Source organism: Columba livia, chromosome Z (assembly GCF_036013475.1).
Source record: "Columba livia isolate bColLiv1 breed racing homer chromosome Z, bColLiv1.pat.W.v2, whole genome shotgun sequence".
Classification (NCBI taxonomy): domain Eukaryota; kingdom Metazoa; phylum Chordata; class Aves; order Columbiformes; family Columbidae; genus Columba; species Columba livia.
The window spans coordinates 72,433,941-72,578,119 of NC_088642.1; the positions used below are offsets into that span (position 1 = coordinate 72,433,941).

Genomic DNA, 144,179 nt, shown 5'->3' on the forward strand with positions numbered 1-144,179 from the left:
CTTGTGTTGCCCAACTCAAGTCATCTGAGGAGGGTTGGAGGGAGGGGGAGCCTGGTGGTGATCGTGCTGTGGAAGGCAACGGGTTCTGTCATAGGGTCAACCTTTCAGCCCGGGCTAAAAAAATTCATCTGCAAAGATTCAAGAACCACTTTGTTTTGTGATGAGAAATGGGGGTCCTCCTTCTTCTTGCATCTTGATAAAACATGGCATGTGAGATCCAGCCATTTTAGTATGATTCACCCCAATTGAAAGTACAAAAAAGTAACTCTTTTCCAAGTTCATTATTGACTTTCTAGTGAGGATAATATTTACACAACACTTATTTTTTTCTAAGATTTCAAGCATGATGATGCACAGAAAACATTTCACATTGTATTTGGGAAAAAAAAAAAAAAAAATATATATATATATATACATATACATATATATGCATACTTATGCTTTGCCTGGCTAATTGTTGTCAGGAAGTTTGGTTTACTCCTAAATCTGATTGTCAAATATTTGCAATGAATTTTATAAGAGGTAAAATTCCCATAGACTTACTAGAGGAGTTCACGTTCAAGAATCATGTGCAGAAAAAGGAGTTAATGGCTTTTTAGATAAGCCCATCAGTGACAAGTTTTTCTCGGCTGTGTTCTACAGACAGCAAACTCGATTTCATTTGGATGTTACACCACACTTTAATTCTCAACACGTCAATGTGTGAAATCAGAACCCAGGCACAAATGCCAGCAGAAATCAGGGGTGAGGCAGATGTCATTCCCATCTACATGAGACATCTTTCACATTGGGAAAGTGGTCAAGGGACTCCAGCCCATGCTGCTGTAAAAACACCCTCCTTTCCTCCTCGCCTCCTTAGTGTCAGGACAAGGACCCATCATGCCTAGGGCCCAGCACTCTCCTGCTTGTACCTGTATGTTGTCCTGCAAAACAGCCTCCTCCAGGTCAACCTGACTGGCTGCCTCATTTGAAGCATCTTATTGAGTCTATAGTCTCTTAATGTGTTCCTGTAGCATCCAATTTAACTCACCAAAACACGCCTTTGAGCACACATAGTAGGCTAACTTATAACTGCAATTGTCTACAGTACATTGTGATATTAAAGCAGTAATAAATCTGTTTTAAGAATATGAAATGCATCAGAAGTTAATCCAGAGCTGAAGGAGGAAGAGAACAGGAGATCAGAATCACTATAATATTTTTCTGATACGTCTTTATTTTATAAAATATGGCACACATGAGTTACACAGGTTGAGATAATGAGAAATGTACATCTCTGCTTGCCATACCTTTCAATGCCACCATTCACAAAATGTATAACAAACAATCACATGATAATAACTATTACATATCTTGGAGAAAGGAAGTCAGACAGTTGAGTTTAGTCCACAAGGTGTTTGAGAAGCAGTTCCTCTAAACCAAACTTGATCATGTTGCAGGCGGTGTCCAATCAATGATGGAATTTACCCTTTTAACCGACATTTTAAATGCAACTGTTAAACAGAGTCACAGGAGCATGAGAGGGTTTCTGTGCTGTTTGATGGATCAGATTTCACATTGTGTCATCCAGGATAAGTATAAATGCTGCAAACACTCTGGGCAGGGCCCTTGCAGAGGGGATATGTACATCAAACGTGCTGCACATCTTCTCCTCAGAGTTCTCACCCAGTGTCACGGACTGCAAGGCTCCTTCTGCCATCAGTGGGAACAAGAACTGAAGCACCAAATGTCCGTCTTCTTTCTCAGTGTAAATTATAAACCCAAACCAGAGACTACAAAATATTTTTGCTCACCATCAACTTTTTGACTAATTAATTTTCCTTTCTCATCTACTCTCTCACAATCCTTTTGTTTCTTCACATTCAAAATATTTGAGTTATGTAATAGTTATACAGAAAAGTCTTTACATCTCTGGAGTAACAGACTATATAACATTCACTGAAGAAAACAGAAGTCTTAAACAAAAGGAGGAGAAAAGAAAGCTGTGAAAGAAGGCAAATCACTAAGTTCAATCTCCAGCTTTTAGCAAGCTGCAAAGTATACAAAAGGAGGACATTCTCAGGGTAAAATCCAGTCATATGCCAAGGCAGCAGAAGGTCTTTCTACCATTTAATCCTCAAAGGACATCGCCATTTAGGTGCTAAGCCCTCCTGCTGGATCACAACGTAGACGTGATTATCGTCCTTGGAGAGTATGCGGCAGAGAGCTTCTCTGTGAGTTCATCTTGAAATTATGTCTTTCCTCCTACTACACAGGCAGCATTTTACATCCCGACCTGCAGTCACTCAGTCTCACACAGTTCAATGCATGCTTATAGTGCAAAGGCTGGAATGCTGGACAAGGAAAACTAAATATTCCACACTCTTATAAATGCAGGCCCATGTTGACCTGAACATAGGATGGTTGGGAGAAGGATTTGGACTAGAAAAGTGTAAGGAATAGGGTACTCTTCTGTGTTTGTGAGAGTCTCTCTTTCAAAAAGAAAGTGAGGAAAACTTCATAGCATGTCACATTATAGGCATAAAACTTCACCCACGTGAAAACAAGAAGAAAACTGCAATTGGCGTTTCAAAGAAGTCTAGCTGGGGGAAACTGAGAGCGAGTGACTGAAGCCAGCACTGTGATGCTAGAAGGCAGAAAGGCAGACCATCATTTGGACTGTAAACAAGTGTGTTTGCTCACATTAGCATGTGATACAAGTTTTTCAAATTCTTCTTGCTCCCCTTCCTTGGTGATACCTGAGTACAAGTTCTGACCCTGCCCTCCCTGAGGGGAGCAACAAGACCCCTGCTGCTGTGAGCGCCACAAGGCTCTTGAATTTGCACCTTGCATTACAGAAGTGGGGCAGCTGCTGGGCTGTGCTCTGGGACTCAGCTGTGCAGAGGCTGCAGGGACCTCTGCTCAGATGGGGTGCCGCTCATCCCCATCCCTCCAGACTCGCCTCTGCACCCCTGCTGCCGCAGAGCAGGGAGGAAAGCCGGGTGGCTGACAAAACCTAACAGAATTTAATGCTGAGGGCTGTGAGGTGGTCATAATGTAAGTAGCTAAGTAAGGATCTCCAGTAACTGTTTTATTTGAATTTAGGATTTAGGGGTTCTCAAGGGGGAATTTTTTTAAGTATCTAGACCTCACTATGGTGTCATAGTAGCACGATGGCAGGATTGCTGAATGAGTAAGATAGCACTGGTCATTTTGTGCTCACTGTGCAAATATCCAAGCATTTTTAGCATTTCAATGTTTCTAAGCCCAAACAGAGATTCCTCATTCCTCCCACTGTCTTGCATAGTTGCAAGCTCTTTGCTTCAAATGAAATTGACATCAGCAGTCTGAAAACACTAAACTATGCTTTTCTGTCCACAAGCAAAATGAGCTAAGATTAGTAAAAAAAAAAAAAAAAAAAAGAAGAAGAAGAAATGAGGTTATGTTGTAGCAGGCATTAGCTCACATTACAGAAAAAGAGCAGAGGGAGGTACATGTTCTCCAGTCTTGTTCTTCATAATGGTTGGCAGAGCTTTTTAAGCTTATCCTTAAGCTTAGCCCTAGAGATGGCTGCTCTCCACCACTGTTCCTTGGATAGATAGACCTCACCAGTGCATCCCAGTTATGGAAGCCACACCAGCCACTCACTCACTGTATCTCCTGCTCCGGGGGGATAACACACATCCCTGCCCTGGCTAGGTTTCATGTCAGCATTGGGGATCTGGGACAACTGCTCCTTGCTGCCCAACCAACGAAAAGGTGAAACCTGTCCTCAAAGGAACACAATTTTCTCTGATGCTGGAGTATGCATTAAAATCCAGAGAACTTTCAGCAGATAAACAATATTTGGTGTTTTAAGGTTGACTGTGAACAGTGTGTAACTGGGGTAGTCTAACCTTTGTCCTGTAGATGGACAGGCTGCAACACTTCATGTGGTGTCTGAACTTGCCTTTATTCCACCTCTCTTGACTGTTAGATTGTCTCTGAAGGCCACTGATGACAGGTGTCTACCTTCCTTACTTCTGTGCCTGTAAACTGCAACACAAAGTCAGGTGGCCACCACCATTGCAGTGGGACTTACAGGGGTTAGGAGCTGCTGTCAGGAAAAGAAAACCAGAAAAAGTAGGCAAAGACAGAAAGGGAAAACAAGATAAATAATTAACACAACCAACCACGTTTCTGCAACAGGAGCTGCATTTCTCTCTGTTCTCAGCACAGGGAGGACTGTACTGCAGGCAGAGGCAAATAAATACACCTTGGAGACCTATGAGGTACACAATCAGGCCTTTGGGATTAATTTCTCCCTTAGCGTCAATAGGCTTTGGTGCAGGGAAGTGCAGGAAAGATGTGATGCAATGCTTGAAGCAAGATTTGGGTGAGATCTTAACAAACCTCAACGTGGTCTTCCAGCTTAGCTCGATGCTTGACAGGTGTTTGCTTGTCCATGTAACATGAGATGAGGAAAGCTGCCAGTGGTCCTGCAGGCTCCAGTTTTGACTTAAGTACACAAAAAATAAAATAGTAAAAAGTATCCCCAAAAAGATTGAATTCTGCAATCTTTTTTTTTTTTTTTAAATAAAACTTGAAAACATCTGATGAAAGGAAGAAAAAGGTAAAAGCCAAGAGCATAAATGCAGAAGGACATGGAAGGACCTGTTAAGAAGGAAAGTGCCACCAGCAAAATGTTGGTTTGCTTTCCCTGGTGGACTCTGCACTCCTGGAAATGCCTAATATAGGTAATGAGTTAGCATGGCCAGGACCTTCACCAGCCCAAGGAGTCAAGGCCTGGTGGCCAGGGGTCAGCCCTGTTGTTTGGAAGGTGTAGTCCCACACCCACTCAGGGAAGTATATCCCACCGTAGGCAGGTGCAGTCCACACATCTTGCTTGGCAGAGGAACAAGCTGTTTCTCCTCCCACTAAAGCAGGTCTTTGCACAGAGCCACCTCTTGGGAGCCCATGAGTTGGTCTGAGTCAGTCTGGACACGTGGACATAGGGGACCCCTTGGACACATCCCTCAGACCGACGGGGTGGCCACGGCCCTCTCATACATGCGCTCCAAGATACGGTGGATGCTGGCAAAGCTTGGCCGGTCAGCAGGTAGCTTGCTCCAGCAGAGACGCATCAGGTTGTAGAGCTCCAGGGGACAATTGTCTGGGCAGGAGAGGACATTCCCATCCCTCACATAGTAGATGACCTCCTCATGAGCCATCCCATAGTAGGGCTGCATGCCGTAGGAGAAGATCTCCCACAGCACCACCCCATAGGCCCACACATCAGACTCGGTAGTGTAGCGGTTGTAGAAAATGGACTCGGGGGGCATCCAGCGGATGGGGATGGCATCATTCTCATTCGCTTTGTAATAGTCGGCTGAATACATGTTCCTCGAGAGACCGAAGTCAGCGATTTTGACTACCATGTTCTCCCCAACCAGGCAGTTCCTGGTCGCCAAATCCCGGTGGACAAACTTGCGCTCGGAGAGGTAGGCCATGCCGGCAGCCACCTGCTTGGCGATGCAGAGCTGGCTGGTACAGCAGAGAGCCAACGGGTTGGGCAGGCGGATCCGCGCCTCCAGGCTGCTGCGCACCAGGCTGCAGAGGTTGCGGGGAGAGCGGTCGCGCAGATACTCGTTGAGATCCCCGTAGGCCATGTACTCGAACAGCAGGCACATGGGTTTCCCAACAGCACACACACCTGGAACAAGACAGAAGCGCCACAAAGGTCATTCAGGTAGCGAAAAGGGTTCTGTTGTGCAAAACCGAAAAAATCCAAAAATACTTACACAAAGAGAAGACTTTCTAGGATGTGTGAAGGGACAGAGAGAATGATGAAGCATGCAAATATCATCAGTTTGCATGCATGCCTTTGGGTCTTTGAAGCTCCCTCACCAAGGATCTAATGCTGAGCTCCGTGGAAGATGCTAACACATCATGATTGATTTGTCTGGACATCCCATGAAAAAGATACACTTTTGGAGCTAGGTTTACTAAAAAGCTCAGTTCTGCTTAAGTTTGCGTTGACAGAAGTTCTGTTTTCTCCAAGGTCTAACCAGAAGGACATACTTTCAGGAAGTGACCTTTATAGTTCTGGTTAAAATATTTTTTAATACTTTTGTTTGTGGTAATTATTGTATTTATACTGATATGGGTGTAGGGTCTATACATATGCAGGGAGACTTCAGGAGTAATCACAAGGGACGTGTTCTGGGGTCCAGTGGAATACCTGAAATGCAAAGACACTCTCACCACAACTTCTTTGGGGTTTCCCTTTTTTTTTTTTTCCAAACAGCTCGTGCAAAAAACGTTGGTTGCAGAAATTAGTTTTGGAATGACAGATACTCAAATATGAAAGAAAGACAAAGGAAAAACAGATATCAAAAAGGAGAAATTTGCCACATCTGATAGATTTAGAACATAGTCCCACTGAAGGGCGCATTCTTGGCCCTCCACCAGCTTTATTGGGGGTCAGCATCAGCACAGGACCCATCTCCCAGCAGTTTTACTGAGCATACAGTAATATGGCAAAAATATTTGCATGCCTGTTATTAAATTGCCAACTAGCAAAAGCCACCATTTAAAATGCATGTGTTTTGCTCTCTGAGGGCCATCATTTAGCAATAGGTGATCCAACTTGTTGTGAAATCTGAAATTCTTGTTGATGACCTAACACTTGAATCTTTGAGGAAAAACAGATAGCTGTTCCCAGTGTGATACAATCAGGATCTGACAAGCATGAGGAATGTATGTGAGAGCTTTATCATCCAAGCTGTCTTCAATAGTGTGACCATTTTCTCAACACCCTCACAATGTGAAACAATTTTTTTCCTATATCTTTGTCCTTTCCTGACCTAAAATATGTTGACAATAAACACAATGTTTATTTGAGTTTGGGGCATTTCCTGCTTTTCTTTTCTGTAGCCAAAGTACTTGCATCAATCCAGCTTTAACAAAACTGGGAGTTGTGTATTTCTATATTTTTCTGGAGCTTGCTATTGAAATAAATCGAGATCTCAGTTGCCTGTTCACAGGGATCAGATATGCACAAAAAACCTTAGAACAGGATTGCCAGGTGATGGTTTCTAGCAATTTCTACTTTTGCCAAAAAATGAAAATTTACTGAAAAAAAATGTGGTCGGCAGCTTTCTTCACAGAGGAACGCACTATTAGTTAAGCTGTGGCACCCAGACTTTCTAAAAAACCCAGTAAGCTGGGGTTTCCTTTCAGCTGGGAAGGGAAGGGAAGGGAGAGACCATTTTTGTGGTTGGCTTTTTTTGCTCATTTGTTTCATTTTGTTTTTTTTTTAATGTTGCTGAGTGTTCAGACATCACAATAGTAAATGGGACCCATAAAACTAACAAGACTTGTGCCTATTTTTTTTAAGTACCCGCAAAATAAATCATAGCTCCAGGAAGCTTGTGTCTTCCCTGTAAGATGTCTGTGCCAAGGCCATTAAGCTGGAAGCAGAGCAAGGCAGAAAGATGTCCAGCATACTCAATGCTAAACCAAGAGGGTTTGTTACAGTGCACCATCCTGTTAAGGTTGCAGCATCAGAACTGCATTTTGAGACTTGTGTTATGGTGAACAATTTAGCAGAGCATGCGATGGCACATAGACAAGCTCACCTCTTTTGCAAGAGGCATTTGTAAAAGAGACCAGCATTTGCATTTGCATTATGCATGTGTGATCATCCCTGCATCCCCAACAAACCCACAGCGGGTTGGCAGAAGATGGTACCAGTACACGGTCACCTCATTCACATACCTAAAAGCTTGACAATATTCGGATTGTCGAACTCAGCCATGAGGGCTGCCTCCCTCTGAAAATCAGCCTGCATGTCTGCAGACGCTTCCTCCTTCAGCATCTTCACCGCCACCATTGTGAAAGGCTCGTAAGGCAGCAGCCCTGGGGCCCTGCAAACAGAGGGGAGAAAGGCAAGAATCGGTGATGGATGCGTGCACATCAAGTGTAGGCTCTGTTTCTGGTGCGAAAGAACAGGCTTACAGAAAAAAGTGGCCCAGCACTGACTGAAGCAACATGAAAGACCATCTTGGTATTGCATAGTACAGAGACATATTACTTCAAGGGGGAATAAATGGCCGGCAAACAGGTAGATAAATAACAGGTTGGTAAGCAATAACCTTTCCTTAGGCTGGAGGTCACATCAGAAACTTCACAGAGGGCAGGAGGGACTCTTCAGTCCAACCAAATCACTTTTGGGGTGTAATGACTGAGCTTACCAGAGTTAAAAATAAATGTATTTTATATTAAAATGTTGAGAGAACCTCTTTACACTGTGTCTTGTCCCATACTTAGCATAATGGTGGCATTGGTACATCTGACTACCATTAGAGTGAAAGTAACAATTACAGTAAGTGTGTTCCCCTGGTTTTGTAGGGAAAATAGCTTTTTTCCCCCATTCTCTGTGTGTATGTGTGACCTGTGTGCGTGTGCCTGTAATTCCATAAATTATAAACCCATTAGCTAATTTCATCTGTATTTAACATGGTGGAGCTGAGGTCCAGGAAATAGTTACACTCCTGCAAGTATAGTGAAATAAAAGTGACAGGACAGAAGGGATAACGCATATATGTGCCATGTCTGAAGAAAAGGGTAATACGTGACTACGCCTGTATTAAAACACTGGTGAATCTTCAGCTAGAGCTTAGAGACACAAATCCATAGGAAATAGCTTCCTGACTTAGAGTAATCACAGACTCATTTTTTTTCCCTATCCACAGGTCACTGCACCCTCAACAAGTGTAATGAGGTGGGCTTGCCAAACATTTAGGGTTAGATGTCACCGAAGGAGAGTCACGTTCCACTCTTAAAACATGCATCAAACCTCAGACGTGCATTTTGTTCCCCACACCAATTCTTCCCAGGGTTCCTGCAGTTAAAATACACTCCTTATCAGCCAGAGCCCATGAAGAGTGGTGTCCATTTATGTGTTGTGTTACTACACCAGCCCGACTGCCTTCTCGTTGCTCAAATGCCAGGTTATTTTACTGCTCAGTAGCCCCAAGATAAGGTTCCGATTTCCAAAGCAAACTTCCAGTTTCCTTGTCATCTACTCCAGACATATGGCTGTTGAAACAGTTGCACTTGGACGCTGTAAATGTCAAATGTCAGAAGATGGCAGGGTGCCCATCGTGAAAGGAATCTCACAGGTGGCTGGATTGCAGCTGAGATATACTCGGGTGAGCAGGTCCGGCACGCCGGAGCAGAGGAGCAGACTCCACCCTTGCCTGCTACTGCTTTCATTGCAGCAATACGTCTTCCTTTTTTACCCTTGTGCTGGCAATGAATTTCCAGTCTAGCAGGAGAAGTACTAGCACCCACCAGATGCTGCTTGAACTCAACACTCGAGAAAGTCAGCAACAACAGCCTAAAGAAACCAATAGAGCATTTAAAAGTAAAAAGAGGAGTGCCTTTATCTCTTCAAACCAGCCTCATTGTAGATTACCACTCATCACTGCCTAGCAGACCTAGTGTGGTGCCAAAGGAGGGGATAGCACAGCTCCAGGAGAATTCAGGCGGCAGGCCAGAATGTGGAGTGCTTTCTAGAAAAGAGGTGAATTTATTCTAGAACTGGGAAGCATCAACAGAAACTACTTGGGGTTTTCTTTCTCGTGATTATCTGAATCCTTAGCAGAAATGTCCATTGTAAGCACACAGGATGGATAGCAGCTGTCCTCTCTTTCTTCGTCATTAATGGATTTGTGCAACACTGGCAACATTTGGCTTTTGGGGAAATCCGTACACGGGCAGGAGCGTGCTCTGAATTGGCAGTGGCTCATTTTTGCCGTGGGTTTGTGGGTTTTTTTCTAATTAACATCTGTACTGTTTTTCAGCTATGTTTGAGACAGCAGGTCAAAGAAACACCTTTCACACCTGGAAAGAACATGAGGAAACTTCTGTCAGAGAAACTCTGACCTTCAGGCCAACCTTGTCTCTTTCAGAGAAAACAAGCTGTGCCTTTGTAGTGGGGATCTACAGGTCTGCTAGCAAAGACCCCACATCCAGGCTTTTTGGCAATCCTGAGCTTCAGGCTTAGTCTGGACCATGGAGGACCACGTCTGTGATAAAAACTGCAAGCTGAGCTGTGTTGAATCACATGGCGATGGTGCTCTGGTGGCATGTGGGGCCAGCATGGTCCTCCCAGGGACAGAGGATCCTTAGTCAGCCATCACAAGCCAGTCAGGACAGACCTGAGCCAGGTCCTGAATCTTGTCCTAAGGACATCTGTTAGCATAACTGGTTACTTCCTCATCCTTTCCAGTGTGAAGCTACCCCCGGTTAAGACATCAGCCTTTCAGGAGAAGCTGGTAAATGATAGCCAGACGCTTCCTGTCCTAACATGTTGCTTGACCCAGGAGTGAGTAAACACTGAATCAGGACTCAGAGCAAGCCAACTGGCAAAGGCAGTGCTGGCGCCATGTGCAGAGCTGTGTTTACAGGAGAGGGAGAAACATGAGATGAGGAGAAGTAAAAGGGTTGCTAAACTTAGCTTGAAATGTCCATTTAACACACGTAGACAAGTACATTTTATCCATCTGAGATGGGAAGGCAGTGATTTGAGTTGTGATATTTTCAGTAAGCTGAAGGGATGCACAGCTGGTGCTACTGGATCAGCAGTCTATGTGGATCTGCCAGAGGTGCACAGAAATGCCAGTGGCTTAAAAGATCCCTGGAAATACAAGGCCGTGGAGGGACTCTTGATAGAGATATTAATAAAAATAAGGAAGCTACTCAGAAACAATATTTCTGTGGCTCCTTTTCCAAGCCACAGAGAGCAAGTGTTTCACAGGATATGGTACTCTGCACTTTACAAATGCTAGCTAAGATGTGTTGTTTGCTTTTTTTTCCCCTCTATTTTTCTCCCAGTTTCCACTGACAAGAGCAAAAGGGCTTAATTAAAAGAAATTGCAGCAGTGGGGTGGATGAAATCCACATAAAGGTCTCTACACCACTTTAGCACTTGGTTAACCCAGTGCTTTAGTGACATTTGAATACCCTTTGAGAGGTCCTGATCCATGTGAGTGGGAGTGATTTCCAGCTCAGAAAGGTTTGTGCAGCACTTAAATAACATTTGCGCTCCCAGCTCAGGGCCAAAGCAGCATTTGGCAGGAAGACCACCTTCCCTGCTTGCACACCCGCCGTGCAGTGAGCACCCCCGCCGTGCAAGCAGAACGACCATGCTCCACAGGGCAACCCGAGAGCTGTGCTGCGGCTGGACAAGAGCTGCCCTGTGCCCCTGCACCGGACGCCAGAGCTCCCCTGTGGTGCAGCTCCTACAGCTTTGTTCTCCTCTCAAGCTCAGATGCTTTTGGCTTTGCCATCCAGGCTAACAATCAATCACAGGCTAAGCATCTGTGATTTTCCCACTGCACGCCCTTCGAACTTTGTTATTTTTAGCTCTCTCTTTATTAAAGTATGCCTGCATTTCTTCCATTAGAAAAAACGTGTCACTTCATTAGAAGAAAAATCCATCACAGCTATTGAAACTGTTTCGCTGCTTTGACACATTTAACCTATGTGTAGCTCATTCCCTAGCAGGTATACAAACAGCATAACTACAAACATACAATGTGTCTGCAATTATGACAACTTTTTACAAGTAGGGTCAATGGGAGCAGTTTGAAGTCAATGGGAGCATTTCCACCAGGCACATCTTGTGCCATGGTGGGACTCTGATACTCCCCTGTTTTTCTGAGGTCATCATATGCTACTCCAGATACAGCTACAAAATCAGCCACATCTCAAACCTGACAACTGTAAAGGACAGTAATGATGGAACTGGACAGTCTGTCCACTTTCAGGAATTTGGGGATGCAGTTTTCCAAGGAGACCAGTACTGGCCAAAGACTGTCCTGCGGAAATTACGGACTCCATTGAGGTTACCAAGACACCCACCTCAGTGTAGGCAGCACTGGGTTCATATCTGGATTTTTCAATGAAACATACTTTGTGTTCAAAGAAGTGCATGATCTCATGTCCCGTGAAATTTAACAGAACTGGGATATCATCTGATACTTCAAATTTTAAACAAGCAACAATGGCTGCAAATTCCAAGAAAAACAAATGAGTAACTGAAGGGGACACAAGAAGAAAAAAAAAAAAATTAAAAGAAAAAGAAAAAAAAAAAAAAAGTTGGCCTAAGTGGGTTGGGTTTTTAGGGGATTTTTGGTTTACCTTGGTTTTGCCACTGAATCAAGTGGAAACTGGGTCAGGACCTAATTGTAGCGTGACATGTTGCCCTTTATGGTAATTATTGGCCAGTGTTGGCATTATAATGGAGAACACCACACACTGATATTTCCCAAAATACTGGGAAATGCAAGAATTTCACAATAGGTCACATCACAATACTCTTGGCAAAAGCAGTGATGATACATTTAGCTAAGCTTTTACACCAGACTTTGGTATGTGAGTAAGACATTGCATCTGCTACAGAGAAGGAGAGTCATTTATGTCAAAAGGTTAACAAATACAAAAATAACACAGTGGACAACAGAAACAATTATTTGAGACTGAGTGAACTACATTGCACACCTGCACTTAATTTTGGTTTGAGTGAATGAATTTCCAGTGCCTGACTGCAATTTTTTCCAGGGAACCTCTGGATAGAGAGGTCTCACACATAGGCTGCCTACCTTGCTTGGAAGACTCTCCCAAATGCTCCTTCCCCAATATCTCTCACGTATTCAATATTGTTCCTGGGATACTCCAGGCTGAGCAATTTTGGATTGAGGAGAAGGGGCATCCGCTGGTACATCGGGTTGGGGTGCAGCCGGTCCAGGAGGAGTTCAGAGGGCAGAGTGGTAAGCGTTGGTGTCTCTGACTCTCTGAAATGATGGAACAGTTTTTGGTCAGTGTGCACACACCCCTCAACCAGGAGATAACTATCTGCATCTCCTCCGGAGCTGTTTAATTCCAGAATGGAAAAGGGAAGTGCAGCAGGGCTGCAGAAAGAGCCTTGCAAGCAAGGTGTCATGCCTTATCCCCAACAGACCCACCAGACCACCTTCTGCTCTAGCACAGGGTCTCACCAGAGCTTGCATTGGGCTGCCACAGGCAAAGGGATGGCTATTGCCCTCTACCAGGAATTCACAGGACTGTACTCTCAGAAACAGGCAAGCTCTCTTTCAAAGCAGCATTGTTGCCTTGAATGAGGTCTCAAGCTTTACCTTTTTTTGTTTTTCCACTGCTTTCGCCGACGGCAGCAAACCAGGGTGAAAATGCTGAGAATCACAACCAGAGCAAAGCTGGAGATGACTGAGATGATAACAGTCATGGAGTATGTGGGGGAAAAGGGAGGAGGAGGAGGAAGATTTGGAGTCTCTCCATTTGGATTTCTTGTTCCTAGTGATAATGATGCTGTAATTAAAAAACAAACAAACAAACAAACAAAAAAACACCAAACAAAAACATCAGGCGGTTATGTCTCTGCTAGTTTATAGGGCTTTCTCTAAGAGATATTTACAGAGTTAGCCTGATATCCTGGGAATTACTACTGATATTACAGATACAACAGTATGACTATGAGAGGACCGTATTAGGGAAGCCTAGTTTGCAGGAAGAAAACCTATTTCTGCTTGCCAAATGTGAAAATGCACAATCTGGTAAAGATCAATACACAGTTCCCATTGAGCCAGGGGAACAAACTTGGTAAGGAATGGTCTGCAAGAGATGCAGATGGGAGATCACATCTGATGGTCTCAACAGTATTCAAATATAGTAATGTCTGCAGTGGGAAAGATCAATGGTTTACAATGTGGACCACAATGTACCATGTGTCCTGAAAGGAATCTGCAGGGAGGAGTGTAAAAACCAAGTACACAGTGATACTTTCCTGAAATATCCCCTTGCCTCCAACAATTTGCATCTCAATGTCTCTATGGGGAAAAAATGGTAAACCAGTGTAAAATACATTGGGCTCTTTCTTAAGGAAAAAAAAAATAATATTTAATACTCAAGTAGCCACCTGATGAGTACTTTCTGAGACATTCTAGAAAAGGCTAATCTGTACTCAGAACAATTAAGAACAGAAAGAAATTTAAACCATTCTTTTTGAGGACAGCTAAACTGGTACTGACTTGTGTCCCCTTAAATCCACAGCAAACCTGTTCTCTGTGCAAGCACAATCATCTTATTTCCAAACACTGACATGCAGAAACCACAATTTTTGGATGAAATATGTTTCAAAAATGTCCTGTTCTCTGAACAAGAAACAACAGAAAGACTTAGTTTCAACATCACGGAGCGACAAAGTTTCCATGTTTTTTAGTTTTGTTTTTAGTTAGAATTGGGTTTTGTTACTGAAAATAATCATCAGAAGCAAAACAACTTTGGAAAATATGCCTGAAATCCTGCCTTCTCATCAAAACGCAGTGTGGCAAATCCATTTCTCATAATACCACAGGAAATTTGATTTCATTCTTTGGCCTTAACATAATCTGGAGCAAGGTGTTCTATTTGCCTGTGTTCATTTTCCTGCCTTTAAGGTGCATATAGCATCCTCTGGCTAAAGATGCTGAGTGAATCTGAGAAGACACAAGACTGGCCAAACACAGAATAGAGAACAGATCGGTGAGGCTGTGAGCTCTCAGAATGTAAACACCTCGCTTGTCCCAAAACAGCCACAGTGGCAGAAATCATACACTGCATTTGCCTACCGTCCTCACAGGGAGACACGCTGCAGTATTCCCAAGTCACGGATGGGTCTTTTGTATAGCACCAGGGACGCTCGTTCTCGCCTCCTGGATTGCGGCAGTAATTCTCAGCATCAGACAGCTCAGGGAAAACCTGAGGCGTCCTCCTGTGCCAGTGGGGAGCCTTGGGAGAGGAAGCAAAATGGATTAGTGTTTCAGTATAATCTTTCCTGGTGGTATTAGCAAAACAAAGGAGCAAAGAAACACAGAGGTAAAACAGCCTTTCAGTAGCCTGCCAGAATGACGGAGAACACATCTTGCCATGGGAAGGAGAACTTGCAGATTGAAATAGGAAGAAGGTGTGAAACACCAGTGAACTCAAGAATGAAGGCAACCTGTCCCCTGGTCAGCTTCCACTGGGACTGAGCTGCCCAGCTTTGGGAAACTCTTTCAAAAGGCAGAGCATGGCTCTCCACTCGGTGGGTCTCACCCTGATGCGCACCTGGTCACTCCACTTCTGGCAGGGAATGCCAGAGGCCGTGACGTTGGCCCAGCCCTGGTAAAACTGGCCATTTCCACTGTAGCAAGTCCCTAGGAAAGAATAAAAAACAGCATGGGGTCAGGGCATCTCAGACCACATCCTGCTGTGGAGGTTCACGAGAATAAACTTCATGTAATTACACAGGAGCATGTGGCAATTAGCAACAGATCTGAAGCACGCAAAAGGACCAGACAGGGAATCGCTTAGCCTCCTGTTCACACTTACATGGACTTTTTGCTCAAAACACAATATGAAATCTGGTAAAACTCCAAAGAGGGAACTGGATCTCTTTCAGATGAAGAAAACAGGCCATGTGCCTGGGATGGTTGCCCTGCATCTTCTCAGTCCACAGTGCTTCCGCACAGAAAGTGCTGAGCAGAACCACAGCGAAGCCACCCAGGCCAAAGCAAGGCAGAAAACAAATTTCAGCACTGGTTGCAGGATTTCCAGCCTGCACGCTTACAGGGGCGACTGTCAGGAAGACACCACATTCCTGGGGTAGGTAGCAAAGTTCTGGGATCCCTCCTCCGTGTCTCTGTACAGTGCTTGTCTTCTTAGGCTGAATGTTTGGAAACAGATTATGGTTTCCAGCATGCATTAAAACTACACACTGAAGGCAACTACAGGTCTGAAGGAATAGTATCAGTGTAAAATAATGTTCTTTATAATGAAGAATGCATAGTTCAGTTTTCAAATACAACTTAGTCTGGCTGCAGAAAAATTAAGCAGAAAAATTTGAGAGGATTTTTACTGCAGGAATATGTTCCCAAAACATAAATGTAGACAACACCTATCCTCATAGGAGACTTTAAAGCATGCTGGCAGAATCTAGGAAGCAGGAAGAAAGCAGAAAACACGCAGCTTTACACATTTAAACATGTGCTAGCTAATCTTACATAAACTCTGCTGACCAAGGTCTAACATTCTGATTGGTAGCATGCATTAGGGTCTACTACATTATTAACCTTGTTAGATAAATTAACAAGCCAGAAAACAATGTTGTCATAATTCTGTTTTCTATTGTGTTCTTAAACTCACAGCCCAGAAAAATAAAAACAGGAGGAAACCTGACCTATTCTGAAACAAAGCTTTTTAAATCAAATCTTTTTCATCTTCACGAAAGTTTTGTATTAGTTTTCATCCAACTTTGAGACAAAGGCTATGTGTTTTAATTTATCCTTGCAGATTGTCCTATTTCTTCTGTAGGAAGAGCATAGTAAATACATCACAATGACTATCTCCTTTTTCTTCCTCCCTGCACTCGGGATTGCAGTTATGGGTCTTTTATAGACCTTTAGCTTCCTGAACTTTCACCAGGCACTACACATGGGTAGGTAGAAACACCACCATGACAATCTTTGCTCCAGGTGAGTGAGCTCAAACACAGGATCATGTTCCTGTAGCCCAAGATGTGCAAATACATCAGTGTAGGAATGGCTATTGACTTCATGAGCACACTTAACCCATCACAAATGCAAAGTAAAATACTCTAACTTGAACTTTTTTGACGAATGTGTAAGCAACCATGTTAAGTCTCACACTTGCAACAAGATAGCAGCCCCCACATGACCAGTACCTGTAGCTCTGCAGAAGTGCAAAATCTGGTTAATCTGCTCTAGAACATAGTTGTGTGCCTGAGCCCAGCATTTTACATGTCTTACATTCAAAGGCAAGGAAAGTAAAGCCTGAAACTTGCCTCATGACTGACCTAGTGAGCAACATGAAAAACCTTTTGCACAGGCCTGAAATAAACACCAGAATGGCACCTTAGAGGAGTGATGTGAAGGACCTTAGGGGCAACAGCAACACTGAGGAAGCACCCTTGAGTGTTTGGTGGCCTGGAAAATGCAGATGCTGTCATACATGGTCTTGCTACAACAAAGACAGAGGGAGTAATAAAGGTGGTTCAACTGGACTTTGATAAATAACTTTGATGAGCAAGTTAAAAAGTGGTTCTCTCATGCTCCCCAAATCTTTGTGCACATAACAATGGTTCTAAACCTAAAGACAGGGGGCAATATCACTAAAATGTTAGAGTTATGTGTCCTGCATTCACGACTGAATAGTGCACGTCTGTGCAATGCCACCCTGGGAAAACACTGTGAAAGCTGAACAAAAAGGTCACACTTTAACATAGAAGACAGAGGCAACGTTCTGAACTTGCAAACACACAAGAGGAGGTTGAAACCACCCCGTGAATGCATCACCCATTTGCTGGCATCCCTCCCTCATGCTCCTTTGCCCAGGGAAGGGCTGGCTGCAGCTGCAGGCTGTCAGCATTGGGCAGTGATGCTGGAGTGCCCATGGGTTGCTAAAGTGCTTCTCTACCAGCTGTGTGGCTTCTCTACCAGTCTGTGGCTTGGGTGACCAGCTGAAGCCCAAAATTCTCGGTTTCGCATTTTTCATTTTTTCTCTCTATGCAGAAAGTGCCTGTATCTGCCAAATCTGCAGACCTCACCTCCTCAGAAGCATGGCAAGAGGGAGGTTCTTTCTTTTTCCAAGAGGACAAGTCCAGTGTCCCAGCTTCCAACAGCAGTTGTGCATCAGTTGGAAGATCTGGAGGTGCATGTTTCAGCTGTGAACAGCAGCAGGGTGGGAGGCCGACAGAAGTCAAAGCAGCTCCACAGGGGCTGGCTGAGTCTCACTGTTGCTTGCTGGGGAGTCATGCAGGAAGCAGACAGATTTCAGAGGTGACTGGAGGAGAATGCTGGGGCCTTTGGGGCAATAATGCCTCGCAAGGTCAGCCTGCTGTAGGTAACCATGTCAGTGACAGCCCGTGAGGCTGGAATGACCTCAGTAGCTCTATCAGAGATATCAAATATGGGTAAAGCAAAACTACAAGCAATGGGCAGAAAGAAGGAGAAACAGCTGGATGGGAGGGTACTACCTAAAAGCATCATGCCTTTCCAATCACCTTCAATAGTGACCAGCACATGTTTTCTTCAAGCTCTGAAGAACTGGAAACGTGTTTCCCATGCCTTGGATATGAAAGCTCAGACATTCCCAGGTAATAACTTGAATCCAGCCAGCCACGACCAGAGCAAAACACAAAAATGTGCAAGCTGCATCTTCAACAAAGAACGTCATGCCCACCTTTACAAATGTAAAATCTGGAGCAGTCTACTTACTGGTTATATTCTCCTTCTTAAAATCTGTAAAAAGACAAGTCAAGAGGTAAGGGGGTAGTGCAGGTTGTGATCTAACTGGGTGCTTGCTCAGGGTATGGGTAAAAGCTCCCTCCCAGCAGTGCTTAAGCAGCTTGTTTCTTTGCAATGACACCTGAAAGGAAGTCATCATTAAGACTGATTTTGGCAGGGATTGTTATGAGATTGTTAAGACCCTCTCAAAAGAGAGCCAGGCTTTATTTACGTGAGGGATTTTTTCCTGCACCCCAGTCTGACAAACCAGGCAAACAGCTGGTGCAGCTGTCACAGTTCCATACACAGACACTGACAGAACAGTACCCACTGTCAGACTTCAGCTGTAAATTACGAGCTGCATCCTTCCTCCTCCCTCACCAAGACCACGGCTCTCAGAACAACAGGCAGCATGTGCCATCTTACCAAAGAAAGGGATGCGGGTGCAGGCGCCGGGGTCCTGGTGCAGGCTGGGCAGCCTGTTGCATTCAGGAAGGGTGAGCAGCATCAGCCCTGGCTTGTAAATCCCCTTCTGAGAGTTTTCCTCCATTGAGAGCCATTCCTTAAAGCAGTAGAGATCCTTTACAGCAAGGCAATTCTCTCTACATTATTTTGCAAAAAACAGTGGAATACAGCAGTCAATGGCTTGATAACAATGGCTGCACTCAGCAGTGGTGTGCAGGGGTTATTCAGGCCAAAACAAATTCATTAGTGGGGCTATGCTTCTTTAAGCTCGTCTGTCTGGGTCATGAGCCATAAAGGAAACTCAGTATAAAATCTAACAGCTTCCTTCAGGAAACATTTTTAACGAAGCAGCGTTATGCTCAAAACACAACACACAATACAGTGTGTGAGGAGTTCATTCCCATCTTTTCCTACAGATTCATTGCCATCTTCTACTAATAAAAGTCATGAGTGGGAGTTGTCTTAGCATTTTTCAGTACATTCTAAAAGACTCACCTGTCTTCCCTAAATTGTACATTAAAGTGTCACCTACTAAAGACAGGAGGTGAGATGCAATTCTTAATCTTCTTAAAGTAAATATTTCCCTGTATCTTCAGTCTCGCAGAATCATTAATTCAGTTTTCACCTTTCCTCTACGGACACCCTTCAGTGCCCTTTTTATCTGCCAGCTCTTTGCAGCAAAACCTCTACAATGCCTGGAAAATGAGACCTAACTGCCTCCTGCCTAATATATTACCTCCATAATAATGTGAAACATTCACTGGCATGAACTGTTTTGGGTGTTTACATGTTCATTATATCACAAACTGTTTGTGAAGAAGGCCAAGGCAGAAAAACCTGTTCTACAAAAAAAAAAAACACCACACTGGAAAGTTTGAGCCTTTCTTGCATTAGTCAACTTATCAGTGGTTTGCTTATTTTTGTACTCATTCTTGAGAGCCTGAGTCACAAAACAAGCTTTGAGGTCATGTGCAGAGGTTATTTTTTGCTGAGCTCAGCTGAAGTCTTTTGCAGTTCCACATCCAACCACCATGGGTGCTGGCAGGTGTTGGAGAGGACACCGTGATGCAGAGAAGTACTGCTCGAGTCTGTGGTGAAGATTTTAGTCGAATTCATCACCTGGTGGGCTGATGCAGTTTCTTTACTTATAGTCTGCCAACAGTTTTGGTCAGAGCCAATGGCCATGAGTTTTGGGGTTGACTACCAATGCTGCAGACTCTCTAAAGCACTTGAAGAACAGAGGCCATTGGGAACTGTAGCAGGGCAGCAGCTTTCCTGCAACACCAATGGATGCCATTTAAGTCTCCCAGCTGAAGCCATCAAAGCCCAGCTGCCTTGTGTTTGGTTTTAGCCAGTGCTGGTTTATTCCTTCCTCACTTCCATGAAAGCCAGAATGCAGCCAGATGGTGTAATATATCTTTTTTTATGTTAAACAATATGTGGAACAGGAATGACCTTCTAAAGTAAAGAAAAGTTTAGCTAGGGAAATGGGAAAACCTTGCATTTGAAGTGCTGGCCAATACTTGGGAGATCTGGACTGCATTAGCTGCCTTCATTTCTAAAGCCTGAGCATCCTTAATCAAGCCCCTTTTTCGGTGTGTGACTGCAAAATCTAGTTACCATTCCTCCGCAATCCTGTCCTCTCCATCACTTAAGCCAGGTTGTCTTCACCCACAAATCTAGCCCTGGACCGTGGTGAGGCAGCCAGAGAGAGGGAGGGTCAGTCTCCTAGAGCTGGTTTCATACCATTGTTATAACACTTAATCCTGCGCAGCGAGAGCTTGATGAGATCATATGCAAAGATTACTTCAGATTATTATTAGAAATTGTATGTCATGTAAATGACAGATGGACAAAGAACAGTAGCAGCAGATGAGGACATGTGGGCCAGTAGCATTTTAGAGACCATAAAGGACTATTTAAGAGGAGGTGGGGACACACAGACCCGACCAAAGTGAGACGTTTCTTAGCACAAGACTGTTCCTACAGCCTGGTCAATTCACATCAGCAGTGACTGAAACAGAAACTGAAGTTGTTGGTTTGGGGTTTTTTTTTGCTATCACAGAAACATCCAGTGGAAAAAGGCAGATGTAATCAAGAATTATAGGATGAGACATGACTTCCTCTTAAAAACAGCAAAACTCGAATTTTAATCAAATTCCATTTTGATTTACATGAAGTAAAATTTTTCCAATGTTGTTTTCTTCTCATTCACTTTATCTTGTTTTACCCCCTGATTATTTTTATAAAAGCTTTACTCAGTCTTTTTTGTCAGTTGTTGTTCTTGCTAGCTAGCTTCCAAACCAAAATGAATATTTAAAAAAAAAAAAAAAAGAGATGGGGAGAGAAAAAAATGGTGCAGAGAATAAATAACAAGAAAAAAATACACAGAAATATATCCCTCAAAAAACAAAAGAATTCTCCAGCCTCTGAGACAGTTAAATTCTTACTCATGAAGCATTTCAGCTGAAAAGTGGTGTAGTCTAGCCAGTTTCTGTGGAGAGGTATAAAGTTGTCAGCAAGAAGCAGATAAGATATTTGGAAAGTAACCAAGACCGTGTGAAATGTGTTCAAGAGCCCCCAGAGGTCTCAACTGTTCAGAAGTATGTATTAGATGTCTGAGTTATCAAAAGGAGTATTGAGTTAGGGCTTCAGAAGAGCTGTTGTCCAGCTGATGTGCTCTGGGAACAGGAAGCAGGAAGGATATCGTTCCAGGACTCTTGTCATGCAGAAAGCTGCATTTAAATCTGCATTAAAATCATGAGGGAAAATCATTAAAGAGAAAAAAAATGTAATATTGACTCATGGATTTGAAGAAAGATGATACAGGCAAGTCCATTAAGATTTAGACATATCTGCAGATGCTGTGCCTGTTAGCTTGAGACCAAATGCAGATTTGTGCTGATTTATATCGCTTTGACTTCATAAGTGCCCCAGAAGTGCAGTCAAGTCACCACGAGTTCTGGTCCTGCAAGACCACTCATAAGCAGGAGTAAATGAAGCAAGACCCAGATCCCACTGAAATGGCTCGTGCAGCACTGTACAAAATCCTCAGCTGACAAATGTGCTGTGCACGTGTGGCTCAGATATAAATACTGTCACACATCATGAAAAATGGCAGAGAGATCATATATTAAAGGGCACAAAGACAAAGAGCAGAACAAGGCGGCAGGGAGGAGTCTGCCAGCAAAAAACAAGTTTCAGCACTTGGCTGCATGATTGTCTGTGGATACTTGCACACACACTTCTTTTTTAAGATATACGCCACTACCATGCTGGAGGAGGAATATCAAATAGCACAGGCATCAAAGAGAGAACACAATGTATTGTCAAGATTTGGACTAGGATTTTCTTCTGTGCCTTTTTTTTTTCAAGATACTGAAGGAGAAGCAATCAGAAAGGCCCAAATTACAACAGGCTGCTGATTGTCCTAAAGAGCCCCTCCATAACTGGAAAAACAATTGCCAGTAGACTAAATCTGGCCCAAGTCCAGCTGGCAGCATGCTTGCCATGTCTGCAGAGAAAACTTGGTTTTTAGTTGAGACGTTAGAGTAAAGGCTGCACTCTCAATAAACACAAATCTAAATAATATGTTTTAAGATGCAGTTCAAGCAGAACAAGTGCGAAGTATTGCACTTAGGCAGGGGTGTCCAGCTGCCCAAACATTTAATGGGTAATGACCACGCAACAGTCCTCCAGGGGCTGAAAATGGATATGAATCTGTTGTGGCTGACAGTTGTGTTAGGAAAAAAGTTTCACCTTGGGACATCTATGTGGGTCTGTCTTCTGCAAGGCACACCAAGCAATCATCATTCCATTACAGTTGACACTAACAGAGCTTGGGCTGGAGGATGCATATATTTAGCACTAAAGGAAAGATGAGGAGCAGAAGCTCCAGAGGTTGGAAAAAATAAGAACTATGAGCAAAGCTTGGAAAACCTGCTTTATTCTAGCCTGAGAATTTGGGGAAGATGTAAAATCTTACTGCAGAGAGGAAGGGAAAACCCTTCTCTCTGTGGCCATGGTGAGAGGACAAGGAGCAACAAGGGAAGGGCTTCTGAGGTGGTTGCATAGGGACGGAGCTGTGTCTCTATCACCGGGACACGTTGCGCCAACGCCTGTCAGCTGTGGATTAGCTGTAGTGGGAGATGCTTTGGACTCCTCGGGGTCCCTGCCAGCCCCATTTCAATGCACGTTTCTCTGCATATGGGTGGATACAAGAGCCAGATGAGAGGTTTAGTTTAGCAGGTACAATTACACTGGCAGTGTCTCTGGTGTCTTCTTTTTTTGTTTCATCATTGTCATGGTGGGAAGTGCTAAATGATTAGTATATTGCCTTGGCAGAGTTGTTGCACACACAGTGACCATATTAAGTCAAAATTCCAAACAAGCCATTACTTTCAATAGAAATAATGAGTACATACTGACCTAGTAAGACGCAACCAATAGCAATAAGTTCATTATTTAAATCAAATATGTCATTCAAATTGATATGTCTTTTCAACACTTTTTGTTAAAAGCCTGGTACAACACAGAGATCTGGGCCTGAAAGTCAGTCCATGCCCTAACAATGAGCACAGAGAGAGCTAGATCAGGTCGTCTTTGTGCATACAGAGAGCAAAGAGAAAACCCATGCATAGAGGGCCCATTTTCACTCAGTGCTACCACATGTCTGGACAGACCTCCACCACTCCCCTGCTGCCTACACATCCCCACGAAACGAAAGTGAAAGATCGGTATTATTTTTGTTTACCTGCACACGGGTTTTGGAGCTGGCCCAGCTCCTGAGGGATTGCACTCCTGGAAGATGTAGTTACACAGCAGAGACTCAGCGGCTGGTTGGCAGAATGAACTCACCATTTTCAGTTCAGTCCATGCAGTGTGGACAAGCAGCTCTTGGGTCTCCTCTGGGTCAGCATAGGAGGAGTTGAAGAAAACAAGAGCATTCTTTGCCAAGATAGCACTACACACCTCACCTCTGTACGTGCTGCAGTAGCCTGCATCCCCCTTGTAGAGCTTGCTGTCAAGGACAAGAGCACATACACACAGTAAGCATCCTCCATGCAGAAGCAGGGTGCCTAGGCTCTGTTTCTGAATAAGTGGCATCTATAAGGGTAACAGAGGGTGGAGGAAAGGGGAGGTGGTTAAAACCGCTTAAAAAACAGCTAATACCACCCAAAAATGAAATTTCTATGAGGAACCTTAGTGTGAGCACAGGGCCCTCATGGTGAGCTCCAAGGCTGAGGATCTGGCCAATGGTTTCTAGAATTGCAAGTGGGCAAAAAGGCTGAGTGATCATGCACGACCATGACCTGGCATGGCCCCTCACTCTGCCCCCAGGCCCTAATAGGAAAATGTTTTGTTTTCCTGCTTCCCTACAGTAGAGATAAGCCATGCTGCTTGCTGCACACCTGTGATAACTCCAGATTTTTTGCTCTCCTGACTAGCAAAACTTCAATTCTGGATGGACTCGATGAGCAGAAGGCAGGTGAGTCCCACCCAACATGTGCCAGAAAATTCTTCACAAGATCAGAGCAGCCAAGGTCCTGCCTGCCCCTCCTCAGCTCCTGCACTCCTCCTGACCCTGCCTCTCCTCTGCGCACAGTTAGATGGGAGACACAGTGAGAAGAAAGGCACAAGCCTCTGCAGTTTTCCTTCTGATGCTTCGCTCCAAGGTCCATCCTCTTGTCTCTTCACCACACCTTGCAATTTGCAAAGTCCTGTCACAAAGCATGGGGCCAGAACTATGGCAGAGCCATAAAAAGTACAGAAGGGCTGGCTTCTTCTGGGGCTGTTTATTTATCTTTCCTGCTTCTTTTTGCATCAAGCAGGAGACGGCTGTAATCCCTCCCTCCTTTCTTCCCCACAGCCATCAAAAGAGAGCAGCAGGGTGAGGGCATGCACAGGTCAGCCATGCTCCATGGCCACCCCACGGCAGCAAGGTCTGCGGGTGAGAACGTGCACTCCAGGCAGCTGGTGGGATGCAGAGCCCTCCATGGAGCTGGAAACCTGGGAAAACAGCCTCCCTGGTGAGCAGAGGACAGCCGGATCGGCAGGGAGGAGGGTTGGGTGCAGCTGTCCCCACTGCTCATTCGGACGGTTTAACTGGGGTCAGAGAGTTCAATTCACAACATGCCAACCATTTGGAGTAGCCACCAGAGTTATTTGCATCTTTGCCTTTTATTTCTTTCCCTGTCCAAATAGTCACCCATTGTCAACCCTGGAGGTTATTGCTGTTTCTCTTCAGAAAGCTAGAGTTACCTGGACAAGAGATTATACAGGATGACCAAATTTCAGCTTTTCAGATGCCACTGTCTGCAGATGACACTCCCTGGCCTTAATTTGGCTGCATTGCTTTGGGCTTAATGTCTTTTACATTTTGTCCTATATGTCACATTGGCTAAAAAATACAGGAAGGTGCTGATTCCTTGAGGTAGTACCAAAACATCAGTGAAGCTGTGACACCCTGCATCACCTCAGGCTCCACAGACACCCCTTGGTGCGACACAGACACTCCCGGTATCCTGTGATAGTCCCAGAGCCTATTACACCCCGTAGCACAGAGCAGGTTTCCCGCAGCACCGTGCTTTGCCTAGCTTCCTTGGTGAGGGAGGGGTCACCTTATTCACATTTTCCTGATGGTGCCTGTTGTGCTTAATCTGAAAGATGCATCCTTCCTGTGCCCCAAAGGCAAAATGGCATAGGTGTGTGTGGGGCAGCTGTGCTGCTGATTTCAGCAGGCTGCAGAAGCAGCCTGACAAAAGCCACCAGTGTTAATAGCGTGTTTCCTTGCTTTTTTAAAAACTACAGGGAGATGTGGACCAGGCTGCGATGGAGAGGCAGCCATAATGTGCTTCTCACAACGCCTCATCACAGAAAGGGAATTTCATGCAGTAAATGTTGAGAACAACTGTGGGACAGAAGGGCTGAGCATTTAATCACTGTTCTCATGCCTGTCACACCTACACAGGTGCAGGTGTAAGGCATGAGTCTGCCATCATCATCACTGGGTGGTCACTAAATCACTTACAAACTTCCTGAATCAATCTTGCAAGCCCCTGTGAGGGAGGCAAGGGCCTTGGCAGGAGCTTGTGTCAGCAAAGTGGCAAAGCCATTTGCTCAGACTTTCTCAGGCTCTGCTCTTCACTTCAAGGGCCAGTAGCATCCAGCCCTCCTCCCAGGCTAACCCTCTAATTTTCCTTCCAGACTGATCTGCCAGTGCAAAATGTAAAAATATGCTAGCACTCTAAAAATCTAAATTTAAAAAAAAAAAAAAAAAACACACCAAACACCAAAACAAACAAAACAAAACAACAACAAAAAATAGCCAAGTTGTTCAATACTTCAAAAACTACTATGCAAAAGTGCATGCCCGATCACATAGAACTGGCTTTACCCATGCTTAACTCTGCTTGTCCTCATCTAGTGATCAGGGAATCAAAATGCATTTAGCGGCTGTGTACAGACAAGAGTTTAACTTGCAGTTAAGCTTTTGTCTGTAAATTCATTGGGTCAGTGACATTGCAGATGTGTAACTGTGAACAGAGTTTACTTCAGAATATTCTGCTCACAGCCATATTCTAAACACCTTTACTGATGCGTGATCCAATGCTTGCTTGATACCGAAGCATTCCTATCTACCTGGTCCCAGTGTCCAATCATGCCCGTGTAAAGAAACTCAGTGTTCCCTTCTGGTGAACATCATCTGCATGGTTGGTGTCCAGAAACCCACTCCCTTCATTTAAACAAAATTAACCAAATCTCCTTGGTAAATTTTTCTCTCCTCTCTGTCCCAGAGAAAACCCTCAGGCAGCCACAGAAAGTCATTCTTACCTCCACTCTGCCGGAAGGCACCAGATCCAGGAATCGTCATGAGTCAGGAGAAAGAAGAAATGGAAAAGACATCAGTGATGCTTCATTGTCCTCTCTGAGAAGTGGAAGTTAAGATTTCCATGCTAGGGGATCTGTCTGAGACCGGTAAGCTGTCTGAAAAGGATGCAGCTCAATTCTGACCTTATTTTGCACCTTCTTGAGGGGAATAAGCGTTTGGCAACAATGATGGATTATGGATTATGGGGAGAGGGAATAAGGAGGAGGAAGGGCATTGTTGACTGCAGTTTTCACAGAGATGGGCTATTGCACCCTAAACCTATGCTTTTACGCTTATCCTTTGGGTCCTACATAACCAGTAAATAGCATCCTCTGTTTAATCCACCCATGCATCCATTACTGCAGGCAGCAGCTGTAAAAGGTGGGAGAAACCAGAGCTGGAGGAGCAGCGCAGGCACACAGCCATGCCCGCTCTTGCAGCACCTCAGGCAGCTGCACTGGCATGGGGAGGAGGCACTGAGCGTTGGCCAAGGACCGGGACAGCTCTGCCAGGGGGCCCTGGGGAGCTGGGACAAAGCTGAGGCGGACTCCTGCTCAAACCTAGGGGGCTGCTTCCCTCTCGCTGAGCACAGGCAGCCTGAAGGTGGGCAGTGCAGCTTCTCCTGCCAGCCTAAAGCACCTGCCCTCCCTACTGTATTTGCTTCCTAGGACAGAGCCTTGCCTGGGCTAAAAGCAGAAGTGGGGGTGTGAAATACAGTACCAAGTTCTGAGTCTCTTATGGGGCAGAGCTTGCTGCTGGGTCACAATGGCCACTATAAGAAAGGGCATGGTTATTTTCTCAGCAAAGTAGAAGCTGAGGAACAGACAGAGGGGCAAGGTGTATGCCTGGTTAACAGCAGGACCAGGGCTACCACCTGTGTCTGGAGTCCCAGGTGATTCCTCTTTCCTCTAACTAAACCTTCCTGCCTGTCCCACTAGGGAAGGAACAAACTGCCACTTTTTTCTTGGTATAACAAATCATAGAATCATCTCAGTGGGAAGAAAACCTCAGGATAGGGTCCAGCCATAACCTAAACTAACTTTAGCACTAAACTAGGTCCCTAAGAACCTTGTCTAAACACCTTTTGAACATCTTCAGGGATGGTGACTCCACCACTCCTCTGAGCAGCCTGTTCCAATGCAGGTCAACCCTTTCCATGCAGAATTTTCTGCTAATATCCCATCTAAACCTTTCCCTGGTGCAACCTGAGACCATTTCTTCTCTTCCTATCACTTGCTACTTGGGACATGAGACCAACAACCTCCTTTCAGGTAGTTGCAGATAGTGATAAGGTCTCCCCTCAGCCTCCTTTTCTCCAGGCTGAACAACCCCAGTTCCCTCAGCCGCTCCTCATAAGACTTGTGCTCCAGACCCCTCACCAGCTTCGTCACCTCCTCTGACTCTTTCTAGTACCTCAATGTCCTTCTTATGATGAGGGGCCCAAAACGGAACACAGTATTCAAGGTGGGGCCCCACCAGCACCTAGTACAGTGGCACGATTAGTTCTCTAGTCCTGTTGGCCACACTGTTCCTGATACAAGCCAGGATGCATTCTGTCAGCTAGCTCAGACCGTTGGTATTTCTCCTCTTCGGATCATTCTTTCCCCATGTGGGAGATGTCCCTGGAATCAGAGGTTACCCTAAGCACAGTAGTGGACTGCTCTCACAGCAACCTCCCTGTTTTCTGGATGCAACCTTCTGAGAAGCCGAAGTGCCCGTGAAAGCTATTTTCACCTTGCTGTTAGGTGATACCAACCCTGGGGCATGGCCATGACTTCCTCCGCATGGATGAACTTACCAAGTGTGCTTCTGGGACACAAAGTACAAGACAGCATCAAACATTCAGGAAATGACAGCTGTGCCAGTCTCCAAAGTGTAAGAACATATGAGGAAATAGCCTGGCAGGGCATGCACTTGTGCTCAAATTTAGCCCCTTGTGCACTATCAGCTCTCCAAGGCTTTTCCTCCTCCTCCAGAATACTTCACACTCCTTTCCTCTCCTTAAGCAGGAAACTAGCATTGCAGTCGCAAGGGTAAAAAAATTAACAACCCATTATTTCCCCACATACCTGAAACACTGATGGTTGCTGCAGCTTTTGCAGCTCCAAAAGCTTTGCTGTGTTTGTTCGTGGCGAGGCAAGTGAAGAGGCCAGGTCGGGTGACATACACCTGCAGTCTGGAGTCAACCAGTTTGTCCTTGACACTTTCCACTATAGACCCTGCAGAAACCTAAGAGAGTGAAAAGCCCAGTGCAGCTGTACTTCCAACAAGGGCAAGCAGACAAAGCAAGTAAAAATCTAAGAAACCTGGCCACAAATGGTGAAATTGTCATAGAAAGATGCAGCAAGCAGATAGAAGTAGCAGAGAACTAAAGCTGCTGGTGTCATTTGGATGCTTTCTCAGCAGCTGACTACACAGACAAAAGCAAATGTTAAAGACCTCTCTCATTTCACCCTTCAGCAACATTTTTGCAATTAATTTTCAGGGCCAGAGGGCTGTAGTCTCAGTTTTACTCATGTAATTGAGCTGGCTAATTACTCCAGGACCTCTTCTAGTTGATTGTTTGCCTACTGATGCCTTAGCAAGGAAGGACACAAGGTGGCTTTGTGGACCCTGGCTGTACAGAAAGAAAATTAAAAATAGTTTGAAAGTTGTTGATTCTGGATTAATGAAACCACCACCCCCACACTTCCAAAGCAGTTGTGAGCAAAGCAAGTGCTCTGGCTTCAATGCTTTGGCAGATACCCAAAAGATTTTCTTATCTCACACTTGGAAATATGGGAAGGGCCGCAGATGTGACTTTGGCCAGATCTTTTCCCACGTCAGAAATTCTCAAGTAAATGAGCTTGAAACCTAATGATTTTGGACAGTTAGTCTAAGTTTAACCTCAAGTCTATCCTGCTCATATGGCATTCTCTAAAGTAGGAGGACACGGTTCACCAAGACTCTACCTTGCAAAGGCAGTAGGAAGGAGCATTGCCTGCTTTAGCCTTCATACTGAGAGAAAGCATCAAGTGTAATTCAAGCAAGATATGGTTGCCCATGGATCCCACTGGTGTGACCTGACCCTGAGGACAGTGAGAGTGGTCTCCCTGGATCCATCCCAGCAAAGCACTCTACCTACATGTCTATCTGAGAGATCAGAGACATCTATCTGACCTCCCTGGAAGTTAGTAGAAACGTGATTTCAATGAGACCTCTGTCTGCTCCCAAAGGTAGTAACAGTGGTAGCTGAAAAAGCTGGAAGGGATGCATCAGTGTTGTATCACATCTTTAGTAAACAGATCAGTTTACCTCTGAAAAGAAAATGCTGAAAAAAAAAAATATGTTTGTTTTGCCTCACTCAAGCTCAACTTGAAGTTGTGGTCAAGCAATGTGCATGGGAAGAAATCACTAAATAACCAGAACAACGGAGTTTTTGTAAGTATTTCATCAGAGATGGGTGGTGTGCCAGTCACTCTGCAAATGCAAGGACCAGGGCTATTTTTTGGCCTACACTGTGAAGTCACTTCAGGTGGATAGTAGCTCAGGAGATATCTTTTCACAACTTGCTCTTTTGTTACAGTGCTGATCAGATTTATTTTCAGACTTTGTGGGGTTTTTTTTTCCCAGAAACCACTAAGACACTCCTAGGACCTTCCTGGTGGAAAGGAGGAATTTCTTTACAGGCTGCCCCTGCCTGTCCCCATCCACCCAGGAAAGGTGGCAGCTTGCCCTGAGCCACTTGTGCTGATCTGGTCCCCTCTCCCTTCTTACTCCTCAGGGCTCCAGCATACGCCACCCTGTTATCTCCCCTCCCAGCAGCACTGGACTGTGCCTGGTGAGCACAGAGAGCCGGGACTGCTCCTCCAGCTTGGGCCAAAGGAGGAAAAGGTCCCTCAGGTAGCTGCAAGCAGTACGAGCAGTACACATGGTCATGTACACTGCGGAAAATCATGGGTGAAAGCGTCAGGTAGTTGTGCCTAGGAGTTCCACACCAGCCAGCTGTTGTTGTTTTTCCCTTGTGTTAAATTATTCCCTTCCTTTTTCCAAATATGTTCCCTGAGATTTTGTTTCCAGCAGGTCTTCTTGTAGCCTTTGAAACACCACCTCAGCCATGACCAAAGCAGAGACCTCTTCACATCTTTGTACTTGGCTAGCTCATTCTTTGCAGTATGGAAAAATGCAGTTTAATGTCTATAATGCCCTGCCATCCACAGTGGGAGGAGAATTAATTGTGTTTCTTTTTAGGTAGGTAAGATGGCTGATGCACAGGGGAGTTTCCATCTTTCTCTTCAAAGGCAGCTTAACAACCTCAGCAGAGTCACACTCTTTAACCCTCAGGACAATTACAGGTCAGCCTTCAGAGACCATAATGCTGCAGGCATGGTGCACCTTCAAGTGATTCACTGTTGCTTGCTCATGAGCCAGCCCTCAAATACATACACTCCAGTCCACTCGCTTCCTTGTCTGACTCTCCCAGAGATGGGATCTCATTAAGCAATCCTTGCCATATTTAAGATGAGGCTGTCTGGAGCACCACCCTCCTGGGACTGGGCTTTGCTTTGCAGACAGGGATGGGATAGGCCAGATCTGACCAGCTAGGCAGTGGCCCCAGGCAGGGGATGAGCATCATCTCACAGCTCTCCATGGGACTGACACACCAGTGGGAACTTGGCAGAGCATAGTGCTGTGCTCCAGAAACATTCTGCCCTTGCCAGGGACCACAGATGCTCCAAAAGGTTTTTTAGTCAATGGGGAAGATGCCTTGAATGAACACCCACAGTTGTCTCAAAACAATGGTCACCAGCAACTAACGAGGACTCACGGGTCTATACAAAGGCTGATCTGATCACTTTGCTGTTCTCCCTAGTGACCTCAAGAGAATACAGAAAATTAACCCTAATCAGACTGGAGGACACAATAGAGGAGACGAGGAAGACAAGAAACCTGGCGGAGTAGCCCAGGCTCTTTCAAAATGTATTTTAATACATAAAAAGAGAGGATACAGGCCAGGATGAAAACAGCCTCCTGAAGTAAGGAACTACAGGAAGAGGATTTATTGATCATTTTGGACAAGCAAGTCCACAGGAATGTCCATGGCTAGCTGGTGGCCAGAAGGACTTGGGGCTGACAAGTGATTAGTGAGGAAGAGTGGAGACAAATAGCCAGCCTGCACACAGTGTATGCTCCACCTGCCTCCACACCATCACACCCTGGGGCCCACATCCTTAACAAAAGCTGTTGGAAGACCACGGAGTATAAAGCTCGTTCATCATAACTGTGTGAAGACTGGAGGAAACCCTTGGCAGTCTCAGCCTGCAGAGCTCCTGTGACTGTGGTGCTCTGCTCACTCCTGGGGAAGCAATATCAGGTGTCGGGCAGCTCTTTAGTTCAGCTGAAGGGAAGACATTGTAATAGCCTATACATGGACATGAAAGCCAGACGAAATCAAAGCAGGCACCTATTTTAAATGGTCAGGATAATTAGACCATGGAACAATTTCCTGTGAGAAGCAATGGATTTGCACCTCTTGGTGCCTGCTGCTAAAGATGGTGTGCCTTTCATGAGGACATGCTTCTAGCCAGGAATAAATTGGTGACATACTTCACTGTGTCACCTAGGTCAGTGTTGAAAATTTCAGATCTATTAATCTGCAAATATGCTGTGCATATATGCTGTCCCTCAGGTATTTTGTCTCAAGAAAGTTTGCTCTACCTAACTACCTCAGTTTGTGTTATTTTGTCAAATAAGCAATTTTGCCATGTTATTATTATCACATTAGGAGAAAGGAGAGGATAGGTGGCTGCAGAAACACTGCTGCAGAAACACTTAAACTCACAATAAAATCCTGGAAACCCTGGCTCAGCAGAAGGTAGTAAGTATCTAAAAGCATTCTTCAACTCAGGCTATCCAACTCAGGCTAACAAATTAACCCATGCAACACCCTGGAGAAGGTGGAGAGTGTTTTGCAGAGGACAAAACCACAGCAAGGAAGCCATGAGGGCTCAAGTTGATTGCACAGTGAGGTGTTAAGTAAGGTAGGAATAGAAACCATGGGCAGTGGCTCCCAGCCCCACACTTTAGTCCCTGGGCTGTGTTTCCAGATGCGACTAGCCATCTGGTGCCAAAAGCATGAAAAAAAAAAAGGGACACTTACAGCTTTCCCATTTTCCAGCCAGGAGATCGTGGGGACTGGAAGGCCGGTCGCTGTGCACCGCAGTGTCACCACAGACCCAAAGGTGATATTTTGGGATTCGGGAGCCTTCAGGATTCTGGCAAAAACTGCAGGAGAACACAAAGGTGCTAGTTGAATGGCAACGTGAAGCTGTGGCTGTGTTGGCATGAGGATGAATCCTCACAGACAGGTCTTGAAATAAACCATGGCCCCACAAACAAAAGCAGAGCACAACACAGACTTCTCGGTGAGTAACAATCTTGGAAAAGGGACAAGGAGGAGAAAGAAGGTGATCAGCATGGTTATGTTCTGCACCTTAAAGACCAAAATTTTACCTCTGGAAATTTCTACATTGTCTGAGTTCAATGCCTCAGAGGAGGTGGCATGCAAAAAAATACAAGGGTGAAATCATTGGCAGAATGCAGGTGGGACAGACTACAACAAATACTCAGCAAGTTACTGTGTTGACTTGCCAAGGGTGGCCTCAGTGAAACTTGTTCAAAACCATCAAGGGGGACCACTAGCAAAGTCACATACTATAAAGCTTAAGGGTCAGATAAGCTCCTTGGTGTGATGACAGTGATTAGGACTTGAGAGCTGCAAAGCCCAGCATTTTCCATGCCACAACAACATAACCTAAGGGGACGAAGTCTAACATCAAGTTATGGGCTAATGGTCAGCAAAGACTTCAGGAAGCTGAGATTGCAGGAGGAAAGTACATTTTTAAAGTGACTTTTCAACTCTACTGCTCTTGCTTCATTTGTGGCACTATGGTTACTGTGCAGTTTGAAGATAAGCAAGACAAGCACTTCCCTGCTCCATTTTTTTTTCTTTGTGAAAATAAGAACCCAAGTACTTTTGCTGAAAATATATTTCAACCCAGAAACACAACTCTGATGACCTTCACAAGCTGTATTTCAGCTTCTGTACTTGGACCACATAGAGGAAAGCAGAGAAGAGATATATTTCCCATGGGGAACATTCTAGTTTTGACCCAAAATTTTTAATGGAGATGTCTGAATGTCTGTGCAGAAGCAGGCTGAATAACTCTTTGCCACTCCTTACTCCAGTTTCTCATGCTTGGAGAGTAATTCTCAGTCTCTGTCTTCTGGCCTGCACAGCAATGATTAAAAGCCTCCATTGGAAATTTTAGTAGATAGAGGAGTTTCTCTTGGAGTTCCCAGACAACTCTGATACCTTGATTGCCACTTTTTCTCTCTGTATGGTTCTCCTTACCAACATATCAGATCATGTTAGAGTCTTCTGTGTCTCTGCTTTCCTGACACACCTGCTGGCACTGGCCGCTGGTTGCTCCTAGATGGAGACTTGCAGTGCAGAGTAATTAGGAGACCAATAAGGATCTCTTCAGAAACTGAACATCTGTCCCCACCATTTGGGATGGGAACACTTCATGTGCAAAATTTCAGCTGGAATTTTAAAAAGTATATGTTTTCCACATAGCCCTTTCACCAAGTCATGGCCTGGGAAGGGACTGAGATTTGTGTTAACAAAGAGCCCAAAAGCATCTTTTGCTTGTGAATAGGCAGCAGTAGGACTACAGCATAGAAACGTTTTGTCCTAGGAGCACAGCCATTCAACAGGTTTCTGGGCAGCAGTTTTTAGGAAGATTAAATTGAATGTCAGTGCAGTGAAAAGAGTGGAAGGACATGTGTTACATCTAGCTTCTTAATTCCTCTGTGGTCTCCAAGCAGTCCCTCACTGCTGACGCGTGGTGCCACTTCCTTGAAGTCAAAGCAGAGCAGCACTGGAGCTGCTGCATCCCCGATGTCCCTCAACACAGCAAGTATGAAGCTCCAATGCTAAGAAGGAAAGCTGCAGTTGTTGGCCAGGGACTTTCCTGATGAATAATAAGGAAAATGAAACCCTTGCCTGAAGTTTCACTTCAGGCCATTAACACCAGATGTCTATGAATTCAGCCATGAGCATCCCAGGCCAAGCTTATAATTGCTTTTATATTTTGGTCAGAGAAACACTAAACTTTTGGGCCAGTCCCCTGGCAGCAGTTACATGCACATGGCTCCCATTGCAGCCAGTTCCCAGACCCAGAATGTGGCTCCTGGTGCTTTTCTCATGCTGCTGTCAGTTTCCCAGTGTGCTGCTGGGACACTGCCATCCTGACAACTCTGCTGCTCAGGTCCTGCCCAGCTTCATTAATACTGCCAGCATAGGGAAGGCAAAGGGTCAGGCCATTTAAGCATAAAACACCAAATACAGGGGTAAAAAATTCCAGCCATGAGTACTAAGCATTCACGTTTCTTGTGGAAAGTACTGCAGCTGTATTACTTAGCACAGGGAGGGATAACTGAATAAAAGTAGACCAATATTGGAATAAGATGATTTCCAATGTATGGAAGAATGGAAGCTCCTATTACCCCCAGGGCCAGTGTGTGTATTTCCAGGGATTTCAAAGTTGAAGTTACAGATTTAATGCTTTAACATTTCAAGTACTTACATTCACATGCTTTTAAGTTACCTAAAGTTTAGCTATTCAACTTAGGTACTTAGCTCTAGATACTGTGAATGGAATAACCTGGTTCGTTTACATTTTTTTTTTTCCAAGTAAGAAATTCCTGAGCCAAGGGCTGGATTCCCCAGCTCCCAGTGGGCTTTGAAGCACCGCAGAACGGCATACACAGGGACACATTTTCCAAAGCGCTTTTCATTGCTTTGGGAAACAGCATTAAAAAAAATAGAATCAGCTGTTTCTCAGCCCCATAACCTATGGGTGGATGACGCCACACTGCCACTGCCAGCAGACTCAGGTGCTGTGGAAAAGCCAGGATGGGTTGTGCAAGAGCAGCCAGTGCTACCTTCCGCCAGTGCAAAGCAGAGCAAGACCACCAGGCTGAGCTCAAGGTCCATTCTGGCAAATTTACCAGCAAGAAAATCTGTCCTGTAGCTAAATGGAAGAACCCAGGCCCCAAAACAATGAGGACTTGTGTTGTTATTTGTTTTTTTTTTTTTCCCCACAGTATTAGGCAAAGAAGGAAAAGAGGCAAAGGCAAGGAAGAAATGGCGACACTGATGGTGTCAACCTGAGCAACTGTCAGAGAAAGGTGGGGGAAAGGCTGAAGAGGAAGGAATAGGAAATGCCAATAAATGTTTGTGAAATTCACGGTATTTGGTGAGCTCAGGACATGGTTTTGTTTTAATTTTGCCACAAAGTGAAAATTCCCAACAATCAGGTGATTTTTAACATCTCTGTTACCTGCCCTCCTTTTCCAAATATTCCCAAAAGTGTATTTTGACAGGGCTTTCGCCTGTTTAGCTGCATCACCACAAGGTTAACAGTATTTTCGTCAAGACCCTCAGGATCTCAGCACAGAATTTACCCAAAGGCATGCGAAAAAATGTTAGGGAAGGTGAGTGAAGAGGGTTCCATTTATTTATTTATTTAAGTGTAAAATAAAACTGAGGAGATGGAAATGAAATCTGGCCAGCTAAAAGCCAAGCCAGCACATAAAGTTTCCTTCCCAAGTCCCCTCGTAAATGTCCTTTCTTTTACAGCTCTGCTAAATGATGTGCTGTGCACTGCAGGGCTTGCTAGGAGGTATCTGCACCACAGCCAGCTGCTCTCATTTCTGAGAATTAGGTAACATCATCCAGTCCAAACAGTAGGGCTTTAATTCAGTCACGAAACTTTTATACTATAAAAAGATTAAAGCAGGGTCCCAATCCCATCCCCCAGTCTGAACGGCTAACTCTTTCCAGGTGACTTTGTTTTCCTGTCGTCTCTGGCTGATCTGTGTTTCATTTCCAGGGTTTGGGGCAAATCCTGCAGTCCTGGAGGATGTCTGCCCCCTGACTGGGTAAGGCTTGTATTTTTGTTGCAGCAGGCTGGATTGAGCCATTCTGCACCCAGGCTGCCCCCTGCATGGCCTGGGGCCATGCTGCTGCTTTTGGAAAATGACAAAATGATGCCCAGAGCTCACAGGAACCCTCGTGCAAACAGCCCTGCTGCAGGACAACGTCTCTTCTAGTCAGGGTTTCAAAGCCTTAACATTGGCTTTGATGCACCAGGCCCAGTCAAGCACTGGTTTTAGGGTGTGGGGTTTTTGTTTCTTTTGCCAGAGCCTCCACTGGCTTTGGTGAACCTCAGCAGAAAACTGAAAACCTCAGTTTTCAGAGAACATCAGCAACAGCCGATGTAAGTGAATTAACCCAGCCTGTCAACATCTGCGCGTATTCCCATCCATGAGTGTATTACTAGTTCTGGTGTAGTGTAAAGCATACCAGATAGTCCAAACCAAGATGAGCCCGCTGAGAACTAAACCTGTATCAGCAACCACCTTGTGACAATGGGTGCACGCTCCCTTCCCACTGCAGTCTGAGCCTGGTCTAACACGTGAGCCAGACCTACTATGTCGATACTGCCAGATCTGATATCTCAACCTGCTCCACTCTCCCTGATTGGTTTGCTTTTGTCATGAAAATTAGCATTTTTGGTGATTACAGCCAGGCCTTACATTGAAAATTTTCCAGCTAAACTGCAAAATACAGGGGGTAAAAGCAACTCCCATGTGCAAAAGGTGTTTTCCTCTGGTGCAGCTGATGCTGTGTTGAGAACCAATGTATCTGCATTGCTGGGAGAACTGGTAAGCTACACATCACACCAACTTTCCTGACACATATACCCTGACAAAGCCTTTGTGCTGTGCACTATTCATGTGTGAGCATTTAGGAGCTAAACTGCAAACACTTTTTGTTCGCATTTACCAATGTTCCTGTAGCTTTTTCATACCTAAAGTGTGACAGATTGAAATGTCTGCTTCTCTACAGAGGAGTTCTTTGGGCTTGGACTTTGTTTACTAATGCGTAACATGTCTTTTATGCTTGCCACCTATATTCTCTGAAGAACCATAAACTTGTGCCAACTTGTTCACAGTCTTTTGCCAGTGAGAAGTGCAGTCATCTAAATCCTCATTCAGTTTCATTCATCTCACATCCATACACTCTTCCTGACAAGCATAACCCAGACAGTCAAGGAGAGGTAACAAGCAGAGGGGCTACCATTTCCTTCCTACTGGTGACAGATGAGGCAGCGTCTGACAAATGCATTTGTAAACACATATAAAGTGGCAGCATTTGTGTTTTCTGACATTTCAAATTGACCAGTGTAAAATCTCAACAACTCTTAAAATAACAGGACTAGAAACACACCATATGTCAGACTTGCGGATCAGGAGTTGCAAAGGTAGCCACGCCAAGCTGTGTGAGTGCACTGTTTTTGATGGGATCTAATTAAATTTCTTCACAATAGTTAGAATCTTTTAGTTTTAGTAGCTAGTACAGTCTTTTTTCATGGATTTAGTATGAGAATAATGTGATAACACATTGAACTTGCTGTGGGCATAGTTCATTTTTTCTTTTCAGTAGCTAGGCTGTGTTTTGGAGTTGGTATGAAAACAATGTGAGGACTGACTGTTGTGAAGGAGATCAAGGACTTTCTCAACTTTCCAGCTGCAGGTGCACATAGAAGTTGAGAGGGAGCACAACAGGACAGCACCTAGACTGACATCCAGGCTGGTCAATGAGATATTCCCTACTACTAGTGTCCACATCACGCTCCATATATAGCTGGGCTGGCTTTTCTGGCTCTTTTCTTTTCTTCTGGGATCAGCTGTTCAAGACTGGGGCGCTCTTTTTTTGCTGGGACCAGCTGTTCAGTGTGATTGTGTTTGAGCACGAACTGCTGTCCAGATCTCTCTTCTTCTGGGATCAGCTGTACATGACTGGAATTCACAGTCATTGCTTGGGAACAAGCTGGGTATCACTGGGTGGTGAGCAATAGCATTGTGCATTTTTTTTTTTTAATATATATATAGTTATTACTATTACTATTATTATTATTATTATTATTATTATTATTATTATTATTATTATTATTATTATTATTATTATTATTATTATTATTATTATTATTATTATTTTCTCTTCCTTGGATGTCCTATTAAACTGTTCTTATCTTAACCCATGAGTTTCTCCCTGCCCTTTTGATTCTCTCCCCTACCCCATTTAGGAGGGGAGATGAGCAAGCTGCTGCGTGGTCCTAGTTGCAGGCTGTGATTAAACCACAACAGTGCAGCAGATAATCACATGCCAAGAGCTGGGGTTGGACAACTGAGGCACAGTTTTTGCAGCTGGCATGACAAGACCAAAAACCAGCTTGGAGAACAGAAGAAATCTTCATTAGGCACAGTCAGCAGCTCCTCTCATAGCATCAGCAGTGGGCTCTGCACATGGCTCACCACACACCTCCACACGGGAATGGCTCAAATTGTACCTCTGCCACTGCTCAGGCCATGCTGCCACCCTCCCACCCGCTTCCAAAACTACTGGGTTAATAATTCAATCCAAAGATAACTGCAAGGTCAGTTTCACTTTGATCTCTGAGTGTTTCTTATGAAAACTGCAATATTTTTCTTTTTTCAAGCCTACTAAGTAGTCACAAAAAGGAGCAAAATGCCACAGGCAAAGCTGATATGAGGCACTTCCACTTATCTCTGTCAAGTTGCTTACCTATTTGTATTTAGTCCCCATCCAAACATGCTTATTGCCAGAAAGCCACGTGTATACAGATTATCAAAAGAATTAAAAAAAAAAACAAACAAAAACAACACAACCCAACATGTACAAATGGTGTAGGAAATGCACACAACCACTGTATTATTTCTCAAGGAACAGCACTATTAGGTATGGAGCCCAGTAGAGGAACGTGTGGAAGCACTGTTAAGCAAGGAGTACTTCATCTCCTACCTGCCCCTCACCTGGTTATCACAATAATCTGGGAGAAGAACCCTCCAACCAATTTGATATATCGATGTTTTGTACAAAATCTCAAAAGCTCCATGCTCTTCTGGCTCCTGATGCATGATTTGGGAGGTTTGGGGCTTGCAGCAGTTCTAACACCTCATTCAGCACAGGCCAGACAGCACAGCAACACTTAGACACTCAATCAGGAGCCTGAGGCTGTGAGGTGGATGGCAGGGACAATCCAATATCTATGTGGAAGATGGAGGAAACTGCAGTCTCTCCATCCTGAAGCATATGCCTTCAGATTCTAAGGCCTGCGGTCTAAAATCAAAGCAAGTTTTTCTTAACAAGGCAATACCTATTCAAGGTAAACTTATTTTAAGGTGAGCTTCAAGATTTATGGACGGTAGGACAATTTGCATCAGCGGAAGGACTCCTGTAATGTTAAATGCACCAGCCAGCACAGGAACTTCTCAGCTGTGAAAGACTTTGTATCGCATGCAGACGTCTCTGGAATCCTAAAAGCAGACCCTGCAAATATGTAAAGCTATAATAACCAGGAGTAAAATGTAAATAGATAGCTTATATCCTGTGTAACTATATAAAACCTGTTCTGTACAAGTGTTCATTTCTATATACAGAGCAAACACCAGATTCAAGGACAAGCGAGGATAACATGTTCAAATTACTTCCCAAGGAAACGAATAAGGAAATGCTTTTCATGTCAGCACTGGTCGTATGTATGTGTCTGGTTTCTCAGAAGGAAAGACCCTTCTAAACCTCCCCATGCTCTGGTTTTTCTACAGTATGGAGGCAAACTATGTGCCATTTAACTCTGCCATTACCTGTTACTGCATGTGAAACTGGAAAAGAAGTTCTCAGTCTCCCGAGCCAAAGAGCAAGTCTTCTGCTTATTCCAGTCACAATCATGACCCATCACGACCTCTGCTAAGGCTGCCAGTCTGCCTGCACATACTGAAATATCCACAGCTGCACACAAGTCTGTCTCTCTCGCACTCTCAGGAATAGAGCAGACAATTATGGGAATCACTGGGGTACCCAAAACTGAGATAAGCCCTGCAGCATCCTGACATCTGGTTTCTACCAATGGTAACAGCAGTGCCATAAATTTAATTACACACCATGTGGAAAGTACTTCCTTTCATCTGTTTTAAAGTGCTGCTGGCAGTAGGTGCTAGGATGTTCCTTATTTTGGGGTGACAGCAAGTAACCTGTTCCCTGTTCACATTATCCACTGTGCATGCTTCGTTTTTAAAGCCAAAAACTCTGCTAGTCTCTCTGAACACAGAGATCCGTCTTTGTTCTCTGTTTTCAATGCCTAGTTTGAGATGTCCTTTTTGGGAGGGGCTGCCTGAGCTACATTCAATTTCAGATAGGTGAGGGCACCATTCCTACACAGAGCAGCACAACAGCAGGCATCTTCTGTTCCATACTATAGGAATATACACCCTGGAAATATTGTGTGACAGTAGAACTGGCGTTAGTGCTAGAAACAACATCTGGAGTTGTACAGTTTAGAAGAGTCAGTCGTAGTTTTAAATAAGAGCGGGGCTTTCACCTCCACCAAGGCTACCTGAGTGAAAACAATGGAAGAGGACCTTGGAGAACAGAAAACATCGGCTTCAGTAGTACAGACAACTTATCAAAACTGGACTTCTAAATAGATTCTATACCATTTCAAGGATGCCTTCAAAATCCCCCTTTCTCTGTCTTCAGCCCCAGCTCTGTCTTGGTTTCTCAGTGTAAAAACACAGTCACTTCAGGATAGTTGTACCAGTTTACTCTGCCCCCTTTATCTGATAGCTGTGGATGTTCTTTATCTTCAACTCTCTTTGTTGTGCAGGAAGCATATGCTTCCCAGCTACCAACACAGTTTACAAGCCAGAGGGGTTTTATCTACAATATCTATTTTTTTCTTAAAAACTCAATTCATGCAATGGCGTGAGAACTTCATATATTTTTCAGTGCGTTTCCAAACTCTTTGTTAGGGGAAAGAGGTTTTGCAAAAGGGAAATAGGAACCTCAAATTCCCATTAAGAAAGAATTGCTTTTATGTGCCTTGTCAGAAATCTGCTCCTGGAAGGCCTGTTTTGCAGCTCCCCAGTGCAGGAGGCCACTCTGTGACAATTATTTGAAAGTAGTGTGCACCTTGTTGCTGCGTCGCAGCAGAGCAAGCCTCAGGAATCAATTGAATAGCTCACACTGGTTTGTTCATTTGCTGAAGGTCTGGGACAGTTTTCTTTCTCCTGCGGCTTGCCCTGTTACCCTGTAATTAAGGGTACAGCTGTATCTGCAGCATCTGAGAACCTCGGGATGATGACGGTGAGTGCAGTAGGTAGGAGGAGATTAAATGAGATATTCTGGGCTTTCAGTTACGCCCAGGCCACCCCGCTGAGGCCAGTCAATTGCTTTGGTGTAATTACAGGCAAGCTCAGTACTATTTTCTTTCCCTGTAATGCCCCCTCCCCCGAAACCTCTTGCAATTTTGAACAGCAAACTGCAGTTTTCACCATCAGCTGCCATAGGACACTGCCTGTCAGTACACACACCAGCAACACCATGGACAAGGAAGGCAGTCATTTCCCAGGGTTTCTGCCTCTGCCCACAACAGAAACAAACACTCTTCCTCAGTGTCGGTATCGGAATTTCCCTGAGGAAATTTTGTCCAGCACTTAAACGCAAAACTTCAGACTTCCTCATCAGTCCGCTGTTAGGCAATCCATCGCTCCCAAAATATCCTACCTCAGAAGACAGCACAGATAAAAAACTCTGATTTCATGTCAATAGCTGATCCACGGGCAAAGTGGCAAGATCAGGGTAGCAGTGCTGGCTGAGTGGCTCTCATGGTATGTCCCTTTCCCATTTTGGCTACACCAAGCACAGACGTGTTGACACAAAACTGTAGAAAACTTCCGGGATGGCACATCTGGAGTCAGTTTTTACTTGAAATAGGGCCCATCTCTGGAATGTGGCCCATTCAAATTGACAGATTAGCTGGACTAAATATGTACTTTCGTTCTTATTACTTGAATTGTGGTGTGACTTTCTTGTCTTTGGATTTATCTGTGATGCAAATTTGTCCCAAGACTAGGTAAGAGGTCCACAGAATGGCTAAAAGTATCTAGTGCTTTGAATTTTGTTAGCATAGTCAGTTCACTAAATAGCCAAAGCATTGCTTTCTATTGTCATCTAGTCTGCTGTCCCCTCACTGCATCCAAGAATTAGACAAAACTGTTAAAAGAAATTCTAGATCAAATCTACCCATGTCCTGGCAGATCTTTTCCTCTGAAGGGACGATTCTCCAAGGAAAACCTTCCTAGTTTTAAGGTTAATGCGGCTCTCACAAGTGGCTTATAGGGGAACATTTTTGTGGCCTGTGGCAGAGTATTATTTTAGTAGCTAGTAATAAGCAATAAACTGTGGGCAGGAAAAGACTTCTATCTGCAAGAGTTGGAATGCAAAAACAGACAAAGTCTAAGTCAGGAGAGAGTGAGGAATATTGCTTCTGCCCTTGTTTTGATATGTTTGCTTCATGTGCTGTCACATAGCGGCACAGGAGGAAGTGGAGTAGCAACACTTTGACAGAGGGATGAATGAAATCGTCTGGAAAAAAAAAAGGATTGGTAGCCTTCAAACAATGCCCTGTTCAGCCAGCTGGAAACTGAAGAGAAGATTTGATCCAAAAATTAAATTAAATCTATGGAGAATACAGTTAGTTTCTTGATGAGCATACTGGATCTTCCAGTACTTGTCCTAGCTAATTTGTTCATTTGTTTCCTGGCAGATTTATGATTGCTAATTTCTAGATATGTGTTTGTACAGTGGTTACTTCTAAACCAAACCTTATCGCACAGTACACTCCAAAACTCCTGAATTCAACAACTCTCTGGTGCCACAGGCTGGAGATCGAGCTCCACTTCATGTAAATCACAAGATGGAGGTGCATCTAACTCAGTACACAATGAACAGTACTGTCTGTGTACTCTTTCTGATCACACTACAGTCCATACATTTATGGCTTTTTTCTTTCTTGTTCAACATTAAAAATGCATCACTGGGCAAAATGAAGCAACTGAAGGTTTCACTGGCTCGGTGCAATGCCTAGAAAGGCACAACAGGAAGCTTGTTCTTTATCCTTAGGGGAAGAAAAACCCCGTTTTTCGGGATTTCTGCACACAAAGTCCAAGTACACAAGGCTAAAAAGCACATTCAGACTGTATTCCTACAGCAGAGCACTTCCACACATGTGCTTCTGTTGGAATGGAAGGAAGAACATTCAGAAGAACATTCTACCTTCAGTTGTGTTAGTGCCTAATCCACCACAACCCTCCATACATGTTAATAGCAATAACTCAGTTTCCAGAAAATGCTTTTTCTATAGTTGAAGCTAGTAATTAGGCTGATAAAGAAATGTATAACCTTATGCCTCATCTACATACAGCTGTTACTTCTAAACTGTAAGCAATTCACAGTTGACTTTTCAATTTCTTTTGTGACTTTTCTGTTTTAAAGAATTAAGGACATATAGAACAGAAGCCCATTCTACCAATCCATAAAGTGGCACTTTCCTCCCTCCAGCCCCAGAGAGAAGGAAACATTCTCCAAAACAAAGCACAAAACTCTTGCAGAATACAGATCCCAAGTGAGGTGAGCAAGTCATTGCAAAACATCCTGGTTTACTCTTGTTTGTCTGTAGACTTGTCTTATTTTATGCAGAAATTATGTATATTACACTTTAAATATTGGCTATAAGCACCACACCTGAAAAGTACAGCAAGAGATTAAAGCAAAACCATCCAGTGGCATTTGTTTCATACAGTTAAAAAAAAAAAAAAATCACCTACCAGGGAACAGAAGAAACACCTACCAGCCTACCAGGCAGCTTCTCTCTGTGTCTAAGTGACAATTATGCTCATAACAGGAATATTCCCATGCCTCTACCAGGCAAGAGCTCATGGCTTTAAACGTGTTCTTTCAATGTCACACAATTTATACATAAAGGATACGGAAAATATCATTGTTACACATGTCAAACTGTGAGGACCATAGAGGGTGTAGAGTTCTAGGCAGCAGGCCCAGAAGCTAAACCTGATGAGCTCTTTCATAGCTTTTGCTGAACTGGTCTTAATAGTGGACTGGATCAATGTCACTGCAAATAGCAATGAAAACTGAAATTCCTCCTGTTCTACAGCCTATGTTACACAAACAGCTGTCCAATACATGAAGGAAAAAAAGCAGATGATGTCTCACCAATGCTGCCTATCACGCGAACCCTACAGATCTAATATGCTCAGGCAAGGACCGAGAAATGCATTCTTGGCACAGGCTAAAATTCTATACCCCGCCCTCCGTTTTCACTTACATCAGTGAGAATTTCTGCATTTGAGACAACTGTCAACATTACTGAAAGCAATAGCTGCTCTCCCATTTATTTCCAAAGGACTGGTCTTCAGATAAAACTAGATGGAACATTTTAGCCACCTCAGCCAACATCTTGTCAATAACCTGCAGCCTTCAGCCATCTGTGTGAACTACAGATCAGGTCAGCAAGCAAAAGCTTCTGTTCCACCATATTCCTGAGTCTTGGAATCATCCAGGAGCTCTTCAGCCACAGATTCACTTTGGGCATCAGTACAGCAATCAATAGGAAATTTGTCTAAATCCTTTGGCAAGGTACTGCTTCACTTCTGTTCCAGGGTTAGCAGAAGTTTTCATTATCAAAACCAATAACATAGCAATTAAACAGCTAATTAGAAAAATGCTTAAGATTATAGGAAATTAATACAAAACTACAAGTCAGAAACCTAACCTCCAGGAAATTAAAAACATGTTAATGGCAAACAGCCAAGATTATCATGTTGTTCCTTTATTTCAGTGCACGTTACCTTCTGTAGCCATTCCTGGATGTATAGGAGCAATAGGAAGTGATCCTCACACCCTAATTTTAACAGAACCAGCAAAGTGATCATTTGTTTTCCTTTGCAGAGAGCTGTGGAGAAGGCTTGTTTCTGCCTATTGCACTTGTGCCTCCTGCCAGTACTTCTACTAGTCCTTTTTTGCATAAGTTACATGGGCTGTAACTGATTTGACAAAGGAACTGAATGGAGGAAAACTGATTCAGTACACTCATGCAGCTTCTGCACAGCTGGAAACCAGCCTGCTGGTGTAGAACCACTTCATAGTGTCTCCAGCATGTGTCAGAAAGAACCAACCCTGCTCCTCCGAGGTGTTCCCTGGGAGCTAAACCAGAGGTGTGTCATTTTATTGCTACAGAACACACCAAGATTGTAAAATAGTGTGCAAACCTGCTTCAGCAAGAGGGCTGCCTACCTTTCATGGTCTCTCACTTGGCTCTCTTGGCCAATGCTGGCCTCTAGTTTTCCTTTCCCATCCCTCACCTTCTGTGCCCATTCCCTGGTGTCAAATGAAGGGGATGCCCCATGATTTGCTTCTCCTGCTAACACCCTCCAGGTGCCCTAGGCAGCCTTTCAGTGAGAGCAATGCTCTCTGTGGGCTCAGCACTATTCCCGATGAAGATCTCAGCTCTTCCCACAGAACCAGCAGTCAGGATCATGTTTCCATCCCAAATAGATTCTGCCTTTTAAGACGAGAATCTGCTTCATCATCACATGTCCAAATTTACGTGGCTTTGCCCCAAACTTGGCAAAAAACACAGTCCGAAAGAACAGGCTTTTCTGAACTCTTTTAGTTAAAATTTTAACCCAGTTCTGGACACTAAAGGTCACCAACCGGTTAGAGTTCACTAGTTCATCACCTGAACTCCGGTGACTGAATTGTGCCCTGGCAGACAAAGAGGCTGCGCTGGACAGGGACCAGCCCCTGCAGGGCAGCACCGAGAGCATCCTTGTCTCCACCTCTCCATTTGCTAACAAATATCAGGAACAACTGAAAAATCATTTCCAGTAAGAAAGGTCTCCACTGCTTTCTTTTTCCTGACTATTCACATTAAATCATTGCTCAAATTTTTTAACTTTGCTTTAAAAGAATAGATCTTTTAAAATAATAAAGCTCTAAAAATATCAAAGCTTTGCTTTAAAAGTAATAAGTAGATGTCAGTAGTACAAAAGTTGAGGAAAGGCAACATGGAACGGGGGGAAAATCAAAATAGCAGCATTTTTAAGACTGTTCTATCCTGGACTGCTGAAATCAGACATGAAGAAGGACTGTAAAGGCACTGGTGTAAATGCCTGGGCCCAGATTATAATCAGATTTAATGAGGGGATCCAGCAAAGATAATTTAATCTATTTCATGCTTGCTGTAGATTCTGGGCCCAGCTTCAGTAAGTCATTTAAGACTGTGCCTGACCTTACGTGTATTAAGGAGCCTGACCACATGCAGGAGACAGAGATTCAGTCTTTCAAGTTAGACAGCTCTGCGCTTTGAACAGTGCCAGAAACAAATTGCAGGCCTAACACAGAACCCATTAAAATGGAAACTGACAACAGAAACCTAGAAATCTCTGTCAGAAATCAGGACCCACCTGATTTAGATTTAGCTAGGTATAAATATTTGCACTGTTCTTCGAATGTGCATTTGCTTCAGGATTAAATATTCATAGTTAACCAGCCATGCTTAGTAATTTTATTTTAATATTAAGCCACACTATGCAGAGTGGTAACTCCAGTGAATGGTAGAACTAAGATTAAAGAAAAAATATTGTAATGTCATTACAGAGAACCAACAAACACCATATTTTCATAAATTCTCTGAACTTAGCAAATGCTATGCTCCTGTGTTGAGTAATTTTAGATTATTATTTACTTGGAGTTATTTTAAAATGCTGATACTATAGGGGTAGAAGAGGTAGGAGGAGAGTGATACTAAAAATAATGAGGTGCATGAGAGGTATGCATGTTTGTGCACATACCTGCGTGCATACACAGTTATGTGCATATGTATGTAATGCTAAATATCCATGAGAATTAATCTAAAATATTGGAGGGGAACTGATCTGTATACACAGCAAGCTGCAGTCAGGATTATTACCTTTGGATTTTGGAAGCCAAAAAAGTAAAACAAACATGCATCAGTCTAGTTTGGGTGGCAGCCTGAAATGAGGTAAATTATATGAGTATCCTACCACTGGAGAAGAACATTGCTTTGTTCACACAACACATGAATGAAACACGAGGAGAAAGTTTGTGTGGGAGTACTGATCCCATTGATTAATTAAGAACTAGCCTTCCTCATTTTGACAAGAGCACATACGGGCTCTCCTTTGCAATTAGGATATTTGTGGATTATTTTGCCATTCCTTAAATTAACAGGCAGCTGTATAATTCTGGAGGCAGGGACAAAACAAGACATTAACCTTAGCAGCCTGGATCTTGGTGCAGTTCCAGCCTTCTTTTAGAATCCCTAACTGGCTGTGGTAGATCCGGAGCAACAAAATCACAGTTGCCTGAGGCCCTTCAGCATGGAGACGGACTTGTATGCATGGCACTGAGTTATTTGACATCCATAGTTAATTCCTGACAAGCCTTTGGCCACTGTCTCATTGATGGAGTCAAATCAAAACCCAGGATCCAAGCTGTTCACAGCCAGACGTTAGTGTCTTCAATTTGCCCCATCACTTTTAGCTCAGCAGAAGTACAGCTCTGAACCTAGATTAGGAACAGTTGCCTTCCTGTTTTAGAGCTATTTAAGGAATTTCTAACATACTTGAAGTCCGTATGTGTAAATATTATAAAAAAATAAAAAGAAAAACTGCAAACTGAGAAATGAATGCATTTTTTAGGGGAACGGCAGACATGCAGTAATTTTTAGTTGGATCTAATACACCTGACCCTGTCCCCAGAAGATAATGGTCATCTTAGAAATGGGATGCACCTTAAGTAACCTTTGACAGTCTTGGGCCAAATGAAACCTATAACAGTCTTTTGAAGCTTACTATGCAAATGGAGACCCTTCCCCTCTTTCTACAGTACAGTCACTCTGAATAAGAAATATAAATTAGCTCATCTGCTGAGTCAGTCAACCCTCCTCCCACACCACAAAATCTTGCTTAACCCAACTTCTCTTACAGGATTCAGGAACACTGAATGCTTCATTGCCTATATTTGAGTTCCCTGCAGTCCACTGGTCTCAATACTCTGAAACTGGTGATGATTTGTACCACAAAGCAAACATCTTCTGTAAACAAGAGACAGACACTGAGCACATAAAGACCAGAAACTGAAAAATCAATCCGGTGTTTGGTTTACTGGACAGAAAATTTTCAAGTTCTCAAAGAGAGAAGCTCTGTTTACCTGAAGAATCAACCAATTCAGATGGAAAATCAGAGGAAATGGACAGCAATATACATGTAATGCTGCGAAATGCTCCACTGTTTGCAGCTACAGCTCTCTCTGATCAGGCTTTTTGCTGCAAGTTTCCAGGGCCATTAGCTTTCTACTTGTCCTTCTTCAAAAGCCATAGCGGATAACTCATGGGTGTGGTGTGACTTTTGGAACGAGAAATAAGCTGGCATATTGGAAACCATCAGTCAGAAGGAAAAACATATTTGGGAATCCTTACACTGACAAATATCACACTAGAGACACAACAGCCATGGACAAGGGCCCTCCACAGACTGTCCACTTCACCATCAACCAGCAATAGAAGCAGGTGTGGACAAACTTTTTCTATTTCTTCCTTTCCTTTCCTTTCCTTTCCTTTCCTTTCCTTTCCTTTCCTTTCCTTTCCTTTCCTTTCCTTTCCTTTCCTTTCCTTTCCTTTCCTTTCCTTTCCTTTCCTTTCCTTTCCTTTCCTTTCCTTTCCTTTCCTTTCCTTTCCTTTCCTTTCCTTTCCTTCCCTTCCCTTCCCTTCCCTTCCCTTCCCTTCCCTTCCCTTCCCTTCCCTTCCCTTCCCTTCCCTTCCCTTCCCTTCCCTTCCCTTCCCTTCCCTTTTCCTCCTCCCTTTTCCTCTTCCCTTTTCCTCCTCCCTTTTCCTCTTCCCTTTTCCTCTTTCCTTCCCTTTTTCTGCCTTCTGGTCACCCTCTAAGATGTTTTTGTCAACATCAATGTGATACCTCAGGTTAATTCAGGTTATCCAGATATACAGGAGGAGCTGGCACATGGAGCTGGAGCTTGGTGCAAGCACTACTCACCTTCCACAACCACTGTTGCAGGTTTTGAATAGGCTGTGCCCAGGCTGTTCCTTGCTACACACCGATATTGTCCTGCATCTTCTCTCTGAACGTTGTGGATCCTTAAATTCCCTGAATCAAGGACAGCAATGCGAGCGTTCTCCTGATGGAGGAAGGAGGGATCAAGTTGGAGGTTTCTACATGCAAGCTGCACGCAAGCAGCATCAAATATGTTCTAGCAAAGGTTGGGCTTACACACATGAAAATTATGTGTATTGTCCTGAAACTGAAGGACTTAGGGTCAGCTCTTCCTGCTCAGAATTGGTGTGACACACTCACCCATCCCTCTTTTTGCAGATCAGTGAATTATGACTTCAAAAGAGCCCTGAATCTCAGCTAAGCAGCTCAGCAGCTCTTATTTATAGAAACATTCACAAGTGCATTCAGCATAATTTGGCCACACTTAGTAGTAATAAATATATATATAATGTAAAATATAGATACACAGAGAATGTTTGGTTTATAGGCAAAATTATTGCAGATGCAGACATTTATGTGCTGAGCCCTGGATTTTCCAAAAGCCTGCTTCCTAGCAACTAGAATTTACAACTGTTGTAATTTATGTTAATATTTTAACACAGTACATCTAGCAAATACTTAACATTACTTAAATTTCATTCTCTACTCACCTTTACAACCATTTCTCCTTTGATCCATGAAACTGAAGGCTTTGGATTCCCCACAGTAGTGCATGGAAGAACAGCCTTTAACCCTTCTATTATTTCCACATTTATAGGTGGTCGGGTTATTTTGGGTCCTAAAATTTTAAAAGTCAAAAATTAAAGTTGAACTGCAGCTAAGAGATACTAGAGCAGGACAAGTTCAAAAACGATAACAAATTCTCTGCTGCTTTTTCTGTACATCCCTGAAAGATAAAGCGGTCTCAGTAGGTCATGAGCTGCCTTGGAAAGAAAGAAATTTCTAAAGCACAGCATTCAGAGTTTCAGTTTATGGACACAAAAGCAGCTAACTTGCATGGGTTATTTGTTTTCAGGAGTGGAGTTTCTCAGCCACTTGAATTAGAGCCTGGGCTAAAATCCAAATCCAGATAAGAGTATTTCCAATAGTGAAGAACATTTGCATTCCAGGTTTTGACATACTTCACTGCATAAACAGTGTCTTGCGTGAAAGCTCAGATCTGGAGTGAATTGGTTTTGAAATAGTTTTAACCCAGGCTTATCTCCAGGCTCAACCAGAAGGGCATGTAAACTGAATTAATGTCCCTAATGGAAGGATTTATAACTATGCTAGTAAAAAGAAGAAAGGATCCCTAAAGGAAAAAAAAAAAAAAAAAAAAAATCACATTCCCTTGAAGTTAATATGGGACAAATTTAAATTCATTTCACCCAAAGGAAAACAAGGTTTAGCTTACTCCAAGCTGGGAGTAAAATGATCTTCATCTTCTTCACCTCAGCCTTTTGGGACATATGAAGGTTTGTCTCCCTTGCACAATACTGAACTAGCGGAAAAGCAGCCTTCAGAGAGCACCATCTCCAGGCCCCCATCTGCAGGTGACTGGGGTGCTGAAGAGCCCCAGAATTGCCAGATCTGGAGGGTCATGCTCATTAGCACAAACAAGTCCTTTCCTACAAACAGATGCTTTAGCCAGGATATATCTCAGCTGCCTTTTTGAGTGTTCGTGTAAATAACTTCAGCCATGTGAGTTCAGATTCACCAAGCTCAGCACATATATAGTCCTTTCCAAGAACCAGTCCTCTGCCTTGCTTGTGGAATTATGAGATTTACACCATGGTGCTCCAGACCTTTCAAGACTACTATTAAGAATATGTGAACAGAACTAACTTGCTTTTTACATACTCAGACATAAAGGTGATTAGAGAAATCTTCTGTTTAAAATTCACAAGGTATTTATGCAGTATGACTACAGAGGTCTAATCTATCAAATTGTACTGCTTTTATGAAGTTTTGTAAAAAGTGCATTCTTCAAAGCACTGTTTTTCATCCTCTGCTATGCAAACAGTTCCCCTGTTACCAGCATGAATGTGTGTGATTCAAAATTAAAACTCACAACCGCTTTCAGTCAAGATATGATTCAATATGCCATGTCTTTGCCTCAAGGGGCTGCCCACAGCCCCACAGGAACATGGATCTGCCCTGAACACAGACCCCAGGGGTCACACTTGGGGTCTGCTCAGGCTCTCAATTACACACTCACATGGTCTAGGACAAGGAGTGATGGTTTTAAACTAAAGGAGGGGAGATTCAGACCAAACCTGAGGAAGAAATTTTTTACAGGGAGGGTGGTGAAACACTGGCCCAGGTTGCCCAGAGAGGTGGTGGATGAACCGTCCCTGGAGACATCCCAGGCTAGGCTGGATGGGGCTCTGAGAAACCTGATCGGGGTGAAGATGTCCCTGCTCATGGCAGGGGGCTGGTCTAGATGAACTTTGAAGGCCCCTTCCAACCCAAACTATTCTATGATTCTATAATTCTGCGGTGTCAGGAAGAAATTACATTCCCACTTACGCATTTTCACTTGTAGAGCCCCGCAGCTCTGCACGGCCGCTCCAACCCCGTTGTCCGCTGTGCAGCAATAGACCCCATCATCACTGTCCTCCACGCTCAGAATGGTCAGGAGCTGCCCGTTCCTTTGGATGCTGTACCGAGTGTCAAACAGCCTGCAGGACACAGCACAGTCTGTCAGGGAGACAGCCAGGGACGTACTGGGGCAATTGCATTTGTATCTGCAGATGGCTGGTGGCTCTACAAATGGCAATATGGTTTACTTGTTATTTTCTGCCTGCAAAGAGAAGGTAAGGCACTGAAAATTTTGAGCTAGGCCTTAAGATTTGGTTTGGTCCCTGCAGTTTCTGATCACCACCAGCACGGTGGCAATTCTCCTGTCAGTCAGGTACTGGTAAAGGAAATATCACAGTTGGATTTCTGTCTGGCCAAGGACAGGCATGAGCACAAGTACTCTTATCCAGCTGGGTCCTGTTTTACATATAATCACTCAGTGCAAGGGAAGGACTGCTTATATAGCAACTGGAACTGGCTGGAGGCTTTTAAAGAAACCTCCTTCAGATTCTTTTTTTTCTTACTAGAAAGATCATGTTATGGAAGGATTGTTAACATGAAAAAAAGACACAAACCAAAACCCAAGTGTTTTTGTGTCTGCATCCAGGAGTGGTTTTGTCGGGGATGGAGTAGGGGTATATGCAGAGAGAAAGCAAAGAAAGAAATGTGCTGAAGAAAAGAAGCCATCTAAAGATTAGGGGATGCAAGGATAGCTATAGTTTAGCTATAGATAGCTATAGGACAGTAGGCTTTAACCTAGAGACTTCAGAAAAGTCAAGAAAAGCCTTGAAGTTGGAGTAACAAAGGTCCAGGATATTTTAACATAGTCTGCGGAGCAAAGATCAATCCTATATGTGAGCAAGGGGATGTGGGGATAGGTGTGTGTGTGTGTGTGTGAAATCAAGGGAGAGACAGAGAGAAAGGTGAAGAGAAAGCAGAGGCTGATCTCAGATTTTCATTGCAAAACTGGAAAACTACAATAAAACTTCAGTGGAACAAGGTTTGCATAACATTTAATAAATTCCCTCATGTTTGATTTTCACACCTTCACTGAAGCTTTTTGGAAGCAGTTTCATTCAACTTGCCTTTGATTCTGATGAACAGTAACAAAAGGGATTTGACCTGAGGATTGACTGCCAAGGTATCACAAATACCTAATGCCTAAATATGTTCTGTTTTGTCCTTTACTGTTAAAAATCTTACAGCAGCCACAATGTGAATGTGCCAATTGTGGTGGTACAGACACATATTTCCTTTCAACAGCCTTTCACCTTTCAGTCTTGTATCTCGCTCCCCTTTCTCACCCTGGTAGGAAGGAGTATGATGAACTCATACATGGTGCAAGAGGTGCAGGTCCATTCCATTCCTCCCCTGAGGAAGGCTCATCCCGGGCAGCTCTGTCCTGGGAGATGGGGCAGGTAACCATTTCCCTCACTGCAGGGCACATGCTGCTTGACTTGCAAGAGTTTTGGTGCCAAAAGGAAAGGCACTTCCAGAAGACCAGTGCTGACAAGAGCCTCTGTCCTGGCACTATTCCCATTGAAGCTGAATGTTTACACACTGTTTTGTTTTCAAGGCTAGCTTAGCCATTTGTTCAGGGTGCTGGGGCCTTGGCAAGAGAAGAAAATTTTGTAAATAAAAGAACTAATGTTTATTGCTTGCAATAACTAACCCATTTGAAGTCTGATACATACAAACACAGAGGCACATAAACATATTTATGTGTTTTTTTCAGAAATAAAAGTCCACTGATCTGATGCTTTTCCATCACACAAATACTTTCATCCATGTTCTTAGAAAGTAACAAAAATATTTTCAGTCTATCTGTTTCCTCGTGTTTGGTCTGAGCTTTTGCATCCAGCAGCACTGACTATTAGTGCTAAAGTGAAATAGTTGCTGCTAGTAACATTGCTCCAGAAGCCTCAGTCAATGAAGCACCTCAGCACTCTGGCCTCACCAGCAGAGGTTTTTTGATCAGTATTTTCCTTTTTGGTCTACGTTCTAATAAAAGCACTGTGTCTCAGAGAGATGGGATAGCTTTTAGAAAGGTGTGTTCAGCTTCTGAAAGTGGGGACTGGAGTGAGAAACAATCTGGTTTTCATATGACCTTAGAACACAGAGAGCGAAATTTTAAAGATCATTGAGAGAAAAAGGTATGTGATCTTCATGGTCCTGCATGAACGGCTTCCTTTCCCACATTTGATTTTCAGGCATGGCGTCACTGATGGAGAAGAAATTAAGAGAAAGGTGACCTGACTTGGAAATAACATCCATGGAAATATAGTACTCCATCCTGCAACAAGGCCAGGGTCAGAGGATTAGAACCCCTTCCATGCAAAGTTTACAAGCACCTTACAGACACTCATGCAACAAGTGTGGCAATGCTCCTTTTAAATATTATGCAGCATCTGACTCTTTTGTAAATGCATAAACAGAGGAAGAGAACATTGCATTGTCTGAAGCTGAAAAGCAAGCTCCTTGCATTTCTTGCAGCAGAAACCATCTCCAAACTCAAGTGTGTGAATCTGCAAGAGCAACCCCCAGGTGTTCCTATCACTCCCTAAGGAACACGGACTCTATATAATTACAGCATTTCGTCCTCTTCCATTTTGCATGTTTCCAGATATCTCCTTTATCAGGAAGAAAAGCACTGATAATTTTGGCAGGAGATTATGGAGAGGGCTGGGGCTGCTCCCTACCTGATGGGAATGCTGTTACGTGTCCACGTAATCTCTGGCTCAGGGTACGACTCCACTACGCAGACAAACTTGGCGACGTCCTCTACCAGTGCATCCACAGTTTCCAGAGGCGTGCTGATCAAGGGAGCTGTGTGAAGGAAGAGAAAATGAGAAAACCTCCTGGTGCCTCCTGAAGAGAAGCATGAATGCTGGCCAGACCCCTTAGGTGGAGGCGGCTGTGTCCTTGGAGGGTCACTCCATGGCTTTTTCCCTAACACAGAGGTGTTTTGCATACCCTCCATGCGTTCACTGTAATACAGGCACCTCTGCATTTGTAGCTCCAGCCTCCTGTTGCTTGTTGCAGGTTTTGCATTTTCCCTTGTGCTCTCTTTAGGGTGTAAAACAGAGTGACCCAAGCATGGGGCATATCTAACAAGCCCAGTGTGTGCCTTGTTCCTAACAGTCCTCTCCCACAAGGTGCACAGGAGTGGATGCCATACAGCAAGGACAAAGGTAAGGTTATCCCCCTGCTATGGGGGTGGCATTGCATGGGCTGGAAGTGCAAGGAACAGCACTCAAATCAAAGCCAAGCTGACCTGCCCCTGGAGTGGGCACAATGCCTCCTTGTTAATGCATAGTGCATGAGATTTGGGCTTCTTCATCATTAATATTGCATTTGTTCCACTTGACTATTTCTCCTTTTTGAAAGAGTCCTGTTATACAGAACTATATTTTACAAAACCAGGCTCAGAAAGGCCTTCCAGGTCTTCCAGATTTGTGGTGTGGACTACACACATCCCCTTTTCATCACCTTTTCATCACCTTTTCTAACAAAGCAGCACCACGGTTAGAAGTCTCATAGCTGTGTCTGATGTTTATTATCACAGACCTGTTATCAAGCATTATTTGAACATATATTTAGAAACATTTTAGAAACATTTTCCGTCAACCTGGTGAGAGTCTTGAAGCACAGCTGGAAGGGATCAAAGGCTCCACCTAGCAAACCGCTTTCCCTGCTCATGGTATACATTGCAGCCATTGCCTCCAAAGACACTTGAATGACTTCTCATCTATGGCTGCGAGGGATACTCATCCAGTATTTGTTGTACTGGATTTCATTGACAGCTGTGCTGAGATGAACTAGTTTCATACCATGTTCCTGACATACCACCTCGAAAATGTTCAGCAGACACGGGAATCTTCCTGTTCCTTGCTGACTGCAGCAGTATCTGGTTCACTGTGCGTCTTTTCACAGGACAGTCCTGCACACACTATATCTTCTAAATCTCCTCAGTACAATTAGATTTAAATTTAGGCAAAAAAAATACACTACATCAATTTTACATCTCCCTCAGAAAAAAAGGAGGGGAAGGCAAAATACAAGATACTCTCATTTAAGTGTCTTGGAATAATAGAAAGCTTTTATCTCAATGTTTTTTCAGTTTACATGGGAGTAAACATTAGAATGTCATTGGAGTTCAGCTGCAATTAAGCTAGAGAAAGAGAGGATCAGCTTCCACTATCACATTTATGTAAAAGTTCTAATGTTTTTGTAATGTCATTAGAACAAATCTACCTTAGTAATATTTCTAAATTCTGTGACTTCACATTTCATAAGCGGTAATGACGATACTTTTATAAAAAGATCCTAAAACTACAGCCAAGGTAGAACTACAGATTTTATTAACTAAGCATAAGTTAAAACACATCCATGTCAGATTCGTTGTTTAAGATCACTGCTTCAAATTGTATCAGGCTTCAATTTATTGAGTCATTTCAGGTCACACTAAATAGAAGTAACCATCCACATTGTACCCCAGACAAATCCCAGGCCAGTGGAAAATTTTCATAAAGCCTAAACTTCTCTGCTACCGAAGGTTGTCTTAGGAGAATAACTGCCACGAATGGCAACCCTGTCTACTTCAAAGGGAACGCTGCTATTTCATGACAGAGTTTGTTGGGTTTTGATGGCTTTAAGTTTGACTGAAATGGAATTTTACAATCCAATTTTATATAGTATGTTTTTATTGCTGTTGTTTACATGCCTTGATCTCAGGAACGATGCTTATTTAACCCTGAGAAATGTAAATTTTTATGGTTACCAAAATTCAAAGCAACCAGTTTTATAACTGTGTTGTCACGATAAGCATGGCCATCTTATGAAGAATAGAGCTAGATTTGTACCAAGAGCCAGTATGCATAATGACAGTATTTTATTATTTGGGCAAACAAGGGCTGTCAGTTTTATGTATTGAATAAATTCACTAGAAACAGTTAAGTACTTTCGCGGTATCTCTTTAATTCAACATGTGAGAGAAGTATTCTTAGCAATATTGCCCACATGGGGTCTGATCTGGCACCTTCTGAAAACCAGCACACAGTTCTTAGGCCAGAATCAATCCTCATACTTGTACAAAATACTGTCCAAACCAATAGCACTTTACCTATAGTAAAAGCAGACTGGGAACTTTTTGGGTTTTTTTTCACAGCTGCCTTCCCAAGTTCTACATCCTCAAAAAGCAAAAAAAAGCAATGTGTCACTTTCCCATATGCTCTTTTTTACCTTTCCAATATTAAACCGAGCGCTGGGCCAGCAGGGAGGTGAGGGCACTGCTCCTGTGTGGGGACAGCAGGCGGAAGGCTGGAGGACATGTGGTGTCTGCAGGGGACAGCAAGTGCTGGCGCGCGCCGCCATTTTGTTGTGAGGTAGCGAGAGAGCCCCAAAACGGCTGAGATGTTGCCTGCTTCTAAAAGCCATCCAAAAAGCCCAGGTGTTGGTGTTAGAACGTGATTCCTCAGGAAAGTGATCAAAATTTCTGCTGCCTTCGTTACCAGAATTGAACATGGGGAAAATAAAATCCAAGAGATGTACAGACATATCTTATCGGCATATAGAAATGGCCCCAGACCTTTCTGTGCACATCAAGTGGGGTTCTCTGACATTTTTTTAGGTAGCTCTGTGGCTTTAAATAATACTGAAAATCAATTAACTTGTATATCTGTAAAGCCACACAGGTGCCATTTCTCTGAGTGTCAGCTGTGGTTTCCTGAAACAGCAGAATGACCCAAGGGCCCCGTCAGAAAGCCAAATCCCCTTCTATCCCCAGCCCACCAGAAGCTCCCAAGTTGCTTGGCTTTGGTTTTGGATTCACACTTTCGAAACAAGACAAGCCAGGCAAACAAAGCCAAGTGGAAAATGGAGCCAGTCTGCCCTGCAGTACTGCAGACACCTGCAGACACTGCAGTTCCTCCAGTCAAAAACCACTCAATCGTGTCTCCAGCTAATCCTGCAAAATGTCTACAGGGCACCGCTGGGCTACAGTCATGTTTCAGCCTCTCTCAGGAAACTCAGCAACTCCGTCACCTGTGACATTTTAGGAAAGGATGTGTATCTCTTCACTGCATGATGCCACCAGGAAAAAAAACAATCCCTTTTCCGTTTCTGTTTCTTGTCTCTCCAATCCTGTCTTACCACAACTTTCAAAAGGACCAGCATTCATCAAGTCATTTTAATGCCTTAGGAAAACAATAGTTTTTATTTCAAAAGTTTTTAGTAAAGAAGACACTGTGGTTTTTTTCCATTTTGAGGCCAACCTGACCAACAATTGTGTGAACACAGCCCTGCAAGAGCATCAGTGTTGGCCTAAGATGTGACTACTGGCATCCTCCTTTTGATTTTTTTGGTTTTGTTCTGTTTTGTTTTCCTGAAGCTGCAAAGTTTCTGATATGCTTTGAATGGCTTCTGACAATCATAGTGCAGCAAAACCTTTTGTCCACAGGTTTACGAGACAGTATGTCCAGAAGACCACTGTTGTGCTTTGTACCTCAAAGACTTTTCTAAATAGATTTTTTTTTCAGTTCTCATGTTGGCTAAAAGTGTTTGTGCCTGTGTCTGTGAGCATGTGTGCACACAAGAGAGGAAGATATAATAACTTTCATGTTACATGCAATAGAAACCATGCATATTTGTATTTATATACATACACTCTGTAAAAACATCATAGCTATTAACTTCTTCTTTGATCTTTATATACTTATAAGCACACACAGGCATGCGGAACACCACAGATCTTGGGTTCTCCAGCAACGGGTGCTACCAGCCATTAAAATCTGTAAGCTTCCTTTGACATGAGAAATGTCCATCCCACCCAGGCTAAACCCAAACATTTCCCCTGCCCATTACAACGGGACTATGTGCTCTCACTGGACAAAGAACCTTCAGTCCCAGGCACAAATATGAGATTATTCACTTTTATCTTTCTAAAAGCAGTGACTGCTGAAGGCAGCACACTTCTGCACGTGGCGGGAACACTACCGCACCACCCACCCCACCATTACCAGAGACACCTTCCCCTTTGCAAAACCTCTCTCAGCAAGCAGCAGAAAAAGCCCCTTCAGGCAAACCTTTTGGGAGAGTCTCGGCCACGCTGAGGGCTGCCAGGGTGAGGACATGGACCAGGGGCACCTTCAGCAGGTCGTTCATGTTTGATCCAGAAGGCATCCAGCTCCTTCAGACGAGGTGTGTGGAGCTCCCAGCCAGCTCCATTTCGGAGGGTGGTGTGTGAGCAGAGCTTCTCTGCTAATGACGGAGTGGGGTCTGCGGGAACTAAGTATAATCAGGAATTCTACCACCCGGCAGCGGTGACGGACGTGGCCAGGTGGTGCGTATCCACTTCGGTCAGTGTGAAAGCGTGGAGCTCATGAAACAAGAGAAAGCAAATCCCTTCTGAATTCCTTCTAAGCAAACAGAGAGGACTACAATGACCAAATGTTTTTCCAGGGCAGTACCCAACCCCAGTGCTGCAAAGTCACAAGGCCTTTATTTCAACACTGTGTAAGTTCAGTAGTGGAAAAAATGCTTGCCACTGGATTTTCCTTCAGCTTAGTCCTCCTCTTTTTCATTTTTTCTCCTTTCTCACTTGCTCGCGTGCACTCCCTCTGTCTTATTATAACTTTTCATGATTGGCTGCAACATGCCACCTGTTGCCCTGCCGAAAGCATTTCTTTTCTTACCAGATGTATTTGCTGGAGCAGGAGAGGTTGGCATTGGGGGCTGAAAGTGCCCTTCTTTGTCAAAGAGATTGTCAGTGTTTCCAAACCACTGCAGCACACCAGAAAAAAAGAGCCTCGCCCTGGAAACAGACCCCCCAAAACAGTCAATATCCACAGCAGGAGTGATGTTTATACCCTGGGAGAAAAGGATCATTTCATTTCAACATCAGCAGCAGCCCAGGGGACTTGGGCATGGGTGGAGGCATTGCTGTAGGGAAATAAGACTGTTGGGTACTGACATTATTAATCTCTCAGAAATATTATCCACCAGGTCTCTGCGTAAATCAAGACACTGAAAATCAGACCTCATTTTCTAGGAATCTTTAGAGGAGCATCAGACTTGAGGTGGTCTCTTGAGTAACCCAGTCTTGCCCCATCTTAGTACAGCACTCTACATGACATCATCCTTTTCAAAAATGTCAAGTCATTTGTACACTCTGTTTTTCTAGCATAAATATTTATTATTATATATGAAGAGCATTTGCAATCAGTCTTACGACTGTGGAAAGGCTGATGTGGAGGCAATATCTGTATATGCAGAAGAGAAAAAGATAAATAATCAGGCTGGGGAAAATCTCATTGATGATGATCCCCTGGAACATGACTCCAGACACTTTTCATCATGTTATTGGCAGAGCAGATGTGAGCTTTACACTAAAAGGCACAGTTTGAGAAAAGAGAATGTGTAGTCATAACATATTACAGTAAAAAGTGCTTTGAGATCTCAGGAATTTCCATTACTTGCTGAACCCTCTCAGTTTCAATCACTTCTTAAAAGTCATCTCTGCAATGAACATATGTAGTTTGGCAGAGCTTCCCCTGACAGGCAAATGGGGTAAAGCTGGCCAGAGCTATGCGTGTGTGAATCCCAATGGTTTGGCATGGTGTGATAAAGGCAATGTCACGTTGTGGACATGCAATAGCTGATTGGGAGCAAAGATCCCTAGACAACTGCTCCTCTGAAGATGAATAAAGGCAAACGTGTTCTTCCAAGAATTCTGGAGCTAGTAACAACAACAAAGCAAAGCAACAAGACAACAATGAAACAACAATAATCCAACCAGGGAACAGAGAAAGCCTGACTTATGGCTGAACTTACAAATATTTCATTTGGGTTTTTCTAAGTCAAATCTCGTTCAATTAATCTGCTCCATAGAAATGCAACTTGGTCTTCTAGGGTAAAATTCTCTCCATGGAGGGACTTGACCAAAGACCTTTACATTACTGGATTCCTGTCTGGGCTGTTAGGAGGACTTTGAAACTGTACTATCCAGTACAAGTAAAAAAAAATTATCTTTCCCTTTTACTTGCCAATTGCAGCACTTAGAAATGACACTGATATCTATGGCTGCTAAACGTTAATAATGTCTTTGCACTTTTAAAATCGCCACACTACTCAGAACATTCCATTTGCTCTGATTTATAATTTTTTATATAGGGCCACAGTGAGCTATGCTACTCTAAACTGAAAGGATGTAAATTTACATTATAAATAGGAGTAGAGAGGATACATGTGCACAAGCTGGAGTTATTTTGTTCTCCAACTATACATGTCACACAATGAACAAACAATATATATGGGAAACTGGTGATCATCTGTGTCTGCCACAGAAAGATCCCTCTGTGTAGAGTGAAATCAGTGAAATGAAATAATGGTTACACCGAATTTTCTTTGATTCCAAGCATCTTCCAGGCTTACCTCATGAAAGTAAAATGTTTGTTTAATTTTTACACCCAGTAGTTACGAATTTGCTGGTTGTTGCCTGTTGAGAGTTTTTTCCTAACAAAGCTGAGATGCTTAGTTTACAGCTAATTAGTTTACAGTTAATACACACTGTTAGGATGCTTAGTTTACAGCTAATTGCTTTTTACAGCTGTTGTTGTTGGTAGTCATGCCCCAAGGCTTCTGCCCAGATGAAGTCCCAGAAGCCTACACAACTAACAAAGAGAAGCAGTCTCTGGCTTTCGGGAGTTGCAGGAGAAGCTTTGTTCCCACAAAGATTTATGGACAAGCTTAACTCTCTGCACTGCAAACACCTCCACAGAAATTAGTCCATTAAATTCAGTGCACAAAGACAAGGTGTGCTGGATGTCATTTTTCCCTTTGCAAATTGTTGGCAGAATTACTTTTAATAAATATAGTATTTTTAATAAATGCATAAATGTGAAGAAAGTCAGAACTTTTGAGAGCTTGATGAATGGTTCAGGTAACTGTCTTTCAGTTAATGAATTGCTTGGCACTGCCCCACCATGATGAGGGGAAATTCGCTCTTTGCTGTTCGCAGAACAGGACAATTATGATCTTTTTCCACTGTACACCTCTTCTCTCTGTCCTTCTTTCAAGTGCTCTGCTGGGGGCTGGCAGTTTTACATGCTAATGCAAAATTATTTGATCACTGGATACTTTGAAAGCTGCGTTTGTCCTCACATCACCATCTGAGATGCCTTCTCTCCAGGTAGTCCCAGATATTTATCCAAGTAGACAGGTTAGGGCAAGTATTTCTAGCAGAAAGTATCCAGCCAAGGAACAAACTCCTACTATGGGGGCACCCAACAAAGGTGCTTTGGCAATGGCCCTAGTCACCCAGCACCTGGTGATTCACAAGGAAATATGCAAGTCAGCAGTAACCCAGCCTGACCAGTGCCCATTTTAATGCAATGTTGTGCGTGTTGGTGCTGGCAACATATCTGAGTAAATATAGAGGCCACTGGTCTTCAGCTTCACTGCTGCCAGTCCTGCAGTCACCCTTTTGAGTGCAACACAGATGTAGCATGAGACCTGATCTGGGGCCTCAAACAAAAGGCCAGGCTATTTTTACTTGCTTTTCAGCAGCAAGAAGAATGTCTAAAAATTCTTAGGGAACTACTATTCATCTCAATTCACATATGTAATGATCAAGCCAGAAAAAGAGCAAGCCTTAACCTGCCACGAGGGAACAGATGAGTACAGATGCAAAAGTCAGGTGGGTCTCCAAACCTCAGGCTCCCATGTCCCAGCTCCAAGCCTCTTCCAGTCAGCACAGAGACCAGAAGGACATATGCTGTCTGGTCGTTCCCTAAGATGCATGGGCGCACATGCCCATGCCCTAACCCTGTGCCTGATGCACCTTTGCTGCTTCCCTCCTCAAGGCTGCTGGCCCCTGGGACACAGGCATCCTCACAAAATGTTTGACAGCGAAACCCATAAGGCCACGTGGGCCTGCACGCCTGCTTCCCTACACAGAAAAGAATCAAGGTTGTGTTTCCAAAGAGTTGTGGGCACACCAGTTCTCTCAGTCCACCCTGCCCACATTGCCAGCAGCACCTAAATGCAGCATATGCTCCTGCACGTATGGCATGGAGAGGGTATGTTTGACAATGCATGGTGGCATTTGGGGAAGTGGTAAACATCATTTTAGCTCTTTTGTTACAGATTGCAACTCGCTTCTTTACAATGATCCTGAGTGGAAACAGCTGTTACAGCCACCGGCTCCAAGGGATTTAACCCAACCTGCAACACACATATGGCTGTCATGGTATAGTTGCTCGTCTCAGTAACAGCAAATGTAACATGTGAGGGAAACAGCTACACTGCTGCTGTTCTTTACCATGCACTTGTGGTTTGTTTGGTTTTTTATTTTTGTTTGAGGTTTGGGTTCTTTTAATTGTCAAAATGAAGGAAATATTTTTGTCTAAAGTCCTTTAAGAAACACAGACCCATCCCAAAGCCGCACTTACTCTGTTTAAGTTACAGGCACACTTGGCTTGGCCTCTGCCCTCAGCCATCTGGACCAATTTCTGATCTCCTACTAGTATTTCAACACTAACTAAGCTCTGATGCCTGAACCTTTTTGTTCCCTTTTTAAAATGGTCCCCTTTTCTTCTCTTGAAATTTTGTGGGTATTGGGTAACATAAGATTTGCATTAATATCTTGCTATTGTCTTACTACAAACTTGCCTGTAATTTTTCAGCTCACAGGATCCGCCAGTACTAAGGCCAATCTCATGTGTCATCCTACGTTTTGTGGTGGGGCAAAATGTTATGCTATGGTGTTAGGAGGTGCCCCCTATTTCAACTCACTGCCCCCCACAGCCAGCCCCACACTGTAACATGGGGAAAGGTCCTACCCTCGATAATCCTCTCCTCTCTGCAAGAATAATGCTGTTGCTGTGCTGAGCTGGGGGCAGGCAGAGATGCCCGTGTTTCCACAAACAGGGATGCCACTGGCCAGCACACCCCTTGTTTCTCTGTCTCTGATTTCAGTCCTTCATCTTCTGTCTGCCGTCAGAAGAGCACAGCATATGAGGCCAGGGTGACTGCAGACACACGAAATCTGCTGTCCATCACATAAGTGCCACAAGCCAGCAAGTGCAAAAAGGGTCCTGAAACAATGGTAACAGAGCCTTGAGTGAAACACCCAGGAAAAAAAAAGGTAAAGGAAGGACTTGGTGTGGATTTCCAGGCCGTAAGGACCATGTGAAGGAGAACATCTCCCTGCAGAATTGCTTCTTACAGAAGCAGAGGAGATGCTTCAATACAGTAACGTGCTAGTGTGTTAGGGAAATAACAATTTCAATCCCAGAATACTGGATCTTGTAAAATTTCCCTCTCACCAAGAAGTAAATTCAACCTCAGCTTGATCCAATGGTAATAATAGCAGCTACTGCATGAACACAGGCACTACAAAACAGAATCTGACTATTTTGTACTAGAACTCCTATGAGTAATATTTGAATTATTGTCAGTACCCCTTTAAAACAATCAAAACTAAAACCAAGGAGAAGTACAATGAAATAGACCTATGAACTGTGATGCCTTGTATCAGATTGAAAAACGTTTGATTTAAAATTTATAGCTGCCATTATTTGTTGTTCTTGATTGCTCAGAGTGTGGATGAGCAAAAGCCAAGAAGCAGGAGTTTATAGGCATGCCACAAGAAAACAAACAGTTCAGTTTCAAACACAGAGCCTCTAGCACAACTGGATTTGAATGGAAGATTGTGGCCCTATACACAATGTAGAAATTAGCTTTTCTAAGTGATGTATATTCATAGGCCTGTAAATACCTTTCTCACCTGTCACTATGGCATCTCTGAAACGCCACAGCATCTCTCTGGAGCCAAACGGGATCTGGGAGGTGTTACAACACAAGGGTGTGGTATAAGGAAACACTCACGTTTCAAAAGGACCTGCACCCATGCAATAGCATGTCTGACAGTGGAACAGGACACCCGGAACGGAGCTGCCGTGTCCTGCCAGCTGATGGCAGGTTGCCACAACCGGTTGCAGGAGATGCGCAACACACAAGTCCCAGAGGCATCCGATCCCCTTTCATTTCATTGAATCATGTGCAGGGTCCTGCAACATACAGGACCTTTTGCTGAACAAGATAGATATTTTCTGTTGCTGTGACAGGAAGAAGAACTTTGCACCATGTGTAGCCCAGGAGTAATTGGTGACATTTTTAGACACGGTACCATATGCCGAAAAACATTTTGGGGTGCTTCAGCTATATGCATCAAAAATGAGGAATGAAATTCTGCTCTGTGTTAACCCCAGGCAACCCCACTGACGTCAATGGAGTGTAACTGAGAGCAGAAGGTTGCCTGTGATCTTTATTTCTTAAGAGTTCACCTGCTGCTCATTTGAAGCCATAATCCTTGGTGACATCCCAGTCATTTCCACGGGAGAGACGCTTGCACTGCAGAAATCAGGTCCCAGTGTGAACTTCACTCAGAATGGCATTATTTGCCATAGGGTATCGAACCATCCCAATATCTACCTGCAAGAGCAGTCTCGTTGGCTGTGCTGGTGATGCCCCACCTCAAATCCTGTGTTCAGTTTTGGGCCCCTCACTACAGGAAAAACATTGAGATGCTGGAGAGAGTTCAGAGAAAGGCAATGAAACTGGTGAGAGGTCTGGAGCACAAGTCTGATGAGGAGCAGCTGAGGGAACTGGGGCTGTTGAGCCTGGAGAAAAGGAGGTTCAGGGGAGACCTGATCACTGTCTGAACTGCCTGAAAGGAGGTCGGAGCATGGAGGGTGTTGGTCTCTTCTCCCAAACAGCAAGTGATGAGAGGAAATGACCTCAAGTTGTACTAGGGAAAGTTTACATTGGACATTAGCAAAAAATTCTTCATGGAAAGAGTTGTCAGGCATTGGAACAGACTGCCCAGGGTAGTGGTGGAGTCACCATCCCTGGAGGTGTTTAAACCTGGATGAGGTTCTTAGTGACATGGTTTAGTGCTAGATTTAGGTTATGGTTGGACTCCATGATCTTAAGGGTCTTTTCCAACCAAAATGATTATATGATGATTTGGAAACATGACAACTAGTATTGCAATATGTGTGGATATGTGTCCTTAGTCAGACGGTGGGTCGTTAGGTGAAAGACACATCCAGCACAATCAGCACTGTTGCAGTAGGACAAGAGGTAATGATTTGATACTGAAGGAGGGGAGATTCAGACTAGACATGAGAAAAAAAAAAAATTATAATGAGGGTGGTGAAATACTGGCCCAGGTTGCCCAGAGAGGTGGTGGATGCCCCATCCCTGGAGACATCTCAGGCCAGGCTGGACGGGGCTCTGAGCAACCTGATCTGGGTGAAGATGTCCCTGCTCATGGCAGGGGTTTTGGACTAGATGAGCTTTGAAGGTCCCTTCCAACCCAAACTATTCTATGATTTAACAGCAAACACTGCAATAGTGATATGCACCAAGATGAATGTGTGAGGTAAGAAATGAGAGCAGAACCAAAGACCCAAGCCTCAGGAGAATGTACTTAGTGATGCACAGCTCCACATGGACAATGGGCCTCTGTAGCAGCTGGGGAGGGACTGCAGCCATGGCACTGCATTCTACTGAAACCATAGCAGCTTCTGTGCCCCAGCAGCATGACCATGTCCACATGACTCATCACAGCTTTTGCAGCCCTGCAAAAAAAACCTTTCGAGTACACAGAGTGTTGAAATGAGGGAGTCCAAGATCCCCTAAGGTGCTACAAAAGAGGGATAGGTATGCAATTTTGCATATGCCTGACAAGGCTCAGACTAGACAGTGAGAAGAAACTTCTGAAGGCTTTGAATAGTAGGTGACATTTATGACCATCCATGAGATGCTATTCTCTTCTGAACCATATTTATAAACACTGTCCAGTAATTTTCCTTAAGAGTTGGTGTAGTCCTGAAAAAGAGCTGGTGGAGAGAAGTCTTGGTCCAGAATACTGGCACATCCACAGGATTAGTTCTTTTAACTTCAGTGGACTCAGCCAAATGGTTCTGTACCTGCCAGTTGTTGACATAGCATCATTAAACCTGTTTGAAGAAGGAGAAATGGCCACAGTCTGTGGGTCTGGCCGTACAGCCCAAGTGTTTGGCTAACACGATGTGTTTCTGTCATGTAAGACATTGTGAATTACTAATGAATCAACAGTATGGCTAGTCAGGACATAATACAGATGGAGGTCAAGGGTTGCAACTGAAATTGCATTGTGGTAAACTACTTCATCGTTCAATATCTAGGTGTTGGGCAGTGAGTGGCAAAGGACAGAATCCACCTTATGCCTTGATAAGATGTTCATAAAGCAAAACATTTTGACTCAAAAACCAAACCAGGCAGAAGCCACCCTGGGTAACTCTGTGAAAGGCTGAGACTCAGAAGATGGGCTTAGAGCCCATCCCAAGAACCCCGGCTGCTGCTGAGGGGTGAGTGACTTTTCCTAAATATGCTTGCCCTGACATGCTGTCCCTGGAGGGCAGCTAAAGGGGGACGTTTCCCTGGGTGAGCGTCCTTCCTTCCCTTTACCTCCTCCATCCCATCCCAGATAGAGAGGGGCTTTCTGGTTGCTGCTTCAGCACATTTCCACCTTGTACCTTCTTCCCCCACCAGCAACAGATTTGCTGTGGGTCGGTGGGAGTGGAGGCCATGTTAGAGAAACCCACATGTGTTTAGTGATGCAGATATTCCCCAGGAGTGGTAAGATATCTGAGCATCTTTGCAGCGGTGGCCACGACTTCATCCTGATACCACACTTGGCAAGCAGCACTGGTCCCCAAGACAGCTTCCAGTCAGTCAGTTCTAAGTGTCAGTGCTTCTAAGCAAAGCTTTTCTCTGTGGTGTTTTTTCTCTGTGCTGTTTTTCCCATAAGTGTCAGTGGCAGCTCTGGAGAGTCTGGATGAATAAAAAATGCACTGGGCCAAATTCATTTCTGAGACGTCTCCTCTGACAGCAACAGGCATGCAGCAGGGCTGGATTTCCCCCTCCTCAACACCACACTCGATGCACCTCAGCTGCCAAGTGGTGCCTGCCAGCACGTCTGGAGCCAGCAGGGGCTTTCCCACGGTGGGCTCCTCATCTTGGTGCAGACCACGTCTGCTGAACAACAATCCCACACACACACACTCGGACAGGACACGCAGCTCCATGGGCTGCCATCAGCTGCATCCCAGGGCCCTCTCTGCCCTATGCTACGGGATGGGTCATTGCATTCCAAATCCATGACTCTTCCTCACCCATTTGGGGATGCAGGAGATGGTCCACAATGGATGCACAAAGACCCATTGCTCTCTCAACAGGGACTGGAAACCCCAGTGACACCAGGGGCCAAATGCCTACAGGTGTCAATAGGGAAACTGAAGAAGCAAGACAGTAAAAGCAACCTGGACTTGAATTTCCACAAAATGTTTGCAGGATTCCAGCTGGTGTAAATTGTTGTAGTTCCCTTGGCAATAGTGTAGCTATGCCAGTTTGCCCTTGCTGGAGAACTGGGTCTGTTCTTTGTATTTGATTAGCATCACCAATATATCAGCTGTTTGTCTTAATCTGCATATCAGAGGTTCCCTGTGCTGATATGCTCTGCAAAGCTCTCTGCTCTCCTGCACCTTATCTCCAGCTGAAAAACAAGTATTTTAGCCCACAGAGACATTTTAAATTAAGCCTCTGTGAAGACTTGTGCCACAGAGGCTGTGTAGCATCTAAATTACAATTTCAGTGGATGTATCTTCCTACTTTACCCAAATCATACCAGGAGCCAGATTCTGCATTTTGAATGTGAAGTTTCTGTTAAAAGTCTGAATCTTTTATAATATGATCATCTCACATGTGAAACAAAATGCAGTTTCTCTTCACCAGGCCTAAAATAAGTGAAAAGTCTTTAACGGTAACCACTTCCCACCAGCCTACATCCATGCTGTTGAACCACATGAGGTGGACAGCCTCTTGACCATCTGCTGGCAAGGGCCCATCCTAAAACACAAGCCACCCCTGAGAATTGTTCTAACATAGCCAAAAACCATGCCAAAGAGCTCATAAATGTCTGAATCAGAAACAGGCTGCCCAGGGAAGTGGTGGAGTCACCACCCCTGGACATGGTTAAAAGATGCATAGATTAGGTTCTTAGGGACATGGTTTAGTCATAGTCTCAGTTTAACAGTTGGACATGACAATCTTTAGGGTCTTTTCCAAATAAAATGATTCTATGATTCTAAATAGTATGGACCCTGAGCTTCTAGCAATGTCCAGCTGAAGTCAGGGACTCCCTTTCTAGTGAAGCAAGGAGAACCTCACCAAACTAATGTCTCTGGGGTATCTGGGTGTTTGGCTCTCCCCCAGCGTATGTGGACCCCAGAGCTGCTCTCCCAAGTCATGCCATTGTGCTTTTCACACCAGCACAAGCAATCTGGACAGCCTTTCTCAAACAACAGTCACATTGTTTTCTACACCCAGCTGAGCTGGACAGTTATAATATCAGGCAACTGTTGACAGTTCTCTGTAGAGAGCCTAACCCTTACTCTGAAGCTGCTACCACTGGTGCCAGCTGGTGATGTTTGTCCCATGCCACGCACTCATCCCAGTAAACCTCTCCCAAACCCTGCTGCCTACTCCCTTCAGCCCAGAGCTCTGGCACAATAGTTCATGGTGCCACACTTCGATGGAGGCATTTTCTTCTTCCCAGCCAGGTCTCTCCTTTGCCTCCTATGAGCACTGAAAAGCATTGCACAGGCCATCAGTGACTGCAAGTGGCCACACCACCCACCAGCATTGCCAGAAATCAGACAGCAGGGAATGCTTTTTCTTACAGGAGCCACCTCAGGGTGAGGTAGACATGCTCCTGGGGCAATAGACAACTTCATCTCTCCAGACATTTGGCCAGTAATTTAACCTGTAAAGTCAGAAAAGCACGTGGGGTGGCTTCAGATAGGCTCAAGGTGCATACACGGGTACTTCACAGAAGTTGTGTCTGTGCTTTCAGACAATGAAAAAAAGAAAGATCCCTGTTATCATTGGTGGAATCTGCATCATAAAGAAAGTTTCATCATGGAAAAGGTGCCAGAAATTATTCATCTGTCAACCACTTTTTTTTTTTTTTTTTGTGTGTGTGTGTGGATAAGCATGATTTTGAAACAGTAAACATGCTGTAGGACATTTGTTAAGGCACCTCCAATGACAGATGCATGACAGAGCTCCTGGGGGCTTGCTTCTGGAATGTCAGAAATGCATTACAGAGCTACAGTGTTCAAAATATTCAGAGAAACAAAAATCCCTGAATTAGGCAATGCTGTCAGGCTGAGGAAATAAGAAATCAAGCTGAAAAGCTGAACAATAGTCGTATTTTTGAAAATACACTAGTGTCCCTCAGGCATTCAAAAATCATGAGTCAGGTCTTAAAAAAAATCATAGTTGGCTTAAACATAACAGTTGGAGGGGTTAGTAACCTTGAGTTGTCTGCCCTATTATGGGTCACATTTCTAAGTTCTTCTGGAACAACTGGAAAATGAACTTTGTTTTGTAATAAAAACAGAGATTCTTACATAATCTTATAGCCCTAGGCGCTGGGGCATCAAGCAGAACATCAGATAATGTGATAAAATCCCAATGGCTGGAAACGCTGGGGCAAAACTAACTTGTGCAGCCCTGGTGATAGGTTTGGGACCTGGTTCAAGAACCCACATCCACAGCAGTGGTGTGGTCTGCTGGAGTGATTCACAGCCATAATTGTTCCAGGCTGCAGTGTTCGGATGGTGGCTGTCAGAAATTACATGATAGTTCTGTTCCAGTCAATGGAAAAAGTCTCTCTGAATAGAAGAAAAGAAAAGCCCCTGAGGGACAGACTTCTGCAGTGACAAATTAAATAGCACAACAAAGTGTAGAGTTTCAAAGGACCTTCTGAGGTTTTATGGGCTTTACTCGGGAAGAATGAGTCCCATTGTATTTCAATAGATGTACCAGGTTCCTCTAAAATTTGTCCCCTGTGTATCACATTGTGGTGACATTCATGTGTAGCATGAGGTTTGGCTAAAATACATTTATTTATGTGCTAACAACTTGGCTTTCAAGGGGACCTAAAGTTTGGTCCGAAAGCAAAATAAAGTCTCCACTTCTGGCACTTCCACAAGCCTTTGCAGACACCCAGCCTCTCCTAGCACAGACCAGAACTCTTCCGATCAACCTGCCCCTCACGCTGCGAGATGGCCTGGGAGCCCTGGTCTCCAGCATCACACTGGGGGTGGACCTGGGATGAGTTCCCCGTCTTTAAGGACGTCACCAGGCACTTTGCACAGGGAGAAACAATTCCCATATTTGACTGGGGACAAGTCCATGTTTAGAAACAACTCCAGAAGCACGGACTTACCCTGAATGTCACATCCTCCACATGTTTTGTTTTTTCTTTTTTTCTTTCTGGAGCACAAGTAACTGTAATCCTCTGTCAGACCTTTCATTCACCCCCTCAGATCCACCCACCCTCAGTTTGTTACCATACATCACACAGTGACCAAATATATAGCCTGTTTTTCAGAAAGTGAGTATCAACATTTCCAGCAAGAGCACTTGATTACAATTTCTTTGCCAAGTGAGGTTGCATCTGGCCATGACTCTGTTACAAAATTCAAAGTACCACGTTCATTTACTAAGGAAAGGGATGCAGCACTTCCTCACCAGACTTTGCCCTTGAAAGCAAAGGTGCTGCCAGCACAGCGCTCTGTGCTGAAGCCATCCCTATCTGCTGTTCACTGCCTGTTAGAAGCACAAAATTACACAGTCCTTTCTGTGCAACTGTTTTTTGAGCAATTGTGGTAATGTCTAGACTCTCCTCACCCTCACGTGATCTCAGAGGCCTCACAGACACAGGCTTTGCCCCAGTATAAATTCATACAAGTCTTGATAAAAGATCTGTATGCCAGCCAAGAACTTGCATCCATCAGTCCTGCCCTCCGGCACAGCAGAATTTAAGCTGTCATATGCAGTACCTCATGTCCCATTAGGTAAGAAAGATAAGCTGGTGTGAGGGCTAATGAAGACCTGTACTTGTGGGAATGATCCTGCTGTTCTCTCTGAGGCTGTAGTACCCATTTGTGACAATGTACAGCATTCACTGATGGCCAGCCAGGATGGGAAACTTTCCTTTGTCTCCATCCTCCGGCTACTTGACCTTACCATCCGTGTTGGAGGAAAGGAACAGGGATTTGTAACCAGAAACAAAGCTGAGTGTGATAGATTGGGGGAAAAAAAAAAAAAAAAAGAGCAGCTTAACTTCCTCTTAGCAAAAGTTCAGAGAGGTGGAGAGACCTTCCCTATTTGCTGCGTACGAGCTAAAAAGCATAACCTGGGAGTCTTAAACTCAGAAACCAAAGATGAATCAAGGGGGCCTGAAGTCAGTAGAAAGTCTCTTAGAAAACAAACTACAATACACTTTGTACCTTTCTCACCATCCTTGTGCTGGCAGCCTGAGTGTGCTGCCAGCCTGCTGGCTTCGTAATGCTCTTTAAACCCTTGCTCCTGCATGGAGGCATTAATCTGTAAGTGTCCACATGAACCACCAGACACTAGCAGCAGCCAAGTGCCTGTGCCACCCGCCAAAGAGGCAGTGTTTAAATCTTGCCAGAATAATAGCTTCTCTGTTTGTTAGCTGCTGTCCTGTGAGATACCTTTTGAGAAGCCATTTTTTGTGCTAGACAGAGAGCATGGAATAAGAAATCTAGCCAGAATATCCCCCAGGGCTGCAGCCTCAGGCCTGAGAACATTGACCTCACAGTACCCAGCACCGTGAGACATCATGACCTGAGGAAACAGACAACCCATCACACAGAGCTCACACAATGCCTGGTGAGAGGATACCGCACCAATGACCAATGAACAGGTCCAGTGGATTTTAACCCCTTTGGAGCTAAGTGGCAACCTGGGAACCTGTTTCAGTGGCTTATGTGTCTTGCAGAGTTTTCCAAGGGACACCCTTTCCCTCAGTCGTGTGGCCATAAAGGTATGAAGCCCTGCAATGCTACCCAGAATGGGACCACCTGTATCACATTCAAAGCACTCATAGTGAGCAAACCTTGACACATGGTCAAAGAGATCATCCTAAAATGTCTGCTGAACTTCCAAAAATTTTGTTCCAGTGATGCGCATCAATTTTGATGTTTTTGTTAATTATGACCATATTAAAAAAGCTTAAATAATAACCATAATTTAAAAAATGTTAAGTTGTTGTTCAGAAAACTATTGCAAAGACCAGTTCCACTTCTTTTGCAGAGATATGCATGAATTTCAAAAGGCTTTGAGTTACCACTGGAAGTTATCTAGAGAAGCATTTTCTACAAAAGATTTTCTGTGCATTGAATGATTTTCCTATAGATCTGCATATAAAGAATCAGCAATGAATAAAAACGTAAGGAAAGTCTCCTGATTTTTTAATTGGATTCTTATCCAATCTTCGCATAATCGTTCTTTAATACTGTGTGAAGTGTCTGATTTTATCTAAAAGCCATTACTTTTCTCAAGTCAGTTAACAGAGATCATTGACCACAGCCAAGTTAAACTCTCCCAAACACTAGGAAAAATAAGTGAGGCCTTAAAAAGAAAAATTCAATCTGGGACTGCTTCCCAGGAGATTTTTGGCATACAAAGCCTCTATTAAATTCAAAGTACTGCTAATTCATAGGAATAGACCATGGATAATCTTCCTTTCAATTAGTGTCTCATTCATGATAGTTCAAATATTAATTTTGACTACTGAAACATCTGCAGGAGTGGTCAAGGTTTGAGGAAAGGCAACACAAATGGGGTTCTGTGGTGCAATGTCCATTTGCTGGTACGAATAATACCCTGACTTGGTACAAAGCACAACATCCCTTGTGGTTTGGTTTTAAAACACAGAGCTTGGCAATGGCAAGTGCAAAGACTGAAGTGACTCACTCTGTGCACCACAATGAGGCAGCACTTCGGGCACATATCTGAAATTGTGTTCTTTATTTACCTCCAGCAAGCTTGCTCTTTCAGCAAGACACTTCTGTGGTTCTCAGTATCTGAATTTTCAGGGATAGAGGCTCGTAAGAACAGTATATGGGGGATGTGCAAGTTACTGAACTAAACACCATTTCAAGAAACATTGGGACTGAGCTTGGGAGGTTAGTACCAACTCAAAAGCAGGTGAGAAGTTCAATTATGCAATAAGGTCCTTTTGAAAATAAAAATTCTGTCTGTATCCAGACACTGTCTCTACCCAGCCATTGCTGTGTGAGTTCTCTCCTGTGCCCCTGTGTTGGTTAAAGACACAGATGCAGAATGATCTGCTTCCTTTGCACATGCCCTCCACTAAAAGGACAGGAATAGGCCCTGGATGTTATTTATTATGCATTAATCTCCCAGAGAGCAAGACATCTATTTCCAAAAGGGTTGAGCTGGTTGGAGACGTTTCATGAGGAACTTTCAGGCTTGGTCATGTTTTTGCCCTGTGTTAAGGATCACAGCCCTTAAGAAATATTGTTCTGTGATGTTAAATTATGTGCAGTCTGGTGAGTGTTATAAATCTCTGTTTTGAACATGCAGTCTTATGACCGTTCAGTAGTCCTAGAAACCAGCACCTGGCAATTGGATAATATTGGGCATCCACAATATGAGAATTAAATCGAAACTATTAAGATAATTGGTCTGGGGCCCTTTTGTCTCAGAATTGGTCATTATTATGAAATTTCAATATGAAAGTCTCTTTTCCTGTGACAAATTCTTTGTCAGGGCATGTTCTGTTTAATTTCTTACTGGATGATCCTGAATATTCTGGTATGAAACCACAAGGAAATCCATCTGCAGGCTGTGGCAGGTAATGCTGCTCCACACAGCTGAAGAGCCAGGGCACCAATAGCATATAAAGCTGTGAAACATTAACACAATTCAACATGTCTAACAGGGGAAAGAAAATCTTGACTGCTGGGGTGCTAGTTCCTCACAGTCTGCTAGTATAACACACAGGAAAAACTGCAGAGTTGACTTGGACTGGATGGGCTTTTTTGGGGTCTTCCTCCTGCTGCCTCCATCTGCGATGTGCCTGGCAAAACAAGACCACAGCCTTTCTGACACTGAGTCTAATGCTACTGAAAACCTTGTGCAATTCCTTACCGGGAATTTTCATCAGATGTTTTCATGTCTCCATCTCTGATTTCCTTCTACAAGGCATGATTCTGTCATGGGCACAGATGGGGAAAAAGTCCCTTTTTTCAAAAGCGGGTAATCTGGTTTGTTTCTATAATACTGTTTATTTTATGACAGTGTAACAAAGCCTGTAAATGTTGTTAAGCCAGAGTCAGTATTAGCAATGGAAATAATTACTACCACTTTAACTGACATTTTGTTAATGTTACTGTAGCGCTGTCTCATGAGTCATGACAGGATGGAAATTAATTTGTCACTGCTGTAGGTCTCTTTCTTTACTATAAAGCCAGTTTCTCCTCTTACATTCATCTGCTCAAGTGTCTGTAATAGAACTAATAAACCAAAAACGTGCTTGAACATCCTTGTACGTGCTGCCTTCTTTGTGGCCAAGGCATTTTAAATGTCATTTTGCTTAGGTAATGGAACAGTTGTGTGAAAACTGAGGCCCTGGAGAAGGCACCTCTGAGATTCACAGAAAGGCTCTGGACTCCTTCAGCCTGTGCAAAGGTACACTTTTGCAGTTTTCACAAATAAATTTGCTTCTAAGGACTTTGTGGTATAAAAGTTGTGCCTCCACAAATGTGGAACTCATTTTCTATCGACTCGCAGCAAAGACAGCTGTCCTCTGCCCACATTCACCTGCCAGCATGGTGTGCACGGAGCCCGTGCGGACCCTTTGGCAGCGGGCAGCAGTTCTTCATTCCTTTGCATCCTTCCTAGGATGCCACCTTCTCACAATTCAAAGGCTTCTTGAGGAAGAAATAAAACACAGTGAAACAGTGTAAAGAAGCAAGAAGACACATATTCTTGCTGGTGACCACAGGAGGTCCTTGCAATGGTCGGGGCTGGAGAATAAGGGCAACCTGAGGGAAGACAGAGGGTTGTGGGCTGGTTCACCCTGGAGGAGAAGAGCAGACCTTCTGTCCAGCCATTCTGTGGTGCACAAGAGGCAAGAGGACACGATTTGCAAAAAGGATCATTCTGATTCACTTGTTAAGAAAAGCTTTTCACCACGAGGGTGGTCAGTCACTGGAAGAGAGGCTTGGAGAGGTGGTGGGATCTCCAGCCTTGGATATACTCAAATTTTGACTTCACAAGGCACACAGCAACCTGCTCTAACAGGGCCTGTTTCATGGGGTGGATTGCACACCAGAAGTCCCTTCCCACCTCAGTTATTCCATGAGTTCATGAAGTCTTTGGAAATGCTGTTGGTTTGTTTCTTTGTCTGAAGAACGGGCTTCTAATCCCTGTTTAGTTTCTCTGCCTTGGATTTAGCAAAAAAGTTTCAAAGTCTTTGACCAGTTTTCCATATAAGGGGTATTTTTATTCTAAAAAAAACAATAGGAGAAAATAGGTAGATTCCTACAGAAAAATATTTAAAGAGGAAATTCCTCTTTGCTTTTCATTTGCCTGTTGAAACTGGAATCTGTTCTATTTGTGCACCCATTTTGCCATCATCTGTAGATATGTTCAGCACTTTCTGCAATAAACCCAGACTCCAGCAGCCTGTTCAGCTGTCAGACAGTGGCATAGCCTACGTTTGCCAGTGTGGATTATGACCAAGCCAGATGCAAACTTAGCTGACTTCATTTGGCACTCTCCAGATCTACTTTCAAACTCTCTTTCTGAAGAGTGAATAAGTAGGAGTGTTAACGCTGAATCGTTTCTACTGAGGAGCTTTTTCTCATTTTCAGAGCTCAAAGAAGCCTTTCTTTGTCATTAAGTAATTTTATTTTATATATTAAATTTAGCCTTTACTGAAACTTGAACTTACTATAAGTTGGAGTAGCATAGTTTTGGGGGGGAGGAGGTAATGTTTTAATGTCTGACAGTGACGCAGTCAGAAAAGCTGGAAGAAATTAGACTTATGATGAAAAACGACCTTTTTTTGAAAACAGACTCCAGCATTGAGGTCTGAGGAAGCCTGAGGCTCTCATCCACATGTGCAGGAATCCAGCTTTGTCCCTGGGAAAATATGTCTATGCTTTCTGTGACCAACAATGAATCACAGTCAATAGTTTTCCTGCCTTGTACTGCAAGGATAAGACCTGAGTCAACAGCACATCTGCTCCCTTCACCCAGACCGGTGCACTGCTCCATGACCTGAACATCTTTGGGAAGATGGTGGTTGACTTTTAGCACCATGCTGTACTGTCCCAGCAGCTTGCACACAGTGCATATGCATCCACCCCTGAAAGGACCTGTGGACACAGGAAATCTCAGAGTTCCTTTCACTGCTTCGAACATGTAGTTTAACACTTAAATGTTTCATTGTCCCAGGATGTGCTTTGACAATACATAGAGGAAATAACAGTGGGCTTTCCATCTGCAAACCCCATTTTTCAGGTGAAATTTCAGCTCTTGAAATCAGATCCTATTGTGAAATTCCTTCCAAAGGGCTTTCTGTGAGCCTGATGCATATTCCATAAGTTCTAAAACAATACAATATCCCCCTCCTGACACGGTAAACTACACCATTTTTCTCATTTCACCATGGGTGTCTGGCTTTTAGCACTGCAGCGATACAGATGCACGTGTAAGACCTGAGAAAAACCAGAACATTGATAGATAGCATGGTGTATTGGTCAGTAGCAAGGCACTCTCTCGCATCAGGCACAGCATTCTTATCAGAGAAGGAGCTAAGGAGGGGAACACAGACTGGAACATGCCAACCACAGCTGCTCACCTCGGAGGTTAGGAGAGGTTGCCGTGACTTCTTTCTATCCCAGCAGCAGTTTCGTTTAATTCGGTTCTGTTGGAAGATGTTTGGTCTGAGGGGTTTGTTCCCAAAATTGCATGAAGTTTCTCTAACCACTGCCTGAGAAAAGCATGACCACGATGTCAGTAGGGTATGCACAGCTTTCACAGTGCCCACAAATTAAGACCTGAAGAGCATTTTCTCAGATTGACTGAATAAGATGCCAAACAGTTGGTAGAAAACTTGAAGAGGCATCATATCCTTGCTCTTTCCTATCTCTTCCTCCATCTCCCAGACCTTCAGTCTCTTGACTCATGACACAGCATACATGCACGTACCATTTCCTAAATGAATGTATTTCATCATTTGCCAAAACAAAACATTGCAGAAGTAGAAGAAAGCTACAAATTCATTCCAGTAGATGTTGTATTTTAGCATTTGAACTCATCACAGGTCAAATGCTATGCCACAGTGCCAATGGAAACCAACAGTATACTTCCAAGAAAACATGAATATTTGCTTAACTAAGTAAAATGAGAACTCCCAAATTCCTCTTGTAGATCACAGATTATTTCTGTTGGTTGCAACAAAGAGTTTTTAAACAAATACCGTTTGACTCCTGATAGACTATTCATCTTGCCTCTATCAAACATCCATCATCTTGCCTCCTTCGAATATAGAGAGATTTAGGTGCTCTTACAGACCTAAGCAGCAGAGCTGAGCACATTCAACCTGAAACAGTTCCTGAAGCTCTTGAAATACCTGTTTTTCAGAGGTGCTTTACTCTTTTGTTGGTGTATAGACGCTCACTGAACGACACATTACACTGTCCAGCGCATGATTGAAGTAAAGGCATGTTCTCTTGCAAGTTTGACTGGGCAAATAATTCAGTCTTGTTTGTCACCTTCTATTTTATCAACCTGGAAAATGTTCTTCTGGGTGAGAGAAAATGGGAGGATGGCCTAAGACAAGAATAATGTCTGTGACTCTCCCTACTGCTTCCTTATGCTGCCTGTAAGAGAGCAGCTTGTTCTTCGCAACCATCACTTCTTGGTTTCTTTGACACGCTTGCTCTGGGAGTTGTTAGCAGTGCTGATTTATGAGATGGGGGATCTTTGTTCACAAGCAATTACATGGAGATCATGAAATCAAAGGCACAAAACGCTGGTCAAATATTAATAGTATCCAACCAATAAAATCTGAGACATGTGTGAGCCAGCAGCGCAGAGGTCATGGGCATTTTCAGTAAAGACCAGCTCTGATTTTCAGCTCTTCTTTTGCTTTCTCTTTACTTGCAGCCATTTCACTGAGTAAGAGCTACGGAGAGGGAACAAACTGTTGCATTTTACAAACAGGATGGCCGTTGCCTGACCTTGTCCATGAGTAAAACACAGCTGCAGGCATGCTAGTAGCTTTCCCATGTGAGTATTGAACAATATTAATTCTCCAGGAAGAATCCTTCTCCTAAGCCATATCATATATAAAAGATACCATATCGTATTTAAAAGATATCATTCAAATACTAACTTCTCAAGGGAGACTAAGGATCTATTCCTTAGAGTGTCTTCTGCACTCCTCAAAACCACCTCCAGGTGGTTTGTTCTTCGTGAGCATACTGACATCTCCTGGATGCATCTGAAATTGTTCGAAACATTAGTTTCTACAAGGGATTTTCTGAATTTTTTATGTAAATTGCATTGTTTTAGCTGATTCCAGGAAGGCAGACCGCTGATGGGAAAAACATTAAATGTGAAACTTGAAAAGCAGAAGGTGGGGTTTTTTAAGCCAGCTGTTTCCAAAGTGCCCAAACAGACTCCGGAGCACCACGATCCAGGGATTCAGAGTTCCTGGCAGACCCAGCAATAGCAAGACTCAAATCTCTTCCATCACTCACTTCACTGTCTTCAGATGGAGATCAGTGTAGTAATTGTCTGGGGGATGCTGACACGGTGTGACACAGCCTTGTCATTTTCCACATATCCCTACAGGTGCACTCACATGTGCACTGACCCAGACCACTGGTGTGGTCACACACACCTACAGTATCAGTTCTGTTCATGCCAGAAAACATTTCCTAAAAGCTGGCTAGATCAAGACAAAAGACAGCTGAGTGACATGTGAATTATCCCTTTCCTCACTAAAAACCTCAGCTTCTCCAAAGAAGGAGCTTCAACAAAGTCTGTGTTTCATATATAGATGCAATTTTTATTGTGGTCTTGTTTTCAGGAAGTTCCATATAAAAATGAAACTCTTGTTCAAAAATATTGAAAGAAAATGATCTGACTTTTTGTCTTTCCTTTTCTTTCTGCATTCCTTACAGCAGAACTCTTACTGACCTTTAACTGCTTTTCTGATAAGAAAAACATCCAGATTTTTCAGCTGTTTCATTATATTGGTTTATTTTATGAGTAAACATACTGTTTCTTAGTAAGGCATCACTTAGGGCTGTATATCTTCTAATTGTGTCTAAACTGGTTGAATTTTCTGCAACTGTAGTCAATGAAATCCTGTTATACAACAATTACACTGGAAGTGAGATGGAACTGAGAAATGCCGTTAAGACAAACAAACAAACAAACACTCTGCATATAGAGTTAAGTTGCATTCATGTAGCAGATTCCTAGCCATCCTGCATAAGATATAAAAAGCCTAGAGTGGGGGCTGAGTCTGAGCTCACCAAGACATAATCAGCACTTGGTGCCCTGGTGAAGGGCACTGTGAAAAATCTTCCTGCATCTAACTTCAGTTAATTAATCTGTTTCAAGCAACTTTAACCCAGGACACTGGTCCCTGATTATCTCCCTTATGTCTAAGCAGAAGTGTTGTCTCTCTTAGGGTCGCAGTGGTGCTGGGGGCTTGTGGAGAAGGAGGGAAAACCCAGATGGGTGTATCTGTTCCCCGCACAAAGCCAGAAATAAGCAGAGCTGTGACACTGCAGAGGGCTGAGGAGGGCAGTGGAACTGATTTTGCGGCTGTGTTGCAGGCAGCCTGGTGGGGAATTTTCCACCAAAGACCTGAAAAGGAAGGCCTGGCTTAAAGACTCTGCGAGAAACAAGTCTGGCAGCCAAGACACACAGCATTATTGATGACTCTCCTCTAGACCTAGTGCTGAGAGGGGCATTCCCACCCAGCAGTGACCCTGGTGGGGAGACCCATGGGGACAGCCAGGCTTCCCTTTCCTCTCCCCTTGGCATGAGATGGTCTCCCACGCCAGTCAGAAGAGCCAGGACAGCATTGGCATCAGTGGAAGCTGTCATAAAAGGCACGAGGCAGAGATTTGCAGAGGAAAGCCAGCAGACACAGTGCTTGGCTGTGGAGATTGTTCACACACCACTGATTTGTCATGGAGCTACTCCAATTCAGCCATGCAAGTTGTCTCTTGCACACTTCATGAAAAAAGACCTTTTTCCCTGTGACAGCAGTACTCATAGGGAGTGGGGGAAACAAGAAACAGGGATGCTCTTTTCTAGCTCTGTCAAACAGTGAGAAGTAGATCAGATGTTCACAAAACAGTCATGTACTAGGCATGCAAACATCGTTATAACGACAGCTGGTGTGTCCACGCATGGAGCCTGTGGCTGAACAGCAGCACAGCTGATCACTGTGGGGCACAGTCCCTCCCTGTGCACACCGGCAGACTGCTGCACAGGCAGCTGCCTTGCCCTGTCAGAGAATCATGGAATCATAGCACAGTCTTGGTTGGAAGAGAACCTCAAGATCATCGAGTCAAGTCCGCTGTCAAGTCCAGCACTAAACCATGGACCTAAGAACCCCATCCACACATCTTTTAAACCCCTCCATGGGTGGCGACTCCACCACTTCCCTGGGCAGCCTGTTCCAATGCCTGACAACCCTTTTCATGAAGAAATTTTTTCTCATATCCAATCTGAACCTTCCTTCGTGCAACTTGAGGCCATTTCCTCTCATCCCATCACTTGGGAGAAGAGACCAACACCCTCCATGCTACAACCTCCTTTCAGGTAGTTGTAGACAACAATAAGGTCTCCCCTCAGCCTTCCTTCAACAGAGGAAGAACTGTTGCTTCGTCTCTTAAGTGTCACCCACAAAAAAAAAAAAGTGCAGATCTTGTGGTGGAGACCATTGCAGTTTTAATGTGAGACATGAGCTCACAGGTGATATTGGACTGCATCTTTTGTTAGCCATAGGATATTGTTTTGACTCCTCAGAAAAGTGGCTTCCAGCTGGGCAGAGTTAATATTAACTATTCACGGCTGGAAAGCTCAAAGTATTTATCCTAGAGGAAAAGACTGAAGATTTTACTTCTGGTCATTCCTACTAATGCTGAGAGTCTGTTGCTCTCAACTCACAGCCTTTCAGAAGCTGTGAAGGGTGTTTTACTCCAAGGAAGACCCGTGCTGCAGTCCTCCGCAATACCTGTGCAGTGCCTCAGCTCACGCCAGGTCTGCTGCATTTTAGCTATTTTGTGACATGTTCTCCCAAGAGTACAAGAACTCACAGACTTGGAGAGACGTGAACAGCATTTAGATGATGGGAAGGTCTCCCTCAAGAACATGTGAGACCTCACTGTTTGCAACCTCCATTTATAACGTGCCATAAAATCCACACCAGCCCCTCCTCCTGGCTTTCATTCTCAGCTTGGCTGAACCTTAATGATGCCCACACAGGAGAGGCTCTGGCAGGGGCCACGGCCACCCACAGCACAGGTTGCCATGTGTGGGTCCTTTGATCTGGACGGCAGGCAGACTTCGTGACAGAGGGAGCAACAAGCAAACGACAAGCTGTCAGCCCTGGCCAGAAAGAAGTTTTGTGGGGAGCAGACTGTGTAACTGGGTGGAGAGGCTGCGTGGCAGGTTTGGCCTCTCGGATCTCTAAGGTGCTCTCCCCAGCTCTGTAATGTAGTTTGCCATTTCCTAGGTGATCTCAAAGGTTGGAGGAAGATGGGATCAAAGTGAAAATCACTGTAAAATGTTGTTTCAACTCATAAAGTCCCTGACGAGGGGAAAATAAGAGCAGCAAATGGAAGTCATGAAAAATTGGAACTGGGAGAAGATCTTATTTGCTTCAATGGATTTTGGATCAGCCCTTCAAAGCCCTTCATAACTAGATTCTTTTTCTCATCGCTGTCAACATAATTCCCGGTCCTTTTGCCTAAAATGTTGTGGTACTGGGGTTTCCGATGGTTACGCCTGCCTGCGAATATACCAGGGCCTCAACTGCTGGGCCACCTCCTGTGGCTCCGTTGTGACGCAAGTGATCACGGATGCTGCAACCAGGCAGACAGAAGAAGGGATGAGAAAAGAAAGGGACAAAATACTGCTTTCCTGCTGCTTCAGCTAACAAGACTGTTTATTTTTCTACTAACCTTAAACAGAGACGAAACTATTTCAGACTTCTGAAAAGCGGCACTATTGGGCTGAAAGAGAGACAAAATCTTATTGAACTTTAAATGAAACTGTGTATTTATGGAGGCAGATTCTCTTTGGATAAATACAAATTTTAAAGTGTTGAAATGGCACAGTCTGATATTTCAAACAACATGCATTTCTGAGGAAGTTGCTTTAAAACGTCTATTTTCTCGCAGTCTCAAAACAGACTGATGTTTCTGGGAAAGACTTTATTGGGAAACTGCCACTTATTGTTGCCTACTGCACAGTGCAAGGCTTTTCCCTGCCTCTCAGACAATGAGAAGACATGAGACGATGCCTGCAGGCAGAAGTGACTGGCTGTTTAGTTTATTTATTTCCTTTTCCTCATTTGTGATGAAATCACTTGTAGGTGCAATAGAAGTGTTTGAAAATCTCAGTAACCCAGTCAGTGCCCAAATTCTGCTCAGAGCTCTTGAGTACTAGAGCAGTTCCAAATGTCACTACATACATAATACGAAAATATTTGTTGCCTTCATAATTTTAAGCCTTTCTTGTATCCACTTCCACACCTGTACACACAAAAAGATCATACAGCATGCAGTAATATCTTAAAAATGCTTTTCTTCTCTTTTCTTCTTTTCTTTTCTTTTCTTTTCTTTTCTTTTCTTTTCTTTTCTTTTCTTTTCTTTTCTTTTCTTTTCTTTTCTTTTCTTTTCTTTTCTTTTCCTTTCTTTTCTTTTCTTTTCTTTTCTTTTCTTTTCTTTTCTTTTCTTTCTTTTTTCTTTTCTTTTCTTTTCTTTTCTTTTCTTTTCTTTTCTTTTCTTTTCTTTTCTTTTCTTTTCTTTTCTTTTCTTTTCTTTTCTTTTCTTTTCTTTTTTTCTTTTCTCTTCTCTTCTTTTTTCTTTTCTTTTTTGCTTTTCTTTCCTTTTCTTTTTTCTTTTTTCTTTTTTCTTTTTTCTTTTTTCTTTTTTCTTTTTTCTTTTTTCTTTTTTCTTTTTTCTTTTTTTTTCTTCTTTCTTTTTTCTTTTTTCTTTTATTTTTCTCCTTTCCTTTCCTTTCCTTTCCTTTCCTTTCCTTTCCTTTCCTTTCCTTTCCTTTCCTTTCCTTTCCTTTCCTTTCCTTTCCTTTCCTTTCCTTTCCTTTCCTTTCCTTTCCTTTCCTCTCCTTCTCCTTCTCCTTCTCCTTCTCCTTCTCCTTCTCCTTCTCCTTCTCCTTCTCCTTCTCCTTCTCCTTCTCCTTCTCCTTCTCCTTCTCCTTCTCCTTCTCCTTCTCCTTCTCCTCTCCTCTCTCCTCACTTCTCCCTCCTCTTTCTTCTTCCTTCTTCGTTTTTCTTATTGCAAAGCACAGCTCTGACTTACGCCACAGTTTTAGTCTGTCTCCACCAGTAGTTTCAAGCACGTTTTCTTCAACAGAACCAGACGTCTCCCGGGCAATTACAGAAATCGGTCTTTTCCATGTCTGGCTCACGTTTTAAGAGAGGTATTCTGCCTGTGACCGCCCAGGAAACTGCTGCTGCTCGTGAGCTGTCTGCAGTTCCACCAGAGCACCACCAGAGGGAAGCAGGACGCTTTGTTTCCAGGGTTTGACGCGGCTTTTTTGCAGCGCTGGGCTCACACACGCCCCCTTTGCCATGTATTTCTTCTCTTGACCCGCGAGAAATGTTGATTTCCGGAACACTATTTACTGTATCTATTCTTTTGAAAGATAGGACGGAAAACTGGGACTGGAATTCCCACCAGAAGAGCCTTAGTTGTTGCTCTTGCATGGCAGCTGCACAAGACTGCTCAGGTTTAGCAGGACTAGCAACAGCAGTTACTGTTCCCTGAACCTTCCAGCTTCAAGAGCAAAGTCACTGAAATAAGATCCTGTTTTCTACCCATTTCAGTGTTGCTCTAAGGAAAGCAGCTGCTAAAATGCTGGTTTACAGAGTGCAATTTGCCACAGCTTTGTACAGTTGCTGCTTAGTTGTGAGTTCTTACAGGACCCAAGGTGCACGCTTCTACACAACAGTGCAGAGGTTTTTTTCTCCTTGGCATTGATGGTCTTCAGGAGCTCCCCAGCTATGACCACAGTGGTTCTTTTCAAGAGAGTAAGAAATTGACCAAAAGAGAAAGTTGTCTAAGTCCCTGAAGAACTCCAATGTACTTTGCACTCATTGGCACAGTCGATAGAGAACCACAATGTTCACAGATGCACTGCCATGGTTTTCTTCACTGTTGCCTTTGCAGGCTTCATTTGTGAGTGTCTAGAAACAGCTCTGCAGAAGAAGAGGACTGCCCTTGGTGGAGATAACACTGATCTAGCAGCTACTACATCAGGCTGTGTCTGGCGTGGCTGGACCAAGTTCTTGTTTCTGCCATTCTTCCTCGGTAACCTTTTCTCTCTTGAGGAAAGGAGATAATACTTTCTGTCCCATGTAAAAGATGGGACATTAATTGATGTTCGAGAGCTGGATCACACAACCATGACCTGATCAGTTTTGGTCAGTTTCCACTAGATGATGCTATAGCCACTTCAGGGAACAGAGGCTGTTGGTGTTAGAAGGGGAAAAAAAATGCGTTCTTCATTTTAACCACAAATTTAGCTGAAGCACTGTTTCTACTCATCAATTCACACCCAAACTCCACTCTTCAATCTTATCCTCGGGGTACTCAAAGTGAGGTATTTTGCATATATGACAAAAGAGGTTTCACCCCAGATGACCACCCAGCTACTTTACACTGAGAGTAATCAAGCCTGTGTGGCAGCACACTTCCAGTGCCAGCCTGCAGTACCAGCTCTCTTCTCTCTCTCTCCTTTCTTCTGCAGGGGACATTATCTACGGTATCCTCACATCAGAACTCAGTGAGCTATTTCCAGCATATGTCTGCAGCGGCCAAGCAGGACAGATGCCCAAAAATCCCACCTCATTTAGCTGGAAGCTGAAACAACTCTTCTGGTAAATCTGTGGTGTGGTAGCAGTGGGAATCATAATTTTAGGAAAACAAAGCCAGATTGTCATCTTTGGTGTTGTAGTGGTTGGGAGAAAAAAGAGAGGGGTGGAGGTTGTGCACACGTCCTTTGTGGAATTACTTTCTTAATGACAATCTCATTAAGAGTGACTTCTGCCAAATGCTGTTTACTTTCTTCTGTCAGATCTGTCTGAGTTAATCACAAGCAGCTCGATTTATAAGTAAGGCTTGTTCTCCTCTGCTTGCTGAGTGACACACAGACCAAGTGTGAGAAACAGCCTGCCAATGGCTCCATCAGGCAGCCCACTTCAGTACAACATCTGAAAAACAAAAGATATCTTGCCAGGTCTCCATCTTAGCCCATGGTTGCTCCTATTGTCTTCCCATGGATGCAGTTACATGGCTGTGGTACAGAGAAGGCTTTGCTCTACACAGTTCTCACCTGTAGAGCTGGCCTTGCCCTGCTGGCAGGTTCAAAATAGAAATAAGGCACAAATTGTATTTCAGCCCAGACTGGCCGCACAGAGGTTCAGACTGAAAGAAATCGAGCCTGGATATGAAGTTGGGACAGCACATGAAGCCAGACTGGTGGGCTAGAAAAATATGAGGATGTGGTATGACAGATTAAGTTAATTGTGTTCATTTCCAGCATCACAAAAGCCATTACAGGTTTAACACAGTGTATTCACGGGTTGGTTGAACTCTCGGAGAAGCAGTCTGCAGTGTCTCATCCTGTCATCACCTCCTTTTTCTACAGTGATGGGTTCAGTTTGTATTGGTGGTATTTATTCTGCCTTTACAGGCTGATTAAGTAATTTTTCTTATTGCACTTACACCTACCTCACAAAATAAAACTGCCCTATGAAACATAGGTTGTGACTTTCCTCCTCCTTTCTCAAGACATCTGAGACTAAGTCCAATGCGTTTACACTGAAGTTGAGCTGCCTGATTTGTCCTTGGCCTTCCAGATACTTCACAGGGAACAGTTAGATCCATATTTGGCCAAGTCACACAGTCACTACTGCAGCTTTTGGGGTCTGGTTATAGCTGTCAAGATCTTGGCTGACAATCCTTGACATTGTACAATATTTTTCTATCTTGACCAAAACACATGATTTCTTGTGCTCCAACTCAGGCAGCTGCAAAAAAGTGAAGAACTCAAGTGAAAGTGAACCGCCTTCTTTGAGCTGCGTATTCCTGGATAGACTGATGACAAATGCGAAGGAGAAATACTATTTTAAAACTGTGAGCATAACAGGAGAAGATTAGTGTATTTGAGTGATCTCAGATGCTTCCACGTGAACAGCTCAGGAAGCCCTTGGTCTCCCCTGTGGGTTGCATCTATCCTAGTTGACCACCATCACTTTTTTAGCCCCCCATGCACTTTCTACAGGACAGAAGTCTGTGGCTAGATCAATGATAGGACACAAAAGCTCTCTAACAGCCTCTCTCCACCTGACCCCCATGGGGGGACATTACTGTCTCTGTGCTGTTCTTTCCCCACCTGCATGACTGCTTTCTTTAAGAGAAAGGAACATGGAAACTTCATGAACTGACAGCTAAGACAGAAGTATTTCCTCTCCATCAGGTTTGTCCTTACAGTCAGCAGGACCATGCACGCCTGTAAAAAAGGCTTCTGAGTATCTGGTCAAAAAGGAATTCCTATGAGACAGCAAACAGAAGGGAAATATCAACATGGGTCTGCCTGCAATGAATTAAATGATATTCTTTATGCTATTGTTTTTACATATCAATGATTTGGTGGTAGCAGTACTGCAACAGTGTGTATATTAATAACAAATTTTTCTGTGAGCATGAAGAACAACTGTCCTCATGCCCTGTGACCTCTGGAAGAAATCAGCGGCACCTAAGAAATGCCCACTGCAATGACCACGTGCTTGTTTTGCTGGGACCTCTCTGTGCAATTTGGCTTCCCCGACGTCTAGTAAAGGTTAAGCTGGTACCCCTGTCTTTCCTTCTTAAGGTGTCTCTCTTCCTAATGTCTGGTTGTTCCCATGAAGCTTACAGTAACTCAGTACCTGTTAGTGTCTTTGAGACTCTCTAATACTCTGTTCTGAGGGGCTGTCCTCAGGTTCAAAGACTATGCGGGATGCACACCGTACGTATTCACCAACACTTAGTTTGCTTATGCTGAAAAGGCAAAAAACAATATGTTAGAATTAATTATTGACTTTCATAACCAGAGCTCTTGCAGTTCCGTTCCCAAAGCTGTAAGATATATGTATGAAAAACAAAAACCCACAAACAAACAAACAAACAAAACAAAACAAAAACAAAAAAAAACAAAAAAAAAAAAAAAAAACAAAAAAAAAAAAAAAAAAAAAACAAAAAACAAAAAACAAAAAAAAAAAAAAAAAAACAAAAAAACCACACCTGATCTTCAAAGCTGCTTATGATGTAAGAAGTCAGTTGGGAGAGCTCATTATTGCTTTTGTGTCCCAGGGCAGAACACACGACCTACACACACACATGAGAGAGACAAATCAACAGACTACTGGCAAGTTCTTTTAACATAGGGCCCTGGTTTTAGGTTTGCAACTATACTACATCCGATGTTTCACTGTCTGAAGTTGATAAAAATGTATGTGGTTCAAGGAGAGGTTTGTGATAAATGCTGGATCATTTTTACAGCAAATAAAGCAATTGGCACACCAGCTCCCTCGCTTGGGTTGCAAATGAAGGTGGCTGAATAGGTTGCAGGAGGGTAGCCCTTGTTTCTCATCATGGGGATTAACTGTATCACGGTCTTAGAAATCTAGAGGATTTTGCACAGCCATCTTCTTCCTTAGTGCTGCTAATGCTTTGTTTAAAAAATCCTTGTCAGTTTGACAGAAAGAGCTAATTCTATGCAAAGATATTTTATGATTTAACTGAAGCTAGTATGGTGAAAATCTGTTTGTTCTCTGGCACCTTAAAATCTCTAAGCCAAGTATCATGGCTGTGATCCAGTTGAGCCTTTAGTGTGAATGTGCACTCTAAGCTCACGCATGGTCTTATCAGATGTAAGCACTAAGAGCCATCATAACTGAAATGTTCCCTGGATTGCATATATAAGAACTCGTTTCTTAAAAATGGATGCTGAATATCCTCTTTGTGTGTACTTTTCATTGTTCCTCATCTTGAACAGAAAGCTTCTTTAAGAAATTTTTTGCAATCAAAAAAGTGGAAGCAAAGAGAAAGAGATTAAGAAATGCCCCTGCAAACATAAAAAATGACAGTTTCAAGTTACTGTGAACTTGTATACAGTCTGTACAAATCTTTCATAAGTTTGGATAGCAAGGCTTGTTTTGCATTATTTTTGGAAGCTGTGTGGGGTTCCTCCTCTCTCAGACATTTCCACATTTCTTCTGCTCTCTGTACACAGCTCTCAGGCTATCCCGACTCCTGGGTGGTATCTCTAGGTCTGTCTGCTGTTCCAAGACTCTGACCTAGCAATTGTTATGTTTATACAACACCTCTGGGAGTGAGCTTTCCTCCTCTGACTGTCTTTAAGATGGGTGGGAAACAGACTTTCAGCTCTGAGATATGCACTGTGCTCTGTTCTCGCTGACTCTGTCCAGGTTAGCAGGATGCACAAACACACTCAACAACACAACTCCTGCGGTGACAAGCTAGATACGGCTTACAGCAGAACATGTCCTGCTGCATTAGTAAGTGGCTTGTTCTCTGATAAACTGTAAAGCTGTTCTATCATCTGTTTGTTGTACTTTGACGTACCTGAAGAAAACAAGATTTTCCATCTTGGCACTGTTGAACCGCCATGATAAAAGTATTGACTGGCTTACAAGTGGGGAAACATTCCAGTTATGTAAACAGCAGGGAAATATTTTTTCTCTCTGCATTCCGACAGTAAGCTGGCTTTAGCTTAGTCCATAACTTAACTTCTGTGTGTGCTGTTCCCTTTGCTGCCTCCACAAACATAAATTGATTTCTTTAGAACCACAGGCTGTTAGCCAATGAAAGAAGGGGTTTTAATGCATTCTTGTAAAAGCCAGCAAAAGATTTTGAAAAGATATCAAGTGACCAGTTCTGAAATGTATTTCAAAAGATGTAAAAACTGCTACGCTGGGTGAGGCCAAATGCTGCTTTGCACAGCATTCATTTCCAACAGTGGACACTAATGACAGAGTTCCCATACAACAGGACAAGTTAAACCCACCTTCTTCTTCTTCTTCTTCTTCTTCTTCTCCTTCTTATTATTATTATTCTTCTCCTCCTCCTCCTCCTTCTCCTCCTTCTTCTTCTTCTTCTTCTCCTTCTTGTTTTAGTGGCGTTTAGATTTGAAGTACTGACTTCAATAGAGTTTAACAGCCATACATAGTGCCCTTCCTTGAATCTATTGACCCTATTTTAAGCCATCCATATCACTGTTCCTATCCATCCATATCACAATTTTCCATCCTAGGTGAGTGTTGGAGTCTAACTGTAGTATGCGCAATGGAGAGGAGATCAAAAAAGGGAGAAAGAATTTATTTTTTGTTGGTTTCAATTGTCTGCCTCATATTGCAAGTCTGTTGCCTTCAGCCCTTCAATTATTAAGAGCAGTAATTCTCAAGCCTCTGCACTTATGCTTTCTATAGTTGAATTCTCAAATATCACATTGCCAGGAGCAACAGTTATTTCACACATTTGGTGATTTTTCTGTTCTTCTGTCGAGTTTGACTTTGAGATGAGGCAAGAGAACAGGCATATAATAATATTGATGGGGCTATATGATGGTTTTACATAAGGATGCAATGGTCTTTATTCTGTTCTCTCTCTGTAACTACAAGAGGAAGCTGAAAGGATTCCTTTTTTTCCTGCAAGATATACAGGGACTTGAAATCTATGACGTGCAAGAATGCTGTCACAACATAATGCACAGTGGGCTCTCTTTTTCCTTCACTGAGATTGGACCTCCATCTGAACCACAATAACAGGAGGCAGGTGGAAATTACATTCGATGTAAAAACACAGATCTGGTAGTCATCTGGATATGCATTTCTTCTGCAGTTCAGGCTCGTTTCTTCACTCACCCATTCAGGAATGCTGTTTGAAATGCACGTTGCAGCCAGTCCAGTTCTACATCCATCCCACTAATCTGACTCTACCCTGTCAACAAAGATGTCATAAATTCGCTGGTTCATTAGCTTTTGAAAGTCAGTTTTAATGAATAACTGCTGGACTTCTAATCTGAAGCGCAACTGCTTCACCTTGTCTTGATTCTTTCAGAAGAATTTCAGGCAAAAGGGACAGAGCAGAACAGACAGCTTAATTCACCTATTTGCTAACTAGCGTCAGCAGAGTCCTCAAAGTAAGGCTGCTCTGGAATGCCAGAGATAGTGAAAGCCCCACATAACCAAACAAACAGCTCAGAATAATAAACTGATCCACGCAATTTCCTGCATCGTCTCTTTGGAGTCAGTGGGCTCATGAGGCTCCTGAGGGAGCAGGAAAAGGACAGACAACCAGATCAGTCAAAAAAAAAAAAAGGGTACTGCCATAAAACAAACACTCTGCAAGAGCTGTGTCAGCTGCATTGGGTGTTATTTCACCTTTTCAACCTGCGATCAGAATTGAGATTACCAGGCAAAAGCAGCAGTCTGGGAAGTCTGAGGGATGTGGGTGTCTGATCATTCTCAGAAGGAGCAGTTCAGCTTTGGCTTCAGCATTAGTATTTCTTCTATAAATAAATTGTGGACAATACATTATGAAAACCTAACTTTCATGTCCACACCACAGTTTAATTTGGCATAAACATATGAAAGTGAGGGTCATGTTCTCAAATGTTGAATACTGCCCTCTTTCTCCTGAAGGCAGGGACGTCTGCAGTGGTGGGTGCGTTATTTTGTGTGGTGTAGGTAACCATTGGGGCTTATCTAGTAGCATGTAGCATTACATATGCATCTGTTTGCAGTAGTTATTGCAAAATGTGTGGATGGCAATGAGATGCTTCCTCTCTATGTCTGTTCTATTTCTTTTGGATTTTCTTTCCAAAACAATTACATGACAAAAAGAACTGATCCCTTTTCCAATTCGGAGCTGAATTCTGACAGTTTTTAAAACCAGTAGTGAAGGCTCACTTACTACGGTATGTTTAGCATTTGGCTGTAAGGAGGTAAACCTGATGCTGTGCTTAAACTGATTTTAAAGAATTCTGGACATCCACTTAATGCTGAATCTTCACTAAGAGTAAGTTTATAAACAGAGTCAGAAGAAAAAGCAGGAGGCAAATAGACCTGCATGCCCCTTGGTCCTGTTTCCACCACCAGATAAGCTTGTAAAGTGTTTGGTTAACTACTAAGAATAGTTGTTGGTCCACTTAAAGATTCAGCAATATTTGTATGGAATAATTAGCCATGTGAGAGGCACAGCGTCCATTCAGACTCATGTGTGCCTGTATGGAGTAAGACTAATTGTGTCAGTGCTCCTTACTCATGATAGTGCTGCAAGCAGTTGTGTCCAAAGGGTCAAAAGGCAATCTAGCTGTGTTATTTCCCAGCCTCAGAGTAACCGCTTTTGCAACCTCAATGTACCTCTCAAACTTTTCAAGTGGTTTTAAATATAGGATTAAGGTAGCAGACAGAGATTGCATGTTTCCCATGGCTCTCTGGAAAAATGGTGTGCTAGACACAATATAAATTTAAAAATATTTGGAAGGCAAAACTTGCAGAGCTTGCCAGAGGATGACTGTTTCACAACAGCTCTCAAGGTTTCAAAACTTGTTTTCAATGTGTGCGAGAGGAAAGCAAAGCTCTTCCAATGCTTTCAGGAAGCAGAATCTGACAAAATGGCTCTTCCCAGACATAGAAGTCCAGGGCACACACTGAAAATCTGTCAAGTTTGGTTCAAGAATCTTCTTGAATTGTATATAAAACTTTGTCCAAAAATATGTTTTGTTAAATTACAGCAGTATTTTTCTTATTTTGAAAGCTTTTCTGTAAACCTAGTGGGTCTATCAGCTATAAACCAAGTGCCATCTTGCAGATCAGACAGAAGATGAATGCTTCACCACACAAGCCCTGACTCAAAGGCTAAAGTGACAGTAGAAACATGCTTAATAACATTTCTATGCTACAAATTCTTTTTTTGTTATATTACTTTCTTAGTCCTACATTTATTGCCTGAATACAATTCTTACTGTTTCTCTTGCCAATAAATAATAATAATGTAAAAAATCCTATGATGACAAGAGCATGTAGAAAAATGGTATCAGAAGAGCAGAGCCATAAGCTTTCCAGAAAGACACATGTTCTCCATTCTCTTTGTGTTGCTTTTATTTGTTCTTGAAGCGTAGGAGCACAGTGAATAGCACATACATTTTGTATGTTCTGTACATTCATCTATGCTATGCCAGAACCTTTAATGGTGAACTAAGCATCTTGTCATTTAACCTTTTCCCACAACTATGCAGACTATTTAACAACCAGGCCCAGGAAGTTAAAGTTTCTAGGCATGCTTGTGCAGTGATCATAGAATTTTAATGTGTAAGCGGTCAAATCCTTCTATATTCAAAGCCCAGAAAAATAAATGAGCTTTCCCATTTTGCTTCATGTTTAAGATTGTTTTATGAAACAATAACCAATGTGTCTTTCCAAGGTCATGTGCATGTTAGTGACAGATTTCAAATATAAAATGTCAATGCACTCTTAATTAGGTCAAGATGTTTGAGCAAAATTCCTTCTGTCCAAAGCATCCTCTTTTTCCATGTGTAAGATAATTAAAATAAATGATGCCCATGAGGAAAGCCATGCTCTATCATCAAAATCCCATTTATCTAGATAAGCTTCAAATCCATCCATGTTCTGTTCAGATAAAGTTCATCTGTCTTTATTTGCAATTGATCTGGCTTTGATTAAGCTTGGTGTAGTGGGCTGGGGTTTTTTGCCTCAGTAGCCTCCATGATAGGTTCACATCATTGAAAAAAAGAATTCAGAGCCTCTTCTGCTTTCCAGTTGCCCTCACACTCCTTCTCTTAACCTTTGATACTGACCTTATAAGGCTTTTTCGAGTTCTTGAAGGGCTCATCACCTAGTGAGAAAAAATCTCAAGGGAAAGAGAGATTTTTTTTTTCAGCAATCGTGGTAAGAGGTCTGGAAACATGTTTGGAACCCAACTGCCTTTTCTTTGTTTCTCCAGTTTTAAGTAAGTAGAATTTGTTCTAACTTTTTAATCCAAATCACCACATGTCCTTGGAAGTTAAAATTCTCATCAACAGTGCTGAAAGAGGGAGAGACAAAGTAAACTTCTGCTAACATGGCTCTAGTACATAGAACCTGAGGAAAACAGAGATCTTGTCCTCAGTAGAAAGCAAAATTTTATAGTTGGGTCCTAGTGAGGCTGATGTGCTTTAAGTTGATTTTTTTACATAAATGGCTAGCTGCTATAGGTACCAACTCTGACAATTATCTTTAAAGAGTTTACATATACAGTGTTAATGTGGAAAGGGCAGAAACTGTCACTGCTGGGAGTTTGTCCATTCTTGAAGATAACGAGATTGAACACTGTGTGTGCCCCCATCAGTTTTATTAAGTAATAAAATAATTGTTTCTAAAACTTTCCCTCTTTGCTTTTGAAATGTTGTGTTGTCATTCAATTGGTAAACACCCTAACCAGCTGTATCAAACAAGTGACGCATGGAAGGGTAATTACACAAGCTCGAAGAAAACAACATAGCAACAAAAAAGGAAGCAATTCTTGTACTTCTGGAGGAAAAAAAATGTGTCCAGTCCTGGGCCCCTCAGTTCCAGAAGGACAAGGAACTGCTGGAGAGAGTCCAGCACAGGGCAACAAAGGTGATGGAGTGGAGCACCTCCCTTATGAGGAAAGGCTGAGGGAGCTGGTTCTCTTTAGTTTGGAGAAGAGGAGACTGAGGGGTGACCTCGTTAATGTTTACAAATATTAATGTAGGTGAGTAAAGGGTGAGTGTCAGGAGGATGGAGCCAGGCTCTTCTCGGTGACAACCAATGATAGGATAAGGGGTAATGTGTTCAAACTGGAACACAGGAGGTTCCACTTAAATTTTAGAAGAAACTTCTTCTCAGTGAGGGCAACAGACACTGGAACAGGCTGTCCAGGGGGATTGTGGAGTCTCCTTCTCTGGAGACATTCAAATCCCTTCTGGACACCTTCCTGTGTAGCCTCATCTGGGTGTTCCTGCTCCGGCAGGGGGATTGGACTGGATGATCTTTTGAGGTCCCTTCCAATCCCTGACATTCTATGATTCTGTGATTTACTTAAAACCTAGCTTCAGTTAACTGTGCCTAGAACAAGAACAGAGCACCAAGGTACACATAAGTAAATAGCTTTGTAAAATGGAAGAGGACTATCACTGACTTGATGACATTTCACTCTCCAACATGACTTAGTTCTTGCACACCTCTAGGAAATTCAGTGAGGAAAAAACAAAGCAAAACAAAACAAAACACCATTTACTCCTGTTTATGACAAAAATAGGCTTTGCACAAGATACAGTAAAATATACCCACCAAATGTATTCTATACCTTTTTCACAAGATTGGTCTGTGATTAGTGATAGCACTGAAGTATAGAGCAATATTTTTCAAAGCAGTATGCGATCTTGTAGTTGTCTATTAGCAAAAACTACACAACTCATCTTCTACCGTACACTCTGTAAAGAGGTGACAATTAACTTCATCGTTTGCTATTCTGGTCATAATTATCCTCACCTCACTCCCTATAATGAGAAAGGATGAAGTCTAGTTCTTGGATTATGAAGAGTTGGGATCATGAAGGAAAAGAAAGACCTGAATGATCTTTAATGGAAATTACGAGAAGCAGAGGTAGGTGGGTTTATGGATCACAATATTCATTAACATACTTGTCTGAAGGTTGGCAATAGAGGCAATGTGTGAGAAACTCACTATTGAACACTTCAGAAGACATTTTCGCCTTATGTTTTTATTAAACTATAAAAGTAATTTCCAAGTTACAGAAGAGTTAATGGAAAAGGAGTTGGTAATAAAATGTAAAAAACAAATAAACAAAAAAACTACAAACAGATATTTGTAATAGAGTATAAAAACATGGAAAACAAACAATAAAATTGTCAGTTTCTTCTTTTATTCCCATTGAGGAACATGCTTTACTTCTTGTGAAAATTCATCTAGTGGCAAACATCAAAAACAATAGAAGCGAGACCTTATGTCAACTGAACTAGGTTCACTTAGCTCCTGCCTCTTTTATGGTCACGCAATACTGATCTGCTGACACACGTGCAAGCAAATCTTTGGGACAGGTAGACAAAATACAAGACCATGGAAAAGGTAAATAGGAAGATATAAGGTAAGGCACGATTACTATACAGAGTCCAGACAATGAAAAAGGGGCGTACACACAGTATTCAGGTACTGATGTGTCTTCACACCCCAGCAGGAGAGCTTTAGGGCCATCACTTTAAATGGACACATGTACCTGAAGACAGAAAGACAATTATTTTCTCTATACAACACAATACAGATACAACATTTAGATTATTTGCTTCGGACTGAAATCTGGGATTCAGAAACAATGCCAACTGCCACATGTCCATTGGTTTCACTGATTTCCAGAGTTAGTCCAAATTTGGGGGTCTTTCTTAGCCCTTACTCTGACAAAATTTCCATCTGAAATAAAAAGGAACCACACTTGAATATGCATGGAAGGATTAGGCCTAGAACATGCAGTCTCAGTTTGAGTTCCCTGGTGTTTATTTCTGTTTTGCTGAAATTTTAGTCTTAGCTAGCTTTTGTTAACCAGACAGGAAAGGAGACACTTTGGACTTTGCAAATAAGAGGACATAACCTGAATGTCACTTCAGCCACAAAGTCACATGAAACAAATGGGTTAGACTGCTAAAAGAAGTACTAAGTTTACTCCAAATCTTTTTTTTGGTTTAACTGCTGCAAACACATATACCTTTAGTGTGATTTCAAGTGGGCGAGGGAGCCAAACCCAATACTCAGCACGTCCTCCTTTCTGTTTGCCTTAACTTCTGACAGGCTGCTGAAGTAGACATGGCAGGGTTGCTTGTATGACTTCAAACAAGGGTTTATAAGCTCCTGAGGTGCTGAGTGTACCTGCTGTTAGGACACAATGATGCAGTAGATGTCTGGAAAAGAGACGGAGGCTGACACTCTTACAGCTGTCCCAGTATTATGACAAGACTGTTGGCTGGGATGTCCCAATAGTCTTCTCATTAATGTGTAACAGAAGTGGTAACTTGGACTTTCTTACTGCTATAGCTCTCGTTTAATTTTTTTCCTGCTCCCATTTTAACATACTGAGCTCAATTTTTTCTTACTTTTCCTGCAGTTACTGACAGAAGTCATATTTTTTTTTTGTAGGAGAAAAGAGAGCACGTTCCCTCTCGAGCCTTGTATATTTTCCTTCTCCTGGCACTGTGTTTTCAAGAGCTCTCTGTCCTAGATGTGTATCACAGTAATTCTGAAAGCAATTCTTTTCTCATGTCTTCAGTCCTGGGCTGGCTCAATTTCAAAATAATGTTTTGAGTAATGTGCATATGAGCTATCATATATAGATAGAGTGAAATTATATGAATATAGTATAAGCCATGATCTGTCTGTGTTTGAATCTTCTTTTTAACTCTCACATTTAACTCTCACAGTTTAAAGCTAAAATAGTGTAGTTAATACTTTCTTAAAATCTGGGATATGCAACTCCAAGGTTTCTGAGATGGAAGACAGAACTTTGTACTGTGTTAAAGTATTGGATTGATTTTTATTCCACTGTTCTTCTACACACAACCTTTTATTATCCACTGCACTATTACATGGCTTAGAGTTCAATTGCTTAGGTTCACAGTTGTGTGAAGCATCTCCTGTTGAAAGAGGTCCTGCCATTTTCACTTAATACCGTGTAGTCTTTGCCGTGGAGACAACAGTGAAGTCACTCCCTATTCATATCACCTCTGTTTCTCCTCATGACTTATTATCTGTCATGTTGTTTTGCCTATCACATCTCTTTTCAGTTATCTCTTTTCCAAGCTGAAGATAATTTCTTGTCTGAGAGGAGTATTGCCATCAGAGTGTCCTAAATGACTATCTACCATATTTGATATTCATAAGCGATACTATAAATTGTGTGAATTTTAATAAGGAAGCTATATCCATGGAGACTGTAGTCCTTTCTTATCCACAGAGAAAAGCCACACTTCTCCTGCTTGTGAGTTTCAGTTGTATAGGGAAGAACTGCTCTACATGCCCCAAACCTCCTCTCCCTGACTCAAAACTCAGGGACCTCTGGAAATGTCAGAACTAAAGTCTCTCTTCAGAAAAACACTTTCCAAACATGCATTTCAAGATAATTTCTTGGGTTCTTTGTGGATGCTTTGATATAGGGAAGAGAGTTGAGAAATTTAATCATTCTTCCAGAGCACCGTTGTACTTTGCTGTGTTAGTGCAGAACACCCTGTGTAGCAGGTACAACGAGCAGTATCTGTGCACTGTAAGCAAGCAGAGCCAAAGAACGATGGTGCTTTTGTGTTTCAAGACTACAATATACAGCAAGTTTTGGAAAAGCAACCTGGAATAACCTGTCTAACAAACATATTCTTTGACTCTGTCAGCTTATTCAGGAGCAAAACCTGCCCTGAACAGACTTCACTCTACAGACCTTGCCTGCATCTTCTGTCCTGCCACATCAGAGCTTTCAGAGTCTTCAGTTTTGCTGTATTTCAACCTGCCTTTTATGACCCAAGTAGCCTTCCACAGTTTTCTCACATCCAATGTCTGCCTAGATCTTTACAAAAATCGTACAGCACATACTTTGGGGTACAGAATACGGCAAAAGACACTCACTGTAGCATGACTGTACTAGGCCAACGAGCGACTTTGTGCTTATAGTCAAAGTATGTCTCATGACCTCTCATGAGCTTAACCTAAAAGTATATTCAACATCTGCCGTGCAGACAGAGACCAGCAGATGTTTTGATTTTGACTACTTTTTTTAAATTTTATTTTGGAAGCTAGCCATATGATATTCTTAGTGTGCACTGTGCTTGTCCACAAGTGAGGATGAAATTCCTATGACTAAACTTTATCATTGTCTGAATACTGTGAAGCAATATGAATCTTGTTTTTCTTTTTTATAGCTTGAACTAATAACCCATACTTGGATCATTCAAATGCTTGTTTGCTCTGCTGAAGACTAAAACACTCAGACCTCTGCCTGAAAGGAGAAATTTTTGGCAGGCTGACTCTTATCCTCCTACGTAATAATCTTTTTCCAAAGTCATGTGGACAGACATTTTGCCCTCATTTAAGGGCTATGTATTCTCTTCAGTCTGTGTCAGAACTCCCAGAGGTGTCAATGGGATTTGTGTGTATAAATCAAAACTGACTGCCCTCAACTTTTTGTGTTTAAACACTTCATGCGGGAAGTCTGAACTTCAACTATCTATCCCTGAACAATTTATCTCATAATAATCAAAACCAGTGAATTACTGCTATTCAAAAGGATTGCAAAGTATCTAGCCCACTTTTTACTGATAAAACAAGTGATAATTTAGAGACTATATCTTCTTTTCAGAAGATTCTTCAATTCCACCATCCATGTTGCTTCATGTTCTGTTTAAGCCAAAGGCCGAGACCTAAAATGGCTGAAGAAATCCACTCAGTTTTTGTGACTAAGATCTTGATTGCCTAGCTTTGAGACCTCAGTACAAAAAGTAAAATACATCCTCATCTTTCCTTTACACTTTTTTCACTACTGCCACTAAAGAAATATTCAATGGTCAGACGCTACTGAGGCAGCTTGTTCCAACAACATATCCCGCTGCAGGGAGCTTGCAAGGGCAGACTCTGCAGCAAGACTGCTGTCCTGCCTATCTCCGTCATGGTTTTGGGGGCAGTGAGTGAAAAATGTAGAGCTGTAGGCAGGTAAGGCACTGGCAGCACTGGGAGATGAAGGTTCTCACTCAGAGATGAGAACTCAGAAGCTGGGCCTGTTCTCTCTGCCCTTCCTCCCAAAAAGTACAGGAAGAAAGAGGAAGAAGTAACTTCCCAGAGCCTCTTCTTCCTCCCCTTCTCCTGGAATAGCTCTGCTGCTTTAATTTAAACCATGAAGACTTTGGATGTCACCTACCAGGGACTGCCACTTGTCCCCAAAATACTGTATTTTAGGCTCGTCGGTGGCAGATTTCAGAGGTCATTTTCTGAGAATGCAAGTATTTCTCCTCGTGCTCTATAAAAACTATTCCTGCAAGCTTTGCTTCTCATACAGAGTCTTAAATATCCCCTGTTGAAATACTGCCCGACATCCACAAAGGGAAATGGACAGCACAGAGCAATCCTGTACGCTGGCAACGGCTGAAATAGCAGAAAGAAGTCTGGTTCTGCTAGTTCCATGTTGTGTGATCTTTCCCCAGATGGACACTGCATGCTTGAGCACAAAGAGGCTTAGAGCAAGCCCAGTAACATCACGTCCTGACCTCTGTTCCTATCTCTAGTTCAGATAAAATTTAGAATGCCCCAAGATTTCTGCAGACTTAATGTTTCAGTTGCAGTTGTGTTTCTTTTGTGGCACAAAGTCACTTACAGAACATCTTTACTGTAAAAACAAAAATGACCTGCATTCCTCCAAAAATTGTGGGGTATGTGAGACTGCAGTGTTGTCACTGCACAAATACTGTGTGGGCTGAGTACAAGGATGTATTCTGTCCAGCTGTATTTGGGGGAACACGAAGGGGGAGAAATATAATGCTTTTCTTCTCCATATTTGGAAAGATGCTTGGCCACGTTTCATTGAATAATTCAACCAGCAAGATATTTGGCTAAAGGACAGCAACCCTCAGACTGTTTGCAGAAGGGTTTTTAACCAGGGGTAATGATTTCCCTTTTGTTTAGTAAGCAGGGTGGTGTTAAATGGCCATATGATCTTGAGAGGAGACAGTAAAGAATTACTGGAATTCATGTAGTCTGTGGATTTTAATAAGACAAATAAAGAGATACGGGAATGCGATTGTAAAAGCAGTTGAAGTGCTGCTCTTAAGCTTTCCTTTTCAGGACCAGTCAGCCCTCTTCTGTCACGTGACAAAGGCAATTTATTCACAAGATCTAGTGGGTTTTGTTACCTGCTGTTTTGTAATGGAATAGAGTCACAGTCCAGCACCACCTTCTTGTCACATTGTCCTCAGAAGCCACACGAAACCTGTATTTTCTGCTAAAGTAGTGAAGCCCAGGGCAGATATTTTGACCTTAAGGACAATTAAAGTGGGAAAAACTCCTTTTCCTCTCCACTTCCCCATCTGCTACAGATCAGTATGAACCAAAGCACAAATAATATGCATGAATACAACAGGGAAAAGACCATCAAAAGCAGAGGGCTTAAGCGCATCAACATGGAAAGGATTTGTAAAGAGCTGGCAGGCAGACTTGGAGAAGGCAATTTCATTACAACAGAGATTTCCCCTGGAAATGGTGCTCTCAGAAAAGCTCAGTGAACATATAGTGAACAGAATGTTTGCTGCTTACACAGACACACAATCTCCTCCACCATCTGCAAGATGACTTTTTCTCTTGTCGGCACAAACCCATGGATAAAAAACCTTCCTGAGGATTTCACAGGCTGACTCCAAGCTTTTTAAGTTTCAGTTTATTCCAGAAATTATTCTCTAGTTTTTTCAAATCACGCTGGGAACACAGCAGAAGACTTTGGATGGCTCCCTCATACCATTAGATCACTTTTATTAAACACGCTGATACTAACTTCTCGTAGTCCCATGTAATGCTTCATTTAGTGTCTCCTCTTTGCACAACTAGGTTGAATGCCGATGGTTTTAAAGAGAGTTACCTGTGACAAGAGAGAATGAGGAGAGTTATTTATTTACAGGTCACTGATTTTTTTTGAAATCTTTTTCACACTAATTATCCACGGATTGAAAGGAAATTTCCCCTCACCACTTCAACTTTCCTGGATTTTTCTCCACATCAGTACCAGGCTAGAGTCTCAGTCTTGCATCCAGAGTCAGAGTTTAGCTGTTCACCTATTTACTCCTTATCTATTGTGAACTCCCTGTGTGACAACTACATTCAGATCTTGAACTGATTACTTCCCTCTGCTGCCCCTACACATCCAAACACAGCTTTCTGTTGAACCAGTAGGAGCTTCTGTGCAGCACAACTGCAGGGCCTGCATGACCAAAGAGAATATACATTTTCACAAATTTCAAGGACTAATTTGTAACTGCCCTGCTATTTTTTGCATTTGCAGTCCTGATGAGACTACTAAGATTGAAATTAACTGCTGTGTTCTCACAGTTAGTCATACCTGATTGTGATGTCCCGTGCTGGCAAGTACAGGAGGTGCATATGAAAACCGGCCTTTGACATGAATTGTTCTTCCTTTGCAAAATTTTTTTTCAATTCATCCTCCTTTCCTTTGCTTCTGAGTCCTAAAATGTGTACCATTTAGAACCTAAATCTAGTGTTATGAAAACATGGGGAGAACAAGAGAACTGACAGCCTTCCAACAAGCTGAACCAGCCTAGAGAAAATAACCTTTTATGACCTAAATACTGAAAAGTAACAGTAGCACATCATAACTGCAATGATGCAGTTCAGTTAGGAGCACCTTGCAGAAACCAGGCACTTCCTCCATTTCCACCCCCTTTTCTTGGCTATACTTTTGCAGTCTTTCATTCTGGTCTCTGCGAGGACTGACATGATCTCTACTCCAGTACAACGTAAGTGAAGAGCACTGAGAGGTATACTAGTGCTGTGACTCAGACCACAGTGAATGCAATTGCAGCACCGTTTCTTTAATCCTCCAAAGACCAATGATGCAAATCAATTTGCTGAGGACTTTGGTAGTTGTAGCAACTTTCAGCTACCCCTTTCAAGACAAAAAGGCTGCAGAATAGTTGCAGCTTTATGTCGCTGTCACATGAGCAAAAACAGTTTAAGTGACCTGGCTCATCAGTTACACAGCCTCCAGCACCAAAACTACTCTTCCCATGTGCCTCAGTAAGTGTTTGATCGCTATTGTCTCTTCAAGCACTAAGTGGCAAACATATACCTAAGAAATATATTTTTGTAAAGCACTTGGACTACTACATGAATCTAAAACGACATTGGAATGGTATATCAAATGCATTGTGTCCCTCATTAAATAATATCTTCTGTCACTTAGTCTCTTGTCATTTGCAGTGGAATTTGAGTGTTGCTGGGAAATCAAAGGCACAGCATTGGATCAATTTTCCACCACCTGACACCCCAGTGAAGAAAGAGTAAATAATTCAATTAAATTTAAATGTGAGTTTTGACTTGCAAATGCAGCAATGTACCTTTGTATTCCATGGCACTGTCAAATGTCAACAGAAGTAAACTAAAGCAGAGAGAAAAACTAGAAAATTAATAAAGGAAGAAAAAAGACCTGTGAAAGGCAAAGAGTTGCATCAACAGGTTTACATGGCTAATCTATCCCAAAGGAATTTTTTTGACTCTGAGTTACTCCTGGAAATGGAGTTGATTAGCTGGAGAGCTGTTTAATACTGAACTAGTAGCTGAAATGAACCCAAGTTATTGCCTCATAACAGTCTAGCAAATTTAATCTGTACAGAGGTTGCTTGAAGGGGGAGTGGGCTCTGAATTCTGGCAGGTCTTTTTGGGAGTGTTTCTCTCTCCCAAAGTGATTCACAAACAGCAAGATAGCATGGGAACCCTTCCAAGAAATGGCTTGTAATCTCGAACTTGGCTACTGGGAATTTTTCGTAACAAGCACAGAAGACATTGTCACTGTCAGTACATCCAGGCATATATACATTTACATACACATGTAGATATGCAGATACTGTCACTACCTTTCACGCACATAGCCTTTGTGCACACTCACCCTGTACATTCAGACACCTCACCAGCACTTCGGTGAGACGCTCATCAGTAAGGTATTGCTATAACTTCGAAGTTGGAAAACTGGTTCCCAGGCGGATGAAATGTCCCCTTGAACGAGACAGGGAGACGGTGACAGAGCCAGGCTCGGGACCCGAGCGTGGCCCCGTCAGACCTCCCAGCCGCGAGCGCATCCTCCCCGCAAAACAAAGGGCTAAATTAACCACGATTAATTCAGCACGTGTCAGTGCAAGCCTTGGCTCGGTCCCCGCGACTAGCAGCTCCAGCTCCGCGGCGGGGGAGCGGAAAAGCCGCTCTTCGATTTTGGGGATTTTTCCGCCTTTCTCACCCCCGCTTTCGCCCCGCCACCCCCGGAGCCCAGCACCGCGCAGCTTCGGCTCGGAGCGTTCCTAGTGACCGGGATCGCCCTCGCCAGCCGGGGGGGACCCTGAGGGGCGGGACAGGGAGGCGGGGAGGGAGCGGCGGGTGGGCTCGTTACCGAAAGGCGAGGGGCCGGGGGGGGGGGGGGGGGCGTGTGAGGGGCAGCGCCTGAGCCGCGGGGGAGGCCCGCGGGGGGATTAAAGGGCGGGGGTACCTTCGGAGGCCGGCGGGGAGGCGGGCAGGCTGCCCCTCGGAGCAGACAGGAGGTGGGGCGTCAGGGGGCGACCAGCCGCTCTCCTCCCGCGGCTGCCGGCGTCTCCCCGCGCCCGCCGCCCCGCGATGTGGCCCCTGGTGGCTCTCTGCTGCTGGGGGGGGCTGTCGCTGTCGTTGTCGCCGTCGGTGCCGCAGGGCCGGACGGGCGGCCAGCCGGGCGCTCTCTCCCGCGCCCCCACCTTCCCTTCGCCCGCCCTGGCGGCGCCGCCGCTGCCCGACACGACGGAGAGCAAAGTGGAGAAGCTGGGCCGCGCCTTCAAGCGCCAGGTGCGGCGGCTGCGGGCGCGCAGCGGGCGGCTGGAGCTGGTCTTCCTGGTGGACGAGTCGTCGAGCGTGGGTCCGGCCAACTTCCTCAGCGAGCTGCGCTTCGTCAAGAAGCTGCTCTCCGACTTCCCCGTGGTGCCCGCGGCCACGCGCGTGGCCATCGTCACCTTCTCCTCGCGCAGCAACGTGGTGCCGCGCGTGGACTACATCTCGCGGCGGCGGCCGCAGCAGCACAAGTGCGCGCTGCTGGGGCGCGAGATCCCCGCCATCTCCTACCGCGGCGGCGGCACCTACACCAAGGGCGCCTTCCAGCAGGCGGCGGTGAGCGCGGCGCGGGGACCGGGGTGCGGTGGGGGGCGTGGTGGTGCCGGGAGGGGTGTGATGGGTGTGCGGTGCGGGCCGCCGTGTGCCTGTGGCCGTGAGGTGTGTGGTGAGGGGCACGGTGGTGCCACGAAGTGTGAAGTGAGTTGTGTGGTGAGGGGCACAGTGAGGGCTGTGGTGGTTCCTTGAGGGGTGTGGTGGGGTGTGAGGGGCACGGTGGTTCTGTGAGGTGTGTGATGAGGGATGTAGTGGTTCCGCTGGCTGTGTGGTGAAAGACGTGGTGGTGCTGTGAGGTGTGTGGTGAGGGAAGCACTGGTTCCACGTGGGTTGTGTGATGAGGGATGCAGTGGTTCTGTGGGATGTATGGTGAGAGGTGTGGTGATGCCGAGGGGTGCGTGGTGAGGGACACGGTGGTGCTGTGAGTTGTGCGGTGAGGGATGTGGTGGTTCCATGGGCTGTGTGGTGAGAGGCGTGGTGATGCCGTGAGGTGCATGTGGCGGTGAGGTGCGGGATGCAGGGTGGCAAGCTGTCAGGTGTGAGGGAAAGCAATGCGAGGCGTGTGGTGCGGTGCTGCCCAGGGTGGTGAGGTGTGGTGGCTTGGTGTGTGGTGTGGGAGTGTGGTTCTGCATGCCTTGCGAGGGTGCTCAGTGTCAAGGGGTGTGGGGCTGTATGGTGGGATGTGAAATGTGGTATAGTCTGGTCAGGGCAACTAGTTACCATCGTCTCATGCTGCCTGCACCTGCAGCTTCCATGTTTTCTGCTGCCCTTGCAAACAAATGTGTGAAATTCACTATGAAGAAGCATGGAGCCAATGTCTCTATTTCAGAAGTGATAATATATATGAGTCAAGTCTGGCATCTGAAATGTCTGCTTTGTTTCTTGTCAGGGGGACTTGGGTGCCTGATAGCTGTCAGCAGTCAGAGATATCTTCATGCTGTCGTCAGGTGACTGTTTTAATTGCTGATGACTGACAAAGGTGCCCTTAAGCTGTGTGTAGTATACCAATAAATAGAAGCAAGTCCAGGAACATTTCCAGACACTGGAAATTGATCATCTGTGGTGTTAAGTTGTTATACAGTCCGATGGCATAAATTTTGTTTAGGCAGCTCCTGGGCATGTGTTGGCACTTGAGCATGCTGGGGAGGTTTCCCAGTAGATGGCTCGTGGACAGCCAGTCTACTCTGGAAGCTGTTTTACAAGGCTAGACCGGGCTGCTCCTTAACCTTTGGCCTCTGTGCACGGGAGCATTCCCAAAGCAAGTCCAGTTTTCTGTTATTTTTATATCTAATTTCTAGTCGTGTCCTATGCTGGAGCACTGGGTGTACTTTTCTTGAAACATCTTACATGCTCTCATTTGGAGTTGATGAGTGAGACTGCAAGATATTCATCAGTGCTGGGCATGTGAAATTGGTAAAGACTATTCTCTTCTTCACATGTGGTAGGAGAAAAGAAGACCGTTTTCTAATGTGCTCAGAGTTTCACATGGAAAACCTGCTTTAGGAAAACACATCCCTATGTGAGATCTTCCTTTGTCAAGTCAAATTTCAATATAGATCCATCCCAGGGTGCTGTTTGAAAAAGTTAATGATACAAGTTAAAAATAACTGTTACAAACAAAACATAAGCTTAAGAAATACCATCTGTTTTCTTGATACAGTGTGTTGCCTAATCATACCTTTGAAATGGAATAAACAAAAATTCCCTTCAGAAACCTACAATTTAGTTTTATGAGCCCAGCTAAACCTTGTGGTTACAAGAGCATCACTGTCTGTCATTTTGCACTGCAATCTCATAAGAATGTGGGAAGAAAAATATTCACATAGTGGCAGAGAGAAATGCAATAGAAAGACAAAGTTAAATTTTGGGCTGCTTGCTGGCTCTTGGTTAAAGGTCCTGTACTGTGGTTTTGTTCAGTACGTCTTCTTCATTTGAGACAAATTACAGCTGCATGGAATACTCTCCTTTCTAGGGACTCTTCAGAAAACAACTGTTCTAAGTTTAAAATACTTCTATTGGAATAAATCTCAAGAATTATTTTAAGTATAACAAAATTGTTGTTCCCTATGGGCTCTTACACTGCTGTCCTTTGTTTTTAACTCTCTCTTGGTACAATCACAATTTCTTCTTTCACTTCCCTAAAATCTCTGTTTTCTTCTTACACTTTAATGTGGGGTTTCTTCTGCTTCTAAACAGAATTCTCTGCTTCGTTTCCAAAACCAAAGGTATCTGCAAACATGACGAATTCTGCAAAAGAGTATCGATTATGTGTCGTAGTAACAGAAAATGAAGGAAAGTGCAGTGTTAGAATAATCCCAGCACTTAAGTCACCATGCAGCACTTGGTAGCTCTCAAAGTGATTAATTCAAGTCTGTGACAGTTCTGTGGGAACTAAGGAGGCAGATAAGTGAATTCTGCAAGATTGTCAGGCCAGTCAGTGGCTGACCTGAGAACACCAGTGAACAGAAGCAGGATTTACTTAGGAGTTACTGTCTCAGAACCTGTGGCAGCAAAGCCATTTGTTTAATGTGATCCTAAAAGTAGACCTACTCAGTTTGACTAGCTGTTGCACATCCATGTAACGTCCATCTTCTTTCAAAAAGAAAAAAAGAGTTTGCCTTGGTACTGTACTTTTGCATCCTCTTCAAAGGTGCTTTGCAGAGAGGTTTACTGCAGAGCTTGTGTTCTGTCAAAGCTGTCCACACTTACTTTTGCCACATGGAGCACACTTTGACATTCCTACCTTGTAGATTAGAGATAGATGTTATCAGGTATGAAGACACATGAAGGATGTACCACAAGAGACATTGGCAAGAGACAGCACCCTGATGAAGAAGTCTGAACTGCTATCAGTGTTCAGTTTTGCCACCTTATTTGGGATTTCATGCCACACTTGAGCTAGCAAGTGCTAGCTTCATGTGCTGCTGTAAAAAGGCCTAGTGTTTTTGTTACTTTTCTCAGTGATGGAGGTATCACAGAGAGAGTTTCTGCTGTCACAGGCTTTTTTACAGAGCTCCAGAGTCAGGAGCTAATCACAAGTTTGGGAAAAAAAAAAAGAAGACCGAAACATTTTGCCCTACATGACAGGAGGGAAATTTATTGCAACTACATGTAGCAGAGGCCTCTTAGGCTACCTTCAGATTGCAGGAATTTGATGGTGAGTTTGTCATGCTTGCTTGATAAAAATCCATAGTGAAGATTTTTTCAAACTTGCATCCTGACAGTCAGATTTAGTAACATTTCAAGGTAATTTTTATTTAGACATTATCACTGTTTAGCTCATCTACAAGCATACTAAAGTGTTCTCAAATATAAGTTTACTTTCTCAAAAAAAAAGTATGAATTTGTCTTTTATGGTATCTACACTAGTAAATTTTAAGATAGGGAAAGAGTTAAGGTATGAAGTTGTTCAGAATTCAGTTTAAGATCCCCAAACATCCCTCAAACGACATTAATAGAGGTGGTGTGAGTTTCTTGCTTTGTGTTTAGTTTGTGTCTCTTAGGAAGAGCAGGTGTTGAGTTTTATGAAACATATTTAACATAACAAAATATCTGTAATAGCAGTTATTTAGAGGTATTAACTTCTGCTCTTGTTCAGCAGTCCTTTTAAGGCACATATGAAGTTTGAGAAAGGGGAAAAAACTAAGCTCGTTCATTCAGATAACTTTGGCTTCAGTTTTGCACATCACAAGTTGGTAGGACAGCACAAACTGCATGCAGTTTGTGATAAGCAGATTGCTTATTCCATTATGGAAAGTTGCAGAGCTGTTGCGACAGCGAGGAAGAACTGAAACAGAACTGAAGTACGAGCAGGTTTGAGCAAGTGTTGCTGTGGCTAATTGAGGAATGTATTTAAAACCCAAATAGCTCAGTAGTGTGAAGTGCCGAATTCCCCAGTGTAGACACCTGGATTGGAGCTTCTAATTTTGAGAGATCAGCACTGCTAACAGCACCCATTGCATTTCCTGGGATAAATGTGCGTCTGTTGCCAGATCCGTTGTGAAACAGAAACAAGGGTGGAAGCTTAGTGGTATGTTCTTGTCTTAGCACCTAAGATTCACAGTTACATATGTACCAGCACTGATGTGCCATCTTTATTGATGGACAGTTTAAACATCCTGAAGCTGCATTGATTGCTGTGGGCTAAAAAAGGTGAAAATACAAGTGATTTAAACTACTCCATGTGGCAGCCTCTTGACAAAATAGTAATAGCTGCTTCTAAGAAGACTGTCTTGTTTCTGTTTTTCAGTTGAAGTAGAATGGGAAGTATTTATCTTCAAAACTGAACTTGGAAGTTGTACTATAGATTTGCACTGCTGTTGAGTTGAAGTCAGAGGTAGCGCACTGGCAGCCTTAAACAGGCAAGTCAATTGTCCTAACAACTTGGCAAAGCAGTAGCTGAGGGAGGCTTTGGTAGTTGCTCTGTGTTATTGTAATAATTCTTACATTAAAAAGATGGGCTTTTTGCTTCTGTAGTTCATCTTTACTCTATTGAAGTCAGCGCTGTATGTAAGTGGAAGGTCTGTCACAGCACCTACAGAGTGAAGTGACACATCTTCTGAATATCTGATCTTTAAAATCTGGCTTTTGTATCTAACCTGATCTTGAGGGAGCATGAGGAATGGCCAACCAGCATGTCAGATTCAGTGTTCTGTTGTCATCCAATTAACAAACATGAAAAACTGGCCCTCAAAAGAATGTAAGCACATATCAATTTGGGATAAACAGTTCTAATGCTTATTTAATGCTTGTTTAAATAAGTAATGGTGACTTTGTTTCTTTTGTATGTCAAAAGCACGAAAGTACAAGATGCAGCATTTTTACCCACTAGGATAATTTGCTTTCAATTTCAATGCATTTTATGATTCAGAATCTCGTTCTGAAATAAAAATAAAAAATAGTTGAAGGAAAGGAAATTAAAAATCTTTACTTTCCATGTAAATAATTTATTTTTTTTTAATTTGAAAAAAAGTAGTACCCTCTCACTGAGAAGATAAGCATTTAGAGTGATGTATGTTGTCTGTTTATCAAGAATGTGTTTATGGATTTTTATTCCTATGACCTGCAGAATCAGCAACTTAAAGTGAGAGAGCATCAGATTCTAGCCTATTTCTGCCATTGTGCTGTGAATATCTGATGATGGCTTAGGTCAGTTAGAGCTATCTGACAGCAGTGGGCATTTGTAAGTTCCAATATGGCCTTGAAGTCTGTATTAAAGATTATGGTGTTAAAAACTGAAGTCAGCCTGATTTACCACTGTGGTCACCTTTGAAATTGCAGAGCTGATAGTTAGCAATTACAGAGCAAATTGAGAGTGGAGTTTCTGTCAGCCATTATTAGTGTCATTTCTAAATCACCACTTTTAATCAGTGTAGCATTTGTGAAAAGTACTTATCCTGCGTACTGTAATCTTGCCTAGGATTTGCTCACAAGATTAATATAACAGGGTCAGATGCAAGGTACACATCTGCACATTGTTCATTGTCTTTAGACCTACCCTGAAATGGAGCTACCTTAAGAAGTTATTAAGTAGTTAATTTTTTTTTTTTCTCTGGCTTTTTGGCTGGGACAGGCAAGAAGTGATCTGTTTAGCATCATCTATGGGGCTAAGCAGGGTTAAGATTTTCTTTGGTTGAAAACCTACTCTTCAGAAATTGATCTGTTTGTGCTCCCAGGATTGTGTCCTGCATTTTGGTCTAAGCCGAAGTGGGTGGTGTGGAAGTCTGGTATTTAGCTGATTAGCCATTTATTATCTTCCATTTAACTTAAGTGCAATTTGTTTTTAAAATGCTAAAATATGTGTCTTACAAGAAGCACTGAAGGACACTGCTATGTACCCTTTCGCCTCATCAGTTCAACAAGACAAACTGACTTCATCAGTGTGAGGTACAGAAGAGAGACAGCCTGGCTTCAGGCAGAAACTGAAATGCATCATCCTGGGAGTCTGTATCCCAGTGGAGACCACTGGTAGGTTCGTACCTGTGTGCAAGGCCTCTTATATAGTGGTTCTGTGTTGGATGTGCTGAGACCCTTTATTCCAGTGTCTTCCCCTCCACTGAGCAGGCAGGAAGCTGCAGCAGCATAGATACACAGCCTGAATCTAGACTCTGAATTACACACCGGCTTCCTCTTCTTTATTCTCTGTTATTCCTTCTGCAATTTCCCTAGAAGCAATACACTTGGTAGTTCTGATCAGAAAAGGGCAAAAAATATGAGTGAGTGTTCTGTTCTTCATTGCTTTTTAAAGAATTGATTTTCGTTGCTTGGAAAAATCACTTGTCAGTTCTCTTTAACACTTTGGACTGCGTGCCCTCCTAATCCATGGTTTTTATACCTCTGAATGTACTCCAACAATATGTTCATTCTAGTACTAGGGATAAGTAGAAGCAGTGCACTATGTTGTATAAAAAGAACTGTTATTGGATGCAGTGATTTACAGTATTTTCATGCAAAGATTGTGGCTTACTAAAACCTGGCTTGGCATTCAAGTTACTGTCTATACTTATACTTTTGCACAACTCCTGGCCAAGTAGTTTGCTCATGCAACTTGGTGGCTTTGAGAATGTAAAACGAGCCCACAAAAGAACTTGAAGTTACAGTTCTCTTTTTGTTCTTTAATTTTTGAGATGCTCATTATGGCATATTGTGTCTTGCTTTGTTGCGATACTTTCAGTTTGATCAGTGGTATTCAAAGATGTTTGCGGTTTTAGCTAACAGAAGGACAAACTTTGAAGACAAGCTAGATTTGATCTAAGTCATAGTCTCCATAAAAATATTGAAATTCCATGGAAAGTCCGTGAGGTTATATTGATTTCAGTTGTTCTGTTTTCTGAATATCTTTCATGAAGTTTTAAGGCTGAAATGGTCATTATGGATATACTGTTTGATCATTCACATAATTGCATAGAATGCTTTGTGACTTCCACCCATAAAGAGTACCTGTTGGTGAAGCTGTGTGAAATATAGTTGAATGATGATGCAATGAGCTGACATTTTCTGACTTTCCCATCTGCTTTGAATAGGAAATACCATGTGTGCACTGGGAGCCTTTCAGAAGCAAAGAAACTGTTACAGTGTTTAAGAGAGATCCCGAGGAACTGTGCAAATGACCAGTATATTTTAGTCATGATGTGGATTTTACTGAGGTTTTAGAAAGAAGTCATCTGAAGTCTGCTTTTCATTTTGTTCCATTCCATCAGTGTTGATGTGTTCTAGCCTTGCTGATGTTCTTGAGTTGTTTTTATGTGCTAAGCCTAAAAAGACAAAGGCAAAGAACTATAACTTTCTGGAAAAAAAGGGGCAACCATAAGAAAACATACTCCTTTTGGCACAAAAAGGGGTGTTCTGTGTCTCTCATTGCTGAGTTGGGCATTACCAGCAAGGAAACTGGTATTACTGAGTGGTTGTTTCTTGTCTTTCCATCATGTACCTACCTATCTCAGCCGATTTTCTCCTGTACTACAGGAAGCTGGTCTAATCCTAAACCTTACATGGTCACATCTGCCATTTTCATAACTTCTAGCTCTGAGAACCTAGATGGATGTTCCTGCCTGGAAGGATCTGCAATGCACAGTGTACAGTGGCCTTCCTGACCTCTGTTTTGTCAACCAACCATGTGTGAAGTAAGGAGAAGATGTTTGGGAATGCAAGGAGAGAGAGATGTGCCAGCATCCACTGTGTTGTGTATCTGCCAAGAACAGACTTCCCTTAGAAGGCACACTCTTTATTTACAGCATAGTACCATAAACCCTTTAGCCATTTCCCAGTGTATCATACAGAGACAGAGGAAAGGTAAGAAATATGAGACATTGCTGCAGGAATTAATACAAATGTTGCTGATGCAATAGCAGAACTAACAGCACAATGAATTAAACCTTTCATCACTATGGTATCTGGATGATGTTTTCATAAATGTTTCAGGAACAGAGATTACTTTTCCTGAGAAAACCATTTTTTGTCCTCTTGTCTCAGAGCCTTTGCTGGAGGGGTCTGACCGTAAGTACCTTCTGATCCCCAGTCCTTTAGAGGTAGCACCTGCACAGAGAAATCAGTCTTACCATGTTCCTTGCTCCAGAGATACAAAGGCAAACCAGAAAATCTGCTGAGCATTTTGTTCCAAGAGTAGGAAACAAATTCCAGGCATTAAAATTTTGAAGAAGTCAGGACAAAAGAAGATGTTTTATTTTTAAGCCATTTCCTAGACTTACAAGTGGCCTTTCCAGCAAAATAAATCATTAGCAGTATTTCCTGACTCAAAACTCAGCATTAATATTCTGTATGTGTATATATTTTGCATTTTCTGTGACACATTTTTTGCGTTAGTCCTCCAGTTCCACTTGTTGCTGGAATTTGAAGGTTAGATATTGTACATGAGACAGAATGTTTGTGGTGCTCAGAACTTTCTGACTGTCCTAGGTACAGAAATTAAAAGCACTACTACCCTTAGCAACAGTTAGGTTATTTGGGTGACCAGAACCTTGTTCAAATCTTTGAGATACTTACTTCTCTATGAAGTTAATTCAAAACACAAGCTCCTGTTAAAATTATTATGTTCCCTCTCTTTCAGGTTCTCTCTGGTATCAGGGTCTCTCTGATAATTTCAACTAGGAAGATGAAGGATCTGACAGGCAACCTCTAAAAAGTTTTACTGTTCAGAGCTGTGGTGCTCTGCTGAGCATACGCAGTATAATCAGTGAAGCAGGGAGTCCAATAGTCTGTCCTATTTCTCTCCAAAACATGCCACCTCACGCAGTTGGGCTGGGACAAGTCTTATCAGTGATAACTCTCTGTTCATGTTGCGCAATTCAAGCAGTCCTGGAGCAAAAGAAGATATTCAGAAGATAATTGAGTGGTGACAGCTGGCAGTAGATGGGCCAGGTCATGAATTTTGTGTGACCTTTTGGAATTAATTATTCTGTTCAGCTTTTTTTTCTGCTTTTTAAAAGTAATTAATGTTTGAAACAAAAAAAAAAAAAAAAAATTTTGGCAGATCATAGAATCATAGAATAGTTTGGGCTGGAAGGGGCCTTCAAAGCTCATGTAGTCCAACCTCCTGCAATGAGCAGGCACATCTTCAACCAGATCGTGTTGCTCAGAGCCTCACCCACCTTGACCCTGAATGTCTCCAGGGATGGGGCAGCTACCACCTCTCTGGGCAACCTGGGCCAGTGTTTCACCACCCTCATTGTAAAAACTTTCCTCCCCATATCTAGCCTGAATCTCCCCTCTAATTCAAAATCATTAAACCTTGTCTTCTCATAACAGGCCCTGCTAAAAGGTCTTTCCCCATCTTTCTTTTAGGCCCTCTTTAGGTACTGAAAGGCCACAATAAGGTCTCCCTGGACTCTTCGCTTCTCCAGGCTGAACAACCCCAACTCTGTCAGCCTGTCCACATAGCAGAGCTGTTCCAGCTCCCTGATAATCTTGGTGCCTCCTCTGGATCTTCTCCAACAGGTTCATGTGTGTCCTGTACTGAGGGCTCCAGAGCTGGACGCAGGACTCCAGGTGGAGTCTCACCAGAATGGAGCAAAGATTTATGTATGTTCAGGTTCTTTAAGTGATCACAAACCAGATCCTTACATTTGGAGGGTCTTTGCTCCCCCAGTCCCTGTCTTGCAGTTTATCTGCTCGAGAGGTTTGAGAAGAGAAGGCAAAAAAGCTGTGGAGTACCTCAGCCTTCTCCTTATCCGTTGTTATCAGTTTATCAGTCTTCCTTATCATGGGGATACATTTTCTTTTATTTCCTTTTCTGGTTGATGTTATGTGTGGAAGCCCTTCTTCTTATTCTTTGCATCCCTTGCCAAGTTCAGCTCCGGCTGTCCCTTGGCCTTCCTGACCCATCTCTGCACAACCAGGCAGTGTCCCCTACTCATCCCAAGACACCTGTCCTTGCTTCCACCACCTGTACATTTCCTTCTTGCCTTTCAGTGTGACCAGCAGATGTCGACTAAGCCATACTAGCCTCTTGCTCTTCTTACCCAATTTCTTACATCTGGGGATCATGAGCTCTTGAGCTCTGTGGAAAGCCCCCTTACAGATCTGCCAGGTCTGTTCTTCTCCCTTGACCCTGAGGGCAGTTTCCGAGGGGTCCCATTGACTAGCTCCTTGCAGAGCTGAAAGTTGGCTTTCCTAAAATTGAGGGTCCTGACTTTACTCTTTGCTGTCCCACGGCCCTCAGGACTGCAAACTCCATATGTGTGTGATCGCTGCAGCCCAAGCTGCCTCCAATCTTGACATCACTGATTAGCTCACTTGCATTGGTGACCATCAGGTCCATTATTGCATCCCCTCTGGTATGGCTGTCCATTACCTGGCTGTGGAAGTTATCCTCAATGCACTCCAGGAGTCTCTTGGATTGCTTACAGGTCTCTGTGGTACTTTTCCAGTGGATGTTGGGGTTGATGAAGTCCCCCAGCAGGACAAGAGCCTGCGAACACGATGCCTCCTGTAGCCGGAGTAAGCAGCTTCATCAATAGTCTCCTGCTGATTGGGCAGCCTGTAGTAGACACCTACCGCAAGGTTTCCTTTCTTACCTTGGTCTCTGCTTCTTACCTGTATGCTTTTTACCTGTTCATGTCTATTCTTCAGCAACAGCTCTTCACAGTCTATCCGTCTCTTTATGTAGAGGGCAACCTCTCTGCACCTCCTTCCTTGCCTTTTCCTTCTGAACAGCCTGTAGTCATCAATCACTGCACTCGGGTCATGGGATCCATACCACCAAGTTTCAGTAATGGCCACTGGGTCATAGCTTTCTAGCAGCATGGTGACTTCCTCCTGTTTGTTGCCCATGCTGTGTGCATTGGTGTAGAGGCACTTCAGCTGGGCTCTTGAGTGCATCACCTTCTTAGAAGAACAGCCCTTAATTCCTTTGCAGCATTTCACTGGTGTTTTTCTGTTGGCCTCTATTATCTCACGAGTCCGTGGCTCATCTCCATAAGACTTCAAGTGGGCTCCAGTGGGGCCAGCACATCTCAGGGCCACCAGCTGAGGGTCTTCGCTAGCACCCCACCCCTCTATCCTTGCTGTCTTGTCCCACAGTTTGTCACGGCCTGTCCTGTTTTAATTCAGACCTCAAAACTACAAGTCACCCAATTTCAAGTCAGCAGATCCAACAGTCCTAGAACTTGTATAAAACAAATGTTTAAGTCAAAATTCTGTGTAGTAGCTCCTGTCATTGCAAAGGCAGTGGTGGTTTGGGGGTTTGGTTTGTTTGGGTTTTTTTGATGGGGGGTTGGGAAAGAAACAGTCTTTATGCAATGTGAAGATGATTGTCTTAAGCTTGGAGTGTGTAGCTTTGCTCTCTGAGGTAAGAATGGTTTACTCATTTTTCAAACTGTACGAAATGCATGAAATGGAATTTTTTAACTGTGCAAGCATAGTTAAAGAGTTGAAAATGTAACAGGGACTACAGGCAGAATCCATGTAATAGAAAGAGGGGAGAAAGGTCAGGTTAATAATAAATGGTAAGAACTGGCAGTCAAATATATTCTTTCCGTATCACAAAACCACAGAGTCACTGAATTGTTGTGGTTGGAAGTGGCCTCTGGAAACCATCTAGTCCAAACCCCCTGCTCAGAGTGGAGTCTACAAGATCAGGTTGCTTAGTACTCTTGTCTGGCTGGGTTTGAATATCTCTAGGGGTGGAGATCCCGCAAGCTCTCTGGGAAACCTGTTTCAATGGTGGATCACCCTTTTAGTAAAAATTTTGTTTGTTTAAGTGAAATTTCCTGTTTCATTATGTGCCTCTTGGCTTATGCTACCAATTAAAAGAGTATGGATCCACTTTCTTTACTGTCTTCTAACACCCCTTCCTTAAGTATTTATATACATGGATAAGAGGACCTCAGGCCTTCTTTGCTCCAGGCTGAAAAATTCTAGACCTGTCAGTCTTTCCTCAGATGATATGTCCCTACACTTCCTGGACATGAGCATGCCTGGCTTTTTTACCTGTGTGCTTTGATCCATAGAGTGAGGGGTCTGACTCAGTTGTGAGACTTCCTCAGGTCATACCTGCCAATTACTTAGAGATGGAAGGTAAGTGTTGTGGCTGAGAAAAAAAAAAAAAGGTAGAATTCTTGTACTTTGTTATTGACAAGAGATTGGAAAATTCATTGTCAATTATGCAAAAAACATATAAGTTGGAAAAGGATATAAAACAAATGCAAGATAACATGTAGAGAGGGTGACAGAGTGGAAAGAAGAGATGAAGGTTGAAGATAGAGGGGATGAGAAGGATAGGAAAGATGAAAAGATAGAACATAGATTAAGAACAGGATTTTCATGACCCACTATTTAATTACTCATAAATTAATCACGTGAAAATAATCGGTAGAGGTAGTATATTATTTAACGGGAGTGAAAATCATTGTGATAAAAGACTAGACCAGCATGAAATCACTGTATTTTAAATATTTTTTTTTCTTTTTTTTTTGTAAATTTTTGTTGATATCTTCAACAACCTATGGCTTGCAGCACTCTTTAAATATCCAGATTAATCCTACAGATTTGTCTTCTCCCTGACCTATGAGTGCAGCTCCTGCTAGGGGAATATTCAAGGAAAGCTTCTATATTAGTTAATTTCTTCTATATAGGTAACAGCTTGTTCTCTAGAGCTTGTGTAGCAGTGCAGAAGAAAGTGGCGAAAGGTACCATCTGGAAAATAAAACCTCTAACCATGGAATATCTTTTAGTGCCTCTCCTAAAAAGGGCAATGAAACCTAAAGAGGGGATAAGATTTACTGGAGTGGAGCGGTGGAAGTAGCAGTGTTCAGTGACCAAAAGAAAAGGTGGTGAAATCAGATCTTTGCTGTTTTGGAGATGGGACAGAGGAGGTATACCCAGCTATTTTTATGCAGAGGAATAAGAAAATTTTTATGATTATTAAGGGGAACAGTATTTGTCACCCTCTAGATTTGTGTTACTCTGATGAGATGACCCAACTCCTTAGGATTGTCAGGATTCAGTTATAAGGTGCCTCAACTTCACCAAAAGTTATGGTTGATCACAGTAGTGATTTTTTATTCTTTCCAGAATATTTATTCACATAAAATTTCTTGCCAGGTTTGGACTTTTTTTACCTGCAGAGAAGATGAAAGCAAAGAAACCTTGAAACAAAGGGTGAACTTCTCAAAAGGATTTAGCATTGCTGTTTCCCCTTGTGAATGACATGCAGATCTGCTTCCGAAGCCATCCATGAGAAATTAAGACATACTGTTTTAATGTTCCACTGAATATGTAGGTCAAATCCAGGCAGTGTTTTCTTGTAATAAAATATAATTTATTCATTTGAATTTAAGTTTAATGGTGAATATGTTGTGTTATATATGGTTATACTAATTCTGTAATATTATAAAACCCTGTGGGAAACAGGTCTCATTCTATTCAGCATGGTGTGTAAGTTTTACATAATTCCTAGAGTGAAAACAAAATCAGTGTAAGTGGGCTACTGGTGTGGTGGAGCTGAATGGCTCTTTGATGAAGAACTTTTTCTGTGTCACTTCTGAGATGGAGTGACGGTTCTTCCTGACCAGTAACAAATAGCATTCCCTTTGTAGCCCTTAAATAGTGTATTCCCTAGGAATACACAAGGAGTAGTGTAATTTTTGTGATGAATGTTTGGATAGTGTTATTTTGAAAGCTAGGTTCCAACTTAAACCTCTTAAGGCAAGTTTCCCCTGGCAAGGATCCTGGGGCTGTCTGATGTTATCTAAGGTTTAGTGTGTAAAGTGAGGCAGATTAACCAATTTCAGTTTGTTTCCCTCTAGATAGATATATTAATATCGAATTCTGTATGGTCAAAATCTTCTCTAAAAGCAAAACACTTTGTAAGGATAGAGATTAGGCCCAAGATCAAATATTCATACAGTAGATGCAGAGCACATAACCAAGGCAGCAATAGAGAACCTTTGATGTCATTGCTGTGGCTGTCAAATGGCTGAAGAAGTTTTTGGTCTTGGGTACTACTCATCCCCCAATTTTGTATTACAAACTGAAGAACACAGAAGTCAGTGCTTTTAACTGGTTTGTTTTGTTTTGGGTTTTTTTTGTGACTGTACTGATAGGATTTCATTTTGCCTTACAGTGGTGAATTTCTAGAGGAGGATTTTGTACAACTACTTTTTGTGTTGCACAACACTTCATTTTTTGATTCTAAGGACTGTTATTGGCACAAAGAAAATAGTGAGTCTGCCAGATATTTGTTCACACTAAACAGAGACAGAATACAATACAGATGGTAATAACTTTTTGCTAATGTGAAAAGAATGTTTTATTTAGAATCTGGAAGGGTTACTGAAACTGACCTATCATTCCTGTGATAGAAGTGTACAAAAGAAAACAGGTACTAAAGGCAAGGTGTTTCTAGTGGCCCCATGCGTTTCCTTGCACTCATCAAGAGCATTAATTGTTTTGTTTGTATTTATCCCTTATTATTTTTCTGATTGTAGTGACCAAATGGGCTCTGTTCTCAATTAAACAGGTCATTCAGCACCTTATTTTGGGTTATGACTGATGCTAAGTTTCATTTGATAGTAAAATCAGAAGCAGATGTGAATATTCATACCAAAGAAATCCCTTTAACTTCTGAGTACTGTTTAGTGGGCTTTTAAGCTTTAATTATTGAAGAACCTAACAATTTAGGAAAGGACTGCAGAGCTGTGTCATGAAAAGAAGTAATCTTTATGTAGATACAGTCCGTGAAGTTGATGAGGGCTCATTAAATCCATGGAATCACCTCTCTATATGCTTACAAGTTTAGGGGTTAAGGGAACAGACATTTTATAATGCATGAAATTTCTGTTGGGGAAATTAAAAAATAATAATAATTTAAAAACAAAACAAAACAAACAAACAAACACCACCAGCTTTTGAAACTACTTTCTGGAGAGGGAAGGAGAGAGGTGTCTTGAAATAGAGAAATGTGAGTCAGGGTTAAAGGAAACAAAAATTATGTGAAATACCACACAAATATTGCAGACAAGAGGCAGAGCAATGCAGACTGTTGCTTGGATTGCCAGCAGCTCTGAATGTCACTCTGCTTTCAAAGAAAGAAACAAAACACTCACTGCACCACTAGACATATACAGATGATTTAAAAACAGACTTACGTCGGGTTTTTTTTTCCCCTCAAATGCTGAATGTTTCTTTCTTTCCCTTGTTCTTTTGCTCTGCTGTTATACAGCAGGGTTTCTGTGTCTAGAGCTACAGCTGCAAGACATGAGGGCCAAGCTGTTCAGTGGCTTTGTTTTGTTTTGATTTCTAGGGGCAATATTTAGCAATCCTGTCTGTTCATCTGTCTGTTTCTGTGCTCAGATCCACTGGTGCCTGAAGTCTGTCAGGTAGCAGGAAGACAGCTTCGTGCTCTATTAGCTCAGTTTGTGTCTGTTTGTGAGAGAGGTGCTGCCCCAAACTGGTGGTCGCCCTTTCAAAATAAGCTGTTGCCTGCTTGTTGTTCACAGAATCACAGAATGTCAGGGATTGGAAGGGACCTCGAAAGATCATCCAGTCCAGTTCGCCTTCCGGAGCAGGAACACCCAGATGAGGTTACACAGGGAGGCATCCAGGCAGGTCTTGAATGCTTCCAGAGTAGGAGACTCCACAGCCCTCTGGGCAGCATATTCCAGTGTTCTGTCAACCTCACTGAGAAGAAGTTTCTTCTCAAACTTAAGTGGAACCTTTTGTGTTCCAGTTTGTACCCATTGCCCCTTGTCCTATCATCGATTGTCACCAAGAAGAGCCTGACTCCATCCTCCTGACACTCACCCTTTATATAATCTTTAAACATTATTGAGGTCACCCCTCAGTCTCCTCTTCTCCAAGCTAAAGAGCCCCAACTCCATCAGCATTTCCTCATAAGGGAGATGTTCCACTCCCTTAATCATCTTCGTTGCCCTGCACTGGACTCTCTCCAGCAGTTCCCTGTCCTTCTGGAACTGAGGGGCCCAGAACTGGACACAATATTCAAGGTGTGGTCTCACCAGGACAGAGCAGAGAGGAAGGAGAACCTCTCTGGACCTACTAACCGCCCTCCTTGTAATATACACCAGGATGCCATTGGCCTTCCTGGCCAAAAGGGCACAGTGCTGGCTCATGGTCATCCTGCTGTCCACCAGGACCCCAGGTCCCTTTCCCCTACACTGCCCTCTAGCAGGTTGTTCCCTGACTTATACTGGAACCTGGGGTTGTTCCTGCCCAGATGCAAGACTCTACACTTGCCCTTGTTATATTTCATTAAATTTTTCCCCGCCCAACTCTCCGTCCTGTCCAGGTCTCTGGATGGCAGCACAGCCTTCTGGTGTGTCAGCCACTCCTCCCAGCTTGGTGTCATCAGCAAATTTCCCTCATCCAAATCATTGATTAATATATTTAGGGAAAATATAGAAGATTGATTGTTACCTGTTTTAAGTATCACCTGCTGAAAAGCTAGGGTAACATATAATGTTGTCTACTACCTTCATCTACAAAGTTTTTGCAGCTTTGTGCTATGCAGAGAGGGAAACAGTGCTGAAATTGTACTGAAATTGCAAGGCACGTCTTGCCAAAACTAAGCTTTGTTCCCCCTTCTGTATGTGTTATGACATAATCTTGAGTTGAAATCATATTCTGCTAAAGCAGGCTGCATGCAGGTGGGATCTTCAGAGAATTGCAGTGGCGATCTCCATTGTGTCTCTTAAACCTGTGCAAATTGTAGTTTCTTCTTCAGTTACACAAGTTCCACAGTTTGCATATGTTTGGGGTCTATTTTTTCACCTTCATTGTAAATGTGATTTGAAAATTGAAAGTTCCTTCTGCAAAGCTCAGAGATGCTGTGTTTGCAAAAAACAAATAAGTATGGATGGAACATATGTTTTTCCTCATCCTGTTTTTTTTGAAATAAAAGCCATTTTCACTGAAACAGCTTGGGACAAACATCCTGAGTGGAAAATTTCAGCCTGAATACTTAAGAAGTTGAATAGAAGTTTAAGTTGCTTAGATTGTATTTTAAAATAGCACAGTAATTGCTAAGCATGTTAATTGAATCTGTTAATCATAAATAGCACTCCCCTCTCTGCCTGCAATGGCACTTGGCGTAGAGCACGCATTTCAAAATGCATTTCAAAATGAGGCATTTGTATTTTTTTCCTACTCTTTGCCTTTGTATTTTCTTTTCCCTTGTCTTTATTTTCCTGATTCTTTTCAATCTAGTTTTCCACTTCATTCTAGTTTTTCACTTCATTCTCGTTTTCTACTTATGACTTAAATAACATGAGGAACAATAGATTTGGTTTGTAAAGGGTATTTGTGTCTACAAGAGAATTTGGTTTCACTCCCTTTGGGTTTTGCATACAAGTAGTAATAAAATCAAGCCCAACAGCAGCACACTGCTTGGCAGTCTTTCTTACTACAGTGCCAATGGTCTATGATTTGATTTATAATATATGTGCTTGTTTTTGTTTAGTATCTACCTGAAGTAAATGAATTGACAAGTCAAAATTAAATTGTCTTGAAATCTGACCTGGCTTACTGGAAAGATTATAAAATCTCTGCAGGTTCTTTGGACTGACCTAACTTGTAAGCTTTTGTTGGAGCTGAAAGCCAGACAATTTTACTTTATATGTCTTACTTCAGAATTTTGTAATGAAACTGCTCAACTCAGTTCATACCCATTTTTGGAATTCGTGTTTGTTAAGGGTGGGTTAAATACATTTACTACTCATCACGTAACGACATGGGTTTTGGAGTATCATTCAAAGGTCTGTAGTATGTGGTCTGTTATATTGATTGCTGAGTGGTACAATCTGTTACTGAAATAAACATGTTAGTAATTTGCATGGTACCAAGTTGAAAGTGCATCTAACTCCTTCCAGATAAGTCCATGGAGGAAGGAGAAGCTGCACCTTCATGATCCTCTGCTTTAGGACCTCAGACAGCATCTGGCCACCACGAGGTTGGTGGTGGTCCCATATTTACTCATAGTCTGACAGCCTGTGGCTAACTGTGAGTGTGGTGACTCCATAGGGTGGTGTCTAGTCCACTGGACATTAACATCACATTTTTGCAAGTGCTCTACCTGTCATCCAGCGTACTCGCAGAGTACTTAGCACTCTTGCACTGTCAGACTGGAAGGATGAATTGGTCAGGAATCTGTGGGGCATGTCCTTAGGCAGTACTGAGTATTTTTACAAATGTCTTCTGTGACATAATAGATGAAATGATCCTTAAATCTCTAAGTGGCTGCAAGGTGGAAGGGATTACAGGCAGTTTTTTTGGGGCCATGATGGACAACCTAAGGTAATCTTGTTAAACTGCTATAAGGGAGAAAAGCACAATTCAACAGGAGCAAATGGGGAATGATATGCTGGGGTTAAAATAACCAAGAATCCAAATGTTTCTTGGGAGGAAACTAACAATAATTCAGAAGTGGGCCTTATAATCTAGTGAATCAAAACATGAGATGACATTAAAATATGTTAGATCATATTTGTTACCTCAGACTCAATAGAAAAAAGTGTATCACCAACAGAAGAGTAGGCACCATGATGGCAGATACAAATAGAAAGATTTTGGTCTTTTAGGAGAAACCAGTTTGCACAGAATGAAGAAAACTGAGTGTTCTTTTAGTCACTTGTTTATCTACTGGTTACCTGGTTAAACTCCATATTTTTCTGGGTTCCAGTTTCCTAGTGCAGTTGTGCTGGTAGTAAAGATTCAGCACCTGACTGTAGGATGGATGCTGAGGGTGAGTGTAGGGAAGCAAATCGCCTCGTGCATTGTCACTCTTTTGAAACTTATTTAAAAGGACGTGATATACCCAAATTCTTTCCTTTTTATTTATAATTTTCTAGCCTGGCAAGTAGGAACTTGTTTCTAAGTAATTCCATGTTCTCATCTGTTTCTAAAACCTGTTCAACTTCCCTTCACAGAGAAGGGCTTATGAAGTCTCATCAGGCACAACTATATTTTTGCATTGCACATCACCTGTCTGAGATTTTTTTTTAACGTCTGTTTCTGACAGGATCTCTTCCATCTCACTACCTTTTCCTTCCTTCTATATGTGGTTTTGACTGGTTCGTCACCTTTCATGGATCTGTCAGTCCCTACAATTTTTCCAGTAGATTTGTGTATTTTTTGAGCAAAATTATCCCTAATAATGCACTTTTTGTTCTTACTTACCTCTTACAAACTTTAGAGAATTTGTCCCTAAGTTACATACTGAAAGCCATGATAATGAGAGTGGTTATGCCACCATTTGCAGCACATTTTCAGGGTGGGATTTGATGAGTTTTCACCTACCTGAATGGTTCAAGCAAATTTGGAAACAAATGGCATTTCACAAGCTGAATGGAGAAGCAACATGAATGGAACTGGCAGCTGATACACATCCACATCATTCCCCTGGCACTGGGACAGTTGGCAGCATCTGATCTCTCATCTCATGTGTCTTGCACTAGAGTTTTAATGTTTGTATTACCTATGCAACAAAGTTGCTGAAGCACTGGTCAGGAACATGGCTGGCTGACACACAGGTGACTTAATCAGTCAGTGTGAAAAGTGTCTTATTTCAGATCATGTCATGGTTTCTGTGATTGTTCAGACTGTGACCATCTGAAGTGTGACTCAGTAGGTGGCCTTGTCTAACCACAGGCTCTGTTTGCAGATGGTTGATCTTTGTTGTAGTGCGTGGTCTTACAAGGACTTAATCTAGGTATATAATTCAAATAAAAAGATCCACATCATGGGGGAAGTAGTGTACAGATCAACTGCTGCTGGCCTTTTGCTGAGGTGTGTGATTTTGTTTTCTCTTCCAGCAAATATTACGGCATGCCCGTGGAAATGCCACAAAGGTGATATTTCTCATTACTGATGGATATTCCAATGGGGGAGACCCAAGACCCGTTGCAGCATCCTTGCGAGAATTTGGAGTGGAGATCTTCACCTTTGGGATATGGCAGGGGAATATCCGAGAACTGAATGACATGGCATCCCATCCAAAAGAAGATCACTGTTACCTTCTTCACAGTTTTACTGAGTTTGAAGCTCTGGCACGCAGGGCTCTTCATGAAGGTATTAATGTACTAACTTCAGAAGTCTACAGAGAACAGAGAGGTCTGCATAGAAAGATCTCTAGTACTGTCTTGTAATTAGATTTCATGTAGTGTTGATCCCTTTTTTTGTAAATATTTTTCCTCTTTCTAGTAGAGGTGTTCATTCCTCAGGTAAAAAGATAAATTGTTTGTTTGACTAACTCGTCATCAGCAAAATGTGAGCCAAATTATTCTGCTTGGTATATATATATTTACCTCCATTCAGGTCTTCATTTTCTCCATGAAGAACAGACCGTGGTCTTGACCCAGTGTAACTTCTGCTTGAATAGAAGAACTTTGTATTCAGATACATGGTTGTCCAAAAGAGAAACCTAGTGCACACATTAGGACTCACCTTAATACCTGTTGTTATTTTACACAAAACCCAAAGCTAGACTGTTCTGAACTGATTTGTATATAGGAGGAAATACAATTTATGGCTATGACCTTATACATTCAGTAAAAACGGGAGAGAGCGAGGAGTGGAAAGAGACTGTGCAGTTGTTCTTTTTTAATCTACCATATTTTAGAAAAACACAGAGTTCTTCCTGAAAAAGAGAGTAAGTTTAGACTAGCAAGAGAGAGCATGTGACTAGACCTTCATTTGTAAGCCAGTGCTGCCTCATTGAGGCTTACAATATTCATCAGACTAACCATTTGCATTTGTTTGCTACATTTAACTTTTAAAAGCATACTACTTTTATGTAAGTGGTGTCATTTACCGCCATTCTGTTTGTTACATCTAAGATATAACTGGTCTATGTGAATGTGCTGAAGGAAAGATTTTATTATGACCAACTGGTTATACATGCCATGACCAAGTGCTCTCCTGATGGGAAGGAGGTGGCATCCACCCAAGCCAGGAAAGACTGTCCCGGCAGCTTCTGCTGGGAGTGGGACTGCATTCTGGTGGTCTTAGACTCAAATGAAGCCAGGTTAGAAAATTTGGGGACCTTTGCACCATGGATTTAAGTGAGCTTTTTTCCAGAATAAGAAAACCAATTTCTTTTTTTTACACTTTGAGTGTAACAAGGCTCTGCTTCAGGCTAGCATCGCTACTACTTAAAACTGCAGCCTAGGTTTTTTAAGAAACATTTCACTAATGACATAATGTGAGGTTGTGGGGGGATTTTGTTTGGATTTTTTGTTAATAAATTGATACTATTTCAGACCTGCCTTCTGGCAGCTATATCCAAGAAGATTTATCGCATTGTTCATATCTCTGTGAGGCAAATGAAAACTGCTGTGACATCATGGCAAGCTGTAAATGCGGCACTCACACTGGCCAGTTTGAGTGCATCTGTGAAAAAGGATACTATGGCAAAGGACTACAACATGAATGCACAGGTGAGTCTCATGTCTCAGTGCTTGTGTTTCTCTTTATGGCTAATCCAGTTGAGAGTGAAAAGCTCTATTTGGGGTTATTGATATGAACCTGGATCAGAATTCGTTTCAGGCTGTCAGAAAACTCTCTGGCTGAAGACACAGAATAGCTCTATTAGTCAAAGTCACCTTGTACCTTGTCTCCAGCAATAGTCCAAAGAGATGGACAAGAAAGTGATAAGAATAGGGCAAATGTTCTGACACAGTAAAACTTCCCTAAAACACAGCTCACCAGCAGTTTGTGACTAGAGTTTATGAAGTCTGAGGTAATGTCTTTTGCCCTCAGGTGCTCTTAGTAAATTTTTCCTTCATAAATTTTGCTGATCACTTTTTGAACTTTCATGAACTTTTCTGTTTGGAGAGGGGCTGTATATGTGTATCTTTGCAGGATAAATCCTTGGCGAAACTTGCAGTCTATTGAATGTTCTTTAATTCTCTCATGTTTACTTTCAGTTACCAAAGAGGAAGAAGGCATTGGGTCACTAAACAGAAATTTGTCATCACATTTTGCTAAGATTATTGTTGTTGTTGTTACTGCTTTTTGAACAAGTCCTTTTACTAGTATACATTCAAAGTCTCCAGTTGAAATAACAACAATTTACAGTTCTTTATTGTCAAAGAGAGTGTGCAGGTTTTGTCTAACTCAATTAATTTTTTTAGGACAAAAGTTTTTAAATTATCAGAGCATATCTGAGCTCTGGTGTATTTGGTTTGTGAGCTGGACAAAAGGAATACTAATAGTAAAATATTGCTCAGCTTGAAACAAAATACAGTATTTATATCAATCTTATTTGCATTCTCATATCTCACTTATATTCTACATACCACAGTTCTCAGGAAATGTCTCCTCATTAAATGTGAACTAGGTGCAATGGATACATGAATTGGTTGGATAGCTGTTAATGAGGGCCATGCTGCTTTTTTAAATGTGATTTTCATTACATGTAGGAAGTCTCTTGAGGTGACTTGTAAGAGTTGGTAGTTCTGTTCAGAGACTAGACACAGGCAGGTTTGTGACTAGAAGATGAAGAATTCCTTCAGGTTTAACAGAGACTGTGATGGCTGTATGTCTGCACGAGGAGGATTATAAGGATACACTGAGGGATCTGGACTACACATAAGCACGTAATGGAGAAGAGGTGTTGTCTGCCACCAGTGCAGGAAAGGACTGAGGTATCCCAGTGTTTGTGTTGGAAAGCTGATCAGTTGTATTATACTCCCTGCCAGTCATCACCTTGTAATTTACCTTGTGCCTCTGGAGCATCTTTCCTTTGTTCTCTATTCAGAGGAGGTAAGCAGGAATTCATTGGGGTATGAGTGCAAACCAAGCAGAGGAATGTAGTTAAAGTCAATGTCAGCATTGGCATATTGGATCAGAATCCTGTTTTATGTAAGTGGGCGCAGCTTACTTGTGTGCTCAGTTAACTCCAAATGAAGATAACACTATGCCATTTTCCTTACTTTCAATTGTAATTCTAATTTATTTCAGACAAAATCACATTTTCATATTAATTTTTTTTTTTGTAATTCAAGTCAACTTCCTCCACCTTGAGTGCCCTAGTAACCTGTGGAACACAATAAACGTGGAATTTCTGCCTTTATCAATAGCTTGTATCATTAAATATTGTTTTGAGCTATTCCTAAAGATAGTGGGCCTATCATTTTAGAGTTACACTTTCTACATGACAGGATCTTTTGATGGGACAAGCATATCTTCTGAGTGCCAGATTTCTGATTTCTTTAAATGGGCAATTTGCAGCTGCAGATGAAAGTTTAATATTTACATAATCAGCAGGTGCTTCTAAACTAAGTTTTTAAAAGGGTTTGGTATTAGATACGCTGCAAATAAGCCGATGATTGCAGCCATCTGCTGTATATGTGAAGGCAGTTGAATACATATTTTAGGGAGAATTTGACCTGAGTAACTCAAGTTGTTCTTTAAAATATGTCTGCTGTGCTCAACTATTGTATTCTTCTTTAAGAGAGACACAAACAAAAGGCAACATATGTTCTTTAAAGGAAAACCAGCATATTTTGAAATATTTCATTCCGAAAAGGATTCCAACTTTTTTTTTTTTTTTTTTTTTTTTTTTTTTAACATTTCCCAGGTGAACAAAGCTGTGGATTGGTAAAGCATAAGGAATCTTGATAATGCATCTTAACTTCTCTTCATTGTATAATGTGCAGGAGGACTTTTGGCAAGTTTACAGTGATAGGACTTTCATTTTAATTGGACTAGTTTTAGCTTTTAGTTGGTTAAACTTGCAGATGCTCCACTAGCCTATGTTTACTTAATAAACTAAAGCTTTTTTTCAAGAGTTTTCATTCAGATGGGAGATTGTTCTTCTGTGATATATCTTCTCTTCTGTATGCTCTTGTGCTTATACATTATACCACCTTACTGTTGTTTATGGTTTTAAACGTGAGACATCAGAACAACTATGTAAAAATGACAACAGTTCTTTACTTTACTAATTACCTGAAAACACTCTCTAGAAAGCCTCCATAAAATAAAATAAAATAGGAGCCACATGCTTTGTGCCAAAAAGCAGAAATTGGCTTCAATGTTCCTTTGTTGTTCTTTATAATATTGTTGATGATATGCCACAAAAAGAAGAACAGACTGACTGTTCTGTACTTTAAAAAGCAAAGCAAACAAGAGCTTCTTGGCCCCCATGAGAAGCCTCATGCAGCCAAAGATATCTGTGACAATTATGACAAAGGGAGAAAGAGGAAGAGCAGAGGCACTATCATAACCAGTCCAAAGTATTGTGGAGTATATAAACACCTCCTCTTCAATAACACTTCACTTTTTTTCTCCTTCCTTTCCTTGATTACCAATGTTGAGTTTCAAACTAGATAAAACTAAACAAAAATACAGAGATGGTCAAAAACAAAGCCGTGATTTCCACTATCTAACACTGTGTCTTCCATCAATAAAAATGTGGTCCATTCAAGTAAACTGCTTGTTCCAGGGAAAACGTAAAACAAATGTCCAGATCTCCATTTGTATCTTCTTCTCTGTCTTAGGAAGTTAGAGAATGTGTTTTTAACCCAGCCTTTTCACAGATTTTTTTTCAGCAAAATTCTCCAGAGAAGGTTCTTTTTTTAAGTGGGTTCTTGGGTTGGATGACTTTTTAGATTGACAGTGATGAAAGTAAAGGAAGATGCCCATCATGTTCATCTCATCACTTACCTCCCAAGCAGAACCATAGCTATTGGGGAGGCCATGAAACTTGTCTTACAACAGTATTTTCTTTTATCTGACATGTGGATACCATTTTTTGCAGCACAAGGAACCCATGAAGATGTTGTGCAGCTGGTGGAGCAGAACTAGTAAATGACATACTTGTAGACTATGCTAGTTATTACTTCTTTTGTTAATTTCTGGCCCAGTACTTGGGTATAACTATTGAAGTGTAGAATTTCACCATCTATATGAGTATTCAATAGGTTCCCTAGGCTTTGGTTTAGGAGTATGCCTCATATTGGTTATCACAACTACGAGGACAACAGTTTTGCCTACAAAACAGCACATGGATTAGATCTATAAACAGCCTTTTCAATGAAACCTGAAATCATGTGGAAACTTTTCGTTTTTTCTACAAATTTTAATTCAGAACAGATTCACTGAAAATACTTTAAACTTGGAGGAAACACAGGTCCAGCAAGGCAGGGGAAATTTGTATTTTGTGGTGTCTTGGATTTTGGAACCAATTTTCTGCTGAGTACTTTTTTCCATGAGAATTTTAGTATTGTTTCTGTTAAGAATGCAAAACAAAAGATGATGTTCATGAGTTGGATAGCTTTCCAGCTAGAAAAAAATATTTTTGTGTTTAATATGTTACTAACAGTTATTTACTTAGTCATGCAGGAAGAACTTTAGTTCTGGTGGTGATGGAATAACTTATCCTTGGTGCCATCTCAAGGCATATCAAGGATAAGAGGGTCATTAGGGGCAGTCAGCATGGCTTTACCAAGGGTAGGTCATGCTTGACCAACCTCATAGCCTTTTATGAGAATGTAACAAGGTGGATAGATGATGGCAGAGTGCTGGATGTGATCTACCTTGACTTCAGTAAAGCCTTTGACACAGTCTCCCACAGCATCCTCACAGCTAAACTGAGGGACGTCTGGATGATTGGGTAGTGAGGTGGACTGCGAACTGGCTGAAGGAAAGAAGCCAGAGAGCCGTGGTCGGTGAGGCAGAGTCTAGTTGGAGGCCTGTATCTAGTGGAGTGCCTCAGGGGTCAGTACTGGGGCCAATATTATTCAATATATTCATCAATTATTTGGATGAGGGAATAGAGTGCACTGTCAGCAAGTTTGCTGATGACACTAAGCTGGGAGGAGTGGCTGACACACCAGAAGGCTGTGCTGCCATCCAGAGACCTGGACAGGATGGAGAGTTGGGCGGGGGAAAATTTAACGAAATATAACAAGGGCAAGTGTAGAGTCTTGCATCTGGGCAGGAACAACCCCAGGTTCCAGTATAAGTCGGGGAACAACCTGCTAGAAAGCAGTGTCGGGGAAAGGGTCCTGGGGGTCCTGGTGGACAGCAGGATGACCATGAGCCAGCATTGTGCCCTTGATGGCCAGGAAGGCCAGTGGCATCCTGGAGTGGATTAGAAGGGGGTGGTTAGTAGGTCCAGAGAGGTTCTCATTCCCCTCCACTCTGCCCTGGTGAGACCCCATCTGGAATATTGTGTCCAGTTCTGGGCCCCTCAGTTCCAGAAGGACAGGGAACTGCTGGAGAGAGTCCAGTGCAGGGCAACAAAGATGATTAAGGGAGTGGAACATCTCCCTTATGAGGAAATGCTGACGGAGCTGGGGCTCTTTAGCTTGGAGAAGAGGAGACTGAGGGGTGGCCTAATTAATGTTTACAAATATATAAAGGGTGAGTGTCATGAGGATGGAGCCAGGCTCTTCTCGGTGACAACCAGTGACAGGACATGGGGTAATGGGTTCAAACTGGAACACAAGAGATTCCACTTAAAATTGAGAAGAAACTTCTCAGTGAGGGTAACAGAACACTGGAACAGGCTGCCCAGGGGGTTGTAGAGTCTCCTACTCTGGAGACATTCAAAACCCATCTGGACATATTCCTTTGTAACTTAATCTAGGTGTTCCTGCTTCAGTGGTGGAATTTCACTAGATGATCTTTTGAGGTCCCTTCCAATCTCTAACATTCTGTGATTCTGTGGTTCCAATGGCCTAGTCAAAGAAAGCTAAACATCTCTTCTGCAATGCTGTGTCCTTCCTCCCTTCCTTTTGATAGGAGCTTCTACCCCCTTGGAAACTGCGTGACTGTTCTTCAGTATTCTTTTTCAGGAGTAATTTCTTTAGCTACCCTGTAGGAGTTAGGGCTTAGTAAAGCTTTGCCAACCATCTTGAACTTTTCATACTGTACGTGGAAATTTTCACTAACTTTACAAGATCCCTCCAAGCCCCAAGGCATCCAGAGTTAACAACACATATCATAACAACCACTATACTCTTACACGGGTGCCTGTCATGGATTTGGAAGAGAACTGCCAGCAGCACCCTGAGATTCCACCAGTGATTGACAGACAGGGAGGGAAAAGAGAGCAAGAAAGGAAGTGTGAAAAAGACAGTGTACAAAATTACTCCAGCCTCAGCAAAATCTCAGGGTAAATTTGCCTGTTGAATCTGAAGGTCTGAATTAGTTCACAGACTGCAGATTTTCAAGCTCTTAGAACTTGGTTTCTTGCTCTCTCACAAGTGCCATTTCATGCTTTCGTCTACTGACTTTACTCCTTAAAACTGGACAGGAGTTGGTTTGATTCCTTTTCTCTCCTTTGTTTTTAATTTTTTAATCAGAAAAATACTCTTCAGTTCTAGCTTAGTTCTCACTGAAAGAAAGCTTCTCCTGAGACCTGCAGCCATAAAAAACAAGCAAATTGAAAAAGCAGCATCTCCTTGAGGAAATTGTCAAATGGCTACTAGTCTGTTATCTTGTGCCACTTAAACCTGCAGATCTTGATAACAAAAAAGAAGAAAGAAGAAAAAAAAAATTAAACAAGATTAATTGGAATAACTTGGAATTTAACTGGGCAAGGAAGTTGGGATGTATGTGCTTAATGAAGCATTCATTAATGCTTACAAAACCTGAGCAGTTTGGAGAGACTTGGGAGGTAGACTCATCCACTGTAGAGACAGAAAAGCTTGACTGGAGAGTCCTTTCTCTGTGCACAACACCTCAGTCAGTGATTCCATCCTTTTGCTTAGCAGCTCTCTAATCATGAACTCCTTTCTGTAACCCCTTTGGGGGATGAGATACCTTTGTATACTTCACTCTTTTGTTTGTCATTTCTTCATTTTAAAAAATACTTCTCCTGAATGTAGCCGCCTTTTGTTACAGCCTCTCTTCAGTGGCTTTTTGCCTGTGATAATAAGCAGAGGTTCTATTGTGAATATACTGTGTTAAAATGACTGGCTGTCATATAAGGAGAAGGGAAAACAAGAAAGCAGGGATCTAAATCAAGAGGAAGGATGCAAAGTACCCATGACTAAGCAACAGTGAATTGATGCCTAATGAATACTGGCAAAAACATTTATCGCTGTCATTCTGTGTATTTTTTCTTATAAATCTTGTTTGGCTCATTATGGGTAACAATTTGAACATAACATCATGATGATTAAATACACAAGAAATGTAAATCAGTGTGTTTTTCTACCAAGGGTATTATAACAACATGATGAGTAAGTACAGGAGATACATGAATCAGCCTGATTTTCCATTGAGGGTACTGGAAGACAGGTATATGAGGGAGGCAGATATAGGAAGCAAGTACCATAGATAAAGCTGTGGAAGTTTAGTAGGTTAGTTATCTTTTAAAAGAACTCCTTAAGACTTCAAAAAGTAATGCAAAAATATTTGTAATTATTGTTTGCATAAAGTCTGAAGAAAATGGCTTTTACAAATACTTTGTATGGAAAATATATCTACAAGCATGCAGACATGTTCTTCCAGATTTTTTTACATTGAAATCTGCTTCTTCAAAAATATGTCCCATGAAGCCCAGTATTTTCTGCTTTGCTTTTGGAAATTAAAGTAGAGATTCTCCTTATTGTTGCTATAGGAAGCAAAGCAAAGGATGAGTGAAAAAGAATTTGAATGCTGCAAGATTTTTTCAAATGTAGGACACAATAGAGATAAATTCCTTTGGTTCAGGAATTTAAAAGCATAGTATCAGTAAACTCTTCATGTCAAGAGGTGATTTTTGGATAGAAATGAATCTGTCAGAGATAAGTATTAGCTTGGATGATACTACAGTAGTTTTGCTTGCATTTTAAATGGCTTCTGACACAAAAGTAGTTTGTTTCCCACCTGAACAACCTGCTTTATGAAGATGGGGCATTTTTGGCAGAGGAGGTTTCTTTTGCTGACTTTCCTCCTTGAAGCCTTATCCACTTGTACCCACAGTGATACCAAAAAGGTTCCTAAGGCACAGTGTGTATGAAGTGATAACAGGTTTTGTGAATTACTGAAGTGTGTCTTATGGTACTGTAAAACCTCCATGATGTGTTTTCCAAATGTTAAGCCTTTGAAGGGAAACAGTAGCAAAACTTTTTTTTTTTTTTTTAAGTATACATTTTATAAATATAAGTAGGAAAAATACCTGCTGAGGTTGGGGTTTTATTTTCTTTCTTTTAGGATCTAAGTATTCACAACTCAGATGAGACAGATCATGCAGTCTTGCTTGGGGGTTTTGCTTTGTTTTGGTGGAAGATTGTTGTTTTGTTTAAGATTATGTAAATCTCATCATTTCCAAACTGGAATTTTAATCCAGATTCAGTCCATCAAAAAAAACTCTTTAACAGACTCTGGAGCCAGACAGTGAGCTTTTCTTGAAAAATTGTAAAAAAGCATCTTTTCTTGGTCAATTTTGTACAAGTTTTTTCACCTACACAAATGACATGTGCAGCTACTGGTGGGTTTTAACCATATCCATAGTTTTGATAAGTATTTTGATAAGTATTTCCACTAGTGTTAAAGAGTTCTGAATCAAGTCCTTGGAACTGTGACTCATTTTTTTAACTCTTCTCCAGGCCTTATGTATCAATTTATATACATCTTCTGTTGCAAAATTAAAAGTTTTAGGTAACGTGACAGCTAATATGGGTAGTGTTTTTTCATTAGCGTAGAGCTTTTCTAGTTCTGTACTATGTAGCTTTTTTCCTTTGCATTTAAAACTGAATTGCAGCAGAGAAAGGAAACCTCAAACCTACCCAAAAAACACCAAAAGTTTTCTGTGTATACCAGCATCATTTCTGAGGAAATTCTTTAAAAATCAAGTTGTAGGGTGAAGGTGAAAACCCAGCTTTGGTTTTGACATTTGCGGACCAGAAAAGCAAAGGTGTAATTTTACATCTGCATGCAGTATTGAAAAGCATCTCATCCTGTCCAACTAGATGTCATCTGAGGCTTTAGAAAATAGGTTTCTATGCCAAAGCAGACTCTTACTCTTGTATTATGTAAAGAGCTATTTCTGTAATGAATTTGATGGGAGGTTGGAAAGTGATGCACAAGTTACCCTTTTTTCCTTATCTCGGAAGTGACTTGTCTGGATCACCTCAGAAGTCATGAAAATAAAGCCTCTGGCTAAAGTTCGTATGTGCAATTAGGGGAGAAAAATCAACCATCTGGAGGGCTTGAGAGAAGCAGAAACTATGCTGTGAATAGAAATAGAGATGACATAGAAATAGTCTCCAGCTTTCTGTGCTGATCAGCCTTCGGCTCTCCCTCGAGCACCCAAGCTGTCCTTTGGCCAGTATAATAACAATGCAGGTGTCTGTCACAATGAAGGGGGCTCCGAGTGTAAATACAGGTCCAGATAGGTTTAGCCTTTAGTTAAATGACTGTAAAACCTTTACTCTTAAGCATGGGCTTTGCCTTGAGTCTCTAGACAGGATAAAAAGCAGGCTGTCTTACCTTTGCTGAGATTTTACATGGTTTGAAAACATCCTTTTCCAGCCGTGTGTAGTCCTGGGCAAAGTGGTAGTTTACAAACTTCGTGCTGACCATGTCTTCCTTAACTGCCTGAAACATTCATCAGCCAGTTGTCAGAGATTTTTAAACAGTTTAGGCTCCTACCATTTTAGCATAGGCCTTTGATTAGCCTTTGACTGGTCTTGCAGGTTTGAGGATCATTTTCAGGATTGGGACTTGTATCGTACCAGGCACTTATTGGAGTAATTGTCTATCAGTTGAATCCCTTAATGAAAAGGCTTTTACTGCAACATTCTTTGGTTACCTCTGTGGATTACATAGTGTCATTCACTGCCTTTTCAGAAACACATAGCCAGGATGTTTTCATAACAGGCACGCACACATATTATTCCTGAACTTCTGCCTGTCTCACAAATTAAAAGCAGACATCTTAGCATTCTGTGAGCCTTTAAGTAGCTTTTGTCTTAGAGAAGAAAAAAATGAAAATTCTTGAAAGAGGACATCAAGGGTAAAATAAGATGGCAGTATACAGCCAAGAGTGTTAGTTATTGAAATGAGGAGAGAGGTTAAGATACTTAGATCTTGTTTTAATGAACTATTTTGTCCCTAGTGGCTCTGAAGGCTTGAAAGAATCACCTTTAAGTACTTAAGTAATTCCAAGGATGCAGTTTGTGCTACAGTTAACTTGTAAGGTTTAGCCTTAGTGCCTGTGCCTGTGAGGTTGTGAGTAGGTGTTGTGATTCGTAGCACCACTAAGTTGTTCCCTAAGTCTTGTCAAAGCTGATTCATTTAATCAGACTGGAGGTAGCTCTCTTAATGTGACAAAATCAGGCAGTCACAGTGTCTCTGCATTTGGAGTTTGATGGATTGTACGTGGTGTGTTTGTCACTTGGTCAAACAAATTTGACTCTTAGCTCTCAGAATCATTTTCCAGTTAAACACAGAGTGTATTAATATTTTAATTTTATTTTTAAATCATTGTTTTGACTTATACTGTGAAATTCACTCTACCCAGCCCAGTGAATATTGCAAAGTGTATTCTCTGTAAGAATGAGTACTATTCCCTTCAACATTTTAAATATACTTGTTTGCTTCTCTTCCGATATGAAGCAAGTCTTTGATGCAGTTTGCATCATTTTTTCAAGTGTTCAGAGATGGTCATCTGCTAATTGCCCTGGATTTGCTGAGAGGGAGAAGAAAATGTATAAGGAAAGGTGCACAAAGCTCATTGGGTCATAACCCACAGCTAAATAAGTCATTTGTTTGCAGATTTTGACCTAAGTAAATCTTTTCAAGAGATATTTACCCAAACGGTAATGTAGGTGTTCCTTCCACTGCCGTCTGTCCATTTGGCCATCCCACCAATGGTGTCCATTACCGCTGTCGTAAGAGAGGAAAGAGAGTAGCGAGAAGGGATGAGATGCCTTTCTGTTGCCTCTAATGTTCAGTCCTATCCTTCTTTGTGCTCTCTGTGGAAAATTGTCTGGCAGGTTCCTCAGATCATTTCAGAGTCACTTCCAGGGAAGAAGCCCTCTCTCTCCATCTTCTGCAACTATGCTCTTCACTGCCTTCCACTGTGCACGTTCTCTGTTTTTTCAGCCACAGGGGTCCAGAAGTACTTCAGACTCTGGTACCACTCCAGCAAAGAAGAGTATGCTGGAAAAACATCATGATGAAAAGAGTGCAAAAGCCCACTCAACTTGGAGCACAATTAGGGCAAATAAATTGCAGACATTTTATGATAAGCTTAATCTATCTGCCAGGTACCCAGCTGCCAGAATGGATGGGAGAAGTTTGGTCTGCTTTCTTATAAGCAGCCTTGTTTTCTTCTGTCACTCAAAAACCTACAGCAGATGGCCCACCTTCTCACCCAGAAACAGTGCTGACCGGGTCCCTAGAGAATGAGAAAGTAGCAACACAGATCAGTTTCATCAAACAGGAAATTGGTTTCTCTTGGTTTTGTTGGTGTTTTGATGAAAACAGAAATCAGGACTGCGCAGAAATGGGAACAACTTCAGGCCAAAACCCTAGGGTTTAATTCGTTACCATGCAAAACAAAGCCAGACCAGCAACTCACACTTCCAATGCAGATGTTTTAGTAGGGCTGACATCTGAAGATAGTTTGAGGAGTTGTATTTTTTCTCCCTAGCCTGAAATTTATTAAATGTGAAGTATTTTCCTCCACAAGAATGGGAAGAATGAATGGACCTTTGCTGGGGGTGGGGAGCAGGGGAAGTTGGGATAGATTGATTTTACAGAAGTGTGTATAATGTAGTTAATCACATGGTCTAATTTAGTCATGTTGTTTAGTTATGGTTTGGACCTGGTGGATTTGAATCAAAAAACTATACAATTAAGTACAAAGTTGCAGTTTTTCATTAGTGTTAAGCACTGAGGAATGGCAAATTTTCCATCTGTGTAGGTGTGTGTGCAGCTGTACTGATTTTATGCAGAGCTTCACACTGTTGTAACAACCTAAGATCTGGCTCCTCCTGGCCAAATCTGCTTGGGTTTTGTCCATGAGAGCAAAAGAAACATTCTGAGGATAGCTAAAAAATAAGTGGATTTTAGGCCCAAAAAGTTCAAAGAGTGTTCCCTTGTAAATGCCATAGTAAATACCCACGCAAATTTTCCATCTCCCTGTGGCATGTAGTTTGTTTCTCAAACAAGAATGCCAGAAGATAAAGTACAAAAACTTTCCTACGTTGTGGCTGCATGCTTGGGTTTCTTTATTGTTTTGTTTGTTGTTTTTGTGTTGTTTGTTTTTCACATATTATTGCTGTTAATTGCGGCCTGTTTGTTGGTTAAGACTTTGCAGAACAGTTCAGAGTATAACATTTTTATTACTGTTGTCAGGCTTCCCTTTAGCTACAGTTTTTATGGATTTATGACAGAAAAATGCTTAGAATAACTGAATCCCAGAATCATTTGGGTTGGAAGAGACCCTCCAGATCATTGAATCCAACCTCTATGTTCTGACTGTGCTCCCCTAGAAAAACTCTTATCCAGAAATACACATAGGTGGTATTAAAAACTGTATAGAGATAGAGCAAGGAAATGTCAGTGTTCTGGTGGAACACAGAAACACCTACATTTACTTGACCAGGAATACTCTAAGTCATATTAATTCAAAGACATATATTTATATTCTGAGCTTAATTTCTGTGAGAGAACGTCTGAAGCTTTAGAGGAAAATGTTGTCCTGATGCTGTGTTTTCTTTTCCTGTCCCTCATTTCACTATTTGTCCATCTGCTGCCCTCAGAGCATCCCATGAAGCCCGTGAACAGCAATCTGTTAAAGCCTGCTGCAATAACTTCAGCATCTACCACAAGAGACAATCCCAATGCAGCTTACAGCAGCAAGACCGTGTCTGTGGTTACTCTTGGGACTCCAGGCCAGTGTAGAGGTGCTCTAGTAACTTCAAAGGCAGCAGCTAACTAGTTTAAATCTTTTGCATCTTTTTTACATCTCTTTTACATCTGTGTCACGGAGGTGCCATAGATCTTAAAGCAGAGGGTATGGAAGAGGGGTTTGCCTGCAGGATTATGAAATGCTGCAAAAGTTACTCTCTCAAGGAACTCAGTTCACAGGACTGGATTTTTCTAAGTACAAGGGGAGTGGGAGGCTGAATAGCCTTATTCTGAGGAGCCTTGGTGTCAACACAGAGTGTAAGGAGTGTTTACCAAACCTCATGGTTATACACGAGAGCTACATGTAGTTTCTATTTCTTTTCGACTTCTATCACTATCTATCTCACAGAGGCATTAGTGTGTATACCTAAATATACTCTGGTCCTCTTGCCCTGTTTCTGTTATCAGCTTGGCAAAGAACATCATCTGAAATGCAAATATTCAACTTCCCTCTTTACAAAGTCTAAGCCTTTGCCTGAAAATACTGAAGATCAAACTATGCAATCACTTGCGTACCCCTTCACTTCAATTTTTGTGTGATTCTGAATTGTAGGGGAGTAAAACACGTATAAAAAATTTGCTTTCTTTTATTTCTGAATGGAAATTCAAGATACAATGTCTTACAAAATTCAACACCACTTCTAAAACACAGGACTTCTGTGGGCACCCATATTCTTCCTGGTTGGCCAAAAACACTTCACAAAACTGTCCCGATGGTGGCACAGTGGTGATGACTAGGTCATGGCACAGGAGTACACAAAGGCAAGGACACTTGGTCTTCATTAGTGACTTTATTTCAGCAATGGGAATAGCAGCTGTATTAATGCATGGCTTTTTTAGGCAGCCCCACAGCCCAGCTTGTGCCCACAGTCCACACCCATGAAAACAGAAGTAATGTCACCAAAAATTGGACTGAGAAATAGCATACCAGGCTCAGACACTGAGGAACCCTCTGCCAGTATTTCTTTAATGTAACAGTAGCTGAGTGTTACCTTCATTCAAACATGTTCCACCACCTAGCTTTGATGGTCCTTTTTAGTACTCATGCATGATAAACACTCTCCTAGCTTAGGTGCCAGAGGAGTTGAGCCTAGAACCAGCACTAAGCTATTCTCTGGCCCTAAGAGTGTAGTTTGCACAGCTCTCAGTTCCAGTTGATAAACGAGGTCTCATGCTCTGACAGCCTCCAGGATTCTGATATCTTCACTCTCCCAAGAGCTCTTTACCATCACCAGCAGCTCTTCGGCAACTGCCTGGACACTTTCCACTATGTCACAGACAAGAAGGCAATGTGCTCCCTGAGAACATTTGAGAAGCACCTTACTGTCTTCTTGTTCTCCCCCTGCCTCATTTTCATTACCTATCTCTCTCAAGATGCAGTGACAGATTACAGCTGTTACTTGTCTGGTTTTTGCCTGAAGGCTGCAGCACAGACAAGTATTAAAAGTAACAAGTTTGATGTCTATGAATGTGGTGCTTCACAAAGTTGTCTGTAGCATCTTAAATTTCACTCCCAATGATGTTAGGTTGATTTATTCTCCCTAATTTTAAGGTCATTTTTGGGAGGCCTCCTGTGCTGAAATAGAAGGTGCAGTGCCTTGTACATTCCTACATGAGAGAGGTAGTTCATCATCTGTCACTTGCATCCCTCACTGGTTCACAGTCTGCAAAAGTGCAAGAAATTAGCAAAGAACTTGGCTCCAACTGAGGAAAAGCTAGCATATTTTTAGACAGCATTAATTATCTTGTGAACATATCTAACTGGAATCAAGTTCTGTTTACCAATAGATTTCCTAGCTAAAAATCAGTGGTTTAATAATTCTAAGTCCTCGATACATTAAGCAGTGATTTAATCATTATTGCTGTTTCTTTTTTTTTTTTTTCTACAGGTTGCAGTTAAGAATGTTTCCACCTTCTTATTCTCCACCTCTGCAGGTATAGATGGCCTTGTTTGTGGCAAAAAAGCTCAGAAAAAGGGGCATGCATTTAGAGAACGTAGGAGCAGAAATGTGGCAGATCTTTTTCCTCCCAAAACACACAAAGGATCTCACTGCCTTTTAGAAGGAGAACAAGTGATTCTGCTTCTTCAAGGTGGAAAAAAAAATATTCTTAAAGCTGAGAAGAGAGTGGAGGAGGGGGACAGAGCATAGTTTCACTTTATGTACAGAGAGGCTGAGCGCCTGACAGTTCTTGAAAGAATCTCACTCTGCTCTTGCCCTGCTCCCTTTTTGCAAGCAGCAGCATCAGGCTGTTTCATTCCAGTTTAAACAACTGCTCTTCAGTAAAGCAGGTTGCTGCTTTAGCACATTTCTGGTCAATACTGATGGCAATAAGGGGCCTTACAAACACCTGACTTACTAACCAGGGATTCCTGCTTTACAGGAGAATTCTTGCATTGCAGAAGATCTTTGTGGAGCGGCAAGGGACAGAGACCAGATTAGTGCTGTCCAGTGGGTGATACAAAGGTGTTGTTCAGAAATGTTTTAGTGGAGGTTCTTCATAGAAGGAAGCTTTGTTAGACTGAGGACAAAGGATGTGTATTTGGTTGCTGTACTGTAACATAATCTTTTTTATCTTTAATTTTTTTTACTATAGCTCTTGTGGTAGTAAAGTTCACTTTGTTGGCAGGCACAGGACTTAGTATTTAAAACACATTCCTTCAGTTCAGATCTGAGGTGACCCTTTTGCTTGCAGCTGACATTACTTTAGCAAGAGTCAGATCCATCGTTAAGGACTTCCTTTATGTCTTGCAAAGAAATGCAAGGGGCAAAGGAGAAGGGAAAATCACAGAAATTAAGTGAGAAACAGTCACTTCTCCTAATGTTTCTTGAGTAAGCAGCAGTTAATAGTGAGCATAGTGATCGAGGTCTCTCAGTGCTCTTACTTTCCATAAATGAGGCTGTATTTTGATCTACGTATTTAGATAATTTTAAAAGAATTCAGGAGATCCTGTCAGTTTCCATGAGAGTTTTGCATGAAGAATGGAGGGTGGGATTTATGGCATTTTTCACAGTAAATCATGGGTATCAGTAGTGATTCCAGGAATTAAGTGGAAACTATAACATGGAGATTACAACAGTTTACTGAACTCTACACAGGGATAGCCAGTCTAGTTTCACAACATGTAAAAAAAATAATTGGCAAACCCACCACTTTTTATTGTCTGATTACTGGCTTGAGCCATTGCATGTGCTTCAGCTCTCTTAAGTTAACCCAAAACTGTCTGACTCTCACCCTGGGCTGCTGAGTAAATAAACATGGAAGTAGTGACATATGTTCTCCATCTGCACAGTCATGAGCTCTATCTTCAGTGCTCGGAAATCTTAATTAATAGAAGTATAATCACTGTTACTGAAAAGTATATTTAATGATAAAAATAAGGGATGTGGAAAAGAGGCCAACTTTGGCACCTAATGCAGTAGTGACAGTTTACTGAAGGTCTGGCAGAAATGGCTTTACTTTCCTGTTTATAATAGCTTTTACTTGCTGCATTCCCCATCTGTGATTCAGCAACTGGAACTACTCTGATCTGCAGAGAAAGGAGGCAGAAATAGGTTTGGGTTTTTTTTTTCTCCTTCTTGATCATATGCACCAACAGCTGCTGGGAGTGGTTGTTGGAAGCAACAGCAGAAAGGGAGTGTTTCACATTCAACTAGTAATAAAATTTAGGACCATACAGGGGTTTGTTAATATTTTGCCAGAGAGCAAATTCAGAATTTTTACCTGAATGAGAAGGAGAAAATAGGAGGATGTGGAGTCTCAGACTCCTGGGTTCCTCATACAGCTCGCTGCTCTAAGGAAAGCCAGTTTGCTCATTCAGTTTGACCAGAGAGTGATTTTTAGTTACAATTGTAAGTCCCAAGAATCACTAAACACAAAACTGTTCAAGTTGCTGAGTGGTGAACACAATGGAAGTGGATCATGAATCATCAGGCATGTTCTTTGCCACAGAAATCTGTCAGTGCTGTGGAGCTTGGAGTAGATGCTTTATCAGTTTCTAAGCCCTCAGCCCTTATTTTGGTTAAAATTGCCTTTGAAGAATCCCTGGAGAAGGTGATCTGTTGAGTTAGGCTTGTAACCTGAGACTGTTGGCTCTGTCAGAAAGTGTAGGCTGTGCTGAGCAAGCGTGGGCTGAGTTGTGGCGATTGCAGCCCGTCCCAAGAGTCATAGGCAGTGGAGTAGATTCCCACTCGTGTCCAGCTTCCTCTGAGTGTTGCACATCAGGAGTTGTAAAGGAACCAATTTTTTTTTCCCAGCCCCAGCTCAGACTTCTCTTTTTCCAAGTAGTCCCTCTTTCCCATTGTGGATAAAGGAGAACTATTTCATACTGTCCAGTGTATGCCTCTAGCTCAAGTGGAAGTTAACCAAACAGCATATAGTGCAGCCCAGATGTATCACTCATTGGATGTATCTAACTGCTATCCCTTGGGATTTGGTTTAGCGACAGTTTTGTCCCTTTGGGCATCTAGTAGCTGCTTATTAGTCCATCCTGTTAGGGAGGTGATGGACTGATGCATTTGGTGGTAAAATGAGAAGTAATAAGAAAGTATAGGGTGACTTTGGTCCTTGCATCTGATTTGAATGCTCCTCTGCAAATATGTTCTTTTCTTGGCCCTCCCTTTTCTGTCTCAACACAGAACTCCTTCTGTCAGCTATGATGTTGCTTTTCAGTATTTATGTACTTAAATAGCAGGAAACTATCCAGAGATCCAGGCCACTTAGAATGGTACTACTGTGTGCTATGACATCTGCAGTGATTAAGGTTCACTGAGGAATGTGTGTCTGTGATTATGGTGAAGACCACGTCCAGAGAATCACAGAATCACAGAAGGTTTAGGGTTAGAAGGGATCTCTGGAGATCCTC

At 42.6% G+C, this 144,179-nt stretch overlaps 2 protein-coding genes and 1 long non-coding RNA gene across 5 annotated transcripts in view; 1 reads left to right on the forward strand and 2 right to left on the reverse strand.

Annotated features, from left to right (window-relative positions):
• Positions 1–1,198: 1,198 nt before the first annotated feature.
• Positions 1,199–59,574, reverse strand: MUSK (muscle associated receptor tyrosine kinase). Of its 2 annotated transcripts, XM_065046351.1 has the most exons (16): positions 59,361–59,574; positions 54,978–55,104; positions 52,228–52,379; positions 50,370–50,497; positions 49,702–49,843; positions 32,780–32,904; positions 28,706–28,869; positions 23,524–23,790; positions 18,732–18,907; positions 18,297–18,320; positions 15,130–15,218; positions 14,652–14,811; positions 13,164–13,353; positions 12,630–12,821; positions 7,738–7,886; positions 1,199–5,671 (listed from the first exon to the last, which is right to left on the reverse strand). In XM_065046351.1, the coding sequence occupies exons 1-16, from the start codon at positions 59,455–59,457 to the stop codon at positions 4,995–4,997; spliced, it is 2,859 nt and encodes a 952-aa protein (XP_064902423.1). In that variant the 5' UTR covers positions 59,458–59,574; the 3' UTR covers positions 1,199–4,994. The 2 variants fall into 2 exon arrangements, with proteins under 2 accessions (XP_064902423.1, XP_064902424.1); XM_065046352.1 differs by lacking the exons at positions 28,706–28,869; positions 32,780–32,904; positions 49,702–49,843; ... (2 more) ...; positions 54,978–55,104; positions 59,361–59,574 and having other exon boundaries at positions 18,732–18,867; positions 23,524–23,662.
• A 36,733-nt stretch (positions 59,575–96,307) lies between these two features.
• On the reverse strand, positions 96,308–104,790 carry LOC110364911 (uncharacterized). 2 transcript variants are annotated; one of them, XR_002424015.2, is made up of 4 exons: positions 104,256–104,790; positions 102,693–102,816; positions 102,323–102,554; positions 96,308–102,215 (listed from the first exon to the last, which is right to left on the reverse strand). It is a non-coding gene; the product is annotated as an uncharacterized LOC110364911 (long non-coding RNA). The 2 variants fall into 2 exon arrangements; XR_010469025.1 differs by having other exon boundaries at positions 102,693–104,787.
• A 43-nt stretch (positions 104,791–104,833) lies between these two features.
• Positions 104,834–144,179, forward strand: part of SVEP1 (sushi, von Willebrand factor type A, EGF and pentraxin domain containing 1) — a 133,536-nt gene continuing 94,190 nt past the window's right edge. Inside the window, exons 1-3 of the mRNA XM_021298751.2 lie at positions 104,834–105,490; positions 125,272–125,527; positions 126,718–126,894. Of these exons, the coding sequence (XP_021154426.2) occupies positions 104,972–105,490; positions 125,272–125,527; positions 126,718–126,894 (952 nt within the window). The 5' untranslated portion in view covers positions 104,834–104,971. The remainder of the gene's footprint in view (positions 105,491–125,271; positions 125,528–126,717; positions 126,895–144,179) is intronic.

Excerpts from the sequence above, each read along its gene's own strand:
- MUSK (XM_065046351.1), bottom strand. The coding sequence starts at position 59,457 with ATGCCTTCTGGATCAAACATGAACGACCTGCTGAAGGTGCCCCTGGTC. Across the intron at positions 49,844-50,369 it reads AAGGAGAAATGGTTGTAAAG|GAGAACGCTCGCATTGCTGT; the intron begins GTGAGTAGAGAA and ends TTCCTCCATCAG. Across the intron at positions 15,219-18,296 it reads TAAGAAGGAGAATATAACCA|GGACTTGCTACAGTGGAAAT; the intron begins GTAAGTAGACTG and ends ATTCTTTCCTAG.